Genomic DNA, 144,179 nt, shown 5'->3' on the forward strand with positions numbered 1-144,179 from the left:
CATGGCATCGTTCCATATCTTGAAAATCAACACAAACGACCAATGCCTTCATGGTGTTGCAGTTTCCATTTTCTTAAGTGTATCACAGCAAGTCAGCACACGATCAAACAAGGAACACCATGTAAAATATTGAATACGTCTCTTCAGGTTTCCTCGGCTTCATACGAGAAATCCACGCCACGTGTAAGTTAATTGATTTTCATACATGTATTTCTTGACTACTTTGCTCAATATTCAGCTATTTTTCTTTATATACCGGTACATGTGTGTTAAAAAGTATTGTAAGTATTAGTATAAACGAGTATAAATCAATGAAGTCATTTATTAATTACTGTTAAGAGCACTACTATGTTACATTAGTTCACTGCACACTAGTACGGGTCTTTGAGATAAAATCCGAAAGTCTTCATTATTGTATGTATTTTTGCCTCGAGTAGTATTTTAACAGAGTTGTTTTCATTACTTCCAGGCTAAAGATTCAACAGAGCTGACGAAAAGGGAAAAAAGAAAGGCATCACGTTCCAACGAGGTTAGTGTTAACAGCTGATTCATGTTGCGTGTCGAACATAGAGTACTGCAGGATAACCAACATTCCTAACTAAAATTTTTGTTTCCAGGCGAACATCTGCCGTGAAAACATCGCTGCACTTGCTGAGGAACGAACAACTCTCTGCAAAACAGAAATGAAAATGACTGAAGGTAAATATGCCTATGAAAAAGAAATTCTAAAAATGAAAATAGAAACGGAAAAGCTATATCAGCAAGCTGCGAGGGAGAAAATTGAAGCAGAAAAGCTTAATCAGGAAGCTGCGAGTGAAAAATTTAAGTACTACAGGGAAAAGAGAAGACGCCTAAATGATAGTCAATAGTTAGAATGTAGTTAGTTATATGGACTTGCGGTTTTCTTACGCACCTAATAATTAGATTATTATTGTTATTAATGTTGTTTCTGACGAGTTGTAACTTGCTTATATAGCTATTAGTTTTCTGATATTGAATTTTAGCTTCTCTCTGCCAAGAGTATTTTTTTAAGTTGGCACACCTTCACATTAGCGATAACACGCACGGACGAAAGTAAATACACAGTTTAGTTTCAAAGTGCATTTCTGTATAACCACTACCTGTAATACACAGTATAATGTTCACAAGTGTTGTACTATTGAAGTGTTGTTGTGCATCTACATTCGTAAATGCCACTGCAGTGCTGTCGTTATCAATGTGAAGAATATTGCCATTCTCAGTTCCAACATTCCTGTTCCTTCTCCTTCCTGTGAGATACTGATGCAGAGTCAAGTCTTGTGGGGGAAGTTCATCTCGGGTCTCCACAGCAATATTGTGTAATACCGGTGTTCCTACTATTACGGTCAACGTAGTTTCTAGTTTAGTTCGCAAGCCCTAGTTTGTTTCGGTCAGCTGTGTAATCTAACCTCTCGCGAATTTCACCGACGACTTTACAGACGACGGTTTTTGACAGTCTTATATCTCTTCAGAAAGTGTTACTCAGGTATATTTTGAAAGTCCTTCCTTCTTATTATAGGCCTATTTCTGTTAGGAACGCCGTTTAACAAATCTAAATAAAGCAACTCTGCTTCAAACGTATGATTTTCGCAGAGGTGGTGCGTGGTATTGTTGCAGGGTTGCACAACTCCCAATAATTTTGCACTTCATTTGTCGTCTTATCTTCTAATATTTTAGTTTAATAAACCTAATATGTATTCGAAAACATGTTAAAATTAACCATCTTCGGTCGTTCGCTATACTAATGCTTCGTAACGGACCAACAAACGCTGCTGGCTTCGAATCAAACTCAGGGCGTTTGCTTTCCTGCATCAACTCCCTAGCGGACAGCGCGGCGCAGTGTACCTCAGCAGGGAGGAGCCTGATCCCGCATAGCATCAGGTAGCACGCTCGCCAGTATCGGTCTCAGGGAGTTGTACGAGATTAGCAAGTCCCCTATCGAGAAATAGTTCCAAATGCCCCCGTTAGATTGCGCCACTCTGCGGAGATTACTTTATTCCTACTTTTTCTCCTCTCGCAAAGGTAATTAGTTTCCATTTTTTAAATTTACAAATTTAATTTACGTTGCACCGACGCAGATTGGTCTTACGGCGAAGATGCGATAGGAAAGGACTAGGAGTTGGAAGGAAGTGCCTGTGGCTTTAGTTAAGGCACAGCCACAGTTTTTGCCTGGTGTGAAAATGGGAAACCGCGAAAAACCACCTTCAGGGCTTCCGACAGTGGTGTTCGAACCCACTATACCCCGAATGCAAGCTCACAGCTACGTGACCGTAACCGCATGGTCAAGTTGCTGGGTAATTTTTTTTTCCGCGCCATACAGACCACCCACAATATTACCAACATCTTGCTTCAATGAAACACAGGACGGAACATTTTGAATTCAAATGAGGCAAAAGTAACTGCGCCAGGCTAAATGGCTTAGACGGTTGAGGCGCTGGTCTTCCGACCTCAACGTGCCAGGTTCGATCCTGGCTCAGTCCGGTGGTATTTGAAGGTGCTCAAATACGTCAGCCTCATATCAGTAGATTTACTGGCATGTAAAAGAACTCCGGCACTTCGGCGTCTCCGAAACCCGTAAAAGTCGTTAGTGGGACGTAAAGCCAATAACATTATTATTAAGAGTAACTTTAGTTACAGTGTATAATTAGCCTTTTATTTCCTGGGCTGTAATTACCAGGTATATTACATTTTTAGTAGGAATGTAATTCATTATTTAACGATAAGAGAGTTCCTTGTTATTTCTGTGAGCTATAAAAATGTGACACTGAAAATGTTGGTGCAACACCCAGCTTCAGATACCACCAGCCGCCACTGGATTTACGGCGGCCATTTTCCTTTTAACCTCGAATAAACAGTTTAACCCAGGTGAAAGGAGGGGTTAACTTAACTCCGGTCTTAACCTAGAATTAAAAATAACCCTCCTTGATGAAGTGGAATGAATAGTCAAACTCAGAGTTAAAACAGTGTAACTCGGGGTTAAGGTTTAACCCGCGTTGATGAAACCGGGCCTTAGGGAGGTTGAAACTGGTCTAGCGGGGTCGTGTTCACTGACGGCGGAGTTAACAGGTGTGTGTGTGTGTGTGTGTGTGTGTGTGTGTGTGTGTGTGTGTGTGTGGTAGTGTTTATATTCCTTTTCTCTGCCAAGCGATTCTGGCGTAGCGGACAGTCCGGTTTCAAGTGACTGGGCGAATTACAAGGCATGACCTAGTCTGGCCGTCATAAATAACCTGTGTACGAAAGCTTTCAATATATAAGAAGGAAGGTATTGGGTCTTTTAACTCCATTCTAATAGCACCTATACCGTTTCATACTTTGAAGGGGTATTATTGTGACCACTCCTCTTCCCTGTGTTCTACCACTTTCCCGTATTTACTTAACGCTAATGAAATTGACTTTATAGGCACTTCCGGGGGAACATTCAGTATTCGAACATTCTCTTGTACCCTGTCAGCTGGCATCACAGCAACTTTTCCTATACGACTTAACATTATTTTATGCATCCCTGAATTGTTACATATCAAACGTTCGTAAATCGCTGTTGAAATTACCTTAATACATGCTGCGCTTTCCAGATTGTCCAGATGAATCATGTCGATTTGATCTGATGAGAGTTTCAGCAGTGACTGACTCCAATTATGTACGTCCCACGCAGAAGGCTTATTCTCACGTTCAAATATGCATTTCAGAGTATTCCTCCTTGCAAATTTTTTTGCCATGATATTACTTATCTTCCCACTGTTTCACTGAAAATAATTAAACGAATTCACACACGTAGAACTCGAAACAAACTCGCAGTTTTCTTAGCAAGTGCACTTGTCGTGACACGACTGACTAGAAGGAGAATGCAGAGCATTCTCTCACCACTAACAGCGGCCAACTGACCAACTAGGACAGTTTGAGGCAAGTCTCAAATTCGAAGCAAAAGGGAGGTATATTAGTCAGGTGACGACACTACTCACCTGCAATCGGCTTCTCTGTATTGGACTGCTACATAATAAAACGGCATCCCGCTCCACTGTGTACATTCACTTCGCTCACTTCAATGAATAACCTTCAACTGAACGCCTGTGTTACGGTCTTCGCTTGCTGTGACACATTTTCCAGTGTTCTAGCTTGTTCTACCCCCTCAATGATTATAAATTGGACCACTTCACCGACAATAATCCGAATTCATTGTATTGCTGCCAAAATTAGGTTTGACATAATGATCTTTTAAAAACGTTATCAATTCTGTTAGCAATGACTTATATTGAAGGTTTAATCTGGTATTAGAACCAAGTTTTCAAAGAAAAATGCCGTTTAATTGTTATTGATTACGTCTGTAGATATTATAATCTGAAGTGTTAAACTATTAAGTAGGTATCCTTTATTTTCTACTGTTTCTTCTTCACCTTATAAGTATGTTCCTATGTGTAACTTGACCTTGTCATTTCCTTAGAAAATCCACGATAACTCTAAAAAACGCCTCTACACACGACCCATTCTGCTGGGCCAGATCTGCGGGGACCCTGCAGATTGGGTGGTGTGTAGTAGTGATGGGCCATGTTCTTGCTCGAGACTCTCAAGACTGACGTCGCAGATCTCGAGACCGATTCATGTGTGCCATGATCTGTGCGTCGCCCCAGTAAGTACAAGTGTAAGCTTGATAGCACACCATAAGCAGTAAATGCGTGAAATAACATTCTCGTGTGGAAACGTGTATGCTAGTAATGTGCGCGAATGACGTCTGAAATCGCGAAAATCGGTTTCTACATCTCCGAGGCCACATTCAATGTCGCATGCGAGGAATCGGTTCCGCGATGTCACCAGTGTGTGCTGGGCACACTAGAGTAAGTCGACCGTGTATATCTGCAGCAAATTCAATCGTGCAATATTTACTGTTTCTTTTGTATTTCAATGAAATGTCTTATTAGTGGTTATGAATGAATTATAAAACATAATAATGAAATAACAATTTAACCTGGTAGTCTGGAAATAGTATTACACATTTCGACACTGGGTGTATCAATCGACGCTGTTATGTATGCTTATACGGCATTCTGTGTCTAATGTGGTTGTCAAATATCACTACTATAAACGTATAAAGTCTGTAGAATTAAGTCACATTTGCAATAAGTACGCAACTTGTTTTGTAGCGTACCTGTCTTCCGATACATTTAATTTGCAATGAACATTTTATACTAATACTAAATATGATAAATAAACTGTTAGAATTACTGCCGGGCCCGCGGTGTAGGGGTAGCGTGCCTGCCTCTTACAAGGCGGCCCTAGGTTCGATTCTTGACCAGATCTGGACCTGAAGGCTGGTTCGCGGTCCACTCAACCTACGTGATTGCAATTGAGGAGCTATCTGACGCTAACATGATGGCCCCGGTCTAGAAAGCCAAGAATAATGGCGGAGAGGATTCGTCGTGCTGACCACACGACACTTCGTAATCTGCAGGCCTTCGTGCAGTGCAGCGGTTGCTTGGTAGGCTACGGCCCTTCGGATCTGTTGCGCCATTGTATTTTGTTGAAATAGTATTATAGTATTACATGAAATCAATCCCTGTACAAGTTTTGATTTATTGACAATCCATACAATTTGATTAGTTTGATTAGTTTCAAACAGAGAATAACATATTCTGATCAAATTACAGTCGCATTAAAGTATATAACTCCAGGACATTACGACGAGAGCAGGCATAGCTTACAGAGTTACCTGGTTATGAAACAAAACGAACTCACATTACAGAACACATTCTTGCTGCACGTGTTTACGTATCTGCTTCATAGATTGTGCTACTAGTTTCTTGGAAACGATTCCCCACGCATATGGAATCGACTCTTCGCGATTTCAGTCGCAACCCATCACTAGTCTATGGCGATAAATTTTGTCAAAAGCCAACAAAAGTACTGCATGTTCAACGAAAGTGAAAATAGAAACGGTTCAAGGGTTATTTGAGGTGGATTTCTTAGCTGAATAGCCCCGTAAATGTATTAATAACTGTAGATAGGATGTACACATACCAAGATACTTCGCAGTTGTCGACAGGGTAGCTTGTTGTGACGCAGGCCGAGCCGGAGGTGTTCTCTGTGACGATTCCCCTGCTGACACGTTAGGCCCCTATGTGTTTTTAAGTGCCGGTTCATGCCAGAAGTATTTCTGCTGACGTACAGTATTTCAGTTCTTTGGAACAAACAACACAGCGGACTGTACCATGTGGCGTCTCTTCAAAATAATCCCAATTCCACGACTTACGTTGCGTTTCGGACATCGTCTGAAAGCTGTCGCGTACAATCAGACCAAGTTACACATTGCACGGTCGTGTGCCGAAGTATCTGATTATGACACGAACACTGCATAATACTGCAATTCTTTCCTTCGTCACCGTTATGTTGGTAAATAAAGGCACTGGTCAAATGGATGCTGAATGTGGGGTCTGATAAATTTAGTGATAAGGATGTATGACGTATAGGAGCCGTCAGTTTCTGTACTTAGCCTACTCCTTGTGTACTTACCACTGCATAAAATGCCGGTATGGGTATCCTTTATAATAGACTTCGGTAGAAATGAACGGCCTAGTTGCTTGCTGACAAGCATTTATGAAATGGAGAACGTTCGTGGTCTTCACGTTTACGCCATTAATGCAGTAATTAAAACTGAGAGGACTTTTCCTATTTGTGAAACTCACAACCTGACTTTTAACCCCGTTTATCAACATACCATTGCCTGCTGTCCATCTCACAACATTACCGAGGTCACGTTGCAGTTGCTCACAAACTTGTAACTTATTTATTACTCTATACAGAATAACATCATCTGCAAAAAGCCTTACCTCTGATTCCACTTCTCTACTCACATCATATATATATATATATATATATATATATATATATATATATATATATATATATACGAAAAAAAGGTTCAATAATATTGCCCTGAGGAATTCCCGCTCTTAATTATTACAGGATCAGATAAAGCTTTGCCTACTCTTATTCTCTGAGATCGATTTCCTAGAAATATAGCAACCCATTCAATCACTCTTTTATTTAGTCCAATTGTACTCATTTTTGCCTGTAGTCTCCCATGATCCACCGTATCAAATGCTTTATACAGGTCAATCGCAATACAGTCCATTTGACCTCCTGAATCCAAGATATCTGCTATATCTTGCTGGAATCCTACAAGTTGAGCTTCAGTGGAATAACCTTTCTTAAAACCGAACTGGCTTCTATCGAACCTGTTATTAATTTCGCAAACTTGTCTAATATAATCAGAAAGAATGCCTTCCCAAAGCTTACATGCAACGCATGTCAAACTTACTGGCCTGTAATTTTCAACTTGATGTCTATCACCCTTTCCTTTATACACAGGGGCTACTATAGCAACTCGCCATTCATTTGGTATAGCTCGTTCAAGCAAACAACAATCAAATAAGTACTTCAGATATGGTACTATATCCCAACTCATTGTCTTTAGTATATCCCCAGAAATCTTATCAATTCAAGCCACTTTTCTAGTTTTCAACTTTTGTATCTTATTGTAAATGTCATTGTTATCATATGTAAATTTTAATACTTCTTTAGCATTAGTCTCCTCCTCTATCTGGACATTATCCTTGTAACCAAAAATCTTTACATACTGCTGACTGGATACTTCTGCCTTTTGAAGATCCTCACATACACACTCCCCTTGCTCATTAATTATTCCTGGACACGCTGCTCGCTGTACAATGCGGGGACAACGGTCTCGAGATCTCTCGACCTTTCTCGCGAGAAACAGAGCCTGCGCTGGTCTCGAGAAATCACGAGACCCCGTCTCAGACTGCCGATCACTACCTTCAGCGATATTATGCTTTTAAATGCTGGATCATCACTGAAGTATTTTTACTGATGTATTTTATTTCTTTTGAATAAACAACACAGCGGGCTGCGCTATGTTGCATCTCTTCAAAACAACCTACATCCATGAGTGACGTTGCGTTTCGGATATAGTTGCGTACAGTTAGACACAATTACACACTGCACCGTCATACATCGAAGTACCTAATTATGAAGCGAATACTCTATAATATTGTAAGGAATTATTTCCTTTATCACAAAAATATCAGTAAATATAACAGTGGTCATATGATATTGAATGTGGGTTCTGATAACGATGTACATCTACCAGTCAAATATTTTGAGCAAACTCGGGCATTTTAGATTACATGTTCCACTCATTCGTAATGGTGGTTGCATGTGCAACAAGGTGCATCATGTCCCGTCTCGAGTTCGAATAATGCATGCCTCTAGCATCCAGGTAGGTGTACCGACGCATAACCGTCAGTTTCTGTACTTAGCCTACTCATTCGTGTACTTAACACTCCATAAACTGCCAGAACAAATTTGTCCGTAGAGGTTCTTCTCACTCTCCTATGTCTTTCTACTCTCGTCTCTGTTTTTTTTAAGTTACCATATCTTTTCACAGTCATCTTGTACCGCGTCAAAATAGATCTCGGTAGAAATGAAAGAAATGAACACCCTAGCCGCTTGTTGACAAGTATTTACGAAATAGAGAAGGCCCGTGATTGGCTATTCGCATACTCGGCATAAACAACATTCAGCTTCCTCTACCTGTAGGCCTACGTCACGTTGCTCGCCACACAATGCGGGGACACCGCCCTGGAGATCTCTCGAAATTTCTCGCGAGAAATAGTGCCTGCGCTAGTCTCGAGAAATCTTGAGACCTCGTCTCAGACTGCCCATCGCTAGTGTACAGGCTTGTCGGGACCGGTCGGGGCGTCACAACTCATGTCGGGTGGTTGGTCGGGACGACCACACAAATCTCTCAACACTGCAAGCTGCGACACATTGCAAGTTGAGTCGTGTGTAGGACGGTTGCACAGCTCGGGCTGACAAATACTTTCAAGGAACTGCGCGATGACCAATCTCCATGCGTAGAAAGTCTTCAAAGTCGATGGTTCTACTTCTTGAATAATATTTGTATGACTAAATTCTTCTCTCTGTAATAACCACTTTATAAACCAAACCAAACCAAACCAAACCAAACCCCCATCGCACTACAGCCCTTGAAGGGCCTTAGCCTACCAAGCGACCGCTGCTCAGTCCGAAGGCCTGCAGATTACGAGGTGTCGTGTGGTCAGCACGACGAATCCTCTCGGCCGTTATTCTTGGCTTTCTAGACCGGGGCCGCCATCTCACCGTCAGATAGCTCCTCAATTCTAATCACGTAGGCTGAGTGGACCTCGAACCAGCCCTCAGGTCTAGGTAAAATCCCTGCCCTGGCCGGGAATCGAACCCGGGGCCTCCGGGTAAGAGGCAGGCACGCTACCCCTACACCACGGGGCCGGCTTAATAACCACTTTATACCCCAATATTTTCTCTTTTGTATCGACTTCAGTGACAACAAAGTGTAATTCCTATTTTCTGAAACTTGGAAAATAAAGAAGCCATGATCACGCATGTTTACAGAGCAGAGCGAGCCAGCCTACTGCAGATCGGCCGCAGCAGATTGGGACAGTGTAAAGGCTTAAGGTAGCTCAGTGACTCTTCCTGCACACTTGCTATTTGGATCGTATATCGTATTTAAGCGTACCGCTCTCCTTTGAATGAATTTATAGATGTACCTTCATCACCTCTGTAAGTGTTCTTATCTGACACCTGGGCTAGAGGCTCTACATTCTCGCCTATGCTAATGGTAAATAATACGACCTCGACAAATTTGTCCGTAGAGGTTCTTCTCACTCCCCTATGTCTCTCTACTCTCGTCTCTGTTTTCTTAAGCTACCATATCTTTTCACAGTCATCTTGGTGATTGACCACCATTTGGGCCATTCCGACTATACCGTGCAAGGATTTTGGGAGCAACGGGAAAGTGACGGCACACACACACACTCAGAGAAATTCAGATAAAAATAATTCACCTTATTCTCACCGATTTTCTTCCAATATAGCAAAAAACTTTCTGTTTTAACAGACAGGATGTATCATTACCAATATCTAAATCTGAACATTTGTCTGTTTGCCGCCCTTGAACGTAAAAACTACAGTACTTTACCAATCGGTCTCACATTTGGTAGGCATAATCGGATACCCTTGGTGAATGTATGAATGTACAGTATGTATATACTAAATTGGTGCAAGATTTATCTGCTGAAAAAAAGATATGTTGGGATCAAATGGTTACTCCTAACACAAAATGAAGTTTGCCATTTGTACAATGAATTCGATTTCTCACAACAACAAAAGGTCATACAAATTTTTTCATGACTCTAATGATGCTATAATATGCTTACAATATTGTGATTTTTTATTCGACCTTTCAATACAATTGGTTTCATCGAACTACCTAATTCAACATTTTACTGTTCAAAACTAATAAATTACAGTAGCAAGCCAAAAATTAAAACCTGAAGCTGAATTCCAACGTATTCCAAGATTTTAATCTTCAGACACCAATAAGTTTTAACAATATTTACGACTCAAATTTTAACATAGAAGTCAAATTACAATTGTTTTTAACAAACTAGAACTTTGAGAAAACATTTTTAGCCAAATTTTCAACATTTAAAGATACTGTGTTTTGGACGTCAATGTCTTTAGAATTGACGGTAATTCCAATTTCATTATAGTCATTCATATTGTTAAACTATTAATGTGTTCATAAATTCCTATGTTTATATATTTTATTACTTAATTTTAGAATTATAATTAAGCGCAAATTTGTCAAAGCAAATCAATTATGACAGGTCTTAACCTTGAGATGATTATATAGGCTGAAGATGCTTGAAATTCAAGCGAAACGTGTCCCTATAAAATAGTGTTGTAGCATTATGATTTAACAACAACAAAAATTGTATTGAAAAGGTGGAATAACAAATCACAATACTGTAAGCATATTACAGCAAATTTCAATAGGGTCTAATCATGAGATTAGTTACATGTAATCTAATGATGCTCCAAGAAATTATTATCCGCACACTTTATCTTGGTGCATTTACACCCTAGTGCTGAATCGGTCGACCTCGGCGATCTTCGAGATTCGTACTGGCAACCTTTGAAACACAAACTATGAATCGCTTAAACATCGTTGTGCGACATCTGGCGTACACTTTACGTACTAGTACTGTTGTTGTTTACACAACAAAGCCAAAGTATAGAATTCATGCTAGGAACAAGATTCGCATCGAGAAATGTTTTATAATGTTATATAATGTGTATGTGACATAGTTGTTGGCTTAAGATGATAACGGTTTAGAAATTTCATATCGATCGATCATATTCTCGATTCAATTCAGATTTCATTTTCATTCATTTGGTAGCACCAGGCAACACTATCGATACCGGGACGGCTCCCTCCTTACTCCTCACCCCCGTACACAAATGCACCAAAATAAAGTGTGCGGATAATACTGTTTTATGTATTAAGGCCCCATTCCAGGGCACTCTCCTCACGAGCTCTGCGGAGCTAAGACGTATTAGGGCAAACACCTGTATTTGAATCCACTACTGGCCTATCACTATATTTTACTGCACTACAAGAGAAATTTTATGAATATACTTGTACTTTACAATGACAGTTAAAACGTGGCAGGTACGTTCTGCTATTCAATTAAAAATACAGGAATGCTGTAAGTGGTTGTACTGCTAATTCTTCTTGTCCAAATAATCCCCTCTCCACCTGGTATTTTGAGAGAAATTTTCGGATTCTAAATCAAATTGTATATCCTGTTGTGAGCAATTTATTGATTAAGCTTTTCTTTATTATTGTGCACTGGGCATTTAAAGAACACAGCAACAAAATGCAAAGAAGCATTATGAAAATCAGTGCAATAAAGTAGGAACACGTACTAACAACACTGCATTAATGAACATATCACTCATGGGCTGCAATAGTGGCACAACTCAAAATATACGTATTTGGGAGTTGATCCACTCTACAGCACTGCAGATTAGTCTTCCTTCCAGCAGCAACAGCAGCAGCATATCTTGTAGTACAATATTCCACTAACAAATGGCAGAAATGCCACTGTTCCACTCTCTGCATTGTTGTTTATATTGACTGCATTATTGATGCATCTGGAGTTCGGTAGCCACGTAGCGCATTCTGTTCATCAATAGTGACCCACTGTAAGTTGTGCCAGTCTTGCAGATGAACTTAATTATTGTCTGCGGTCCATCAGAAAGTTTAAACGCATTTATCTCAGAACTCTTTTTAAATTGTGCCCCTACTGTAGCCCATGAGCAATATATTCAGACTCAAGAGATCATACTTTTCAAAGTTCAAAAAATAGGAGTAAACTACGTCACTTCTTTAATCCTCATACAATTTTCTATTCTCCATAATACAACATACACCCATAAACAATATGACTAAGGAATACTGAAACTATCTCCCGTCAGCCTTAAATCTTACAACCTCATAAAAAGGAAAAATACTGGACTAGAGGAAACAAACTCAAAATTTTGAACATTTTTAAAATTTTAATTTAATGTAAAATCTTGTAACTATCTAATGATTGAAGATGTAGGCAGTCTTATGTAGAATAAGAAGGAAAGGTACAACATTTTGCCACTCTGATGATGAAAATGATTGAAGTTAATTGATGCAGAATAATGTAAGCAGACTGATGAAGCCTTTCTATATTTCCAATTTGATGAAGGAGCAAATAATGGTTAATTATTTGTTATAATATCTCATTTAATAAACACCTCATGGTGGTTGTTGGATATGTCTGTTGTACTTTGTGTAAACTATTCTCTCCTTGTAATAAGTTAGTTCATTTTAATTCTGGACTGAGGGCTGGATCTGTGAAGAAGCTGGGAAGTTGCACAATTATATCTCAAACCTCACTACGATAACATTGAGCATCTGATAATCACAATAATGCTTTTCCACCTAATCGATACTTTTTATTCTTTGCCCTTGGCAAATCTATAAGGAAATTAACAAATACAGTACATGTTTCAACTGCTTTGCAGTCATCATCAGCTGTACGAACAAAAGCTTAAGTGATAATACATTAAAAGTAAGCACATGTGTGTTCATTAGAAAATATCTCATGGAAACTAAAAACTTATAAACTAATTAAGGGAGGAAGGTATTATGTGGGGGTTATGTGAGGGTTGTGCGGAGGTGAAGGTGGTTTGCAAATGATACTTAACGTCTAACATATTAAAAATACTTATTGGTACCGTCAGATCGGGTGAAGTCGATCGCCAATATATCGTTGATTTTTGCTACTGCTGCCTGGTGGCAAATCTGGAAACTTTATGATATATATTCTCTTGAAAGCCAATGAGTTGCAGAGTATTTTCTATCTGTAGCATGTTCTCTGTGGATAACCGTTCAGTGGCACTGTGGGGAAATAAACACATGCATCAAGGGGGCTCATTCCCGACTCCCGCGCTTTGCTTCCAGCGTGACATCGCCTCATGCTGACGTCTCGTGGAGGTCTCCTGTCGGCAGCTGTTGCGGTGGACGATAAGGAACTCGCTTTCAGTATAGGTATTTTTCGCGCTACGCAGTCTTGTAACATTTTCCGTATTGTGTTGATTGTCGTGTTAAAGATAAGTAAGATTTCTAAATATAAAGTTAATTGTGCTATGGCACAATGTACTAATTGGGGGATCGGAAACAACTGGTGGTACTACAGATTTCCAAAACGTGAGGAGCGCAATAAATTACAAGGAGTCTGAAAAGATCGCGGTTTTGACAGTTGATGAAATGAATATAGACGGACGTACGGTACCTTTCGTACGATTCATCTGATGACCGCATACTAGGGCCTCATAGCAAAGTCCAGGTAGCGATTGTTCGAGGGCTCTTTGCTGCATGGAAGCAACACATTTTTTATGATTCCGACGAGACAACGACGTCAGAGTATTTAAGAAACATAATTAGTAAACTTGAGGCTTGTGACATTCATATTGTCGCAGTAATTTATAGGGAATCTGCCACCTGGGCGGCTGCCCTAAATGCAGATCAGTATTGATTGATTGATTGATTGATTGATTGACATGGGGGACAAAAGTACCAAAGTGTGGAAGGAAGTAAACGTACACAAGAACAAGTTTTTTTGGCATTCCAGTGGATGAGAAAAGGAAGTAAGGTGTGGGTGTTCTGTGACGTACCCCCACCTCTTGAAATTATTGTGAAACCACTAATTAGATGAAGGTTTGGCGTTAGATGATGGTTCAGAATTTCATAAGAAGACAATAGAACTCCTGTTACAAACCCAAACAGGAGACCTATCAACTACACATCATATTAATGAGTCTCATTTGAGTGTAACAGACAGATCCCGTCAGAATGTGAGAGTGGCTGCGCAGTTATTTTCCAGACGCACAGCACTGGCAATGCGGTATACAGTACTTTAAACAAAGACGCTGAAAGCAACTTCATCGAACTAGAATGACACCTTCGACGTGTTGAACTCCAGGGCACCTAAAGATGAAAAGACTCCCCTTAGGATTGGATACGGCTTAAACTTAAGGAGACAGGAAGATATTCTGAAGCGCTTTCTAGAGGTGATACCACAAGTGAAGATTTGATAAACGGAAAATTTCACTTGCGTTTCAGAAGGGGTTCATAATATATATAAACTCTCTCTTAGGACTTTTTGAAGACATGGAACATGCAAATATGTCTTATATTTTTTCTGCCAGATTAAACCAAGACTGCTTGGAGAATTTTTTTTAACGTGTCCATGGCCTAGGAGTTTTTTCAATAGCAATCCTTCCCCTTTGGAAGTTCGTAACAGAATTCGACTTCTATTGAAATCCCTCTCTCCTGTAATGTGTCAGTGGAAGCTGAAAATAATTCATCGCCGAGTGATATGGGTATTTTTCATTCTGGTTCTGATAATGCCGAAGATTTCTTGAGCTTCGTAAGCAATGAACTATGTAAAGATGTTTTTGATGGGCCGTTAACACCTGTACCCGTAGATGAACAGGAAGAAACGTTGGAGTTGTTAAGGATAGAAGACTTGGGCCAGGACTTCGAAACTGAAGGCGTAAACCAGGTTGCAATTAAATACCTTGCAGGCTACTTGGCATTCAAGTGTCGCTCTGTTGATGACAGCTTGGGTGATAAAGGTGAAATGTTCGCCTTACCACAGGAAGTGCCTCACGACTGGTTATCAATCATTTCAATCCAAAGAATGGTATCAAAAAGTTATGCAGTTTGGTAATTATCGCGAGCGTTATATTTCTAAATGTGAAAGAGTAATGCAGACTTTGACTTCTATAATAAAATCATAATTTCCAGAACTTTGACGAGAATATTATATCGCTCTACGTCAGAACTAGGACTTTCATTAGAGTACGTCACCGCAAGATAAAACATCATATAGATGTTATGAAGAAGTATTCAGCGAAAAAGAGACGACTATGGGCAGCTTCAGCTTCTTCAATAACTTCCTAAGTCATCAAAACGTGAGTTTTAAGTACAATTAAACCAATAGCTATTCCAGTGTTTCTATGTATGTATTGTTCTTGCAGCCGGCTTTTAAGATGTAATTACTCAGAGTTAATTCTATTTTCTATCAACAATATTATATCACTGATTGCAGGTGGTATGTAAAGTGCCACCTTCTTATAATAAGGCCAAACTTTTAACTATTTATAAGACATTAAACTTATTTTCCCTTATTATCGAGGTTTATGCTGCATGCAGGCAATGCAGGCGCGCGCTTCTAGCCCTCCCGGCTACGTCACGCGCGATCAACCAATGAGAGCGCTGTGAACGGGAATGGCCTACCTAATATACTCTATCTACCTTGCACATGCATTTTGGCGACCTGTGAATGAAGTCAGACAAAAAGTGTCACAATACCACATTATAGGCATATAATTCAGCCGTTTTCGGACTGTTAGTTGGTAAGTGAATGCATTGTCATCCGATTCATGTATTTGCAAAGGCTGAAGTTTGTCGTAAGGACGAGTACTGATCTATTAATTGAATTATTGTATTTTGCAGGGTGAAGTCGATCATGCCGCGAACATACGTAAAGAAGATGGGCAGGGAGGGAAAAAGGAACTACAGTGCAGTATATCTGGAAAATGCCGTTCGGGAAGTGAAGAAAGGAAAGTTGAGCATTCGTAAAGCATCCGAGTGTTACGGTGTGCCTTCTACAACGCTAAATGAGTGGGTGAAAGGCAAACGTAAAAACAGTTATGGTGGGCAGCCTGTTCTAAATTCAAAAGACGAAGAATGTTTGGCACATGGATTGATCAAGTGTGGAGAGTGGGGTTTTCCTTTGAAACGACATGATGTGAGAAATGTTGTACAGGGGTATTTGAATCGTTCTGGGCGAGTTGAGAGACGTTTTAAGAACAATAAACCAGGAAGAGACTGGTTCTTAGGCTTTATAAAAAGAAACAAGGAGCTTACTGAAAGATTAGTGCAAAATATCAAGAGGAGTTGTGCTGGAATTAGTGAGGAAGTTATTCATGATTATTTTTATAATCTGGAGGTATACGTTGCAGATATGCCTCCTAGGAACATAATAAACTTTGATGAGACCAAGTTTACATGAGACTCAGGCCAATCATGGATTCGTCCAAGACAAGTGTTAGTGTCATGATTGCAGCTACAACTGAAGGTGTTGTTTTGCCACTCTACCCAACATCGATTGTAAATGGCATTCCTGGCAGTGGGTATAACAGGAACACAAGCGGTTGGTTTGACCTTGAGATATTTGAAGATTGGTTTGAGAAAATTCTGCTCCCGTTTGCTCGTAAGCTGAACGGTAGAAAAGTACTGATTGGAGACAACCTCTCAAGTCATCTTTCCCTCCATGTTATTCAGTTGTGTGAAGAGAATGAAATTGACTTCATTTTACTTCCACCAAATTCCACTCACATTTGCCAACCACTTGATGTACACTTCTTCCATCCACTAAAAGGAGCTTGGAGAAAGTGCTTAGAAGAATGGAAAATGAAAAACAGAGGAATCTTGCCTAAGTGTGAGTTTCCTAAGATGCTGAAGAAGACCTTCGAGGAAGTGGGTGTTCACCTAACATCCAACGTTGTGGCAGGATTCGCGGCATGTGGCATTGTTCCTATAAATCGAGAAGCTGTCCTTAAGAAACTTCCAAAATCTCCAAGGGAAATTGAAGGATTGGAAAGACGGTGGAGTGACACATTGGTGGACCACCTAAAGGAATTAAGGAAGGAAACCACTGGAAGTACCGAGAAACGCCCAAAGCAAAAACGTCTCAATGTTGCAGCTGGTAAGGGAATAGTAGTTTGTGATCTCGTAGAGTCGGGTGATGATATGCAATCAGGATCATCAAACGACAACCAAATGCATTCTGATTCAGAGCTATTTGTTGAGGATGATACCGGTAGGTCTAGTGTCATAGATTATAGTAGAACTACTGAAGAAGGTGAAAACTGTAGTTCTTACAAGAGTGGTGAATTTCTATTGGTATCATTTCCGACTGGTATCAGGAACAGACATTTTATAGGTCAAATAATTCAGTGAGAGTGACGCTGAAGTCAGCTATTTAAGGAAAAGAGGATCCAAGCAGGTTCATTTTGTATTTCCAGATGTTCCTGATGTAGACAAGACTCCCCTCACGCAAATTGTAACAAAAGTGAAGCCTAAGAGCATCGGTCGTGGACGCTACATTTTCCCAGATATTGACATTTCAAAAATTGAGTGAAAATTCTTCATGGTGTAAGATAAATTTATGTATAGTGGCTATTTTTAAAATGAAAATACAATGTTCTAACCATAAAATATTCTATTTGTTAATGTACATATATGTTAGGTCCCTGAGGAACACCCTCTAGTATTTTAAAAATGAATGAAAACATAGCCTACCATACCTTTGGAGCTATTTTAACTTAAAAATTGATCGGTTTCTCTCCAGTACCTGGGTGAAGCCGATATATGCCTTTAGAAAAGCAGTGGGGTGAAGCTGATAGATTAAAATAACTCCAAAAGTACAATAGGCTATGTCTATATTCAGCATTAGATATAATGTCGAAATGCTAAGGATTACGTGTATTTTTTAAAACGAATTCTTCAATATATTCCCCCTAAAATAAAATAAAAACTACATTTTTTGATCGACTTCACCCCTTCTGACAAAGAAGTACGTAAAGTTCACGTACAATAATACTAAAATTTACGCACTCACAAACCTATTCAAGAAACACAATATCAAAATAGCCTTTTCAACGAACAACAATAATAAATATAGATTTTCCAACCATAACACAGTTAACCAACACAAAGAGGAAGAATACCAGGAGTCAGGTATATATAAGTTAACATGAAACCAATGCAGGAGCTCGTACGTGAGAAAGTCAGGGAGAAACATTTTAATAAGATATCATGAACACGTTAATACTGAGAAACACAGGAGATTCTCTGCAATGGGGGCTCACGTGAAAGAAACGGGACGTAAATTCACTGAATTATACAAGACCTCGAAATCATCAGAAGGGTAAAAAAGGAAAACTCATGAACAATCTGGAAAATATCATATCCTTCTCGATAAATCAGAGAATAAGGACCTGAATTTAAACGACATGAATGAGCAAGGAAACCCCCTTTAAGAACACATATTTAGATACAAGGAACTATTAAATAGAAATCAAACGTGTTCAGCAAACAAAACCAACAAGTAAGACATGATGTCACAATTAAAAAAACCCTCCCTCCTCCCCCCTCCCGCCGAGAAACGGCTGATGACGACACGTCCTTTTCTCCCCTTCTCCCACCGGGTCAAGCTAGCAAGCAGGTGTTGGCACACCACTCCACCAGGTCGAGGACGGTAGACACAGACCAACACCCAGGACAGTGAGAGCAGTAAGGACGTAGACCAAGTATTGGTAAGTGAAGAATAATTGTGTGCAAGCTACCCATTTAGACGAGTTTGAACGCATTGAAGCTCCCAACACGACAGTGTATCCTCCGAAGGCAAATAAGTTAAAGCTAGATAAACAGCCTAGTTTACGAGCCTCTAGAACAAGTACTAAAGGAGCTTCAAAAGAAGTTTTTATACCTGGTGATAAGAAGCTGGACACTCAAAGGAAAATAACGTCCAAACACACTCCAACTATACTCAGTGAAAAGTGGACCAGTATTTTTAAGCATATTCACATACTTTATAAGACATTTTAAGCTATTTTATCAAACCACCTTGACCTCCGCACAATCCACACCATATAACCACCTCCCCTCCCCCCAATAATACCTTCCTCCCTCAGTTGTTTGTTTTTTTATGGTTTTTTTGCAAGTTGCTTTATGTCGCACCGACACATATAGGTCTTATGGCGACGGTGGGAGGGCTAGAAGTGGGAAGGAAGCAACCATGGCCTTATTTAAAGTACAGCCCCAGCATTTGCCTGGTGTGAAGATGGGAAAACATGGGAAAACATGGAAAAACATGGAGAAACATCTTCAGGGCTGTCGACAGTGCGGCTCGAACCCACTATCTTCCGAATACTGAATACTGGCGGTACTTAAGCGACTGCAGCTATCGAGCTCGGTCTTAATTAGTAAGTTTTTAGTTTCCCATATATATCTCTTAAGACACGTGTGCATACTTTTAATGTATTATCACCTAAGCTTCTGTTCGTACAGCTGATGATGACTGCAAAGCAGTTGAAATATGTACTGTATTTATTAATTTTCTTATAGATTTGCCAAGGGCAAAGAATAAAAAGTATCGATTAGGTGGAAAAACATTATTGTGATTATCAGATTGACGTATCGATACAGATAAGTGGATAGTTTGCAACATCGAGCATGTCAAAGAATGTGCATCAACAAAATATAGCTTGACTATTAAACTTGTGATCGACTCAAAATTACATCTTGTAATAGTTAGTCATAGAATATACAGTTTTGCATACAACCCAAATCACAAGAATATGACTTTGAATTTCAAAAATCCCAAAAACAGTGATTGGGATTTGAACTGTGACTGTCTTAAGAATGTTTCGTCTATATCCTCATAGTGAACAAGTGCCATCAGCTCACTGTTGTCGCTCCAAATGTAGGGACTAGGGACACCTTGGTTAACAATCTCATAAACTTATCGAGTCATATATACATAAAATGTGATGAACATAATGGCAGGTCAGAAGGAGCAATAGGAAAGGAGAAAAGGGCAAACATTTTAAAAAAAGGACAAGAACAATCTCCACATATTTTTGGAGCAGCTTATAACTTCTGGAGTTGTTCAAGTATACCAGAGAATTCAAAGATGTCATCATTATCGATGGAGTAAAAGCAATAACAGGTCGTGTTAATGGATGGATTTATTGACCTTCATGCCTGTTAACATGCCACAGCCCAGCATTCGGAAGACGAGTGTGAGCCGTATCCTGACGGCCCATAAGAGACAATCAGATATATATTTGCCATATTAAATAATTATATCGAGATGGATTTCAGTCAGGCATTGGAAAAGTAGCAGACTGCAGAACAGTTGAGACCGGAAGTCCATGGAGACATACAGTCACTGTATCTTGCGCGAAGCTGGCTTGCGACCGTGGGAAATGTTCAGCGTTACCAGAAGTTAGCACATCTCGGCACGTGTAGAATTCGTCGGCCGTGAGGAGCGTTCAGCCAATTAGGAAGCGAGGGCGTGACTAATATGAATTCTGGACCGCGCAGAATTACAATCCCAGGTTGACCAACATGGATATCTGTGTGAAGAATACATCGATACAGAGGAGTCAGTTCTGTTAGTTGATGGTTTTCCACAGGTCTGAGTGTGAGAAATAATTTGGAATACGTTATAGCAATTATCTGAGTCGTTATTAAGTCATCAGGAGCGTGTTTGATAATTTTAATCAATATCAAAGTCATCGTGGGTAACAAGCACGCTGATTGGTTGAATATTGGAACATACGGGAATCCCCTAGCTACAACGGCGTTGGCTAAGTTACTTAAGCGTCCCATTCATCGGGAGCGTCCTTCTTATTGTGTGAGTCGCCGTAAAGTGAGCATCGCTCCATACTGCTCTTTTATCTGTGCGCGAATGTTGCCACGTGGGTGGACATCTAACAGTGTAAGGTCTTTTCGACCAAAAACATTGCATTTATTTGTGAAGAGTGCTAAGTAAACTGGTACAGTGATAAATTGCCAACTGCGCGATGTCGCGAGTTTTTATTCTAAAGTAATAGACGGTAATGTCAGCCGCAGACTGGTGATTGAAGGAGAGACGGTCAGCCACATTGTACTTACCAGTCGGTCGTGTATCGCGAAGGACTTTCGTATCGAACCGCGAGCCGCTAAGTGACTGTATCTAAACCCTAACATTTGTATAGTGAATCTGACGTGTGTTTGTGCTGTTATGTTAATGTTGGTTTAATTCACAGCTGACAAGGGTTTATTCGGCACGTGCACTTAGGGGTGAAGAGATATTTACTAGAAGTCTTCTGTGTTGCAGTGTACAGGAACTTACATCAAGAAGATGGCACCGCCCTTAGAAGAAGGAAGATTGTTTCCATGCGTTGAAAACGTGTTAAAGATGGAGTAAAGCACTACCGGAGCGGGGATGTGAACCACTACCGATGTCCAGGGAGTTGCCAAAGATAAGACGCATGTTTTTAGATTAAATGGCATATTATATGAATTATGATTAATACTCGTGAGGTTTAGTGTAGGGATTTTTCTTTAATGTGATTTTTGCCTGACGGCAGGTGTTCATTTTACATTTGTGATGCTGTAAATATGGATAGGAGGGGATCGCATGATTTCTCTATTTTTCTTTTACGTACTTTACGATTAGTTCGATGGGATACTGATGTTAGGATTTATTTTGCTTTTGTTATGTCATTATGCATATTACTTAGCTTAGGGTTATTCCTATATTTTTTGTATTATAGAGATAGAAGGATTAGATTGCCAAGATCATCCACTTTCCGAGTTAAACACTTGCGGCGTTGAGAGTAAATTCTATTTTTCCACTTAGAAGATTAGTAACAGATAGGATGCATGACGCATGTTATTTCAGGAGCTGTGACATGTGTGGAGCTGTATACGCAACGTTGAATAAGAAAGATTCTTCTAATGTGGGCTGGAAAGTGTTTCGTACGATTTGAGAGGAAATCGAACCCCGCTTTATAAGGAGAAAGGCTGATGAGATTATGAGATATACAAGAGGATTTAATGCATGCTGAAATATGAAGTTGATTATGCAGGACGATTGCATGCCTGATGATATTATAAGAATTGTGTGCAGCGAGAATATGCCTGCGATTGTATTCTGAGATATTGTTGAGAATCAGAATTGACGGCAAATTAATGTCAGGCCAGTGAATATGACATGTGCGTTGAATTCAGTAGCATGCTGGCAAGAAGTACGATTGTGTATATGAATCTCCGAGCTGTTGTGGATGTACGAGCTCGCCTTACAAATTAACTTATCAGCCGTGTTTATATAGACAGTGCGAAATGAGATGTCGTTTCCGTAACACAATCTTGTCGGAACAGTGACCAAGTCCTCAGTGCAGTATTGAGTTTAATATTTCTTTTCAGCCCACTGCAAAGCAGGAAATATGTGACAGATGAAGGCACTTTCCGGTGCGCAAATGCAGCAGAGGAACGCAATGTTGCCCAATGCTTTCCACGTGTTTATTAAAGAACATTATTTTTCTCTTACAGGATGGTGTTTTGTGATTTCATGGTGTTTTAATATGTTGTCTTGTTGATTAATGGGGAGCAGCCCGAGTGCTGAGTGAATGTTTGTGGTCAATCTAGTTCTTACTAGATCCTTTGGTGAACCGCGTTTTACGTCAAGTCAGAGTAGGATATAAGTTTTTCCCTACCTAATCCAATGTAAATAGTTGAGATATTTTAATGATGATGTGATTTTTTGTAAATATAGCGAAGGGAAATGCCACTAGTATTTTTCGTAGTTCATATCATGTCCCATTGCGCCTTAATTTTCGTTTAAGGGCAACTTCCCTGAATTTCAATCCATATTATGGTGATACGTAAAATCCTGCTACTCCATACGAATATGAACATGAACATTGGACAGTAATCTGAAGATATTCTGAAGATCACAAATATTTTAATGTTGTGTTTGAACTTTCATTTTTGCATTTAATTGTTTGCATAATTAACGTTTTGTTGTCCATATTCTTTTCAAATTTTATCTCTTTGATAACTTCATACTCATTTTATTATATGAATTTTTACTTGTTATAGTATGATTCGGGGTTATTTTATGGAATAAACTCATCCTACCCCATTCTGTTGCTTCTCATTTGAGATAAACCTCCATTATTCCTGTCATATAGTTAAGTGATAAACTTCGACATTTAGACTTACCCTCGACAACCAACCCACTTCTCTGCCCAACCCTGAGTTAGTCGGATGTTTAATCAGGAAATGGAGGCATCATCCTAGAGGGAGTTACCCCTGGGTACGGTAGGTGAAAAAACATTATTGTGATTACCAGATTGACTTATCGATACGATATGAAGTGGATAGTTTGCAACATCGAGCATGACAAAGAATGTGCATCAACAAAATACAGCTTAGCTATTAAACTTGTGATCGACTCAAAATTACATCTTGTAATAGTTAGTCATAGAATCTACAGTTTTGCATACAACCCAAATCACAAGAATATGACTTTGAATTTCAAAAATCCCAAAAACAGTGGTTGGGATTTGAACTGTGACTGTCTTAAGAATGTTTCGTCTATATCCTCATAGTGAACAAGTTCCATCAGCTCATTGTTGTTGCTCCAAATGTAGGGACTAGGGACACCTTGGTTAACAATCTCATAAACTTATCGAGTCATATATAGAAAGATAGGAACATAAAATGGGATGAACATAATGGCAGGTCAGCATTAGAAGAAGGAGCAGTAAGAAAGGAGAATAGGACAAACATTTTTTAAAAAAAGGACAAGAACAATCTCCACATATTTTTGGAGCAGCTTATAACTTCTGCAGTTGTTCAAGTATATCACAGAATTCAAAGATGTCATCATTATGGAGTAAATGCAATAACAGGTCATGTTAATGGATGGATTTATTGACCTTCATCCATGTTAACATGCTACAGCCGTGCATTCGGGAGACGAGTGGGTTCAAACAGCACCATCGGCAGTCAGGAGAATGATTTTCTGTGGTTTCCCATTTTCACTTCCAGGCAAATGACGGGACAGTTCCTATTCCTATCCACAGGCCATTGCCGATTCCTTCCACCTCCATACCCAATTGTATTCATCATCATTCACTTCATCAGCTCCTCAACTAAGGTTGATGATACAGAAGGCATCCAGTCATAAAAAATGTCATATTATAATTATTTCATCCCACCCCATCCCTGACCCCATATCTCTGTAAGGGGAAGACATACATTAAAAGCTTGATAGTTTGGTCTAGTTCCTTGGCTGAATTATCAACACTGAAATCTTAGGTTTAGAGGGTCGCAAGGTTTGATTCCCAGCTAGCTCGGGGATTTTAGCCGCATCTAGTTAATTCTTCTGGGTCAGGGACTGAGTGTTTGTGTTCGGTTTAATAGACACCTCTTCATTCACACATAACACAACACACCAAACCACACTAATAACCTTCACAGAAACACTCAATAGTGCATACACTCAACTCTCGATTTACTGTAATCGGATCAACCGTGCTGCAGCTTAACCACAATATCAAAAACACTAAACTGAACAAGTGTTAGGAATTACAGCAATACAGAATTACAAAGGGTTGGAATAATATTGCCGAGTCGTAATAGTACCAGGGGTGGCGCGACCTTGAAGTTATTTGTAGCTGGTGTGTCACCGGCCGCGAGCACCTGTTCTACTCCACACCGCCCCACTCTCAGTCATTGTCTTGTTTTTGTTCAGTGCAGTTCAGTTTGCAAACAATGGCAACCGAACAGAAACGCGTCGCTTTGACGATTCAACAGAAGTTGGATATTATACAAAATACAGAACGAGGTTCTACCATTAAACCAGTACATGTCCAATATAACATTGGTGATTCTACCATGCAGGATATTTCACACAACAAAGAGAAACTTCTATCATTTGCTTGTTCGTCCGATGCAAACAGTCGTATGGCAAACCGAAAAACTATGAAAAAATCTACGTTTGAGGAGCTTGACCAATGAATGTTGGAGTTGTTTTCACAGCAGCGAGCTCAAGGGACTCCAGTATCGGCACCGATCTGTATGACGAAGCAAAGTCTTTCTTCGAAGCTCTTGGAATGGAGGGTGATTTTGATGCATCATCTGGATGGTTTACATGCTTTAAACAGAGACATGGCATCCGTGATGTCAGTGTAAAGGGCAAGTTGTTAAGTGAAAATACAGAAGCTGCTCAACAGTTCAATTCGGATTTTGAAAAATTTGTTCTGGATGAGGGTTTGGTCCCAGAACAAATTTACAAGGTGGATGAGTCTGGCCTGTATTTGAAATGCCTGCCAACCCGTACTCTTGCTTTCAAACAGGAGCATTGTGCACCAGGCTATAAAGCATCTAAAGAAAGGATGATGATTATGACCTGCGTGAACTGTACTTTCAGTACACCTGTTCTATTTTCAACTTTTTGCAGGTTAACCGCGATTTTACTTATCCAGGAAGCCTTACCCCTACATTAACCCGGTTAATCGATAGTTGAGTGTACATCTCTCCACACAGAGGTGGCGTCAGAAAGGACATCCAGCCGTAAACCGGGTCAGGTCCAAATGTTCAACTCAGATCACACCAGTGACCCTACCATGGTGTCTGAAAAGTGACAAAAGAAGAACAACAACTTGATAGCTTTCTAGAGTGTGTCAAGGCAGTAAAGGCATGCTCGGTTCATGATTTCCATTAGAAAGTCAAAAAATTTAGAAACGAGGCTCCACTTCTGAGAGGCCTTGAGGTTCATTCAGCCTATTCAGCCTATACCCAAAATGAGTACCGTGTTCATTTCTGGGGGAAAATCCAGCTGGGCAAAGGGCTAATGACACTATTCCATTTAGTGCCGAGGTTATGGGTAGAGGGAGCCTTTACCTTCCGCTCTATCAAGGGCCTTGATGGCTAGCATGGAGCCATAGCTTTGCTTTGGTTTGTTTTGGTCGATACTTTTTTTACAGCACAATGCCACTTAAGTTGCACGGGGTCTGATGCAATGAGCTAGAATATAATACATAGAGTGGCTATAACAGCTCGATTAGTACTCCAGGCGCAGGCAAGCAACACTACGGCCGCCATGATATGAATGTACCAGGTAACGACAATAGCTGAGTAATCTCGCACGTGTGTCAAGTTCAACGCTGATAGAAATTATTTTATAGTTTTGGCTTTATTTGTTGTAGCATGAAGATGCCTACATTCTGTTTTACATGCTTTTGCTCGAGCAACACAGTGTATCTTATTCCAGGTAAGTTTGTTTCTTTTATATTATAAGAAGGCACTATATGTGTGCGTCCAATCCTTGTCCCGTTTCTCCACGGGGTCAGGTGTTTAATTAATGGCATGAGACATTAGCTGCCCAAGGCATTACTGACAATATAGAATTGCTCTTCTCATCCATACGTAATATGAAAGGAAACAGAAATAATCCCAATACAGAGCAATTCAGTTAGCATACAGAAAGTGTTTACTGGGACGGATTGACCCATCAACAGGAAGTGATGTTTCTCTTATCTATGTACTACGGTTCCTTCTGATGACAGCACCTTTACTGATCATGATTACTGAGGTACAAATTATGAATCATTCACCAAGTACTCTGAAAATGTTGTTGAGTACAAAGCAGGACATGTCATCCGTGAGGTGGGAAAGAAAATTAAAGGCCAAGACTGTCTAAAGGTTATGTTTGTTCAGCATTCCAAAAAGAAGAAAGTACTTATTGCCTAGAAAGATATAAAATACAATCTCATTATCCAGCTCATGATGATGTGAAATTGTCACGTGGCTGAAAAAGTGTTCAGAAACAAGTCTCTGTTGCGAAGATATAACATAAATCTTATGTTAAAGTTGCAGGCTGAAATTCTCTCATCAGTTGCAAGGGATGTTGTTTTACAATAACGATAATTTATTTACTGCCACCGAGTTCAATGAGGAAACCTATTACACCGGCATGACAAAAATTCTCTTAAAGCAGTAATTTAAATTAGACTGCACTATAGATACAGAGTTATTAAGCAAGAACTGAAAGGAGTTACCTTATGGCAGATATACATAAAGTTAATACTTTTCATGGGGCAATGAATCAGAGCTAGAAAATATGTATGGTTCATGTGACAGAGTGCTGTTTCGAATCGAGAAATGTAACTATTAATAGATCAATAGAAAATCCAATTTTTTATTGTAAATTTTATTTTCAGTCTATGTTATAATAATGTTACGTAGAAAGGTTGCCTTTGAAATGTATGATAATTCATTCAAGTGTGTTTAATTTTCTTGGCTGTTAAGATACGCATCCTAATCCTTAATATTGTACCGTAGGCCTACACTCCTCTGCTTGTTGATAAATTGGAGATGTGTGGATATCACCACATCTCTGTGATAAAATAATTATTGATTTAATGATTTTCAACAATATATCGCTTCAAAAAAATCAAACTGTTACATATTTTGTTTCTTTTATGTTAAGTTACAGTACATTGCGATTCTGTAAGGAACCTCAGCTCAAGGAAAACTTGTACGCATCAAATAGTTACGCTTTCCATCTGATATTTTCATCAACAACTCAAATAATCCTTAACTGTTATACCTAATGAATAAGACTTGTGTGACGTCTCATTTTCCCGCTTCGTTCCACACTCACTTACACAGTGCTCCACCTACTGAGAAACGTTTCAGACATGGCAGTCACCAGTTCAACTTTCTTCAAAGATGGCAGCATCATAGCCATTCTATATATTATATTCCAGCTCATTGGTGCGATACCTGTAATTTTGTTTACTTTGGTTTTTTTTTTTATATTTATCCATTTTAGGTCAACTCAAGACCATATCAGTGTTCTTTATCTTTCATGTCTGTCCATTTATTCCATGGAGAAAGGCCTAGATAGATCTTGACAACTTCATATTTAGAGTTTATTCATCCTGGAGGTATGCCAGGTGGGGAAAAAGGCCAGATTCCTGGATACAGTGTGCTACCGAACGGCCAAATTAGGAGTTTCTACTATGCATTCAAATACTGGAAAGGAGAGTTCTTCATTAACTGCAGAAAATGTTTCCAGATGGTGACAGAATTTTTCAGCAAGACTTGGCTTCTTGCAATACTTCAAAGAGAATGAAATTTCTTTCAGGGAATGCCCCTGATATCAATCCCATAGAAAACGTGTGGGCTATTTGCAAAAGCAGAGTCACAAACCTTGACTGTTCCTTGATAATAAGCATGATAAAAAGAGTCTCTACTTTGAGTCCAATATCATGATTAAGAATTTAGAAATATGGGATCAAAGCTTGTGGAATCTATATCAAATCATGTCATGCAACTTGTAAAACAAGAAGGACAAGCACAATATGTAATAAATAAATGCAAAAAACATGAGTGTGTTAATGTTGTACTCAGATTAATTCACGTGGAACTGTATCAGTGAACAGAAAACCTCACATGAACAAAAAGTGGCACAGAGTTCTCCAATGCTAACAAATTAAATACTCAATTACAAATTTTAGTACTTTTTAAATAATTACAGTCTTCAAACCAACATAATAAACATTTATCTTTGGATTTAATTTGAATTCAGTACAGTAATTACCCCTAAAATAGTATCCCTTACCAATATAAATTCAGCATACAAACAACAAAAAAGTTCAAGTTCAATTGGAATGAGGTATCATCGTGATGAACTTGAAAATATGTACTTAAAGCTTGCAGAATCTATATCAAATGATGTAATGAAACTTATAAAAATAATGCAAGAGTATATATACAGATTGTGTGGTAAATTGGGGTAACTTTTTGACTTAGGAAATACTCCAGTTGACAACTAGGAAAATGGTATTTACATCACTGCCCAATGTGAGGTGAAACATCTGACAAATGACAAAGGATTGTTGCTTTAGAATAACTAAAAAGCAGAGTTGTCAAATCAGTATAGAGCTTATCATCTTCAATTCAACCAGGTGTGCCAACAACTAAAAATGTGAAAATAACAGAACGGTTGTCCTAGTATTCATAACAAAAGTGATAGCTTGCCACTGCAGAGAGTAAAAGGTAACCAGTGCAGTCAACTACCTAATTCTAAGTAAAGATAATCCCAAACGTAATAATGCGGCGGCAATGATGACTGTCCCACCAGCCACAGCTAGGCCAAGCATCCCCTCTGGAAAAATAAAACGGGAAACAAATTAACATTCCCAACTTATCTACTTCAGAAGTGCTAATTCATATATTTATTATAGAATGGGCCAACATAACACTGAAATACAACAGAAAAATAATTCCTTTCAAGAGAAATGGAACCTGATCAGTGGTCTGAAGCAGCAATAGCCACTTGCTTATTGGATAACTGTTTAAAACTTTTAATAAATTAACTAGAAGAAATTATGGAACAAAATACCCTTCAGCTTGCCACTGAAGGCAACAATTGATATGAACATGGAACTGCTTGAAAGACATAACACAATAAGACTCTGACCTAATGCAATTAACCACAGAACACTGTTCTTTTTATAATGCAGCACACCTCATCCCCTTACCCTTTCTGTCAATATAATACATGATTTGCACAACCGCCTGAGTGAAATAATGTTACAATAATATTTCCCAATATTACTTGAAACTATTAGAATCAATGGTACTATATTATTTCTGTGCACTGTTTGAAGTATGAAAGACAACCAGAATCCGAGTGAACAGTGCAAGTATCACATAATACTGTTTTTATATTTTTCCTGCCTGTATCATACATAATTTGCATAACTACTACTTACATTTAAATAATTTTAACATAACAATTCTCTGTAAACAATGTCTGATTAAGATTAATGTCTAACCCTGTTATTACAGTATGTTCATAGGCAATTCAGCTCAGAGGGGCTTTACGTAAACGATAAAAAAATTACTGGTGAGTAAATTTTGTGACAAAAAGCTGGAGTTTGAAAGATGGGACACAGTAAGGAAACACATCTCTAGTGATAACCACACGTGCAGCAAACAGAAGGGATAATTGAAGGGAGAACTGCTCACACAGGCGAAGAAGGTACAGGAAGATAACATTTAATTTATTACCAACACAAATGAGGAGTTCGTAAGTGCTGGGATTAGTGCTGAAAAGTTAGACAACCCCAAGATGTGGGAGTGGTTGTCCAAGTACTGTACATAAAAGGTAGTGGTGATTTGTTATCTGCCAATCCCAATCAGGAGCATTAATCCTGCTAGGGGATAAAAAAATGCAACAAGAGCTTAAGACGAGCATTCATAACAACAAGCATTTTGTTCTTTGCAATGAAACTATGGACAAGTCGGGGTACTGTGTTTTTAATGTGTTGTTTCACGTTTTGTAAGCGATGAAAAGCCAGGATGTGTATTTAGCTACCAGTGTACTGGTGCTGACAATGATTTAGGCATAGCTACTAATTTGGCTCATTATATGGGTGCATGTGTGTGTCCCTTAAGCGGGGCTTGTTGGTGATAACTTCGCTCATGTGCAATGCTGGACTCACAAAACTGATCTTGTAAGCCAAATCTGGCAGTGAAACTTCAATGAAATCTAGGCAGCTGGAAAACCAAGGCAGCTTTCCTAAATACCAGACGAAAGAAATGCATGTATCTTGAATTTCTTTGCGAGAGATATGACAACGGCGGGGAAGATCAATGCTTGTGCAGACGAGGTGGAGTACTTGGTTTCAATCTGTGCTTTACATCCACAAACATCTGAATGACACTGACGACTTCATGGATAAAATGAGTGAAGAGAACAATGGTGTTCCATTTATTAATAATGTGAGTAGCAGTGAGCTAGCTGTCCCCATCGATGGTATCTTTACCTTGTTGTGGTGGTGGGGCTTGTGTGGTCAAAAGATCCTGAGCACTATGCAGGCAGTAGCTTAGCTACTGGTAGGGCCTCCAAGTATTTCGCCAGTGGTTTCTGCCTTAGAAAACCTATGCATTTACTTCCTTTTTTCACTAAAATTTGTGTGACTGCCAATTATGTTTGCCATCATGTTATACTCAGCTGACTTTTTGACTAGATTCATTTTCTATTTCTCATTACTTCCACAATCATTTCTAACTATTTCTACTTAAAATATAACAGGTCTTTACCATTCCTTAATTTTTTAAACTCCCTCTTGCCTATCTTATCAAACATATGGTAATGCCTAATAATTCTACATTTACAACTTTCCTTTCTATCGCTAAATTTTTAATTACAACAAAAACAGCTTCATGATCTTTTATACCATCTATCACTTCAGTTTCTCTATAGAGCTCATCTAGTTTTACCAGCACTACATACAAAACATTCTTCCTCTTTATGCAACAAGAACCTAACTCTAGATGATGTACAGAAAGAACTGAGAAAATTGTCATATGCAGATTCACTCAGTCCGCAAGTATTCTTTGAGGGCTACACAGTCTTCCCAAAAAGGGTAAAAGAAGAAATTTCCTGGTCGGATACCTTTCCACTGAACATTTGCAGTCTTTTGTGTTCTCAGAAAGAGGACTACCGCAAATTTACAACTGATCTACAAGCTGTGTGGTACCCTACTTCAAATGTGGATGCTGAGCGCTCTATATCACATTATGGTGTGGCGCTGAGCAACCATAGGAGATGGCTGGAACCAGAGAATGCAGAAATATCATGATGGCTGCATTTTCCTAACAGATAATTAATCTCTTCTTCATATCTATTTGATTTGTTGAGTGCATTTTCAATTAAAAGAACCTAATCCTGGATATTTCTCTTTACAGTTTTTCTGACCAGCTTGGGATGTACAAATATACTGTATAACACAATGATTATTAGCAAATAAGAATTGTATTCATGTAAATGTGTGTAAATAAAGCATAAAAAAGGTTAATAAGCGACTGTTCATTATTTTCATCTGCAATAGGCATGTGATTGGTTAACATTATAATAACACTGCCACGTTTCCCTATAACATCAAAATCACATTTTTTAAAACACATTTTACTATTAAAAAAAGCACTTTCACAGATTCACAGGTCTCTAGCTACGTAGTTGAAAGAGTTTGGTGCGAGGAAGAAAGGCGATGAAAAGATATCTCTATATGTGATTCAATAAAATAAATATATGTTACTAAATCAGAAAATACGTGGCTTCCTATGGGTCACAATTTATTTATAACATTTTCAGCATGAGTAAGTTGGAGATTCAGTGCATTTTTGAAATAAAACACACCCATATTTTGAAATGATGACAAGGACACCTCTCTCGGCAATGAATGAGCCATTATGCAATGTTTTAAAGGTGTCAGTACCTGCTGTACATAATTATGTAAATATTCAGTAACCAATTATTAAAAACAAAGGGTGGAAGAAAAAAATCAATATGGCATGGTCTAATAGTGGTGGGTTATTATGCACAGTGCAGTTGCCCAAAAACAGTAACATTTTGCGTTTTTCCTTTTTCATGTCACTGTTAACCAAGGTCAGCCATTCATTAAACAACTCTGTCGTGATCCATGCATTTTTGTTTGACCGATAAACTGTGGGCAGCGATTTTATTCCTTTGAAACAGCGTGGTTTCACAGATTTCCCTATAATGAGTGGTTTCAACTTTTGAGATCCGTCCATGTTCTAGAAGGACAGTATTCTATCCTTGCTCAATTTCCCTCCATGACACTTCTCATCTTTGAACTCAGGGTGCGATCAGGAAGACATTTTCAAAAAAGCCTGGTTTTGTCTGTTTTGAATATGTTCCTTGGGTCATGTCATAGCCATTCAAAAGTTGATTTAGTTCATCAATCCATTCGGAACAAATGGAATTATCCACGCTGGAGCTCTCTCCCTAGATCTTTTCAAATGTGATGGCGTATCGGTTCCTGAAATTTGAAAGCCACCCCTCACTTGCTGCAAATCCTTTAATTCCGAGAGACTGCGCAAAAGACTTGACTTTTTCCTTCAAGAAGAAACCGCTCATGGGAACGTTTTGTCCTCTACAATGATGAATCCACTTAAGCAAGCACTCCTCAAGACGGGGAAATTCACCCATACGTGACCTTCTCCTACTCGCACTTAAGGCACTTCCGGTGATGTGACCTTTGTTTTCCAAACTCGTTGACAATATTGATAGTAAAATGCTGAACCGTTTGGTGACATCTTTTTTTAATTGTCCATCATACACAGCTTGAGTCACATGCTTTTGTTTTTTCACTTATGGAAAGACACTTGTTTCTTGAAATCATTTTGATACGGTACTTGAAAGTAACACAAATCAAACATTAACTGTACTGTAACACACTAATGTTTAAAAAAAGACTCAAGACTGCAAACTCACTCATATATCTCATTAATGATGTAAACAAACGACAGGTCTGTGCATGGTAACAATACTGTAATCACCAACTTCAAATTACAGAATGTCAGGGAGCAAGATGCCATTCCTACAACTTCAAATTACTGAGGGAACCAAATCACTTTTTTTTTTTTTATTTTATCAAGTATTTTTCAAGGGACAGGAAAAAACTAGAGATTAAAATTGAGCATCAAATTATCGGGCGTTGACTGTATATTATAATTAAAGGTGTGAGGCGTGATTATACAATAAAAAAGCCATTTAGTATTTGATCATGCACTAAGTAGCCGACACTAGATAGAACCACACAGACATATTGACTGTGTGAGGCCACCAGACTGACGAATGTACATGGCAAGCAGGAGAATCATACCTCATTGTTCATGACCTTGGCAAAAAAATACCCCTGCTTCATTTCCTCACGGCACATGGTAGAAGTGGTCATACTATCCGATAGTATAGTTTTCCATGGTTTCCCTTTTTCACACCAGGCAAATCCTGGGGCTGTACCTTTAAGGGCACGGCCGCTTCCTTTCCACTCCTAACCTTTTCCTATACCATCATCGCCATAAGACCTGTGTGTGTCGGTCCGACGTAAAGGAAATACAAAAAAATAATAATAATAACCTATCCGATGGTAAAAGCCTGCGCAAAGCCTCGAGCTCAGAGGAGAAGTAGTAGGTGAAGTAAGGTAGTGGATGGGTCAACTACTGCTGAGCTATTGGGAGGGAAACGAAGCCTTGTCACATTAACATAGTCCCCAGGAGCTGAATGTGAGCACTTCAGTAGCAACTAGCAAAGTGAACTTTCCACCCCTCTCAGGCACTCTACAGCACATGGACTTGTCCACATCCAAAACTCATTTATGAGCAACTAAGCTTTCGTGCCATCAGATACTAATCACGCTTCTACACGCTGCTGTGCCAGTCTCCACTACTTGCTGTGGCACTGTACGAATCTGTTAACTGTGTTAAATGACACTTCGTGTGTATTTCAGGTAAGTCATTTTTTAATATTTAAAGGGAATAATTAAGACAACAATATTGTATAAATTGATTTTTTTAATAATTTTGTTTTAGGTGGCTAAAATGAAATTAAAATTTAATTTTTTATTCATGAAGTGGGGGGTAGGCGACTACCACTGGAGCAATAGACGACTACCGTATTCAATGGAAAACAATACATTTGTTGCTTGTTGTTGTGCCTATAATTATAAGACCAATAAACCCTCTGGCACAGAATGATCTAGTATCGCGTTAATGCCCAGTGTGCCATGCTACTTCAAAGAATTTCCAACACTGGAAGTGTTTAATTTTTTATTTAAATCAAGCAATTTTTTTTCATACTTTCAAGACAAAGTGTTTAAAAAGTAAATTTATGTTACTTCTATTACATCATGTTTTTAGAATTACATTATTAACAATCAAACAAGTTTGACTCCAGTAGTCACTTACATAATACCCGAGTTCAATGATAGCACGATCAAGTTGCCTGATTCTTCAAGCTAACATAATTGTACAATTCAATGTTAATGTTACCCACTGTATAGGTATGTGTATAAATCTGTAAAATGTTATCTGCAATAAATGGAGGAAAGTGGGAGTCTATTTGTGCGAGTGTGGAGTAGACACTTGATTCGACGACTTCTGCACCAGAAACACATACTAAGCAATTCCCATTATGTACGTACTAGGCATACTTCATAATATCAAGTCCTTAAAAATAATGTGTCTATATTCCACGGACAAAGAACTTCTTTGTTTACCTGATGAAATGAAATGTCGTATGGCTTTTAGTGCCGGGATATCCCAGGAAGGGTTCGGCTTGCCAGGTGCAGGTCTTTCTATTCGACGCCCGTAGGCGACCTGCGCGTCGTGATGAGGATGAAATGATGATGAAGACAACACATACACCCAGCCCCCGTGCCATTGGAATTAACCAATTAAGGTTAAAATCCCCGACTCGGCCGGGAATCGAACCCGGGACCCTCTAAACCGAAGGCCAGTATGCTGACCGTTCAGCCAACAAGTCGGACTGTTTACCTGATGGCCCACCTAATCCTCTATGAGGCTTAGGAATAAAATAACTGTTTGATATGATTTTTATTGTGGTTTTTTTTAAAGACCAGCGAAACTAAGTTTTGCTCTATGTCATTTCTTTCTGGAAATATGCAGTGGTGTTCATGTAAACTTAAATATAAGGTCAAAACAAATATTCCTCATGTTTCATGGCAGATCAACCAAAAAGCAGTTGTTTAAAATAACACTAATTTTGAGTAAGAAGTTCTAACACTAACATTTCGTTATAATTCACAAACACCCTCAAAAGAGTGCAGTACTATTCACTTTCTCTTGAAATGCTTTATGAGATTCTCAAGATTTTGGCTATTTGTCTCGAGATTCTCGAGCAAGAGAAACTCCCATCGCTTACTACCGGATAAATATTATTATGATGTCTGAGCTTTACAGGCCCTGCTAACTGCCCATTAAAAAAATTGTAGCCCAGATACTTCTCACATCTTGCTGTCTCCAAGTACACTAATGGGAAAGAAAGAAAGAAAGAAAGAAAGTACAGTACACTATTAAGTGTACTGTACTTACAGAAGACACTGGCAGTGCTGTCCCTCGTCTAGTATACATTCCTGATCCCTCTCGTTTAAGCTTCAACAATCCCTCCTTGGTGGCCACGATTGTTAAGCGTCAAGTCTTTATTGTCTGACATTGGTTATCTGGTTCAAATCCCACTGACGGAAAAAAAATTTCACCATCACAATGTTGGCCACCAGGGTGGGTGATGTACAATTTCTAATCACTAGATTGCGTGCCAAAAGCCTGGGTTCAATTCCAAACCTCTCTGCAGAGTTCGTATGACATTGCTAATTACATAAAATCAGCTTCATGGTCCGTATCGCACTTCAATAGATTCACAATTAAGTATTTATTTTCCACCTAGTCGATACAATGATTGCTTAAGGCAATTTAATGGTTAAAAATGGTACATGTTTCGTATATTATCAACATCTTCAGCCACATAACACTGTTTAGATGAAAAATACACAAATTGACAAAGTAATGCTTTAGAGGAAATGTCCTTAAAATTAACATAAGATTGACAACATTAAAACCATTAAATTGCCTTAAGCAATCATTGTATCGACTAGGTGGAAAATAAATACTTAATTGTGAATCTGACATTGCTAATGGCGATTCATCCATTGGATGGAGACATTAAGCCTTGAGCAATTAAAACGTGTGCTGAGTGGGACGGATGAAAAACCACAGGGCTCGTCGATTTTGGGTCTGTAGCAGATTGTGATGTACAGATGGCAGGAGAGGCTTACGTTTTTAGGGTTGTTGCCATAAATATGATCTGGCGTGTGCCTGTTGGTTACTTCCTTGCATATGGGATTAGTGGGAAACAACAGTGTTCTCTATAAGGTTATTATATTGTTGCTGGCATGTGATGGGTCAGTGATAAAGTGAGTAATATAACTATGGCTAATAAGTTCGGCTGCAATATCAAGCATGATGGCTTATTGTTATTCTACCTCATCCTGTGACAAAAATTTCCAATTAGTTTTTTCTGGATCCATGTCACTTGCTTATCCGAAATACCCTGGGCGACAAGAAAATTTTGTATGACAAGGACAGACAAATTATATCTTGGAACCATATCATACTTCTGCAGAAGCTACAAGAGAACGAAGGACTGCATTTAGCTAACAAACTGTGGGCAGCTCACGTTCTCGATTTGGATCCAACAACAATCCTACAGCTAAATAGTTAATTTCAGCTTTTGAGAAAATACTGATTCACAAACAACTCCATGCACCGAGAGGATCGAGCTGCCTACCCCTAGATGACGTCCCCAGTTTGACATTCACAATAAAGAAGGACCATTTATGGTCTATGTGAGGCTTTAGTCAGATAAAATGTATAGTTTTACCGGTGCCTTGTGCTTGCAATATGAAGAAAAAAATAGTTTTGACCACAGCCTTGCTCATTCATTAGTGCACGGTGGAGCTAAAAGGCCGTGGCCTCAAGGGCTTCCCCACTCTGCAAAGTGGGCCCACTTTCTCCACAGGCTAGCAGTGGTGAGAGGCTACTCCATTATTATTCTCAGCTCCCTGAATTGAAACCCACCAGCAGCTGTCCTGTGGTTTTCCATTTTCTCATCCAGGCAAATGCTGGGACAGTTCCTATTCATAGGCCACTGCCAATTCCTTCCACCTCCTTAACCAATTTCATTCACCATCATTTTTCATCTTCATTAGCTCCTCAACTGAGGTTGACATCAGGAAGGGCATCCAGTCATAAAAACATGCCATATAATTTCATTTGAGTCCACAATTCAAGCACTGAAACTGCTGTTATCAACACCGGACACATTTTCCCAGCCAGCTAAGCAGATACAACACAACTAGTAGTTATTTAGGGTGACTGAATTTTAGCCCTACTATGAGGAAAGTCCATATATCAAAAAAAAAATTAGTGTGTAATGAATTTAAAGCTTTAAAGAAGATGGCAACATGATATGTTGCAATTTTCTTTTTATGAGAATTTCCACTGCCTTCCTCCAGATCAAATCAAAATTTTATGTTGGTCTGATATTGCATTCTGATATGAAGTTATCTTCATGAGGAAGCATCTTTTCTCACATTGTCATGCCACAGCAATCGACTGATTTTCTTTTATAATGAACATAAGGAATATTAGTTCATTGAGGAGCTGAATGATAGCTCAAATAAATTTCTGCATAGAAAAATAAGTTTTATTTTAGATTTGCTTTACAAAGAGCCATGTGATAAGCAGTTCTTAAATCTTTGGTGTCAGTTAAATGTAGTATGATTAATACTGTTCAAATGGTACACTGAATAATAGTAACACTTCACAATACTACATGTCAAATAAGAAAACATTTTTAAATAGAGAACAAAGTAACTTCAGCTGAAAAAAAAAAAAAAAAGTGAAAGAAGTAGTTTCTAAATTTGCAAGCAGAAATAGTTACAAATATGTTCTCAAAACTGCTGCAGAAGTAAAAATCACAATATCCTACAGAAGGAAAGAGGAAATATTATTATAAAATGGCACTGTACATAGATTTTCTCCTCTTATTATCAGAGTTTTAGAACTTATAAACAGACTGCAGATGTTCTTTATCTCATTCCAATTTATGAAGTAGGTACTGCTGAAGATAGCAACCACAGAGCATACAGTTGACTGAAACCAATATGAACACCAGACTCTCTTTCAACAAACAGTAACCACTCACACTATAACATCTAAACACTTTTACCATTATCATACAAAGTGGAACACACTGAAATGCTGAACTTTACAAAAATGTACACAATACACACTGCACAGTTAAGAAAATACTTTTAAAATGTACAAGCACTTGATAAAGCAGGCCAGAAAACTACAACATTATTACAAAATCTACGATTCCTTTTATTCCAATAGGCTACGATTACGGCAGGATTCCAGTAAATAACAAATACACAAATATTTAACTCTGATGGAGATATCTGAATGAAACCTTGAACTGTTTCATCACAAACGAGGTAAATTATTATACAGTGCCTTTTCTTCATATGGTGTCCATCACAAAACGGCACAGTCTGACCAGTCAAGTTGGGTAATCCCTCCAGTAGGCACACAAAGTCAGTCACACTGAATCATAGCTCTGCTATGAGGAAAGTCCATATATCAAAAACATTTAGTGTGTATTGAATTTTCTAGTACATGACCTTGTTCCTCACTGTCTTAAATAAATTTTCTTTCATTGTTACGGAAAAATACCAGCTCACAGAGGAAAAAAAAGAATTATGTTGTTGAACTGCCCTTGCACTTTATTGATACTTATAACTGAAGTGAGAATTACAGGGACACTCTTAAATGTGACAGACACACAATTGAAAGGACCTTGGCAGACAGCAGTCTCACAGAAACTACAGTCCAGTTTGTTCCGTTCATTCTCTGTGCTTATGAAGTTACGAGTTTTATCAGTCCTTATAAAATTACAAGTGTTATCTGTAATTACAGAGTTACGGGTGTCTGCAAAATTATCATTTTTATCCATGGTGGAACTTGAGAAATAAAGAGTATGCAACAAATCCCCATACACTTGAAGAAATTTAAAAAATACATCAGGCGAGAAATCTACTCAATTTCAGAAGATAAACTCGTGCAATGGAATGAACACCTGAAAAAATCTAGAAATGTGTGGATAGAATAGAACAAGATTTCCAAAATCTCCTGCAATTGTTAATGTAACTATGAGAACGAGAATCAGTTGCAAAATCAGTGACTTTATTTATGGTCATTTAATGTGTTCCATTGGTATTTGTTGGACGATGGCAGAAAAAGTGTATTGTCATTTCAACAATCTCAAATTCAACCGTGAGGAAACTGCACTTCCTAGACATTTTCCACCTGAACAATATTTTTTGTACATACAGTACCTTTTTAATTTTCTAGTATATGACCTTGTTTCTCAATGTCTTCAATTAATTTTCTTCAATTCTTATGGTAAAATACAAGTTACATAGGAAAAATGGAACCATAGCATTGGACTGCCCTTGCACTTGACTGACAGTAATAACAAAAGCAAGGATTACAGGGAGCTACAGTCTTAAATGCGACATAGTGACAATAGAAGGGACCTTTTTCAAAGATACCTTTCTTGGGATCCCCAAGAAAATTTTTGGTCACTAAGTTTTGTACAAGTTAGGGGCAACCTCCATCTAAACTTGCAATTTCCTACGCCTTGTGCTCTTGAAGACTTTCTTGTTAATTTTTTTTTCTAGAACACCTCACTCTCATCTGTCCCCAGGTGAATTTGTAATTCTTAATTAATCTGAACATGTATGAAATCTTTACATCAATGGAAAAGACTCCTTCTCTAACTTCATATTTACAGAAATTCCACCTTTTTTTTTTAACCTCATTGAGAATTTTCTGTCACCAAGTATCTGTGTGTCATTCTGAGTTAGGAGCTATCAGCATGTAAATTTGTAGCTTCCTAGGCTTCCTATTATTATTATTATTATTATTATTATTATTATTATTATTATTATAAATACTGAAGTAATTAATCCCCTTATTTTAATGTAAATGAGAAATGATAAACTGTGACATAGTCTTGCCTGTCCTGGAGTGTGTTTAAGCGTGAATAGGACTTGGATTGAGTAAGGTACACCACGGTTCAGAACACTCATGAGTAACTGAATTAAGAGATACCTGGCTAGTAGCGTGTAGCACCCTCTTTTGCCTAGAAGACTGCGATGATGCAGTGTGGCATGGATTCCACAAAACACTGCAAGCACTGGAGTGCCATACTGATCCCGGATCGCTGCATTGGTCAGAGCAGAGTCCAGGCACATACATCCCTCTCGACAGCATCCCAGAAGTGCTCAACAGGATTGAGATCAGGACTCTTTGGAGGTCAGGCAAGCATCCTTACATCCGTCGAGTGCTCATCAAACCAGTCAGCCATAACTCGGAGCTGAAGCATTGTCTACCGAGCTCGATACCTGCAGTCGCTTAAGTGCGGCCAGTATCCAGTATTCGGGAGATAGTGGGTTCGAACCCCACTGTTGGGAGCCCTAAAGATGGTTTTCCAGGGTTTCCCACACCAGGCAAATGCTGGGTCTGTACCTTAATTAAGGCCACGGCTGCTTCCTTCCCAGTCCTAGCCCTTTCCTGTCCCATCGTCACCATAAGACCTATGTGTCTGTGCGACGTAAAATAAATAGCAAAAAAATAAAATGGAAGCATAGTCTTCCTGTAGGTAGGCCTACAGGTCACTTGCAGGGAGCTGGAGTCGAACAAAGAGGTGAACATGATCTGCCAGCAGGTTCCTGTAACATTCACCAGTGAGGTACATTGTCAGACGTACCAGGGATCCCATTTCATCTCATGTAAACAGTCCCCACACAAGGATACCACCACCATCCTGCTGGCAAGAGGGATCCATTGCCTCATGTGGATGATAACATACTCGTACCTGGCTATCATTGTTCACGAACTAGTACCTCAACTCTCTGTTCAGACAACCTTTTTCCATGATTCAAGTGTCCATTTTCCCATGTCAGTTGTGCCTTGTGACAGGTGTTGAGCAAAGGCACCTTCATGGGACACTTGCTTCTGCACCGCATATCAAGGAGATGGTTATGTATGGTATGGCCGCTTGCACATCATTTGTTGTCCAACACCAAACTGACGAGTGATCTGCTGCACTGAGGCTCATCTAGCCGCTCATGATATGAGCTAGCCAATCACTACTCCTGTCATGACAGTTGATCCTGGCGGTAATGATTTTGCCCAAATCCACACACTCTTGATACAGTGGCTCTTGGCAAGTCCAGTACCTGCGTGACTTCAGAGATGGAGTGGCTAGTATGTCCGGCACTGACAATCTGGCCGCGATCAAATGTGCTGAGGTCTTGTGTCTTATCCATCCTGTAGTCGACTGTTACTCATACAGCCCATACAAAGTCTGACGTCTTCTTTGTTACATGTCATGGCCTTCTATTACATTTACCAGGCCAAGCACAGTGCCATTTTCCCACTCATGAGTATACTGTATAGGGCACCATCACTGTATTAGCCTAGTCTAACTGGGGAGATTGGCTTCCTTGACCTTTCTTGAAGAAATAAATTTGAAGAAAGTGAAAACGAAGTAAGAAAACAAAATAGAAATTTAACCATATCATCATCACCATCATCAGCATTAAACATGTAAAGAATCCCTAGAGGAAAGGAGCCTGGAGAAAATTTAGCTCCAGGAGAGTATACAAATAAATTTTACAACTGTTTAATGAAAAGTTCAGCAACAAACCTCATGTTACACATCTGTCTTAAATGTGTCAGACGTACCAGGGGTCCCACTTCATTTCATACATATATATATATAAAATCCTTCATTCTGTCTCTCATTCACAGTGGTACTGAGAAAACGAAAAGGTTTCAACAGCTGAAATTGGTATCAGTTATAGATTTCTGAGCTTCCTTAAAAGAAAAGTACAGCACTACCATGACTTCTGTACTTTTTTGAAGAAAAATACATTTCTATCACCTAAATCGCCGAAAATTTGCCATAATGGCGTAGGTACACAGCTATATCCATCGGCATGATGTCAAACTGCGTACATCCTGGCTTCTGTTACCTTCCACAGATATATTCAATGGTACCAGATATGAGTTGCAAGAAAAATAATTACTTCTTTTTTTCCCATTCTGATGTTTATCAATAAGCACCCAGTAGACCAGTGCACCTGGTGGCCGTGGTCGTTAATGTGTCAAATCTATATGGTAGAACATTGTGGCTAGACTATTTGAGCCCCATTCGTTGAAAATATTTTAACCTTCTGAATGTTGACCGGCAGGATAGGGGAGGTGGTGTAATATATATAAACACTAGAATGCGTCCCAAGAGCCTGGTTTAGATTCCAAACATCTCCGCAGTGCTCATATGGAATGAGGGCATATGACGCTGTTGATTCACCCATTGGTTAGAGACACAAAGCCTTTTGACACTATTCTACAGGAGTAGGGTGTGCCTGGCACCGGGATTCACCCTCTCCCTTCCTATTATCTTATATCAAGTCATTCATTTCACCTCTAACACCTCTGACGAGCTTGACGTCAGGAAGAATATCTGGTCATAAAAATTCAAGATTCATCTCACTTCATACCCGACCCGTAGAGAAATGAGACAAGTGTTGGACATACAAACATGAGATAGAAAGCCTTCCGCTGACTATGAGGAATAAAATCTTCACAAATAATCTTGGATGCCACATTGTAGGCGTTTTTATGGTAGAGATATGATTCAGTTGAGATGTAATTTAGTATGCTTTGTTCTTTCTCAACAAAATGCCTCTCATTCAACGAGCCAAGATTGTCATTTTGTTGCACGTAATAACATTGTCATTTATTGGCATAAGACTGAAACAAGTTTTACTCTACTTTGAAGTTTCTGCGTATTGAATGTGATAACACAACAATCGTTGATGCTTCTGGGGCCGATGACCAAGATGTTAGGCCCCTTTAAACAACAAGCATCATCATCATCATCGCTTCTCATTCAGAGCAGTGAGGTTGTCATTTTAAGACAATGTAAAGGCATTAGACTGAACCAAGTCCTGCTGCCCTCCTTGATGTCTTTGCATTACAGATAGACACATTAGCAAATAAAATTAATTCAATAAGTATGCATTCTGTGCATTAAGTGTTTGGGTAGTAGACACTGTCTCCATATGCTTGCACTACAGCCTAATTACAGATTTAATGAGAATTATAATCTAGTGATTATTTATTTATTGGGAGATTATGTTAACTTTTTCATGATACTGTCTCCAGAGAGTTTGGGCCAGAATATTTTTTAAATTTTTTAAATTTTTCATTGGAGCGGGGAGCTTTGCACTTGGTTCAACTGGCTATACATCCACACATACAGATAATAATTAAAGGAAATGTCATAACATTGATTATGTCAAGCATGATATACATATTTCTAATGATGGCTTCAACCTTAATATTAACAATAGTTTAAACACTAATACTTTGTTGTCACGACAGAAGGATTTTATATTTAGGCTGTTCCCGACTCCTGCCCCAGTGTTTATCACTGAGTAGATCATTTGCCAAACATAATTCGATCATGGAGTTTACACCATCACTTTTGCTGCATCCACCACATCATCAGAAATCCTTCGGAAGAACATGAAGGTATGAAGTCTCACTTGAAAGAAGTTTTCGATCGTTAAAGGCTGCATGAATTTCATGTGTTAAATCAACAAATGTTTAAATGAGCCGACCATCGAACATACTAAAACATACTAAAAGAATAAACAAAGGCAGAAGTGGCAAATATAAAATATCCAGTTACAAACAACTGAAGCTAAAATGATAAGTTTCGAGAAAGATGAATTGAGAAAGTTATGTCACGGGAAAGAGAGAGTAATTTGCAGGCCCCTACATCTAACATAAGAACGTCAGAAGACCCAGAGTAAAAGAGACAGGTTAAGTTAATCATATGGGATGAGGCAACCATGGCTTCACTTCAGATCTTCCAGAAGGACAACTACTTATAATGAATAAATCACCTTTCAGACTAAAAAAGTGATCTTGCTTAGTGCAGACTTCCAGAAAGTGCCTGACAGTAATTCCTCACTGTTACAGAAGAGGTATTAGTCCAGTCAAGTTTTAAATATTCTACTTCATGGCCCTAAATTAAGATTTTTCACTGAACGGCTTCTAACCTCAATAACTGTGAACTATGCCAAATGGCACTAGTGAGATTCAACAAAACAGTATTTCAAAAAAATATTTTACATTATTCAATTGGTTCTTCTTTTCATCCAAGTCAGAGTACAATGTTTACCAAGGTAGCAATTTTTTCTCTCAAGAAACAAACAAGTCAACATCATCAACCAATAGGTACTGAATAGTTTATAGATGACCAAATAACGTACATTAGCATTGCTTCCATGTGTGATAATGTTATTAAAGCAGTTCTGTGCAATGGATCAAGAATGAATCTACGGAAATTCAGACGGACTCTCAGCTTCAGGAAGAAAGTTTTTTATACCAAGAACAGATTTAGAAGCAGTGATTCTGGGCATACCCCTCATTCTTAAATGGAGGCAATTTCCTCTAAATCTAGCTAGCCATCTCTGTCACAATGGATGTCACCAGGATAAATTTTCAAGTAGGAATAAGTCTCCTCATTCCAATGTTTTGGACAGCTGCAGAGTACGCAAATCCGTAGATGTTGAAGTACAACTCCAAACTACAACTGCACTCAATATGGTTTGTAAGGAAATATTACAATACCTCTTTGATTCCATTCGAAAGCCATATAAAACTTGGAAAATGTAACTTAGATACATTAATTTAGAATTACTTTATAGACAGTAATTTCGACTGTCGAAGACAGGTTTATGTACTAGTTCCTTACAAAAAGCAAATGCAAATGATAAAAAACCACTAGATCCAGTATGTACTACATGTAAGATACTTGTGATCCATCAAGTCAAGTAAGCTGACTACACAGCTACCGCCGTATTTTAAGGGCTGTTGAGCATGCTGCTCCTTGACTGAATGGTCAAAGTACTGGGCTTTGGTTCAGAGGGCTCCAGGCTCTGTTCCCAGCAGGGCCAAGGATTTTAACTGTGTATGGTTAACTCTTTTGCATTGGTGACTGGGTGTTTGTGTTTGTTTTAATATACCTCTTTTCACCTACACATAACACACCACACTATAAATCACCACAGAAACACATAATAGGTCGGCATGTGGAAGGATATCGGGCTGTAGAAATGGATCAATTCCCTATCAAGTGCCGACCCCAAAAAATTGGAAAAAGTCGAGATGAAAAAGAGACATCCTGTTGAGCAAGTTCCTTTCTTGGTAAATGTTTTGTTGAGGATAGAGTGTGAAGCTGTAACTGTTTTGGAAATAGGTTTGAGAATATCCTAGGAAAAGATCAGACTTGCACACAGATAACGTAAGTTCAGGAACATCAGAATTATTCCTTTACCAGTCATGGATAATCTCATTAATTCACTGACCATCAAATTCTATCAAATACAGTTTCTCATTAAAAGAGCTTCAACCTCAGAAGTTGGCAAAGTGCTGAAACTCCAAACACAAGTTTGTTGATAGAGAAAAATAACCCAGGTATGCTTACAGTAGAAAACTTCTGAAATACAGTATGTACAAAACAAAGCTTTAGGCTTCCTTGAAAGTTTCTTCTCTGGGATTTAGTCATATTTTAATAATGCTCGAATACCAGTGGCGTATACAGACTCCAAGACGTGGGCTACCACTAGACTTAGGTTACCCTTTTTCGATGGTTGGTTTAGTGAATGTCAAGCCTTTAAGAGTTTTGAGCTGCAGCCAATAGCCAACGGAGTAGCCTGCTGCGTTGTCAAGGCTGTTTCAGAAGCTACTGTCCTGGCCTCTGCTACTGTCAATACTCAACAGCTGATCAGTGGAGATAGTAGCCTATGGTTTAGCAAATTAAAATCAGGCTTTGTGGCTAAATGGATAGAATGCTTGCCTTTGGTTCGATGGCCTAGGTTCAATTCTCAGAATTAACCCCCTCATACTGTTAATTCCCCTGGCTTGGGGTCTGGGTGTTTACGACGTCTTTGCCGTTCATTTCATCCTCATTAGGTCACCACCAAACCTGTACAGATTCCGTGCACCGTTATTATTATTATTATTATTATTATTATTATTATTATTATTATTATTATTATTATTATTATTATTATTAAATACAAATAACAGCATTAGCATAGGCCATATGTATTGTTCACTGGTTTATTAGCTTCCTCAGATCAGTGGTGGTGTCTGACCCATGATGACAGGTTCGATTTCAACCAACAAAAGAGAACACTGCACCTGAAAGATTGCGTTTCATTTTATCAGATCTACGTATAAAAATAAAACTATATTACTCGTATAACAGCAGCCCTGTAGTGTCTTCCTACAAGGATGTAGAAGTAACGGAAGTGAAATATCAGCACTCTGTTATCTATAAGGTGAGGAAGTATATATGATGAAGAACGCATGGCTCTTAGTTAGCAGTGGTGATCTGATACACCGAAGTCTAGCATACCTAATACCCCCGGTCCCCGCACTAAACAAGCATACATCAAGCAAGCCGTGAGAGGTGGGTCGAGGGGAGAGGGACGCAGAGTCTGAGCTGCAATATCTTTCTCCGATGCCTTTCTCTCAGAAATACGTGCAACGTTTTTTCACATTGCTTTGAAGTTTTGTTAACTGAACAATGTGTCACGTACTTACATCATAATGTGCTTTAGATTTCCATCGTTCTTATTTGAGGTTTGGGTTTCACGGATAGCCTTGGTATCCCTCAGTATATGCCACTGTCCAATACATAATCCTTCAGTTGTCAGGTTTAGTTGATTGCCTATTTTCCCGTTGTCTTCAGTGCAATATATTTATATGGAAACTGAAAACCTACAGCATCTACATTTTATTTTGTCAAAAGCTTTACTAACTTTATTCTGAACTCCAAAAATTACACATACTGTATTTCTAGAACTGACGTATGTCTCCTGAACTGTTTCTCATTTCTCATTTACTTCTCTATGCTATTAAGGTTAAACAAACAGCTTTGTCAGGAGGAAAGGAAAGAAAGCAGTTAAGAGTACATTTCTGGAAGTAAAAAAATGATATCTCCATTCACTAATAGAATTGACTGCTTTGGAAATCAGAATTATGCAGATTCCTTTAAGCAATTGTGAATATTTTATCCCATTGAGAGCTTTGATAAAAAAGCAGCAATCCAGAAAGGAGTGAGGCAAGGCTGGAACTTGTCTCCCCTCCTTTTCAATGTTTATATAGAACAGGCAGTAAAGGAAATCAAAGACGAATGTGGGAAGGGTATCACGATCTCCGAGGAGAGGAAATCAAAACCCTGAGATTTGCTGATGATATTGTTATTTTATCTGAGACTGCAGAAGATCTGGAGAAATTGCTGAATACTATGGACAGAATCTTGGGTAAGGAGAACAAGATGAAAATAAATAAGTCCAAAATGAAAGTAATGGAGTGCAGTCGAACAAAGTCAGGTGGTGCAGGAAACATTAGATTAAGAAATGAAGTCTTAAAGGAAGTAGGTGAGTATTGCTACTTGGGTAGTAAAATAACTAGTGATGGCAGAAGTACGGACATAAAATGCAGACTAGCACATGCAAGGAAGGTCTACCTTAGGAGAAGAAATTTGCTCACTTCGAACATTGATATAGGAATTAGAAAGATGTTTTTGAAGACTTTCGTCTGGAGTGTGGCATTGTATGGAAGTGAAATATGGACGATAACTAGTTCAGAAAGAAAGAGGTTAGAAACTTTTGAAATGTGGTGTTGCAGAAGAATGCTGAAGGCAAGATGGATAGATCGAATTAGGAATGAGGAGATACTGAATCGAATTGGTGAGAGGAGATTGATTTGGCTAAATTTGACCAGAAGAAAAGATACTGATAGGACACATCTTAAAAGAACACCCAGGACTTGTGCAGTTGCTTTTTGAGGGAAGTGTAGGCGATAAGAATGGTAGGGGTAGACCAAAGTATGAATATGACAGGCAGATTAGAAGAGATGTAGGATGTAATGGTAACGTAGAAACAAAAAGGTTAGCACAGGATTGGGTGGCATGGAGCGCTGCATCAAACCAGTCTACGGACTGATATCTCAAACAACAACAACATGCAAATATTTTTAAGATAAAAAGAACACATGCATACAATGATTAACCAGCCAAACAGTTTCAACTAATGGTGAAAGGCAGCATTAACATAACAGAAGAAGCTAGGAAGCTTACAGTTTCATATGGCCTGTTCCCATTTCTTGATGGATGCAGTACTTTTGTATCAGTCTCTTGGCACAGGCCAGAGCAAAGTGTAGCTTCCACTGAAGTCCCAGTCTCATCCATGGCTGTGACAATATGGAAGTTGCTGGGGTATGGGTGGTGCTGAATAACGATATTCAGAGCACAAATAGTGTCTGAGTGTTATGAAAGGTGTTGCTCATAGGGTCAGTTGTATGCAGTGGCACATTCCGTCCCAGTGAAGAAAGCAATGGCAAACTACCTCACTCCTCATCTTGCCTAGCATGCCTCATTTGGACTCTGCCATTGGTTTTTGCTGTTTCCCTATAACTACATAGCCTTTGGTGGTGCTATTTGTGGATCCAACCAGCCTCTGGGCTGATGACCTAACAGACAGACATGACTTGATACCGTGATCACCACCACACCAGCTTTTGTGAGGAACCAAAGATGATAATCACTCAGTTAATATGTCGCTTTACATAAAATGTAACAGCAAGCCTCTGCTGTCCTTCACATCTTCTCAATAGCTTCTAGATCTTTCTCGTCGCGAACTACTACTCTCCGATTCATGTTGTAACCAGCAACCTCTGCTGTCTTTCACAATCAGTGTAACAGCTTCTCGATCCTTCTTGTGGCAGAACTTTTCTTCTCCATTGCGCATGCCTGCCCAAGTACTAGTTACATCATCTACCATGTATTTCAAGACCTTACGCCTCACTGCTTTGCATCCCATTGTGCATAGTGCTTCCAGACTGAGAAAGCAGCAGAGAGGCTAAGTTGGAGAGATCTTTCCCTGCACAGGGAATTTTAATTACCGTCTTTTACTTGGGCAGAAGGGGTTTCACATGTGAATCATCCTTTGGAAATTGCATGAAATAAATTTCATCTTAAAGCCCATATTGTTGATACTATAATCAACTGATTGAGAATCTCACAAATCCTTTGGAAATGTGTGAATAGGAACTTCAGCTTTTGCACAGTCAAGTTGGGTCATCAATTGTAAATGTTTTATACTATGAGCTAGTGTAATAATCAGATCTGTGAGAGTTGGTGTTAACCGATGGCGAGTGCTTCGAACAACTTTAAATTTATTTCACCTAACAGACATTTAATATTTTACTCCCCACTCAGCTTTGGTGCAATGTACTCCCCACTCAGCTTTGGTGCAACATAGCAAACAATTCACTTTTGGACTACTTGCAATATGCGGCATATTTTCAAGAGTTGCAATGTTGTACGAGTTAAAAGTCCCGAATGTGTTGAATTTAATCTTTCCTCCAGATGATTTATTGCCATTTTTAGGTTATGTATTCAGCCATGTTCATGATTCATGGTTTAAAATTCCTTTTAAGTCTCTTTGGGCATCTTGAAACTTTAGTACTATCTTGCTTTACTGGGATTATCATCATCTTTAAGCTGTAAGCTTAGTTATTCTCAGTCCATGCAGTAATTTGATTTGCTTAATTCATATTTTTACCTGCGAGTTGAATCCAAATCCCCTAGTCAGTTTCTTGTTTCTACCTTCTTTTTCGTATTTATTGGTGTGTCATTTTTCTCCTTAAAAAGAAACTGTTCTATTCCTGGAATTTGTGGTGGCAATCAAAATTATGTCATTGTAAAAGCTTTCTCTTATTCTTGTGTTTGCACTGGCTGCTTTATTCTTTCTCTTACGAAGCCCTCGCTTCGTAAAAATTCTGCCTTTGCTGTCTTAACTTGCCATTATTTTATTCTATTATGTACTTACTATTTCTATATGCTCAGATAGTATGCATCTTCCTTTCCAGTTATAATGTTCAGATTGTTAATTGGTTTCACACAGTTGTCATTAATTGATAGTTTGTTAAAAATATAGTCTAGCCGTAAATATAGTCACAAGCATTTGGCATAGACTGCAGAACCATCTTTCCAGGGAAAAAGCAAACCTTACACTGAAGGTTTGTCCTGACCAGTGTGTGTTCAGTGGTGAGAGAGCGGACCTTCTCCACTTTAGCTTGGAGTGGGGTGATTATGGCTACAGAGTAGTTGTAACTGCCTTGCTCAAGGTTGAAAAGTCACCAAATGAGATTTTCCAAATCCTGAAACAGCTAAAAAATCAACAAGAGATTCATCTACTGGACAGTACAGCGATTTACTAAGGCAGGTAGTGTAACAGATCGATTGGAGGGTTGGTCGTCCTTGCCATGTGAGAAAAGTGGCAGCCCGTACCTGCCAAAATCCCGCGCAAGAGCTCAACATTACACCACAATCAATATCCTGGGTATTTTCAGAAGATCTTGGGGTTAGAGCATATCGCTGGAACACTGGACATTTCCTGACACAGCAGCTGAAGAAGCAGAGGAAACTGAAATAAACGCAGCTCCTGCAGTGGTATGCCAACAATGGGTATCGGAAAATTCTCTTTACAGACTAGAAAGTCTTCACCACTGAGAATGATAGAGTATATGTGGCAAGTTCTCAGGAAGCTTGTGAGAGAGTTTCTGAGGTCCCGAGAAGTCACCATCCCTCCATGTTTCATTTCTGTGAAGAAGAAAAAACTGTAAAAACAAGTGCCAGGACGTAATGGAAACTGTTTAGAACCCTCTCATGAAAGATGTAACAGTATATTTAACAATGAGCCTGCACCAACTCATAAGGCAAGGATGACTAGGCAGTGATTGCAGGCCAATGTACCAGACTTCATCTCCACTTCTGGGTGGCCATCTGCCAGCCTTGATCGTAACCCCATGGACTTCAAAACTGTAGTCAATGCTAGAGGGAATGGTCTGCAAGAAAAGACACCCTTCGCTTGAAAGATTGTTTTGAAGCGTTCCTTGGTGGCGGTAGTAGCGGACTTCCCGACTGATAGGTCTGCGATAGATGAGACAAAGAAACCCCAAGCCTGTGTGCAAGCTAACAGTGGACATTTTGAAAACTGATTGGTGCAAACTATCAGTAATGGATATGCTAATATATTAAAAGGAAATTGAAAAATCTCAAACCATTTTTCACTTATTCACAAAATAGTTTGTAACAGTATTTATGGCTAGACTATGTATCTATTTCTAAGTAATGTCTCATTCAGTTTAGCCTCTCTTTCTCAACCCTACCCCTTTGTTACCTATGCCAACCTGCTCCCCTTTGCACATATAATGTTGACCTTGATGAATTGCACAAGTTCTGGACTTGTATTCTTTGACTACTTATTACCAATTTAACATTTATTCATATACTAATCCACATTTCTGCCTTGGGCCCAGCATCTTGATAAGCTCTGCTTTTATTTGAATGTGATTAGCCATAATATGGATAGATATTTCTGAACAATATGTAACACACGAAGCTGTAACAACAACAGAGAGAGTCACAAAAATATTCTGCAAATTATATCATTATAGTATAATGCATCTCGCAGTAAAACAATGGCTTCAGTAAGTTGTGTCAAGCGATCCACTATGGTAAAAGGTTCAACGAACACTTCAACCTATGAACTGAAGATACGAAACAGATGCTAAATATCAAGGTGGCGGTAAGAGTAAATGGAGTTTTCTCCAAACTGTGTCGGTATGACTGGGAAATAAATGTAGGGCAGAGCATTCCCCATCGAAACAGTAACAAGAGGTTATTTTAGATGGCTATGCTGACTGACCTCAACTCCTATGAATGAAGGTCACAATACTAAGCTTTTATTCATTCATTCATTCATGAAGTATTCCCTTAACATGGTATGGAGAAACAAGACAGAACTTATAACAGTAGTACTCCCTGTATCTAAGATAACTTCCTCCGTAGATAACAAAAGGCCAATACATTTTGGAATCTTGAACAATACTTACATCCAAGTACATCATTTGAAAGGACACCCCCTGTTAAGAGATCCCCCAATGAAGAGGTTGTTCTATACGCTATCCTGAATACGCATCACATAACAATATATTTCACCCTTACCATTTGCAAATACACCAGGAGCTCCAAAGTTTTATTCTGTTAAAGATTATTAAACAATTTTGGTAGAGAGGTCATCACTTTATCATCCATTTTCTTTTTGAAAGAACTGAGATTTCACAACATTATCATTCCAGAGCAAATCTATACCAAAATAAAATTACAGGAAAATTTAAGAGCAGGTTATGCGAACAAATTCTCAAGTTATTGCACATGTCAGCTGCAATGGCTTTACAAGAGGGCCAAATTAACCAATGTTAGCATATTTTGAATTATCATTTTATTGTTGATAATGCATACCAAAAATTCTTGCTTTCCTATATGATGGCATGATTAACTAAAACATATTCATTTTTTGGGGTTTACTGTGAAACAGTCAACTGCTTTCGTAAGCAATATTTTCTACTAATAAACACTGGTGGGCACACAAGTGCCTAGGAACTAAAACATGCACTATATACAAGAAACCATCACAGGATATACCCAGACACTATCCATATCTCTAGAAAAGGACACTCAAAGATTTAAAAAAAAAAAAGGGCAACTCCACCTCTGTTGACAAAAATACAAGATGATATCCTAAATTATCTATTCAATTCATCTAAATATATTATAACCTCCATGAGAGCTTTTGATGTAATCAGAAATTCCAACACAACGCATAAAAAAATCAATAGAATGCCGGAGAATTTGAAGTGGAAGAGATTTGAATTTCTTAATCATTCTTGTGTACATTCTTTCTGCAATCTAAAGTTGGGACATTTTTATAGCAAAATCTTTTTTCCACCAAATAAATTTGTTAAACCATTTATTACAGTTTATCATCATTTCAGTTCTCGAACCTCCAGCACAGGATATAACTCCTATCACACTGCCTCTCGACATATTATAAAAATTAAAAATACATTTCACAAAATTTCCCAATCATCAACTTCCCCTTTTGGATATACAGTATTTGTTTCCCTTTCATTTTTCCTTCAAAGTAGTAGTTATCTTTCTCCTCTCAATTTTTTCCATTCCTTTGATACAATATAATCATCATAATGAAATAAGATGTACAAACACAACATAATATAACAAAATATCTGCAGTCTAAATTTTCAAGCAACAATGCTTGGAATGTGCTACACAAAAGGGGTAAACAGTATTTTTGAGACAAACATTACCTGTACTGTTGGAAGCATTCTTATGAAATGAAGGCATTTAGTATTAATTGAAGCAAATACTGCTCTTGGTGATTAACAGTCTAAAAAATTGAAATAGTATTCACTCATAACCTGTGGCCAATGAGACAGTCCAGGGCAGAACAACTTCAGCAGGTCCAGGGACAGCTCAGAACTACTGTACTTGACACAATGAGAAATAGAAACTACTGCACTTGTGTGTTCTTCACATTTTATTTGCATTCTTCATCATCATATCTTATTTTATTTCCATAAGCAATAAGCAAGAACATGGATTTAAATTGATCTTTCAATTCAAGGATTTACCACTTGAAAGGACTTCAGAATGACTAGACTTATTGAATAACATGCATATAATATAACAGTTCTTCAGTTTTATGAGCAGATGTAACACTCAAGATTGTTACGATCTTTAATCACTACTGAATACAATATCTATTGTAAAAGTATGTTTCACTGGAACATAGTAATATTAAGGGTTTTTTTTTTTGTTTTGTTTTTTTGACGAGTTGCTTTATGTTGCACTGACACACACAGGTCTTATGGTGACAATGGTATAGGAAAGGGCTAGGGGTGAGAAGAAAGCAGCCATGGTCTTAATTAAAGTACAGCCCCAGCATTTGCCTGGTGTGAAAATGGGAAATCACTAAAAACCATCTTCAGGGCTGCCAACAGTATGATTAAGGTACATCAAAATTTACACAAACCTAAGGAGTAAGGAGACAAACTGCTCAACTGCCAGTAGACAGATGGCACGGAATGACATTAGCAAATTAATAAGCATGAGTGGAGCTTTTAAAGGAATGAAAGATCATAATATGTAGATAAAGCTCAGAGTTCAAGAAGACAGAGAGGGGGAAAAAATCATTTACAGGAAGAGGAATTAGGGATGTAATAATTTATCAAGGGAAATGTTCAATAAATTTCCCTAGTTCTTTGAAATCTTTTAAGAAAAGACTAGGTAAACAGCTGATAGAAAATCTGCCACCTGGGTGACAGCCAAAAATGCAGATCAATGATGACTGAGTCAAAGTATTGCTTCTCAAATAAAAGCCAACGGCCGTAGCCGTGTTGAAACACCGGATCCCGCGAGATCTCCAAAGTTAAGCAACATTGGGCGTGGTCAGGAGTTGGATGGGTCGCCACGCGCTGTTGGTGGGGGGTAAGGGAATGGAGGAGCGGAAAGAAACTGGCCACCCTACCGCACGTAAACTCCGGCTCAGGAACACCTCTGTGGAGGTTCGGACCTGTCTTCGGGCAGAACAACCCTTACCTATCTCAAATAAAAACCACTCTATTCAGATCAAGTAATATATCCCCAATTATTATTAGTACACTTTCCACCCCTCTAAATACAGACAAAATGAACCTAACCCTCATCTTCGGAATCCATCCCATGCTCTATTCAAGTTACTCACATGTAGAAAAATGACATGATTTAAAAAATTTTAACTTTATCTTACAAGATTGCAAACAAAACAATATTAACCTCAACACTGAAATCATCTAGATTCCAAAATATCAAAATCAATTCCTACTGATAAGGAATCAAAACACAAAACCAAGTAAAAGCCAGCTGGTTTGACAATTACAGTTTACTAAACAGTTACTTGCAACTTCGACCATCTTTGAAATAATGCTTATTGGGACTAAGCAAATAACATCAATTCAAAATGATGGTCATCTTAAGACTTGCCAACAAGTTGAATATTGCATTAGAGTTCAGATGGCATTTAAGAAAATTATTTATACCATTTTAAAATGAATATTTCATGTTAGATTATAAGTAACTGGTAAAATACATTACAAATTATAAGAGAGCTTTTGAAGTAATCTGAAATTCCAACACAATGCTGGTTTCTTGATGCTATCTTAGAATCAGTCTTTATATCAAAGATGCTAATAGTATATATGCTGGGTCATCATTTGATCAGTACTGTACTGTATGTAAATTGTTTTCTGGATTTGAGTAAACAAAATTTATAACTCTCAGGAATGAAACAGTGCTCGCTTACAAATGCTTAGATACTATCACAATGCTGAACAGTCTTAACGATACAGTCATAATGAGAATAACTTGATATTTATTTTTATATGATAAATACAGCTGGAAAAGGGAAAATAATGATTCTGAGGAATAAATACGCTACCTTTAAAGAAAAATCTCCTGAAAATGCAAATTTCAATAAAAATGCCAATGCAACATACTAGTAGATATATCGTTCTGTTTACAAATTATATGTAGTCCCAATATGTACAGGTACACAAAGAGTTATACATCAATCATAAGCAAATATTTTCAATAGAATATACAAAGAAAGGAAAATGAGCAATAAGTATTTCCTGTTACCAAGTTTGGTTCAAAGTAACCTGGAACTATGATGCTTTGTTCTGCCCTGAACTAACTACTCGCTTTTAAAACAAAATAACAATATCACAGAGATTAACACAAAACAAAACATCCGTAAAGACTACAGCATTTAAAGAACTGTGATTTCAGAAATTATTTATTAGGTATAGAAAACGAACTAAATCTACTATCCAGAAGCATTTAAATACACAATAGTTCACTGTAACATACTGGATCCATGCTTCAAAACAACTATGAAATTCACTTTGCTAGGCAATTTTCTTTTTTTCTTTTTTTTTAAGAATTCAATGGCAATCAGTTACAAGAACGCCAATAGCCGCTAGGAATTCCCACACTAGCATTAATGATGACTGGTTAAGTGCATTATTTCCCTCTGCCTTTACTAAGGGCTAAACCTAAGCCCACCAGTCCACCAATTGCCAGGACAGCTCCGCCAGCCAAAGCCATGCCGAGTAATCCCTCTGGAAAAATAAGTGCAGATGTTACAGTATTTGAAAGAAGAGAAAACTAATTTAAGAGGCATACAGTATTAGGGTGTTTAAGTTACAACATAATAGAAAAATGAGACAACTCCATGTCATCTCTAATTCAAAAAGAACTCAGGAGTAGAGCAGTTACAGAATAGACATTCCTAAGTACTGAATAGACTGATGTCTACATACAAACAAAATTCTTCGCAAGGATACATCACAGACCCTACCGGTATCATAAGGTTTGAGACTCACGTCAATCAATCGGAAGAACTTAATGCAGAGAACAAAATCTATGAACCTACTATTGAATAGTATATATCAGTCACTAGTTTGATGACTGGAGCGAGAGGTACTATCCTAACTTTCTGCAGACATCTGTAAGCAGTTTGGACTTCCAAAAACCTTCATCACTACCACTGCAATTAGTGCACTAAAAGGCTCAATCTACATTTTTTAGGAACAACACATATGGACCTTAAAAATTATCACAAATGTCTTTTTTTCTACTATTCAATTTCTAAAATGCATAGGTTCGTGCCTAACCAAAATTTGTATGCTACTCTTGTCTTTGTGGCAGCCTGTAAAATGCTGCAGGAAGAATTTAAAATAAAATAAAAAGAAGCCTGTATTCCTTTGAAACAACTGGCCACAGATTCTACAGAAAGTATGAATACATATACATTTAAAACATTTCTGGAATCTCTTCAATGTCTCAAGTTCAAACAAAAATCTAAATATTTTCTGAAAATGTAAATTTTAAAATAAAAAAATGTAGAATGGACAATCACAAAAGCTATATGGAACCTACAAGTCAATCTTGACAAACGATTGGAAATCAAAGCTATATAAAAATATAAAAAATAAAAAATGCCTAAGGTGGGGCTGAGGGATGTGATTGGTAGGTGACTGCTGGAGGGAAATATGGGGGTTTAGAGCACTTAATTTCTTTTTATTGAAAATAAGAAGTAACAGATCAAATAAAGGGTTTGTTTTTTCAGATATTTCATTAAGGTTGAAATTGGGATTAAAGAACTGATCCAGGTGAATGAAACAATTCTCCAAGATATTGAGCAGAGAGCCTTTATTAACCATTTGTGATTTTTAGATCCTGATCAATATTTGTGAATTTATGTTTTGAGTCCATCATATGTTATCCTATAGCTGAAAATCTATTATATATACATGAATTTTCATGTTCAAAGTACCTCGTGTCAAAGTTTCTACCTGTTTGGCTGATATAGGCAGACAGACAGCTACTACTTTTAAGCATATAAAAAAACCTGATTTATAGAATTTTTTATTATTATTACTAATTGAGTTTGTGCTGTGCGAAATTGATGCATTATTAGTGTCTGTTTTAAAAGATATTTTTATATCATGTTTTTTGAAAATGTTGGAAATCTGGTGTGCCTGTGGATTATTAAAAGTGAAAGTGGAAAATAAGGTTTTGTTAGTTTCTTTTCTTTAGTGAGAGTAGAAGAAAGTCGATGTTTGGCTTTATTTATTATTCCTTCAATGAAATGTTTATTATATCCGTTGGCCTTGGCTATGTTTCTGATGGTGTTTAATTCATGTATAAGATCTTTTTTTTTTGACATTGGGATATTGAATGCACGATGAACCATGCTTAGTATACAGCACGTTTATGGACTTGTGGATGTAAAGAGTCTTGATGTATGGTGTTTATGGTTTGTAGAAGTTTTCTATACATTTGTAGCTCAGGGAATTGTGGTGTCTTGAGATAGTTAAGTCTAAAAAAATTGATTTTATGCTCAGTTTCTGATTCTAGAGTGAATTTGATATATGGATCAAGTGTGTTTATATTTGAAAGGGTGGTGGTAGCGTTGATTAAGTTCTCATCCATTATAACTATAGTATCATCTACGTATCTGGCCCAAAAATGTTGTCAAAAATATTATTGTTAAAATTTCAGGTATGTTCCAAATAATTAAGGTAGATTTCAGCCAAGATTCCCAAGGCTGGTGATCCTATCGCTAGATCATTTTCTTGGTATATAGAGTTGTTAAAACTAAAATAACTGTTATTTAAAACAAAGTTTAAAATAGACGTAAATTCAAGAATTTCAAGTTTACTTAATTTACTGTATTTTGTCAAATTCTGTTGTATAATGGAGCGAATTTCAGATATGGAGATGCTGGGATACATGTTAATGATATTGAATGAATGGATGGAGCATTTAGGTTTGATTTCAAAAAGGTTGATTTTGTCAACTAGTTCTTTAGTATTTCTTAATAGATTTGTTGGCTATAAAATTGTAGTTTCTTTTTAACCCTTTGAGGTACAATTGATTTCCCACCTGCATCCTACACAGGTCCAATTTAACATCAGGCAAGTTAACCACATTATCAGCTACATTGTTTCAAAGTATGGTACTTCTGGTAGCATTTGTTCAGGTGTAGTCCTGGGTTCACTGGACAGGTCTCACAAAATAAAAGATGTTTTATTTCTGCCTCCTTTCGCTTTCCTGTCAGAACACACAGTAGAGTCTTGTCCTCTCAAGCATCTATGATGTGTAGCTTTCCGTTCAATCAAAATCCTTATCACAGCTGCTCCGTCGGCCGCGTTTATGGGCATTTTTGTTTGTAATGTCCTCAACAAGCCCCATGATAACTTGGTCCCTAAAAGTCTTGTGATTCACCTCGGGCTTATATTCTGAATTTTGTTGCAAATTATATAGGTGAAAACTATTCACCAATGCTACCTCCAGCACCCAGAAGTACAATTTCCTCCACCACTTCAGGCTTTTCACTATAAAACCGTACAATGACCAGTAGTGATTAGCACGATCGACCCCTCCCACCCCCTACATTACCGCTTTCACCACTATATTCCACCTCAATTTCCTCCTCCTCCTCCTCCTCACTCGAAATATCATTCTCAGATTCGGGAATACTAATGTCGCTATCAAAATCCATCAACAAGTCATCGTCAATATTGCCACTGTCACATAACTGTTCGTAAATATCGTCAGGCTCCATGCCGTGGCTGGTGGACGCCATGTTGATAACAAAAGTGAACACAGCAGTGACAGCGAAGAACTATCTCCAAAGAAAACACAATTAAGCTTAAAGAAATGAACAGCTAATGGCAATAGGTAATAGCAAAATGCCAAGACTGTATACTGCGTAAAGCTTGGCACCATTTCTGCTCCAGCATATGAAATATATAACCTTAAAGTTGTGTCGGACTAGGTCCGACATAAGACTGGAACTGAAAATTAACGATGTTGGACTGAGTCCGACATTGGACCCAAAAGGGTTAAGAATCTCTGAATGAACTGTGATGATATATATAAAGGACTGGGTCTGCAATTAACTATCGGTCTAATGGGGATGCCGGTTTTATGGATTTTTGGAAGTACTCTGGCCGTGGGTAGGCCAGGATTCATGTTGATGAGAGAATTACATAAATGTTCTGTTAATATGCAAGATGAATTTTTAGTATTTGTTTAAGTTGACGGAGTTTGATAGATCTTTCTTAATTGGAGTAAATGAACTATTAGAAAGGAATTGTTCTGTTTGACTTATATATTCATCTTTGTTGATAATGACAGAAGAATTACCTTTATCTGCCTTAGTTATAATAAGGTTATGATCAGTAATTTTCTTTCTGAGATTGTGAATTTGTTTATGTGTGAAAATATTATCTTTATTAATGTGGTTGTAATTATGATTAGTGGGAATATCATTATGTAATAGTTTAAGGAAGTTTTCTAATTTCTTTTTCGCTTCATATCCAACTTTGTCTTGGATACCGAGTGATAGTTTATTGATGGCTAAGTCAGGTTCTACTGTAGTGGTTATTACGTTGTCAATTATGTTAGGTTTAGGCCAATTCTGTTTTGGACCTTTGATAATTGTTTCATCCACGTGGATCAATTTATATTATTTTATTTTATTTTAAAATTTTAACGGCATTTTATTCTTCAGTTCATTCATATTTTCTTTTTCTTTTTAGGCCCCTATTGTCAACACACAATCAGGTTCAACTTGCATCAGTATAACTCCACATCCTAATCAAGAAATCTATTACAATGTGGCATCACCAGAACACTGTTTTATGTACAATATGCACATAATTTTATTTGCATAGCCACTAACGGAGTTTTATAATTGACAATTCGTTGTTTTGAACAACAGTTTTTACATATGATTTTAATTGGACTTCATGCTTCATATCATGTTCACACCGCACCATTTTAACATTGAAGATTGACAAGACGCTATCACGCCGCGTCACAGTATTCAAAGACTTTGCATTTACTTATTTTAATGTGTCCTTGCCTTATTTTTAATGTTATGTATTTGTATTTGTGACTGAAGATGTCCTATAAGAGGACGAAACATGTTTCACGAGTGTAATTTAATGTAGTCTTTGTAATAAAGACAATTACAGTATTGTAAAGGTGGAATTATAAAATCTAAACTTTCACAAGTTGAAGTAGTCTCATGGTTCTAATTGGATCATCCCTTGGTCGCCCCTTTTAGTCGCCTCTTACAACAGGCATTGGATACCGTGGGTGAATTCTTTGTTTGCCTCCCCACCCACAGGGGGTGTGTGTTTGGTCCGCGAGAGGTATTTTATTTCCCTCAAGTCCACCAGCAAGCCGGTTAGGACCCGCCCATCCGCCACCTGGGACACGCCACGTGGGAGTATGACCTCTCCCCCTGCTACGCCGCCTCCCTCAGGCGGACTTGCTCGCCAACCTCCTCGGCCACTTGCGGCTCTCGCCAAGAACAGGGCATATTTTTAAGTGAAGTGCACCTAAAATAATAGTGTACCGCATGGTGTGCTGAAAAAGACCAAGGCAATTTTTTATCTCCTTTCTTCAATCCGTAACAGTTTGTAACCCATATATTGATATGATTTTCTTTAAAAATGTTGAGAAAACTACCCTTTTTTTCCCCAGGAAATGAAAAGGTGAGATGGTGTGAACAGAGGATTATTTCATAATCCATTTTAGGTTTACTCTATTGAAGAAGTAGCTTTTTAGTTAGTGTAGCCATGACAATAAATCAACATTTGGTATTTTTCTCAAGAGTGGGTGCTGACAATATGCTGTCAATTAGTATTATAAATGATTTAGGAAGGGCCATACAAAAGTACCAGATAACTGTAAATTTCAAACAACTTTAGCAATACTGTGGACAGACCTATATGTTCCTATTCATATTTCTATCTTTCTATTAATGGTTTGTTTGCTCCTTTCCATTACATATGTGGACATTCTGTGTATAGAAATGAACAGACAAGGGCTGACAATTTTATTCGAGCAATAAATGTGGACCTGAGTGCAATAGTGATCTAACCAACCTTATCATGATTGGGATTTTTATAGGTTTTAAATGCCAAAGGGTCCATTTCTTTCATGTGCTAATGGTTGTTTTCATTGAAGATATTACAAGAACTTGAAATTCTGTACAAAACACCAATACGAATTCTCATCTCTTGTGCAATGGTGGTTTACTTGTAGGCAAGTGCTGCACTCTATGGGGACTAGCAGAAATTAATCACCTAATCTCTAACTCTTCCCTCATACACTTTAATGCTTGCTCACACCCACACTCCGTGCACCTCCATTCCTTAGCCATTACATCCATTACATATACGAGTCCAAGAAGAGAGAAAGAGAGAAAAGGAAGACTCAATTTGCTTTACGTCGCACTGGCATAGATAGGTCTTATGACGACAATCTGATAGGGCTAGGAGTGGGAAGGAAGCAGCCGTGGCCTTAATTAAGACCTGATGTGAAAATAGGAAATCACGGAAACCCATATTCACAGCTGCCGACAGTAGGGTTCAAACCCACAATCTCCCGAGACAAGCTTACAGCTACACGCCCCTAACCGCATGGCCAACTTGCCCGGTTCGATAGTGTGGAACACAAGTTTTTACTGTCGGGTCATACACTGACAGCAATTTTGGACTAACTGAACAAGAAGGTTATGGGTTCAGACCCCACTGGTGTCCAGTTGGCCATTTTTGTTCTGTACTTAACATTCTCCTTAACACGTACTAAATGTATGTAACACGACCTGATAGGTTGAAAATTGATTTCAATTACAATGCGGTCGTGAAAATTCAACATCCATTGACTTAGCCTTCAACGGGCGACTTAAATGCACTCTGCAGTGTGATGGCAGTAGTGGCAGACGTGTAGCTTAGAACCTTTCCAACAGAACAAAGATGACTTAGGCCACCATAGCTCAATTGGTAGAGCAACAGACACGAAATCGGGAGGTTGTGGGTTCGGATCCCACTGGTGTCCGGGTGGCCATTTTAGTTCTGTACTTAACATTCTCCTTAACACGTACTAAATGTAACACAACCTGATAGGTTGAAAGTTGATTTTGATTATCAATATTTTAAAAAATGGAAATTATAACACAGTATTTCTTTTTTACCTGATGAACGGATTGCCGCTGTAAAACAAAAAATTCAAAATTTTAAAATGTACAGAATGAAACAGTGATTTTCCAGAGTTTCCCCCCATTCCTTAAACGTTTTCAAAGCACACTTTGACAGAAGATGGATAAATACTTTACAGTCTGAAGAGATTCATGGTTTTTCTATTACAGGCGGCACCCGATAAATTGACATGATAGCCTTCAAAGACCACCGAAAGGGCTTTATAATAGATCCGACGATCAGATTCGAAACCTCTGAAACCCAACCCAATGAGATATATGAGGAAAAGAAAACAAACATATGAACCAACCATCCCATTCTATTAACAAGAATACCAGCTGGATGATATTGAAGTCATAGGTATAAATTGGCGCTAGAGGAACCATTCCTCTCTTTTTCGTCTAGTTCTGCAAATCATTTAACCTCAATCAGGCATTAATAAAAGAAATTGCAGTGATTGCCTTGAAATATTCCATCCAAATCCTGAAGAACCATATCTCCCAAACTTTTTAATGCAACAATATAGAGTATGTCAAATATGCTAACCAACTCGCAATTACTTTTAATATTCATTAAGAGTTATAAATTTCATGTTGTTGGTCCGTATTGAACTGAGAATAACATATGAGTAACAACACAGTAAAGGTTTCCACCTATTCAATACAAAATATATTCACAATATTTTAAAATTACATGGAACTAGTTTCAACCCATCTACGGGTCATCATCAGCCACATCAAAGCAAAGATCACTCTTGACGAAATCCTAAGAACATGTTAATTTTAACAGTAAGATTATTATGGAATAACAAGTGAATGTGGTAAATGGAAAGAGATGTTAGTATGGGACAGGTGAGTAATAGCTAATAAATATACAAGGAATATACATAAGAGGTTTCGAACAAAGTATAAAAGGGGGCTTAGTGTTGTAAAAATTATATAATCATGGAAAACACTAAGTCCTTATAATGAAGAATGCAATGTGAAATGACACATATAAAATTATATATGGCTTAGGAAGAGTGGAGGTGGTTTAGGAGGGGAAGAGGGCTTAAGGTGGGGTGTCTAAAACTCTGCTGAGCTTCAGTTTAAATATCGCCTGAGAAGTGAGCAACTCTGGATTAAATTGCTGGCTTGAGGGGTTAACGTAGATGGCAGTAAAGATCAAACTGCTTAGGAGCTGATAGTTTCTATTTTTTTTTGCTACTTATTTACGTCGCACCGACACAGATAGGTCTTATGGCGACGATGGGACAAGGAAGGGCTAAGAGTGGGAAGGAAGCAGCCGTGGCCTTAATTAAGGCACAGCCCCAGCATTTGCCTGGTGTGAAAATGGGAAACCACGGAAAACCATTTTCAGGGCTGCCGATAGTGGGGTTCGAACCTACTATCTCCCGAATACCGGATACTGGCCGCACTTAAGCGACTGCAGCTATCGAGCTCAGTAGTTTCTATTTTGACTCAACAGAGAGCATAAGGGAAATTATTCCTCACGCCAGTGACGCATAAATTGACAAGCTTATAAAATATTTGTTAGAAATATAGAAGGTTAGGAGGATTAAGCGAAGCAAACAGGAAGGAGGCTGGCATCAAAATACCTGTTACCAAACTTTTAGGAAAATGCAGGTTAATAACAATGGTTTGGACATGTTATGAGGATGAACAGAATGAGAGCAGCAAGGAATTACTTTGACAGAGAAAAGGCAGGCATTTATACAAGTGGAGATACATATATCCCCTAGTGCACTGTCACTGTATTATCGTACAAAGGAGGCTTGCAGTGGTGTCTCAATGGCACACTAGTCACCAGCATCTTGGTGAGTTGCAGCAATCCAACTGATGAGCCCACTGTCACAGTGCGGAAAAACACTGGTAATTTCACGATTGCAAAAACCTAAAGAACTAGAATACCAATTACTTGGTTAATTTTTGTTTTCCATACGTCATAAGCTTTCTCATCTGGTCGTAAAAAATAGCTACCAAGATTCATCTCACTTCATACCCGACCCTGCAGTTGAAACTAAAAAATCGCAACCAAGATTCATCTCGCTTCATACCCAACCCTGCAGAGAAACGAGACAAGGCTTGGACATACATATTTCAATAGCTTTCTAAGATTTTTCACTGGAGTTTTGGCAGAAATTTCTATTACCTTTTAAACATATTTTAATGCCAAATGGACTAACTGTCCCAATCGTTACAGTGGATCTTCTTGGCTAATATAAGATTAGATGTATTACCTGTATACATCTACCAAAGGCAATATCCAAGTAATAAAGTTTTCAAATGAACTGAAATTAGAAGAAATCCAGATGTTACAACTACTGTTGCAGATATCAGTTACCATACTACTACTACTCTCTCTCTTTCTTAGCATTAATCCTGACTTGCAGGGTCTGCTGCTTTGCTACATCTCCTCCATTTCTGTCTGTCATTGACATCTTCTGGTGTTAAGCCAACACTGTGCATGTCTGCCCTGATGTTGTCAGTCCATCTCTTTGCCGGTCTTCCTCGTGGTCTTGTTCCCTCTGGGTTGATGTGGAGCACTGTTTTAGCAACTGAGTCGTCCTGTTTTCTCATGACGTGGCCGTACCAGCGGAGACGGGCTTCCCTCACTTTGTCTATGATGGGCGCGACACTACTACTACTTAATGCTGTGTTGCTGAGTAAACTCTAAAGCTCCAGACTCCCTTATTGAATACTTCTAGGTTTCTCTTCTCAGCTTCACTATTTAACTCCTCTCCTGCACCACTAATTTCTCAATCTCCTCATTAAGCTTTATATCCTTTCTTGTTGGCTTCTTTCAGCGTAAAGTCTATTTTTTTTATTTTACTAGTCCTTTACACAGTTATGAAACCTTACAAATTCAAATATTTTCATTGAAATTATAATTCAGTTACTGATACTATTGAAAATATATATTTAATATCTTTAACCTCATACAACCAATATATCGTACTTCAGATCTTCTTACAATGACACTATGGCAACACACATTCTTTCTTCTTTCTCCATAGAAAATGAAGGATACTAAACAAAGCCACATACAGAAGACATCCATGACCAAACCTCTACCCCACAACTACATTACAATAGAACACAAGCACACAAAATTCCAAACCAATAAAATATATATACACACACACACACAATACAAAACTATATCGTGACTATTAGATTGCTTTATTATTTTTTAAACAAGGGGCTCAGTTCCTGTATGGTTATAGTGGGTGAAAAAATTTATTTCAAGTCATTGAGACTTTATGTGGTACAATAATAGTATTATGGTACCTATTATCAGTTTATGTTTGGGCTATTTAGCATAGTGGTGGGTTTGAGAAGTATGTAATCATCCCATCTTAAATCTAATCAAAGAAGTGCAAAGTTTCACCCCTCTGAAGAACAAAGAACAAAGGTATTGTCGAAAGAAAGGAACGACCACAAACAGTGTGATAATGACTATCTAAGCCTCGTAAACATAGAACAGTCAAGGCTGGAAGACAACGAGTTGACAAAGGGAGGGTGGAGAAGAAAGATGAAAATGTGGATTATGGGAAAAATAGAAGTAATCACATATTCAGCTAGGGGTTTCTGTGGTCACCAAACTGCACTCCATTGTTGAGAGTACCTGGGTGTCACTTGTTTATTCACCTTTTATGATAGGTACAGGATACCATGGATGTATTCTATGTCCTCGGCCATGGGGAAAATTGCTACGTCTATGTTCCCAGTTCGAGTTTCATAAAAGATGAAATTATGAAACAATCCCACGGTTTGTTTGTCAATTGCAATTACTAGTAACCAAGTTAATTAGATAATCTTAAACTGAGGTAATCAAAATAAGTTTTATGAAATGGGAGGACATTTTTGTAAACATTTGTGTGCTATTTTCATACAATACCTTTTTCCATCTTCTTCTTTATAAGTGTTTCAAGATTCTGGACTTGCTGATTGCTTGGTTCAATCTGGAGAAAAGCTCGTACATACTGCAAAGCTCTGTTGTACTCCTATATAAGATTAAGGAATAATTACATGCAGAGCCTTGAAAATATAATATCTTCATATTGTACATATTTAAAAAGACCTGACATATTATAAAACACTACTTTCTAAAATTGTATAAAATCAGAATGGAACTCTTTCCATTTTAAAAACACTCCACTAATACCATATACATGTATATGGAACAGAAGGAGAGCAGTGACTCACTGTGTAAGCATGTGCAGGTAGAGAACACACAAAAAGGAAACAAACATACGGGTCCAAAATTTTCAGCTGCAGCCTTCATCAGCGGAGGATAAAATAAGACATATGTGTTTCTTTTTTCTGCGTTCTCTATCCACGTGTGCTTACACAGTAACTATCAACAAGGATGGGAAGGTTCACCTATTCAACATCATTATTATTATTATTATTTATTACATATCAGGTCTAGTTATTTCAGGGAAACAAAAGAAGTCTGCAGACACCAGATCCGGAAGTACAGAGGAAGTCCAAGATGTGGCACATCATCAAAAGTTTCCTGTCTATCCCGAAAAACGTTTGAATAAGTCGTAAACAAATTTTCTGCTTACAGTTCCTGTTCCCCCTCTTCCACCAACACTGCGTGCATCTCCTTCACTGTTTTCCCATTTTGTAACAGAACTTAGCATTCTTACATTGCTCCACTGCCCCTAGAGGGCATCCCAGGTGGAGGATAGGAGGCCCACAGACATGTGGACTGGTTCAGGTCCCCAATAACGGACCCACGGACCAACAGGCATCCCAATTCCTGGAGGTTTAATAATACTGGGACACCCTCTCTCCGGGGGTCATAAATATGGAGGGCCCTAACCCAGAGCTCAAGGTTATGAGTGAAGACCTCAACAGCACCTGCGGTGGAGAAGATAGTCTTTCGGTACAATGAACAGTACAGCCGGCAGAACTGCTTAGTGCTGCATGGTATTCCAGAGGAGCTGGCAGAGAACGTTTACGATAAAGTTATCAACACGATGAAGGGCAAGTTAAATGTAGATATAACTATGTCTGATATAGATCGTTGCCATCGTTTAGGAGTGCTAAAGCGAACCACAGCTCAGGTTGTTGCTACGGGTAAGCGCCCTATAATTATAAAGTTCGTGCGTTACCATGACCGGGACAGAGTTTGGAGGGCCAAGCGGCTGTTAAAAGGAACTGGCCTTCTATTGACTGAATCCCTGACAGGTATCAGAAAAACTATTCTAAACAGGGCACGTGATCACTTCGGACTCCGACGGGTGTGGACACAGGATGGCCGCATTGTTGTCTTGAAAGACAATGGACAGAAAATGTTTGTTAGCAGCATGGCACAATTAATAAGCCTTATGTGAGCGACGAGATTGACTAGGAAAAACAATGAGTGATATAATAGCGTATAATGTTTGTGTATGTGAATGTGATAGTGTGTGTGAGAGTGATTGTGTAAATATTTCTGGAGGTGCTTATGAAACAACTAGGGTGAGTAGTTTGAATTTTTCTGTTGACAATGGCTAACGTAAATGAGTCAATTATTTATACCGAACAGCATGTCCGTGATGTCATTGACCCTATCCCTCTTCATTGTCGTCCGCCTTCACCCTTACCTTCCCCTTCACCAGCTGTGGAAGGAGACATTCTTAAGGAAATGTTAGCTCCCCACCAACAATATTTTCAGTGTTGTCATATCAATGCACAATCGCTTCTTTGTCACTTTGACGAAATACAGGCTCTATTTAGTAACAGTAACTTGCATTGTATTTGTGTAACAGAGACATGGTTACAGCAGTCACTCAAATCTGATCTCGTAAAGCTGAATAACATGACGTTACATCGCCTAGATCGTTTAAATCGTGTAGGGGGCGGTTGCGCTATATATTGCCGTAGCGACTTAAAAAGTAAAATAATTATGACCTCAGATCCTAAGACTCCATTTCGACCTGAATTCATGTTTGTTGAACTCTTGGTTAATAATCAAAAACTACTGATCGGAGTGGTATACAAGGCGCCGGACATACAACATATATCTGACCTAGAAGTGGCATTATCGAAGTTAACTCCGCTGTACGAAAACATAATCATTCTTGGTGACTTCAATACTAATCTCCTAGTTACAAATAACGAATCAACATACTTACAAAACTTATTCCATGGCATGGATTACAATATACTGACACTAGACGCGACTAACCATGTTCACAGAATAAACCACACGTCTCACACACTGATTGACCTTATTATAACAAACAATCCGCAGAAAGTGGTAAAACATGGACAGCTTGCTGTACCAGGTATTTCGACCCACGATCTCATATACTTATGTTACTCTCTCAAGGCACCAAAGTACAAAACCAGGTACATAGGGCCTAATGCGAAGAGACTTCAAGCATTTTAATACTGAGATAATACGAAATGAAGCATATCAATTACCGTGGAATGACATTCTACTGACTAATGACATTGATGATAAGGTTGACAGACTGAACTCTTTAATATTAGGACTGTATGACGAACACGCTCCGAAGAAGCAAATTCGAGTTTCTCACCCTTCGTCTCCTTGGCTAACAAATGAAATTAAGTCGGTCATGGCAAATCGTGATGCTTGGTATAGGCGATTTAGGCGAACTGAAAGCACTAGTGATTTCGAAAATTACCGTATTCTCCGAAATCAAGTTAAGAAATTAATTCGTAACAGCAAGTATAAATATATTCAAGAGATAACAAACAGACGAAATTCAGCACTAATATGGAAACATTTGCATCAGATGGGTATAGGTCGCAGCCTGACCATGCAGACACCCAGTATACCACTTGATGATCTAAATTCTCATTTTACGAAAGCAGCATACACTAATAATGATATTACTGACAATAATGACTATGATGCTAACTATCCTAATAATGATAATAATAATAATAATCATCATCATCAACCAGTTGATGACCTAACTGATGATGATATTAACGCCATAAATGCTCATTCCCGAGTGTATCAAGTAAAATTCACTTTCAAAAAAGTTGGGGCGAACGATGTGAATCGTGTAATTTACTCCCTCAAGTCTGATGCTCCGGGTAATGACGACATACCATTATCTTTCATAAAAAATATTATTGCTGCCATATTACCTATTCTGACGCATATATTTAATCATTGCCTTGTACAGGGAGTATTCCCAACTGTGTGGAAGCACGGTATCGTCATTCCTATTCCTAAGAAGAATTCTCCTAGTTTACCATCAGATTATCACCCTATATCCATTCTCCCACCCCTTTCCAAAGTACTAGAACGCTTGGTACACGAACAAGTCCTCACTTACTTGACTAACTTCTCACTGCTTGACCCTTACCAATCTGGTTTCAAGAAAGGACACAGCACAACGACTGCCCTACTGAAAGTAACTGATGATATCCGACAGGCAATGGACACTCGACAAGTGACTGTACTGGTTCTACTTGATTTTTCTAGTGCTTTTGATACTGTTGTTCCTCAACTGCTACTTTCAAAATTGGATTCATTAAATTTCAGCAAGACGGCAATAAACTTTTTCAGTTCGTACCTCAAAAATCGCCGTCAGTGTGTCAAAGTAAATAATAGCAGATCTGAGTGGCTTAACAAACCCCTCGGTGTCCCCCAAGGGCTGTACTTGGACCATTGCTGTTTGCAATTTACTTACACGATGTTGCCAAATCGATTACACATTGCAAGTATCATCTTTATGCTGATGATCTGCAGATCTACTACCACTCAAGAACTGATAAAATTCAGAGTGCTGTAGAAAAAGTTAATGCTGATTTAAGTCTCATAAGTAATTTTGCATTGAGTAACAATCTCAAAATTAATCCTCTTAAAACGCAAGCAATAATCATTGGTACTTCAAAAAACTTACACGTCTTAAAACAATATGAAATTCCTCCTGTAGCACTAAACAATACCATTATTCCATTTTGTGAAACAGTTATGAATCTTGGTGTGGCTATAAGCGAAACATTGAACTGGTCGCAACATGTGATGAAAGTGTGCCAAAAGATATATCAAAGCCTGCATCCTCTGAAGCGGTTTAAAAATATATTTCCTCGGTCCTTGAAAATAAAGCTCATTCAATCACTCTTGTTTCCAATTCTCGAATACTGTGATACAGTTTTTATTGATATCAATAACGAGCAAAGCATGAGACTGCAACGTGCCCAAAATGCATGCATCAGGTATGCATTCGACATACAACCATACGCCCAGGTATCCCCATTCTATACACAATTATCTTGGTTACGACTGAATGACAGACGTAGACTCCACGCAACTACTTTGGTGTATCAAGTGCTTTCTGAAAACACTCCTCCTTACCTATCCACCAGATTTCACTACCTTAGTTCCCTGCACCTGTTCAATACCCGGTCAGGCTGTACGCTAGAAATTCCTGTGCATCGAACCGCAACCTACAACAGATCGTTCACTATCACCGCCACGAGCTGGTGGAATGAACTCCCCAATGACATCAGGGAAGCTAAATCTAAGACAAAATTTAAAATCCTTTGCCAGCGTCATCTTTTAAGCACTTCCAGTCTTTCTTGAGTGTGAATGGGATGCATGAATGAGAGTGAATATGGTTGTTTATTGCAATGTGTTCCTGTATATAATTTAGTTATACTTTACTCACCTTAGTTTAGTTAGTGATACTTTAGTTGCTTTAGTTATACTTTAGGTTGTAAAGATTTCATATGTTTAAATTTTATGTAAAATATACATTGTATATACATGAAGTGGTTAAGTGTAAGAAAGGGCCGGGAGCCCTAACTTCGCCACAATAAAGACGCTTCAATAATAATAATAATAATAATAATAATAATAATAATAATAATAAATGACGGACAAGGTCTCTACAAGGGTTCAACATGAGTAAAAGTTTCCTTGTCATCAATGAAGGTGGAGAAGATGGACTTAAAGTAAGGCAGGGCTGATGGAAGAGACAGCCCACTGTCCATGGCTGAGTGGACATTTCCCGCCAAAGGGCAGCAATCCATCCATATCATGTAGTGGCGCATGAAGTTGGACTTTACTAGCGGCACTACAGTGGATATGGGAAGCGCAGATGTAGCAGCCTGTATGGTTCCTACACTGCAGCGCAGAAAGGAAATGGCAGTCCTACTGTGCTTTCCAATACACTCAAATATGATTATCGTTAGAGTTACTACAGCAATAGCCCTCAGTCCAGGGCACCCCTTAAGTGGGGAGAAGGTGCTAGGAATCCCCCTGAAAACAATTAGTGACAAGTTTCAAATTTACAACAAAAGAATAACAATTGCCTCTTGGAATATACAAAGTTTGTATATGGTTGGAAAGCTTGCAAATGTTGAAGCAGAAATCCAGCATCTGGAGATCTAGATTATGGGCCTCAGTGAAGTTAGATGGCCAGAATCAGCAATACAAAAGACTGAACATGGGGTCCTATATTACTCTGGTGGTGATGATCCTCTCTTCCAATCTGGTGAAGTTATAAATCGATTTCATTCCTCCTGGAGATAGAGCCATGCTTCGTAAACTGCCAACTTCACATCATGCCATGACCATTGTCCAGGATTATGCTTCAACAGGAAATAAAGAGGATGCGTTAATTCAGGACTTTTATTCCACTCTGAAGAAGGCAATGTCCCTTACAAAGAAAGGGGAAATAGCAGTGGTCCTCGGTGACATGGAGGATGACATTCTTAGACAATACAATCACGGTAAGAGAAATACCAAAGATCGTCTGGTACAGTTTTGTTCAGAATAGCAGCTCTGTCATCAATACGTTCAAGCTACATCCCTGGTGCTTGTATGCATGCACGTCCCCAGTGGACTACGAAGGTAGTAATATTGCAAACCAGAGAGATTTCATCCTCATTAAGTCTCCTGAACAGGTTCGTGAAAGCAGCTAAAAGCTACCCTGGTGCGGATATTAATAGTCATCACAATCCTGTCGTCAAGGAGCGCCATAATTTTATCATGATCAGATGCTCTGAAAAACATAGGCGCATTGATATAAAGGAACTTGACAACCTCAAGTCACAGGCTCAAAACAACCTTGAAGCTTGAAAAACGGATGAGTACAGTAAACACCTTGGGAACAGTCAGTACTGAATCACAATGGAGTGTCCTATAGAAAGTACTCATTGATCACATATTGGATATTCAAGCAGCCCAAAGAAGCAGCCATAGATGATGGATGGAATATTACAACTTAGGGAAGAAAGACAAACCTAAGTACAGGGATACAGATCAGTATGAATAGTTAAAAAGGCCAGTGCAGAGAAAATGCAAGGAGGGGGGGCGGCAAAATAACTTTGGTAGAAAGATACAGACAAACGTGACTTCAACCTCCATAAAAGTACCAAGGAACTTACAAGGAAATATCGCAAGCCATATAAAGCTATACTGAGGGATCCCAATAGCATTATCTTGGAGAGAGCTGAAGAAAAACTGAAGTGCAGGAAGGAGTATATTGAGAATCTATTTTACAATGTACAGACGTAACAAAAGAGGAAGTATTTTATGCAATCAAGCTCCAGAAGAAAGGTAAAGCTGTGGGGCTGGGCAAGATGTATGCAGAAACTCTCACAATTATTGCTCAAGGTGATAGCAGAGGCTTAAACTATTCCATCTAACTAGTTAAGATCAACTTTTGACCCAAGTATGAAATCTTATCCAGGATCAGGCAAGCCAAAAATCTGTTCAACAGTAGAGATCTCAACCCCTTCAGCTCCGGGTTCAGAAATTGCAATGCTGTTTTCCCTGCCCTTCTGGATGGTTTTGAAGGCTGGACCCTCAGTCCTTGGGGGGGGTGATTATTGTTTTAAGTACAATTAGGCAACCATCCTTTATTAACACTAATGAGAGGGAAATAATTGAAGGGATCTGACGAGGGCCATGGAGGGCGTGAAAATGAAGACTCCCTACGCCTCGTGAACCTAATACCGTCGGGGCCAGAAATGAAGAAGAATTGACCAAGGAAGATTGGATAGGATAGATGAAATTGAGGAGCCTGGTACAAGTGAGTAGAAGCAATACCCAGACTCAGCTAAGGGCCCCGTGGTCGCCAACCCACGCTCCCAAGTTACGAGACCTTTTTTTTTTGCTAGTTGTTTTACGTCGCACCGACACAGATAGGTCTTATGGCGACGATGGGACAGGAAAGGGCTAGGAGTGGGAAGGAAGCGGCAGTGGCCTTAATTAAGGTACAGCCCCAGCATTTGCCTGGTGTGAAAATGGGAAAACACGGAAAACCATTTTCAGGGCTGCCGACAGTGGGATTCGAACCTACTATCTCCCGAATACTGGATACTGTCCGCACTTAAGCAACTGCAGCTATCGAGCTCGGTGGTTACGAGACCCTGGGGCCAAACTTGGTATGTTTGTTGCCTGACATCATCGCGGTGTATTCATTTGGGAACAAAAGAAATTGTTTACACTGGACGCTGGGATTCGAAACTTAGTTGTTACGGCAGGCACAAATTTTGTAGCCTACAGCTGACCCACTGCGCTATGTGGGAGCATGCCATGTGCTTATAATTTCATTGTGCTGCATGCAAGTGCATGTCACAAGAAGGAGAGAGAAGGGAGAGGTTCTTACTTATGTTTAATGGTACCGTTTCATACCCCGTCTAAAGCGGACACCCTGTACAACGGACATATTTTCAGTCCCGCAGGTGTCCTTTATAGAGAAGTTTTAATGTATAGGGAAACCAAGGAAATTTCTGGAAAAATGGACCCAAAACAATCTATTTCTTCCACATAAAGTACATATATGTAAAAGTCACTTGCAATTAAAAAGTCCTTCGCCAAATGCAATATGACAGCTTTGGAGCATCCACTATATTATCTCTAAACATTTTCTTGTTTCTGCAGTTTAAAAAATTGTTCTGAAAGTGATACAGTTCCCAAATGCTAATGAAGTGTTTGCAAATAAGATAAGAGTATGGAAAGAAGTATTAAAATATTATTTCCAACAATCCTTTCAATCACTTTGGAAATGCAGGCAATCATCATCGTTTAAGGGAACTATTTGGAAGGAAATGGGTGAATGAATACAAGGTTATTATCTCTGTGTTATAAAAATTTCTTGAACATTCCTCATACTGGAGACTTACAAAATTCTTGTTTTTACAAACATACCTGTAACTGCAAACTAATAGCTTTAGAGTTTAATACTGACAACAACATAGGCAGGAAAACTCAGCAACATATCAAGGTTCTTATGCAAGCAGCTGGTTCAAATCCTACTACAAGCTTGACAGATTTTAGGATGCATTTTGCAGTCTTTCTCTACTCAGAACACCAATTAAGCTCATCTCTCTGTTACCACATACAACTTTCTTTTATTATTCATCTGTATATATTGATTTAAAGTTTCAAAAACTGAAATGTCAGTCTTAAATTTAACATGTTATATGGTAATAATGTATTAATCCAAACTTTTATAATTTTAGTACTTAACTAACAACCTGAGAGATACATACCTGTGTTTAAAGAAGCGTTTCAGTCTAATATATTCTATGTATACCTTTATAAAGGTTAACTTACTTTTATTCGGGCATTCCCAATGGCCAAATAATAGAGATAATCTCTTTTGCCATCTGCACTATCAGTCTGAAATAGTTCTTCTAAAAGAATTATTCCCTTCCTAATATCTGCTGAATATCTACTCCGGACCAAACACCAGGCATACTCAAATTGTGCCTTCTGAGTCACTTCCCCCTTATGCAGCTGTTCATTGTAAACTCGTTCAAATTTCTGTAAGTATAAATAATCAATATTAATACTGATATACAGCAATGATTTACAAATAAAGATATAATCTTTACAGAAAATCAAAACAAAAATTTGATTTAAAAATGTGTAGCAAAATTTGATGAATTTTGAAAGTGACAGGCACTAGGGTGGGCAATGGATAGATAATGGGGACTAGAAAGGTATGAAGATGGCACTAAAACACCAGAGCAAGAGCCTGCAGTAAGAGTAAGCATATGAAATTACAGAAGTTTGTATCTTCCTCCAATTACTTTCATTTTTACTTTTTTCTTTTCTCTTCTTGCACAAGATTGATATAACTACCTATATTTTTCTGTACTGAACTGTTTCATAGTTTTCATTCTGTACATACTTTCAAAGTGAGGTGCATGAGTACGAGATTGTCAACTTCCACCTGACTTGCCTGCATAGAAAAGGTGGAGAATGAGGGGTAGCATATCAAGTTGAGCTGCGAAGAAAGTTTGTTTGTTCCAGTTTTAAAGTGGGATTTCAAAGGTACTATTGTATTGTATTTTTCAGTAAATTAAGCAAGCCCTTTAGAGTAAGTATAAGGTCACAAATTTCAATCCATAAAATCAAACATTTAAAAATAAAAATAGGATAAGCGTTTGATACTGTGTTAATAGGTTTATCAGTTGATCCTAAAAAATCCTACCTGAAAACATCTGTAGTATTCAATGCTACATTCAACTTGTTCATCACGGGAGGGCAGACTTCAGAGAAAGCAAACTAGCATTTGACAAGACCATAATTTAAGGGTTGTGTTGGACAATGGTATTTTTTATCCCCATACCTGCATTATATAAATTAAATGTTAATCAATAAAATAAAGAGAAGCAGCTATTCTGATTAGTAATTATGTTGCAAATCAAGCATTAAAAAGCTGTGAGAATTATAAAAATTTGCAAAAAGCATTTGATTCAAACCACGTTTATAGCACATGCAGAACAATATTTTTCTAGTTACCCACAAAATAATGCAGAATATGTAGAAACTTGAGAAGTATAAGCAGAAAAATATTTTAGAAGTATCATTCTGTGATAAAAATAAAATTTCTAATACCTACTACATGTATGCTATTCGAATTCTGGGGAGACCACAGATGAGTGTATGGAGGTAAATCTCAATAACAACAAGATTAAAGCAAGATCTCAGATTTGGCTAATGATATTTAATATCAATTCTCTTTTGAAAGTTGGGAAATTTAAAAATATCCTAAATAAATCTAAAGAACGTGACATAAAAATAATTGCATATCAAAAATCACGATACCCTTTTGATTCTGAAAATTACAGGATATTCAAAGGAAAACCTGGTGAACGAGTCATGGTGTGTTGCCCACATTTTGGGACAGGCTTTATAGTGGATTAGTCAATACTTGGATCAGTTGTGAAATTCCAGCCTTACTCAGGACGTCCTTCAAACTTAATGATAAAATCTGGAAATTAAATCTATTCCCTAATAAATCGTCATGCACCAAACTAACATTACTAACACGGAAGCACCCAACAAAGTGGAACAGTCTTGGAATCTCTTGACAACGTTTTGCAAAGAATTTAACATCATTTTAAATTCCTCGTGGCCGACTTCAATGCACAAATTGGAAAAGATAAGAAATATCAATATTGGGCTGGGATATGGTCTGGCCATACGCAAACTAATAAGAATGGAATGCAACTCATTGAGTTGTCTGTCCAAAAGCCATGGTTTATTTTTCAAATCGACCTTTTTTAAGAAACATCCTTCTAAAACTAAGACTTTAGGCAGCACCTTGCTGATTTCCCCCTTCCATAAGTCAGAAATCATGAAACTCAAAGACTTGAAAGGACTAGATTTAGACTCTGATCATTATACCAAATGAATGGAGAGTTGCTACAGTAGCCCCTGTGTATAAAGGAATGGTGATACGACATAAAGCTGAAAATTACAGGCCAGTAAGTTTTATATGCGTTACATGTAAGCTTTGGGAAGGCATTCATCTAATTATTATATTAGACATGTTTGCAAAATTAATAACTGGTTCAATAGGAGACAGTTCGGATTTAGGAAAGGTTATTCCACTGAAGCTCAACATGTAGGATTCCAGCAAGATATAGCCAGATATCTTGGATTCAGCAGGTCAAATGGACTGTATTGCAATTGACCTGTCTGAAGCATTTTATGGGTGGATCATGGGAGACTACAGGCAAAAATGAGTGTAATTGGACTAGACAAAAGAGTGACTGAATGGGCTGCTATATTTCTAGAAAATAAATCGCCGAGAATTACAGCAGGCGAAGCTTTATCTGACCCTGTAATAATTAAGAGGGGAACTCCTCAAGGCAGTATGACTGGACCTTTTTGTTTTCTTATATACTATAAATGATATGGGTACAGAAGTGGAATCAGAGATAAGGCTTTTTGCAGATGATGTTATTCTGTATAGAGTAATAAATAAGTTACAAGATTGTGAGCAACTGCAAAATGACCTTGATAATGTTGTGAGATGGACGGTGGGCAATGGTATGATGATAAACGGTGTTTCACAAATAGGAAAAGTCCTCTCAGTTTTAATTACTGCACTGATGGGGTGAAAGTTCCTTATGGGGATCACTGAGAGTACCTAGGTGTTAATATAAGAAAAGATTTTCATTGAAGTAATCACATAAATGGGACTGTAAATACAGGGTACAGATCTCTGCACGTGGTTATAAGGGTGTTTAGGGGTTGTAGTAAGGATGTAAAGGAGAGGGTATATAAGTCTCTGGAAAGACCCCAACTAGAGTATGGTTCCAGTGTATGAGACCCTTACCAGGATTACTTGATTCAAGAACTCGAGAAAATCCAAAGAAAAGCAGCTCGATTTGTTCTGGGTGATTTCCGACAAAAGAGTAGTGTTACAAAAATGTTATAAAGTTTGGGCTGGGAAGATTTGGGAGAAAGAAGACGAGCTGCTCGATTAAGAGGTATGTTAAAGATGCTGATCCCCATTCATTGGGAACGTGAAATATTTGTTCTGAATGAGTAAACTTTCCGAGCTGTCAGCGGAGAGATGGCGTGGAATGACATTAGTAGACGAATAAGTTTGAGTGGTGTCTTTAAAAATAGGAAAGATCACGATATGAACATAAAGTTGGAATTCAAGAGGACAAATTGTGGCAAATATTCATTTATAGGAAAGGGAGTTAGGGATTGGAATAACTTACCAAGGGAGAAATTTCCAATTTCTTTGAAATAATTTAAGAAAAGGCTGGGAAAATAACAGATAGGGAATCTGACAGCTGGGCGACTGCCCTAAATGCAGATTAGTATTGACTGATTATCCAACAAAATTTCCCTGGATGTAATCACTGAAAAAGGAAACTTTACAAAGTAAGCACCACAATGAAAGTATGACGTAGAGATTATTAAAAACAATGAAAACTTTAAGAGAGAAACAGAACAATTAGATCCACAAAATTTGACACACCTTCCAGCAAGACTCTTAAAAACAGCTGAGGACATAGCAACATTCATAAGAACAAGAAAACGCCCATGGTGGACAGATGAATGTGACAAGTTAATTCAACTTAGGCAACAAACATGGCATAATCGGTCATGCAATAAAACTCCAGCCACCTTTCAAGAACTACAAAATATTAGAAAGGTAGTAACAAAATCAATGCGGGAAATTTGTAAACAAAGTGAGGATATAAAATTGCAATCTATAGAAGATGACTTTAAACAACATAAGCCCAGGAATTATTATAGAACTTTCAAACAAAAGTTAATCAAATATTCCCCTCCATCACTCCATTTTGTCAAGGAAAATGGAGAAACGGCTTATACCGTTGATGATAACTGTAAAATCTTCATAGTATACTTTTCCAAATTACTTAACAGTGAAATTCCTCTGGAAAAGTTTCAAAATAATCAAGATTCAATCCCACCAACTGCCCAAGAATTTAGAGAAACAGATCACATATAAAATTCCCTCCAAAATTCTACTGAACAGTGCAGTGCAGTGGACCACCAAATCGGTGAATATCAAGGTGGAATCAGAAAGGGGAGGTCATGTACAGAGCTAATTTTGACTCCAAAAAAAATATACACTATGTGATCAAAAGTATCCGGACACCCCAAAAACATACGTTTTTCATCTTAGGTGCATTGTGCTGCCACCTACTGCCAGGTACTCCACAGCAGCGACCTCAGTAGTCATTAGACATCGTCAGAGAGCAGAATGGGGCACTCCGTGGAACTCACGGACTTCGAACATGGTCAGGTGATTGGATGTCACTTGTGTCAGAAGTCTGTACATGAGATTTCCACACTCCTAAACATCCCTAGGTCCACTGTTTCTGATGTGATAGTGAAATGGAAACGTGAAGAGACATGTACAGCACGAAAGCGTACAAGCATATAATGTATTTATAGACACTGCTGTACAGTATTGAGTAGGTGGAATAAACTTTGTCAATTATATGCAGGCCGACCTTGTCTGTTGACTAACAGAGTCCGCCGACAGTTGAAGAGGGTCGTAAAGTGTAATAGGCAGGCATCTATCCGGACCATCGCACAGGAATTCCAAACTGCAGCAGGATCCACTCCAAGTACAATGACAGTTCGACAGGAGGTGAGAAAACTTGTACTTCATGGTCGAGCGGCTGCCCATAAGCCACACATCACGCAGATCAATGCCAAACGACATCTCGCTTGGTATAAGGAGCATAAACATTGGATGACTGAATACTGGAAAAACGTTGTGTGGAGTGATGAATCACGGTACACAATGTGGTGATCCGATGGCAGGGTGTGAATATGGCAAATGCCCGGTGAACATCATCTGCCAACGTGTGTAGTGCCAACAGTAAAATTCAGAGGCGGTGGTGTTATGGTGTGGTCGAGCTTTTCATGGAGGGGGCTAGCACCCCTTGTTGTTTTGCATGGCACTATCACAGTACAGGCCTACATTGATGTTTTAAGCACCTTCTTGCTTCCCACTGTTGAAGAGCACTTCGGGAATGGCGATTGTATCTTTCAACACGATCAAGCACCTGTTCATAACGCACGGCCTGTGGCGGAGTGGTTACACGACAATAACATCCCTGTCGTGGACTGGCCTGCACCGAGTCCCGACCTGAATCCTATAGAACACCTTTGGGATGTTCTGGAACGCCGACTTTGTGCCAGGCCTCACCGACTGGCATCGCTACCTCTCCTCAGTGCAGCGCTCCATGAAGAATGGACTGCCATTCCCCAAGCAACCTTCCAGCACCGGCCTGCGAGAGTAGAAGCTGTCATCAAGGCTAAGAGTGGGCCAACACCATATTGAATTCCAGCATTACCGGCCGCCACGAACTTGTATGTCATGTTCAGCCAGGTGTCCGGATACTTTTGATCACATAGTGTAGCATATTTTCGAAACACATCTAACAAAAATTATGTCATGATACTGTATAGGCTTTTGGGCTTATGCCGTGTCAAGAAAATAAGGTGAAATGCTTTACGTTTTGCAGAGAACTGTGCTCTGCGTCATCAGAAGAAAATCTTGACTGTCCACGAGAATTTCAAAAAGTCGTTCTTTAAGAAGCCTTTCTCGTGGACAGTCGAAATTTTCTTCTGACAGACAACGCGCAGTGCTGGTTAATTGCTTAGCGTTACCTAGCTGGTTCTGAAGCTATGGAAGAAGGAATTATTCGTGCAGTGTTTCAAAGAGAAGAAATATGGAACCCAAGACAAAAACTATAAGAATGTAACTGTTTTGCAAAATAAGTGGATTTAAGTATCTACAACAGTTTTATCACATTCCTACAGTAAACATATACAGTAATATTACTTCTACTGTCACACTTTACTGGGCTTAACATTGTGGCAGGATGAAACTCCGTATGGATTTTAGTGTCGGAAGTGTCCGAGGAGAAGTTTGGCTTGCCAGGGTGCAGGTCTTTTGAAGTGACTCCCGTAGGTGACCTGCATCGTGATGAGGACAAAAGGATTATGAATACACACATACACCCAGCCCCCATGCCAGTAGAATTTACTAATTATAATTACAATTCCCGACTCTGCCGGGAATGGAACCCGGGACTCCTGTGACCAAAGGCCAGTACGGTAACCATTTAACCATGTAGCCAGACACTTTGTGACAAAGTGCATAGAATCTCCCAGACTCTGTCATATAGGTTTATAATTTTGCCAATGGAGGGTGGTAACATGAAGAATATCACTCTGCAGACTAGTAGTGAGCTTGGAAGTAAATATTTCTGTTTATGAATTACATTTGTCACACATTTTCTCCACTTTTGTTATGATGATAAATTGTGTATGCTAATTGTAACAATATTGCAAAATACTATTTATAATTATTATATAAAGAGCGTGATATAGCCGGAAATTTATTCCACGTGTTTGCTGCCCGGTACTCCTAGACAATTGGGAGAATTGAATTTCTCCCAATACTTCACTGCTACTTGTCGCCACATTTTAGTTGCAGGGTATGGAAGGTCAAAGATATTTTTTGTCATTCTTAAGTAATCATAAAATTTATCACAATAAAATCTTGCATCTCTGTACTAACAATGGAATTCTCCAAAAGTAATTAATTCTTCATTAAATTCATGAACCCACCTTCTTTCTAATTTTCAATTTTAGGTAACTGTTATCCATCAGTAAACTCTTTCTAGTGTACGGCATTAGTTTGTAACCACCCTAAAATGCCTCACGCCAAACTAAGCTGAGAGCACAGCGTAGAGTTTTCGGTGTGAACAGCAAGTACGCCTTGCGCTATGCATAGCATTTCACGCTACACACAACACACTATGCGAAGCACGCTCAGTGTGCACGCGGCCTTATTGTTTAACTGTCAGAGAATGGAGAAAAGCAGACATACCATGACACCGACTAGGGGCGGAAAGGAGAATGTTTCTAGAACAATGACAATATAGGAGAGGGTCTTCGGCTTCGTCCACAACGCCCCCTACTTCCCCTTCTTTAGCGTTTCATCACACAGCACACAACATGAGCAGACACACTCGCCGTGCTGTAGTCTCCGTGCCAAGTACACAGCCGTTGAGGTGAGTCGGCTTCATGAATAGTTTGATTCAATCATGTTTTTAACATTTTTTTACTTGCTTTCTTTCAGCATTACAGGGTTGTACTGAACCGAGAGGATATGCCCGCTTAACAACATCAGGGCAAATAATCACAGTTCCAACCATTAGATATATAACATAAGAACTACGTTTCCACATATCAATAAACTTCAGAAGATGGCGCAGTTTAGCAATTTAATGAACACAAGTTTTTTATCTAATAAATGGCTAGCAACGCATCAGTGAAATGAACATTTTAACATTATAGGACTTGATTCAGCTCCAATTTTTCAATTTTAAGATTGTATTTGAACTTAATTTTCACAAGTGTATAGAATAATAGCCATCACTGAATACCGAAGACAACTCATCACTCAGAGATGAGATTTTCCATTTTTGACTCACAAAGGTTATCTTGCTGTAAATTAGAGTTTTTAAACTTAACATTAAATAGATATTAAGGAGTTAATTATATCAATATGTTGTTTTATACTGTTATATCTCCAAGTTTTTCTTTACTTATCATGCAGCTGATGATGGTGCCTAAATGAACACCGTAACTAGTTCTGCAATAAAATATATATTGTAAAAACATATATATTGTAAAAACCATCTAACAACAGTGTATTTATATTGAACAAGGTGGAACCTACAAGATTTTTGTTTCGATTGTGAAGTTCCTTTATGTCGCACCAACACAGATAGGTCTTATGGCAACGATGGAAAAAGAAGCGGCCGTGGCCTTAAGGTACAGCCAGCATTTGCCTGGTGCGAAAATGGGAAACAACTGAAAACCATCTTCAGGGCTGTTGACAGTGGGGTTCAAATCCATTATCTCCCAAATACTGGATACTGGCCGCCCTTTAGTTACTGCAGCTATCAAGCTCAATCATCTGATTGGTTAAGATCAACTTTTGTTACCATACCTAAAAAAGGCTAGTGTTTCACACTGTGATGATTATCGCATAATTTGCCTAATATTCCACATCTTAAGGGTATTCCTTCGTATCATCCACACTCGTATTTATGTAAAATTCAAACCCCAAATTGGTCATACTCAGTTTGGTTTTATAAACCGACTGGGAACTTGCAGCGCTCTTTCCTTTTTGAATGTTTTGACTCAGAGATGCCTGGATAGGAATGTCTACATGTACACATGCGTATCGTTCGCAAAACTTGCTGAGATTTTAAAAACCACTGGTGTTGATGTCAGTGATGTACGCATCATCATTTGGCTCTACGGGAACTTAACGGCAAAGATCAAAATAAAGGGAGATACGTGAGGACATAGCTATGTGGAGAGAAGTGCGATACAGCTGTGTCCTGTCCCCTATACTTCTTCATATCTACTGTGAGGCTATGCTCAGAGAAACTGTCGAGGATGTTAACATAGGTATCAAGATCAATGGCAATATCATTAATAACATCCTCTTTGCTGATGATAGGGTTATGTTAGCCAGTAGCCTAACTGACGTTCAAATTATTACACTGGTCTACAACAGTTTTGCTGATTGTAATACAGTAGCCAATATTTATTAAATCAAAACTGCCGAACCCATAAATCATATTCATTTTGCACCATCACAGATTTTTTCACAAATGGTGACTATTTTTTTTACGAGTTGCTTTATGCCGCAACGACACAAGATAGGTCTTATGGCGACAATGGTATAGGAAAGCGCTAGGAGTAGGAAAGAAGTGGCCTTAAGGTACAGCCCCAGCATTTGCATGGTGTGAAAATGGGAGACCATGGAAAACCATCTTCAAGTCTGCCGACAGTTGGGTTCAAACCCATTATTTCCCGAATGTAAGCTCACAGCTGCACGCCCCTAACCACATGGCCAACTCGCTCAGTACGATGAATTTTCCTGTGTTTCAGATTTCTATATTACTTCCAGTGTGTTGAACCCATAAATCAACACCATTTTATTCCACTTTGTTTCATAAAATGGAAATTTGAGTGCATTGTTTCAAAATATATATATTACTAGCTGATGTACCCGTGCTTCGCTATGGAATTCTACACTCTATACAGAATTCTAGGTTAGGTAGTGTACACGTTGTGAGCAAGATTGTCTTAAATTGTGTAGCTCTTAACGTTACTCTAGAAATGCAACGGGAGGTCACCAAACATCTTTTCTCATACAGTATGAAGACTGACGGAATTTTCACTGTAATGGTAGACCCAATTTCATACCATCAGTCACAATCAGGTTGGGATGTTTTCATTATAATGCCTTTTTACGTCCTCAGAAAGACTGTCTTAGTGGTTTTCCCAACTGAAATGAACATACAATGATGTCAATAGGAATGGCGCGATTAAAAGCAATGCTTTCATATTACGAAATACTCGTTAAAATGAAACACCACACATTTTCTCACTTTTAACGAACAGGACTACACTGCCTATCTAACAGTCCAAAGTTCCAGACCTGGAATGACCAAACCGCAGACAGCCGTGATCCATGAACACTCTTCGGCGGGGAGAGGGTCGAATAGTGGAGGCTCCGAGGGCAAAAACTATGCCCAATTACTATTCTGTTTCCTAGGAGTACCCAATGAGTCGGAAAATATCAATTCACTACACTGGCGGCGGAAAAATCTATCTGACTTGAAGGCAAATTTTTTCCCCAAGCCAGAAGAGAAACCCCCTATTAAAAAGTGAAGAGAAAGAAGCTTTTCTTAAGAAACGGCTCTTTTCAGAGTTGAATTTTTAGTTATTTAGTGAATATTGTGGTGCTATGATTTGGAAAATGCCTAAATTGTTCTTCTAAACCAGCCCATACTACTACTACTACTACTACTACTACTACTACTATTAAGTGAGGCTCTGCCTTAAGTATGCACACTGCTTATTCAAAACAGCGCATCAGAGTAGGGATCGAATAGCTGAAATACTATGATGAACCAGCTTGTTATGTACCAACTGTATAAGAAAATGTATGAACCAGAGGAATGGCATGCTAAAGAAAAAAGTTTTCTAACTCCCCGGCTATTTCCCGCCAATATTCAGTCAGGCTGTTATACTCGGTACGCAGCAGTAATCCCATCTATCAGAGTTGAGAGGCAGCATAAGAGACAAAGAACATCACAATAAACAATGGTCAATGTAATGTCATTGTTCGATATTATAGGCCTTCCCATTTGGTTTTCTCCCAACTCTGAAATACCACTCTTATCATAGTCGGTACGGTAAAACTAAATAAGAGATAAATGATCGGAAATTGTATATAGTACTTTTCGATAGGACCAATAACATTGGTATTTAAAAATTACACTTTAGGCACCTTCCCCTAAACTACAATTTCATCCAGGATGAATAAAGTTGTTTATAGCTTAGACTGTAGCTTCTTTTTCCCCGACTCTATATACCGATTTTCATTAAATTCTGTTAACCCATTTTCTTGTGGCTCGGTGTTGATATGGACTTACCAACAAAAATACAAATTCATGAATATCTGTGTTATCCTAGCTGGTACAGTAAAAATGTATAAGACATAAATGGTCGGAAATTTAATTCTCTATAACTTTGGTTATGTAGTATTTATCGATACAACTAATAATATAAATATTTGAGAATTACATTTAGGCCTTCCCCTAAACTACCATTTCACTCTGCGTGAATAAAATTATTCATAGGCTAGATTGTAGCGATGTATTCCTCGACTTTGCATACCAATTTTTTATGAAGATTGGACTACTAAAAACATAAATATTTGAAAATGAAATTTTAGGCCTTCCCCTAAACTATCATTTCCCTATGGGAATCAACATCTATATCAACCGACTTTGTATACCGATTTTCATTAAATTCTCTTTGGCCATTTTCTAATAATAATAATGCTATTTGTTTTACGTCCCACTAACTACTTTTACGGTCTTCGGAGACGCCGAGGTGCCGGAATTTAGTCCCGCGGGAGTTCTTTTACGTGCCAGTAAATCTACCAACACGGGGCTGTCGTATTTGAGCACCTTCAAATACCACCGGACTGAGCCAGGATCGAACCTGCCAAGTTGGGGTTAGAAGGCCAGCGCCTTAACCGTCTGAGCCACTCAGCCCGGCGGGCCATTTTCTAGTGATGCGTGTACATACATACAGAAATTACGGAAAAATAAAAAGTGCATTTCCTGGTTACTGTGGACATGACTGTCGTGTACCGACCTCCCCACGGTCTCGAACCGGCGGACTGCCAGGTGGAAGGCAGCCGGGTTCGCTGCCGAGTCTTGAACTCAAGGTGTCAGACGAGATTAATTAGTGTTAGAATAATGATCAACAACAGGAGACACCTTGTAGTACTTGAGTAATTGTATAATAAGTATAATAATTATAGTTAGATTTAATAATTGGAAAGCAGAAGGAAGCTTTCAGTTAAGTATTGGAGAGCAGTTTGTGAAACGCGCTAGCTTACGAAAGCTGTTGACTACAATAAGATATTTACTGTGTGTCAACAAACAAAGCTGGTATGCGGACCAGGCGGACCGCCTAGTGCCCGACAAAGGAACAAAGCCAAGTACACGGCCAGTCAAGGCCAGTACAGATGCACTTCAGAAAAACAAGGATAGACGAGGACAAAGCAAGACAGAAGACAGTAGTGCCTAGGTAGCAGCACTTACTGTAACAATTATTGAGAATAGCCACTTGAGGGAGCCACTGACAAGATGATCAGTTTGGCAATGCCCGTAAGACCCAACCCCTTGGTAGGAGGTAGGGATAGAACTTTGAGTTCAGGAGCGGAGATATAATCCCTGGCCAAAATGGCGCGGGGCCTTCTTCCAGCCAGTAGTTCGTACTTGTCAGAACGAGATTCTTTTCGAGCATAGCCCAAGTGCCGCAGGGCAAGATTCAGATAGACGCGTAGTAGAAAAGTAGGCGCGTGGAACAAGCTCTCTCTCTCTTTAGATCATTACATTCAGACTTGTAAATATACTGTACATAGTAGTTTTAGTGTCCTCAGTAATAAAGGACAGAGAAATAACTTCATCTTTTATTTCGGGAGTTGCAGGACGAGTCATACCTACAAATTACCTCCCTACATTCCGCTCGGCAGGTCAGGTAATACTTCAACATCCAACGGCCTGGTGACCAACCTACAAGATCGTCTCACTGGACAGGTAGGTCACGACATGACTGATACAGAAATAGCATTATTTTCAAATTCTGAGCAATGTACAGACAAAACTCTTATTTTATATATACAGATTAGGTTTTAGGCCTTCCCCTAAACTATCATTTCACTCAGGGCGGAATAAAATTATTTATAGTCTAGATTGTAGCGACTTACTCACTGACTTTGCATACCAATTTTTATTAAGATAGGACCACTAATAACATAAATATTCGAAAATTAAATTTTAGGCCTTACTCTAAACTACCATTTCTATCAGCATGAATAAAATTATTTGTAGCTTAGATTGTAGCGACTTATTCCCCGACTTTGCATACCGATTTTTGTTAAATTCTCTTTAGCCGTCTTCTAGTGATGCGTGAACAGACATACAGACAGACAGAAATTACGGAAAAGAAAAAACTGCATTTTCTTGTTACAGTGGATATGACTGATACAGAAATACCATTCTTTTCAAATTCTGAGCAATGTACAGACAAAACCCTTATTTTATATATATAGATGTATTTTTCTCCACTGTAGATTGCTGTGAGATATGGCTGCCTTACGACAGAAGTTTTAAAAAAAATAACCCAGATACATTTTGCTTCATTTATGACTGTTTTACAACACCAACACAAAGGGGAAACATATCAGACTTTGAATCTAATGCTTATTATTTATATTTAGTGACCAGGGCAATTCCTGGGCACCATACGAAGTATTTAAGAAATGTGTTGAAAATGTCAGACGGTGGACTAATGGACAGAGAAAAGCCTCAGTTGATAGCATATCAGAGGACAGAAATAAACACAAGTGCCAAGGTGCTTTTCCTACGTATCCACATACATGTCTTTTCCTCAACTCTTGATGCTGTAAGTGAGGAGCAGGGTGAGCGATTCCACCAAGATAAAAAGAGCATGGAACAAAGACTTCTTTTTTGCTAGTGGTTTAACATTGCACTAACACATCAAAGGTTTTTGGCAACACAAGGATGGGAAACTGATAGGATTGGGATGATAGCGATCATGGTCTTAATTACGGTACAGTCCCAGCATTTGCCAGGTGTGAAAATTGGAAACCACAGAAAACCATCTTCAGGGCTGCTGACAATGGGGTTTGAACCCACTATCTTCTAAATGCAAGTTCACAGCTATGAGACCCTAACCACATGGCCAACTCACTCGGTAGTCAATGGATATTAAGCACTGTTTGGACAAAGTAAATTAATTCAAACTGATTAACAATAAGACAGAAATTTTTTGTAACTTTTGGGAACAGCTATAGGATGATAATGTTCATCAATAGAAAAAAGAATAATCTGGACGCAAAGGCAAGCTATCAGTGCTTATACAATGAAATAACAGACAGCGTTGAAGACCAACTTGCATAAAGATTTCTCTACTTGAGCTCCTTAACCCCATAAAAAGCAGAATGAGTATAAGAACCATTTCCCTGAGAGCACATTCCGGTTTTTAAAACAGGGATATGGCCAGCCATTTAATTTTCCCAGATTGAGAAATGAACAAATAGCATTTTAAAACACTGATGAGAAAAGTGTTTTGGAAACTCTTCTGAAACAGGCCTTGACAAAGGTGATTTTGTTCAATTGTACAAACTCAGTTGTCCAGCATCTAGTGCTTCTGTAAAGCGATCTTTTCCTCTACACTGAAAACAGTAATGATCTAGACAATGAACACTCAAAAGGAGGAACATGTCAAATTTATTTGCTGATGATCTGAAGAAAGTAGTTAGTTTTTACAGTAAGGTGGCAGAAAGGTTTGAAAATAAGACACAAGAATGGAGGGGTCTGCTTGATAAAGTTCATTCGTTTTTGCTAACAGTAATAATTAGAACTATTCCCTCCATTTTAATGGAACAATACCTAGTGAGGAAACAGCAATTATTTGCAAAAATAATATTATTTATAATGAAATTAATATTAGAATCAAAACAATGAGTATATGAACGTGACTACCGTTTAATTTAGGGATTAATTTTCAGTTCAACTGATGTATCCTGACAGCAAAAGAGGCATTATTTTTGGTGAAATACCTGCACAGATGGAAAATTTATACAGTACAAGCCATTAACCCTAACCATCAATTAACTGTATAAAGAACTCCACTTCTGTACTGTATTTAGGAAGGGAGAAAAATTACTGATCCCATTGCACTGTAAACTAGCAGGTACTCTTTCAAGCCTCTTGCAATCAATCACCATTGATCTGCATTTAGGGCAGTCACCCAAGTGACTGATTTCCTATCATTTGTTTACCAGCCTTTTCTTACATAATTTCAAAGTAGTTGGAAATTTATTGACCATCTCCCTTTGTAAATTATTCCAATCCCTAACTCCTCTTCCTATAAACGAATATTTACCCCAATTCATCCCCTTAAATTCCAGCTTTATCTTCATATAGTGATCTTTCCTACTTTTAAAACCACCACTGAAACTTATTCATCTACTATTGTCATTCCACACCATCTCTCCACTGACAGCTCGGAACACACTGCCAAGTCAAGCAACTCATCTTCTTTCTCCCAAGTCTTTCCAGCCCAAGTTGCAACATTTTTTTAATAGGTATTATTCTTTTGTCGGAAAACATCCAGAACATAATCGCTGCTTTTCTTTGGATTCTTTCTAGTTCTTGAATCAACCAACCCTGGTGAGAGTTCCATACATTGGAACCATACTCTTGCTGTTACCGGACACTATCCTTACTACAACCCCTAAAACAACCTCATAATCACACCAGCTGCTTATACTTAGTCATTTTTTTATAATTGTCACTTTTTAGAGTTTTCTTATGTAAACACAAGTGTTTTTTGAAATGGTGAACACTTCTTAACTCGGAAAAAATGGTATAGTTTGAAAATAGTGTAGTAAGTGATACCTCATATGTATTAAGGAGCAGAAATACCTCGGAAATCAACAACTGCAATAACTTGTGACGTGTCGATGGACACATTAAAAAACCTCAAAAGTCAGTTTTCAAGGTGCGCTCTGTGGGATTATATTCAAGAATTGTTGTTGAACTCTTATTAATATATTGTTGTTTCACTGAAGATGTTGCACTGTTTTGAAATGTTCTTCCAGGTAAGTTTATAAATATATCTTTGCTTGTGAATGCATGTAATGGTGTTTAGTGTACTATACCTGAAACATGATCTGTAAGAATTAGTTGCACATCAAATATTATTTATAGTTTAGGTAGATACGGTACTGGTATCTTGTCATGTTATTCTTTAACGTGCCTAATATCTGGGAAGTTTGCTTTTACAATGGAGTGAGATTCATCTTCATCAGACCTGTCAAATGATGAGGAAATTAACCAACTTCTAAATTCTCTTCAAGCAAGTGGCCTCAATATTAAAGAAGACTAGAGATTGGGACGTGTCGTTTCTAAGCTGGACATACTCGCAAGTGAAAGAGAAAGACAGATATGTCTTGTGGTGACGATGGGGTAGGAAAGGCCTAGGAATTGGAAGGAAGCAGCCGTGGACTTAATTAAGGCACAGCCCCGGCATTTGCCTGGTGTGAAAATGGGAAACCACGGAAAACCATCTTCAGGGCTGCCAACAGTGGGGTTCGAACCTACTATCTCCCAAATACTGGATACTGGCCGCACTTACACGACTGCAACTATCAAGCTCGGTATTTACTGTACACAAAGCTATGTCATTCTTTCTCTTAATATCATTCCGCAGACATACGGAAATTCCTTTTGAATGTCTGTACTATTTTGAGTCCAAGGGAAAGAGAGATGAAATGTACATAGGGATGCTGAAGTAACCATGAAGTTAACTGTTCTATACAGGGGTCCTTCTAAACTGTTCGTAAAGGTCTTGTGTTCTAAGTAGTGTACATTCTGAGAATTCTAGCTGCCCGGGAATGCTACCAGTGACTGCTTACTCACAAGTTACACAGAATTTTCCAGCATATCTTGCATCATTCTATTCATAACTCAGATTGTTGCTGAAAAGGTCAAGGTCAGATAGTTCAGTTTAACTTTATAAGGAAGAGACTTACACGTGCTGATTGTGGAGGCAGAAATACCATAGCATTTCAATCGCTCAGTAAACATGAGTACGAGGGACGAGCGTGTTTAGATGTTGAGACAATAAAAAATATATTGCAAAAGGACTTTCATTGAGAAAAGCTCCCTGAAAAATTAAACTGCAGTAAACACAATTGTGAAGTACAAAAATTACATTCTAAGTGAGTGGGAGGAAAAATAGGAATCGAGGAATGAAAAGTAAGTGGAAGTCAGTTTTCGCAAAAGTGAACATTGAGGTATACAAGTGCTTCAAAATGTGTTCGAACAAAGAAACTGTGAGTGAGCGAATGTTACAAGAAATACCAATATAAATAACAATTATTTCTGATTCCCTATGGGAATCAACATCTACATCATGTTACAAGAAACCCATGAGAAATCGCAAATAACCTGAAAGTTGAGGTTAATTGAATAAAGAATTTGAGTGTCATGCTGGGTTGTTGTTCCCTTTTCGAGAATAATGCAGTAAAGAAAAATGTGCTAAATTTGTACACCCTGATGAATAATTACTTCCCGCAGCTGAAATGAAAGTAAAGGCTGTAAAATCACTTGTAATATCTCCCAGACAAATATTTGGTTAGAAATTATTTAGAATAATAAAAATAAATATGTATGCTTATATTTACGGTGGATGTTCTTTGCCATTAAAATGTTTGATGACTTTTTTATTTTTATTTTCATTTTTTTATTTATTATTTTTATTTTTACAACCTAGCCTTAACAGACACCTCTCATAACGGACATTTTTCGATGGAACTGATGGTGTCCGCAGAAGAGAGGTTGAACTGAAACAATTTCAACTTGGCAGAATTTATTATTAATCAAGAATGCTACGATGATTGTGACATTGGAACTGTCAACATCCATCAGGACAGTAATACTACCGAGCAAGTTGATTCAAATGCCAATACTCATTCAGATATTGAAAATACCCTTATTGCTACCAAAGGAGATAATACAATTATTCTCCTATCAACAATGACATTCAGAGTGACCAAATATTACCTCTTCAATCAATCAATCAATCAATCAATCAATCAATCAATCAATCCTGATCTGCATTTAGGGCAGTCACCCAGGTGGCAGATTTCCTATCTGTTGTTTTCCTAGCCTTTTCTTAAATGATTTCAAAGAAATTGGAAATTTATTGAACATCTCCCTTGACAAGTTTTACAATCCCTAACCACCCTTCCTATAAATGAATATTTGCCCAAGTTTGTCCTCTTGAATTCCAACTTTATCTTCATATTGTGATCTTTCCTACTTTTATAAATGCCACTCAAACTTATTCATCTACTAATGTCATACCACGCCATCTCTCCGCTGACAGCTCGGAATATACCACTTATATCACAAATATTATTATAATATTTATAGCTCCACCTGTTCAGTACAATACATCCTTAGAAGTCATTGACAATTGTATTGAACAGGTGGATCTATAAATATTATAATAATATTTGTGATATACGTCATCTTCAATACGGAACCAAAATGAGAATAGTTACTTGTAATATACCACTTAGTCGAGCAGCTCATCTTCTTTCTCCCAATTCTTCCCAGCCCAAACTTTGCAACATTTTTGTAACGCTACTCTTTTGTCGGAAATCACCCAGAACAAATCGAGCCGCTTTTCTTTGGATTTTTTTCCAGTTCTTGAATCAGGTAATCCTGGTGAGGGTCCCATACACTGGAACCATACTCTAGTTGGGGTCACCTATCGTGAGTGATATAAGGAAAGCCAACAACGTCTTGAATGAATCGGCCAGGGAAGTAAGGAAACAAAGGATGCTGCTGATGATGATGATGACGATGATTGTTGTTTAAAGGGGCCTAACAGCTAGGTCATCGGCCCCAACAAAGGATGAAATCTGATATTGCAAGTAATAAGACAGAAATGATTAAGAGGCTTTGTATAACAGGAGAACAATACTGTACGTTGGCTACTAACGAAACTATAGTATGAACTATAAATCAATTAAAGACGTGCCAAGACCTGCCAGAACTGGTGTAAGATGCACCAAGTTATCCTGTGAAAAGTCAAAATGGAGATACTATAGTAGGCTATAATTCCTGAGGATGCCAGGAGAGAGATGCATTCCAATTTATGGAATGAACAGAGCCTCACTGAAAAGAAACTATACATCAAGTCGTTAGTGGAGTATGTGCCAACAAAATAAAAGAGATGATGCTAGTGATAGAAGATAAGATACTTTAAAATACTTCATTAAAAATGAGGAAAAACGACACTGTGTGTGTAAGGAAATGTTTCTACAAATACACTCTCTGAAGGAATGGTGTGTTCATAATTCGTCAATGACTTCTAAGTATGGAATTCACGTTAAGACACACACACAATCAAGTATACCAGGAAGAAATCTGATAAGATGCATGCAGTTAGTTTCCTGAAGGATCTCCCAAAACTTCCAGCTCAATATTGCAGGAAGAACACCATGAAGTTGTTTCTTGAGATGGTTATTAATAGCCGTCGGCAGTTACCCAGATTTCTTGGCTAATAGCTCACTTCAATTCACAGCAGTTTGTGTTTAAATTTCTGGCGACTGTACAGGCCAATTCTTGCGTAGAACATATGTCCACACATTGCGCAGCTGAGAGACGGGCGAGATCTTGGCTGGATTTTGGCGAAGTTTGTGTTCCTGTCGCTTAATATCTTCATGTCTGCAGCATTCTTGTTCGAAGTATTGAAATGAGGCACAGACACTTTGCCGCCAAAGTAAACGGTCCTTGGCAAGTGTTTCCCAGGTTTGTGGGTTTATTTCTGCCATCTTTAAGGTTTGTTTCAGTTGGTCTTTGAAACGTCTAAGGGGGCACCCCATGATCTTGAACCAGAGCCAAGTTCACCATAGAGGATCTGGCGCGGTAGTCTGGTGTCATTCACATGGTGCACATGTCCTGCCCATCTGAGGCGATGGCCAACGACCAATGCTTCTACACTCTTAGCACACGCTTTCTCAAGAACTTCAACATTAGCGATGTAGTTTTCCCACTTGATGTTCATGATGGAGCGTAGTTTTGCTGGTGAAAGCGCTCCAGCTCTTTGATGTCACAGCGGTATAAGGTCCATGTTTCACAGCCATAGAGAAGTGTACAGATGACTACAGCCTGGTACACCATTAGTTTTATGCGAATTGTAAGGTTTTTATTCCTGAAGATTCTGTGTGATAGTCGGCCAAAGGCCACATGGGCAGCATGTTATTAATAGCAAGCAACAACTATTTGATATTTACAAAGACAAATGTGTATCCCATGGGGGAAAACCATTAAGCCTTCACACTTTTTACATCTTAGCAGACCAAGAGAACATTACTCTCCACCAACTGAAAAAGGATCAGTGTGACATATGCTGTTCTTACCAAGCAGGCTATTTAGGGGAAGAAGAATGGAAAAAGCACATTTTCGAAAAGGAATATGCAAAAGAAGGGAAGAGATGAGGAACAGTCAAAATGAAGACAGAAATGCGAAGTGCTTACAGTGGACCTACAGTCAGTCAAATTATATCCTAATTTAAAGGCTAATGCAATTGTATTGTAAGATAAAGTTGTGTGTGCACAATTACACAATTTATTATTTATCCTCCACTCACTGTGCTTGTTACTAATGGACCAAATGTGAAGGCGAACTGCTGGCGTTGAAATTTTGCTTCTTGCTTGATTGAATATTTGAATACAAATTTTATGAATGCCAAAAAAAGAAGGTAATAATTTGGAGCAACAGCTGTGGACATCAAAATAAGAACACTGTGGTTGCAAAAGTCTTACTCGAGTTTGCAGTGAAACATAATGCGATTGAGCACAAGTATTAATGAAAGGACACACTCAAATGGAAGCAGACTGTCTATGCTATGATTCAACTCAATCTCAGAAATAGAGACAATACAGTCAAAAAAATTTATTTTGGGGCTGATGACCTTAGATGTTAGGCCCATTTAAACAACAAACCTCATCATCATCAAATTTCTTTCGTATGATTTATTTTTGAACTACACAGATCCAAAACTTCACAGATAGTCTTCTGTTCAACCTGGACTTTGTGTATCAGATCTCAGTGTTAAAGACCTGAAGGTTCGAAATTTCAGTCCTTCAGGAATCATATGCTAAAAACTTAATTTTTCTGATCAACTCTGGAATCTGCCATGACAGCCAAAGAAAATCACCCATGAATTAGGGTGTATTACAAACAAACGTACGAAAGCAGATTGAAATTTCAGACTTCATAATATCACTCTCTTCAAAAACTTAAGGAAGTTTTGTCAAAAGATGAACATTCCTTCTGTGACAATTTAATAATAATAATGTTATTTGCTTTACGTCCCACTAACTACTTTTTAAGGTCTTCGGAGACGCCGAGGTGCCGGAATTTAGTCCCGCAGGAGTTCTTTTACGTGCCAGTAAATCTACCGACACTGGGCTGTCGTATTTGAGCACCTTCAAATACCACCGGACTGAACCAGGATCGAACCTGCCAAGTTGGGGTTAGAAGGCCAGCGCCTTAACCGTCTGAGCCACTCAGCCCGGCTGTGACAATTTATCACATTAAACTGGAGAAAGACTCGTCAGAACATCAAGTTAATTGAAATATTTATTTCTAAATAAAATATATTATGATATAATTAAAGTCCATAAAAAGTTTCAGTAGCAATATCAAATTTGCCTTGTTGGGCTAAAATTCATCACTCAAGAATGTTTTTAGGCTCTCCTAAAATAGTCATTGTTTGATGTACGAGGTAACACTTCTTAGCAATTGATATGGAGAGATCTGTAACCATTATTTAAAATCATGTTTATGCAATTACACCAATGAACATCTTTCCTTATATTAGCACCTACATACATGCAGTGATCCCTATGAGGTACTTTCAATACGGGGACTTTTCCTCTTGGTGAAACTCACAACCCAATTTTTCACCCAATTTACCATCATATCATTTACCTGCTGTCCATCTCACAATATTGTCGAGATTTTTTTGCAGTAGCACACAATCTTGTAACAATTATTTATTACTCTACATAGTATAACATCATCTGAAAAAAGCCTTATCTCTCATTGCAGTTCTTTACCCAGATAATTTTAATATATATATATATATATATATATATATATATATACTAGCTGATGTACCCGTGCTTCGCGACGGGATTCTCAGAAAGACTGACTTTGTGGTTTTCCTAACCTGAAATCAACATAGGTCATTACAAAAACGTAAGTATGAATGTAGTATGAATGCTATCATATAAAATACTCGATCAAATGGAAAGCCGCACGTTTTATCACTTTTAACGAACAGAGCTGCGGTTAGATTGCGGTGCCAATCTAGTAGTCCAAACTTCTAGAGTTGGGATGACCAGGCCGCAGATTGCCATTATTCCGCTAAATATGCACACTGTTCATTCCAATCAGTGCCTCAGAGTAGGAATTGAATAGCCCGAATGCTATGATGATCCAGTGTGTTACGTACCAGTTGTATCAGAAAATTTATAAACCAGGGGAATGGCATGCTAAAGAAGAAAGTTATCTAACTCCCCAGCTACTTCCCATCAATATTCAGGCAGGCTGTTACACTCTGTACGACTGGGCGAGTTGACCGTGTGGTTAGCGGTGTGCAGCTGTGAGCTTGCATCCGAGAGATAGTGGATTCGAACCCCATTGTCGGCAGCGCTGAAGATGGTATTCCGTAGTTTCCCACTTTCACACCAGTCAAATGCTGGGCCTGTACCTTAATTAAGGCCTAAGACACTCCTAGCCCTTTCCTATCCCATTGTCGCCATAAAACCTATCTATGTCGGTGTAACGCAAATCAAATAAAAATACTCTGTACGCAGCAGTAATCCTATCTACCGGAGATGAGGGGCAACAGAAGACACAAAGCACATCACGACAAACAATGGTCAATGTAATGTTATTGTTGATCAATGTTATGAGCTTTCTATATTGTAGGCCTTCACATTAAGTTCTTTTTCGACTCTGTGATTTGTAAACCATAAATTCTAGTTTCTTATTCTCCGACTTTACATACCGATTTTCATCAAATATTGTTTACCCATTTTCTCGTTACTCGGCGCTGATATGGACTTAGTAACAAAAATCCAAATTCATGAATATCTTTGTGATTATAGCCAGTACGGTAACAATGTATAAGACATGAATAATAGGAAATTTGATACTCTATAACCTTAGTTATGTAGTATTCATCGATTACACCTCTAATAAGAAATATTTCAGAATTACATTTTAGGCCTTCCCCTAAACTACCATTTCACTCAGCGTGAATAAAATAATTTACAGCCTTGACTATAGCGACTTATTTCCTGACTTTGCATACCGATTTTCATCAAGATAGGACTACTAATAACAACAATATTTGAGAATTAAATTTTAGGCCTTCCCCTAAACTACCATTTTTCTCAGCGTGAATACAATTATTGATATCCTAGATTGTAGCAACTTATTCCCCAACTTTGCATACCCATTTTCTTTAAAATACGACCACTAATAACATAAATAGTTGAGAATTCAATTTTAGGCCTTCCCCTAAACTACTATTCACTCAGCGTGAGTAAAATGATTTATAGCCTAGATTGTAGAGGCTCATCCCCCGACTTCACATACCGATTTTCATCAGACCACTAATAACATAAATAGTTGAGAATTCAATTTTAGGCCTTCCCCTAAACTACCATTTCACTCAGCGTGAGCAAAATGATTTATAGCCTAGATGGTAGAGGCTCATCCCCCGACTTCACATACCGATTTTCATTAAATTCTCTTCAACCGTTTTCTCGTGATGCGTGTACATACATACATACAGACAGACAGACAGACAGACAGAAATTACGGAAAAGTAAAAAGTGCATTTTCTTGTTACTATGGACATGACCGATACAGAAATACCATTATTTTCAAATTCTGAGCAATGTACAGACAAAACTCTTATTTTATATATATAGATAAGAAAACATAAAAGTCCAATAATACTGCCTTGAGGAACTCCCCTCTTTAATGATTACAGGATCAGATAACACTTCAACTATTCAAATTCTCTGGGTTCTACTTTCTATAAATGTAGCCGCTGATTCAGTCACTCTTTTGTCTAGTTTAATTGCCTTCTTTTGTCAGTAGTATCTCATTATCTACCCTACAAAAAGCCTTGGACAGGTTAATAGCGATACACTCCATTTGATCTCTTGAATCTAAAATATCTGCTATATCTTGCTGGAATCCTACAAGTTGAGCTTCAGTGGAATAACATTTCCTTAACCCAAAATGGCTTCTATCAAACCAATTAGTAATTTTGCAAACATGTCCAATACAATCAAAAAGGATGCCTTCACAAAGCTAATATGCAACACATGTCCAGCTGACTGGCCTGTAATTATCCGCTTTAAGTTTTGTTGTTGTCGATGTTTGTTGTTTAAAGGGGCCTAACATCTTAGGTCATCGGCCCCTGCTTTAAGTTTATCACCCTTTCCTTTTTATACTGAGGCTACTATACCAACTCCCCACCCATTTGGTATTGCTCCTGCATGCAAACAGTAATCAAATATGTACTTTAGATATGGTACTACCATATATCCCAATACATTGCCTTTAGGGTTTCTCCAGAAATCTTATCAATTCCAGCAGCTTTTCCAGTTGGCAACTTCTGTAATATTTTTGTTGTCTTTGTTTTCATACTGTAGGTAGATTTCAACGTTAGAATTAGTCACTTCTACGTGGACATTATCCTTGTAACCAACAACCTTTACATAATGCTGACTGAATATTTCTGCCTTTTGTAAACCCTCGCATATACGAACCCCTTGTTCATGGATGATTCCTGGAACCTTCTTGGAACCCATTCTGCCTTAAACTACATATACACACCCTTCCATTTTTCACTAAATGGTGTTAATTCTAACTTTTTCATCATCAGGTTCTGTTGGTTCTAACTTTGACTGGGAATATTCCTCACACTGCAGCGAGAATTCATTATATACTATAAGAATATTGCATGGTTTTATCTACATTTAATTTCTGTATCAGAAATATTGGACCTCAAGCAAGACAGATACCCTTTGCGCCAATGTTCAACTTTCAATTCTCCACCTGAAGATGCAGTCGGAATTCTAGAACTCAATAGAAGCACCTGGACTTTGCATTCAACAGGCATATTTAGTTTTTAAAGTGCAATTTTAGAGTATTCACTAACAAGGGCATATTTTAATCATTATTGTAATAATTGTATGATAACTATTCTCACAGTCTAATTGTAATTGACGTAAATCCTAAAAATTTTATTTGTCACTGATAAGTACATCATTTTATCTATAACAGCTCATCTTTCCACCATTTTATATCTACATTATCACTTCACATACACAGTTCATTCTTTTAAATCTTATTTCCACAAAGTAATTCTGTCTTAGGACTTCGGCATATCCATAAGTGTATCTTAGTTAGGCTGATGATGACCCATATAAGGTCGAAACTAGTACCTTGATAATATATTGTAATGTGTTTATAAACATTGCAATTACTGTACAATATTGAGTAGGTGGAATAAACTTTGTATATTATTTGTAGTAAGGATGTAAAGGAGAGGGCTTATAAGTCTCTGGCAAGATCCCAACTAGAGTATGGTTCCAGTGTATGGGACCCTCACCAGGATTACTTGATTCAAGAACTGGAAAAAATCCAAAGAAAAGCAGCTCGACTGGTTCTGGGTGATTTCCAACAAAAGAGTAGCGTTACAAATATGTTGCAAAGTTTGAGCTGGGAAGAACTGGGAAAAAGGAGACGAGCTGCTCGACTGAGTGGTACGTTCAACAACAATTCAACAACAATAAAGGTGTTTTAATTTAATCCACCTATTCAATACTTTTATTTTCACTTATAGTGGTTACATAAACAGACTATCAGATTTATAACATGTAAAATGACTGGTATGTTCCGAGCTGTGAGCGGAGAAATGGCGTGGAATGACATTAGTAGACGAATTAATTTAAGTGGCGTCTTTAAAAGTAGAAAAGGTCACAATATGAAGATAAAGTTGAAATACAAGAGGAGAAATTGGGGCAAATATTCATTTATAGGAAGGGGAATTACGGATTGGAATAACTTACCAAGGGAGATGTTCAATAAATTTCCAATGTCATTGAAATCATTTAAGAAAAGGCTAGGAAAACATCAGACAGGGAATCTGCCACATGGGCGACTGCCCTAAATGCAGATCAGTATTGATTAATTGATTGAGACCAAAACTAGGGAACGTTTGCGATGGTTTGGTCACGTCAAACGTACAACAGAAAGAAGAATTGCAAAACAATGGTTGCATACTGAGATTACTGGAAAGAGACCTGTTGGAAGACCTAACAGGAGATGGCTGGACCAAGTGAAAGATATCACATCGAAAGGAATCAACTGGGATGAAGTCTTGAAGGAGTAGTGGTACATGAATAGACTAAAATAGAGAGCGCTTGCAAACCACACCCGGGAAACTGGAGTGGAAACTTGATGATGATGATGATGATGATGATGATGACGACGATGAATACTCCCCCTCCAACAGTTCTTATCCTGTCCTTATGATAAACACTGCACTGTTTCTCAGTTTCTCAATTATGCTTATATTGATGCCAGACTTTAAGCTGAATTAATGTGAATAAGTGTAGTACTTCCTTAAAATGTTTTCATTACAATATTTATAATAGAAATTACATACAATAATGGTGATTTTGAAACATACAATGCATACGGTGGGGGAGAACACTGAAGTGATTGGTGAAAATGAACAGCAACTCGCGACAATATAATTTAATGAATCTAAAAAGTACTACAATCATGTATTCAATAAGCAACACACAATGATCAAATGTTTTTGTGCACATAAATAGTTTGCATATTATTCTTAGTTATTGTACTAAAGCACAATATTCCACAGAAAAAAAACAAAGAAGAAGAAAAAAATTGCTGAAATGATAGTTCCAGCACTATCGCCTCTACTATTCATCCTATCTGGGTACGGTTTCTGCCGACATACAGACACCACCTCCCCGAGTCTCGACAATCTGAGGTAATTGGGGGCGGAGGGGAAGATACCTTGGATTTGGAATAACTGAGAGTACACAAAGCAATAGAGGAAAAATCGTGAAACATGAAAAAATCGGCAACGATTGAAGCTAAGGTACTGTATTGTCATTTCTTACAGTGCTATGGCATCAATTAGGCTTATTGTTTGAAAAAGTCCTTAACTAACTACTGTTTCTGAATGTTGGATCATTTCTGTGAAGCAATGTCACACCATCGCTTAAAGGGTAGGGTGCCTGAGGGAGTAAACAGACTCTGGGATGGGTTTAAAGCAATTGTTGAGGAATGTGAAAATAGATTTGTACCTTTAAAGGTGGTAAGGAATGGTAAAGATCCACTATATTATAACAGGGAAGTAAAGAGACTAAGAAGGAGGTGCAGGTTGGAACAACATAGAGTTAGAAATGACTGTGGAAGTAAGGAAAAATTGAAGGAAATTACTAGGAAATTGAATCTAGCAAAGAAGTCAGCTAAGGATAACATGATGGCAAGCATAATTGGTGGCCACACTAATTTTAGTGAAAAATGGAAGAGTATGTATAGGTACTTTAAGGCAGAAACAGGTTCCAAGAAGGACATTCTGGGAATAATTAATGAACAAGGGGAGCGTGTATGCGAGGATCTTCAAAAGGCAGAAGTATTCAGTCAGCAGTATGTAAAGATTGTTGGTTATATGATAATGTCCAGATAGAGGAGGTGACTAATACTAAATAAGTATTAAATTTTACCTATGACAGCAATGACATTTACAGTAAGATACAAAAGTTGAAAACTAGAAAAGCAGCTGGAATTGATAAGGTTTCAGGGGATATACTAAAGACAATGGGTTGGGATATAGTACCATATCTGAAGTACTTGTTTGATTTTTGTTTGCATGAAGGAACTTTACCAAATGAATGGAGAGTTGCTATAGTAGCCGCTGTATATAAAGGAAAGGGTGATCGGCATAAAGCTGAAAATTACAGGCCAGTCAGTTTGACATGCATTGTATGTAAGCTTTGGGAAATTATTTCTGATTATACAAGACATGTTTGCAAAATCAATAAATGGTTTGACAGAAGGCAGTTTGGGTTTAGGAAAGGCTATTCCACTGAAGCCCAACTTGTAGGATTCCAGCAACATATAGCAGATATCCTGGATTCAGGAGGTCAATTGGACTGTATTGCGATTAACTTATCTAAGGCATTTGATAGGGTAGATCATGGGAGACTACTCGCAAAAATGAGTGCAAATGGACTTGACAAAAGAGTGACTGAATGGGTGGCTCTGTTTCTAGAAAATAGAACTCAGAGAATTAGAGCAGGTGAAGCTTTATCTGTCCCTGTAAAAATTAAGAGGTGAATTCCTCAAGGCAGTTTTTTTATGTTTTCTTATATATATATCAATGATATGTATAAAGAAGTGGAATCAGAGATAAGGCTTTTCGCAGATGATGTTATTCTGTACAGAGTAATAAATAAGTTACAAGATTGTGAGCAACTGCAAAATGACCTTGATAATGTTGCAAGATGGACAGTAGGCAATGGTATGATGATAAACGGGGATAAAAGTCAGGTTGCTGAGTTTCACAAATAGGAAAAGTCCTCTCAGTTTTAATTACTGTGTTGATGGGGTGAAAGTTCCCTTTGGGGATCATTGTAAATACCTAGGTATAAATATAAGGAAAGATCTTCATTGGGGTAATCACATAAATATGATTGTAAATAAAGGGTACAGATCTCTGCACATGGTTATGAGAGTATTTAGGGGTTGTGGTAAGGATGTAAAGGAGAGAGCATATTTGTCTCTGGTGAGACCTCAACTTGAGTATGGTTCCAGTGTGTGGGACCCTTACCAGGATTACTTGATTCAGGAACTGGAAAAAAATCCAAAGAAAAGCAGCTCAATTTGTTCTGGGCGATTTTCAACAAAAGAATAGCGTTACAAAAATGTTGCAAAGTTTGGGTTGGGAAGACTTGGGAGAAAGGAGACGAGCTGCTCGACTAAGTGGTATGTTCAACAATGATAAAGGTGTTTTAATTTATTCCACCTATTCAATACTTATATTATCACGTATAGTATTGAATAGGTGGAATAAATTAAAACACCTTTATCATTGTTGAACTGTTAAATTTTCAATACGGACCTAAAATGAGGTTTATAACATGTAAGTGGTATGTTCCGAGCTGTCAGTGGAGAGATGGCGTGGGAGGACATCAGTAGACGAATAAGTTTGGATGGTGTCTTTAAAAGTAGGAAAGATCACAATATGAAAATAAAGTTGGAATTCAAGAGGACAAATTGGGGCAAATATTTGTTTATAGGAAGGGGAGTTAGGGATTGGAATAACTTACCAAAGGAGATGTTCAATAAATTTCCAATTTCTTTGCAATCATTTAAGAAAAGGCTAAGAAAACAACAGATAGGGAATCTGCCACCTGGGCGACTGCCCTAAATGCAGATCAGTAGTGATAGTGATAGTTTCCTCTGGTTGTTCTACATAGCGTAGTTCCTCCTCCAACATAGCAAGACCCTCATTATGAGACTATTTGGCACAGTCTCTACTAAAAATTCTTTCTCACTATTTTCTGTTGATTCATTCAACGTTTCAGTGATTAATGTGCCTATGTTCATAGTGTTTATCACTCTTCATCCATGCGGTACGACAACAAACATGTGCGTGATCTCAGTAGATAGGAGCCACAGCACGATGACATGGCAGAAATAACCAGGGAATGAAATGCTGTAGAAATTTTTTTTTTAATTTGTGAAAAGAAAAATTCAAAAAACACTTGGATTTAACAGAACCTCTGATTTCTGAGACTCTACTGTACAGACTGGCTGAAAATAGACCGAGGCACAACATCCAAGAAACTTATTACCTAGAACGTGGCCCCGAAACCAAGGGCAGCATCAACAACCATGACTTGAAGAAGACCACATAGTTTAAATACCTTGGGTCACTGGTAAGAACTGACAGTGACGCCACTAACAGTGTCAGGTCAAGAGTAAATGCAGCATGGCTGAAGTGAAGGTGAGTTGCCGGTGTTCTCTGTGACAAGCACATGCCCGAATACCTCAAGGCAAAAGTACCATACATAAGACAGTAGTGTGACCTGCAGCTCTCTGCGGATCAGAATGTCGCCCTATGGTAAGGAAACTAGGCCAAATCATCCACACCATGGAGATGAAAGTGCTCTGATGGACACTCAGCCTAACACTACACAACCATGTGACAAACTAAGAGGTGTGACAAAGACTAGGCGTGGCCATGATTGTAGAAAAGGTGAGAGATATGGCTTTGATGGTATGGTCATGTCATACGTCAAGACAGCAGTTCTGTGGCAAAAGTAACCCTGGGGGTTGTTGTCCATATGGAAGACCAATGAAAGCGTGGATGGACTCCATCACAGAAAATATGCAGGTTGCAGAACTCAGCCCACAAGACGTACAGGACTGAGTAAAATGGAGAAGGCAGGTCCGGCATAGCAAGATAGTGGACCCTGTGCAGCGAAGAAAATAGTTTCATTTTGGGCAGGTTTTATTTATTATTATTCTCGTGTGAAAGAAGTCTTAATGGCGCTAAGGGCTGGTTTACACGGGCAGAGTAGCGAGGCGAGTAGAGTGGATAGTAGAGCTACTAGCATCGTGTAAACGACCGGGATAGTAGCAAGTAGAGTAGCGTAGTTAGTAGGCAGTAGAGTAGAGTGGGTTTCCGCTGCGGTAAAGTAACTCTACCACTATCCTTCCCCCTCCACTGGAACCGAGCTCCGAGAGCTGGCGGAGAAGTCCGAGGACGCTCCATTTTTCAGCTGGCACGTCATTCGACTGCTGTATTTGCATGTGTATACAGACAGTGGTATTACGTTGAGCGTTTATTTGGCAGCAAAATGAAGTGGACGGAAGAAGAAACTTGCAAATTTGTGGAGCTCTAAAGCGAAAAAGAATGTTTATTGAACATAAACAGCGTTACTTATAGAAATAAGAATATGAGACGGGCGGCGGAAGAGGACTTGATTGCGAAGATGGGTAAAGAGGGTTTTGGGTTAACCAAACTGAAACAGAAAATAAACAATTTACGATGTACATACAATCAAGAACTCATGAAAATACAAAGATCCAAGAAGTCTGGAGGTGGTGCCGCAGACATCTACACTCGAAGATGCAACATAAAATATAAACAAGTGTCAGCTGGATTTTCACTTCATATGAAGATTTCTCAAGTTTCAATGTTACACAGTGTGTTCATCATGTATCTCGACATGTTTAAGTTAGGCAATACAATGGTGCAGGACTGTGTACATCAATCATATTAATAACATACATAGGGATCTTCTACATATCACTTGCCACTGCCGTTAATTTTCAGCAATAACAGTAATTTCCCCAACAAATTGAATAGTTTTCATATGTTGTTTGGAATATCCAAAATAATTATTGTTTACAGTACAGTGTCAGATCTAGAAGCTTAAGCTCTACACCTGGGCCGTACAAGCAACGAACAAAAAAAATTAAATAGATCAATAATTGGGATATTTATGGCGAAGAAGCTACTGCAAATTAGGCCTACGCCAGCGTAATTCACAGTGTACTTATGGCCGGTTAGTCTCAAAACTCACGTGCGAAAATTAGTAGCAAATGGTATCAAAACTCACGACTGCAAACTTATAGCTAAATTAATATTCCAATGAGTCTCAAAATCCACGACTCCAGATAGCAGCTGCCTGCGATGACGGCAGGAGGGGTGAGGTGCGCGGTGACTCACTCACCAGGCCTCTCCTGAAGCCACAATAACATTAACATTAAATTTATATCAAAAGGAAAAATACGTTATATTACCTTTAAGACCACAGAAAAATGTTTTGATGATAATAATAATAATAATAATAATAATAATAATAATAATAATAATAATAATAATAATAATAATGTTGCATCCGGGAGATAGTAGGTTCGAATCCCACTATCGGCAGCCCTGAAGATGGTTTTCCGTGGTTTCCCATTTTCACACCAGGAAAATGCTGAGGCTGTACCTTAATTAAAGCCACGGCCGCTTCCTTCCAACTCCTAGGCCTTTCCTATTCCATCGTCGCCATAAGACCTATCTGTGTCGGTGCGACGTAAAGCCCCTAGCAAATAATAATAATACACCTCTGTGTCATTCACCAACCATTATTTTCGCCTGTGTGTTGGGGTGGCAGAGTAACATCCACAGTATCCTCTGCCTATCGTAAGAGGTGACTAAAAGGGGCCCCAGGTGTACTTACATTTTTTAGAAAAGGCCCTTGTCTTTCTTTGCCTGAAACCTTCATTTTCTCGAAGTATGGGCCACCTTCCATTTTTTCCCTCTGATTAGTATTAATAGAGGATGGCTGCCCAGTTGCACTCCCTCTTAAAACAGTAATCACCACCACCACCTTTTCCTTCATTGTTTTCAACACTTATTGATTTTTAATGAACCTTTCCACATTTTCTTGGCTGGGGAAAGAACCACCATCATAAAATATCATCAACATCAGCGCTGTGGAGTCTTTTTTAAGTCATACAGCAACAGAATGTCAAAGATAGCGATTGGCTACTTCGCTATATTTTAGATAAAATTCTGACACATTTTAATTTATGATTTTATAAATTTGGTGACCCAAGTAGTCAATACTACGAGTATATAACATTGCATTTCGTGTAATCACGTGGGGGCGTGATGTAATATATCAATCTATGCTAAGTAGGCATCTGGGAGTACATGACTCAGTCATACGTGTGGAGCATGAGTTCATATTATTTTTGGAAAGCGTATCAGAGACCATTCATCATACTCGCCCACTTTCTGAAGGGAATGGAGATAAGTAATTTAATTTCCCTGCGATGAGATTCATGACCAAATTAATCTCTAATGAAACTAAATGAGTGAATTAACAGTCGTAATATTTAATATCGGTAAAATAAAGTTTCTTATATAAGTAAATGCCGTCTTCTGGCCTCATAATAGAACTAAGCCCCGGTAATTACTACCAACTGAAAATTTATTTTAACTAGCAGCAGGCAATATACCTACTTTAATTTTATGTCGTCCGGCTGCATGGATACATGGTTAGCATGCTGGCCTGTGGTTCAATGCGTCCAGGGAGTCCCAGGTTCGACTCCTGGCCGGGATTTTCACTTTCATTTGTTAATTCCTATGGCTCGGGAACTGAGTGTTTGTGCCGTCTTCAGCATTGGACTTCATGGATTGCAAAAAAAAAAAGAGGCATATTTCTATTTTTCATATATTCACATAATTCAATCGATTATCCATCCGACACACTTACACCGAAAAATTTATTCATGACGCAACCGATTATTCTACGCAATATAACTGAATGATATTTGAAATTCATTTGATTATTTCTTCCATTATTTAAATAACCGGATGGAAGTTATTTGATTTTTAAAAAATATCCGATTATATCATCACTAGTAGGGTGGGCATATATCCATTCAAAGAAGAACTGGTCCTGCTCATGAGGTTTGAGACTGGCCCAGATAGAGAAACCTATTCTTGCTAATCCTCTTCTTAGAATTCGTGAATTTTGATACTCGTGAGTTTTGAGACTCGTGGGTTCTGAGACAACACACTGATGGCCAATGGGTATTCTTTCTATAACTTTTGAAATGAATTCTGTAAAATTTCATTCGGATAAGATTTAGGTTGGCTGAAATACAAAAAAATGGAAATAGAAACATCACTACAGTCTAACTGGGGAAAGGAGTACCTCACCCCTTCACCGTGGAACAAAAACCTTCGCCAGAATTATGATCTATAATTAGACTGGAGCTCGTTCATATAGTTTTATCTTAGAAATCACCACTAAAGTATTCACAGATGAAGACTAGTAAAATCCTGAGGGGACGATTACACTGTCGTTACTTTCTGTACAATAATGAATAAAGTCATAAAAATTCAATCGTTTGTGTTCCTGGGTTAAAATACATGCTTGTACTGCCAGGGAACTGCTCCTTCATTAACAAAATGATTCCTAAGACGATCCCTCATGTTCTTGGCCAACTGTGTCGAGTTTGTCCCCCCATATTTCTCCAAATTGCCAAGTTCTCTCAGAATTAATGCTGATGCCCCGAGTGTATCTCTCCTACTAAGCCAGCCTCTTACCCATTCCCTTTTTTCCTCATTTACTTCTTCTTCTAACGCTTCACTAACCTCTTGCAGTAATATGTTTGTAAATGTCTTTAAACACTTCCTTACGATGTGCTTACGTCTTGACATGGTGCTACTACTGTACTCTACTCTACTGTATGACTCTACTCCCGTATGAACGATACGAGTGTCAACTCTACCAGACAGCGGTAGAGTAGAGTAACGTGGCTACTCTACTAACTACTCTACTCGCCTCGCTACTCTACCCGTGTAAACCAGCCCTTAGAGCGGACAACCTGTTCCCCATCCATAAATAGCATTGCACATCAACGGTGTGCACATATGTCATAACCGTTTACATGTGGATGTGCGACAACTTACAAGACTCTCATCTAGAAGGGTTACAAGTTCGCAGAAACAATCAAAATTCCCTACAGTACTCACGGTTCATAAGAGGAGCCAGAAAATCATAGCAAGTCTTAACCCTTGCAAAGTGCAAGAAAGCAGCCTCAATCATATCTTCCGAAATGACAAGATACAATCTATTATCAGGGTGCAGAACTTCCAACAGACGCTCAACAGTACAGCAATTCTGATACAGGAAACATAAGGACAAATTACTCTACTATGGTTGCCAGCCTTCACTGAGGGGACTATATCAGAAGAAAAGGAGAAGAACTGTTCCTCAACATCTGGTAAAGTTTATGTAGCACAAAACCTGTTGGAGGAAAATTCCATGGACATTCATTTTGACATAAGCTCTCAAGACGCTGTGAAATGAAACCATTCTTGAAATAAAATGGTAAATGGTGATGAAAAAATATTACCCATCAATGCAGGGCTTTAATAATCCCAGAATTACTCTGATAAACCTCCAACATATGCATGTATTTATTTTTTATGATATGTATAGACACGTTATGTGCGAAAATTTTCTCTTGAAAATTCTATTTTCTATAGTGACATGTACACATGGTTTTATAAATTGCTCTTTGGATATGTTTTATCTACTGTAGTTTCTGTTCTTATACAATGCACTTACTTGCCTGGAAAGATTCGTGTTTTCTTTGATCAGGATAAAGACTAAATAAATAAACACACTCTCTATAAAACATGTCATAACAGAAAGTAAAAAAGTTGCCAATAGAAACTTTTCACACACAACAGGTTAATATATATATTTTTTAAACAATGCAGAGAATGATGTGCTCTACTGTGTGAAATTTCAAGGGCATTCATCACTACGAAAGACTCCCACATAAGACCATTACTTCAGATGTGTGCAAAACACCCAATTGAAGATATTCCACCAAACTGATCACCCACACAAAAAAAAAAGACTTACTAGGATATCTCACCTTACCCAGCATTTTCAACTAACACTATACCATCTGATTACAGCTCATTTTGGTCTCTGCAGAATTCTATGAATGGAAAACGTGACTTCAATGTTATCAAAAGAACAGCATTTAGGCTAAATAACAGTTTTATTTCAAAATCAGACTACCTGTAGTTACTAGAATTTCAGAATGGCTAGAACGATGAACTAAAAAATTTAAGGATACTTTGATATCTAGAAATGTTTTGTAAAATGTATCAATTTGGTTTGTGTCATCCTGATCAAAGAAAACACTGAAATCTTCCCAGACAGTTAAATGCATGAACAGAAACTACAGTACATATACAATATGTCATCAAAGAGCACAATCTATAAAACCATGTGTACATGTCACAATAGAAAGTGTAAGTGGCCATGAGAAACTCTTTACACATAATGGGTTGATATATATATAAAAACTACAATGCTCAATTGTCACCTTGGATATTTGCCACATCATCTCAGTACAGTCAACAGAATGGAATATCAGAGTTTGAAATACAGGCAGCAAAGAAACACAAACAAGAAACTGAATGACAAAAAAATTGAACATTAATAAACACACAGAACTAGATGACCACCATCAGTACTCATCAGCTTCAATCTCTTCAAGCTGCAGTCTCCATGTGCAGGACAAGCCTGAAGGGGGAGAATAAAACATCTCTATCAACAAGGTTATGCTCAAGTCATTTATCCACTAAAGGATGTAATGGTAATCCTGATGTAACAATAATCCTACATAATACATAATGACACGGCCAACAGAACTGTTCAAACAACTCCATCTGATTTAAGCCTCTTTTACTTACACTGACATAAAACTGGCCTTGATTCTGATCCTACAGTCATCCCTAGTTTTCAATATTTGACTTCTCTTAAATAGGCCTACTGTGACACTGTAAAATATTTGGATATATCACATGCATACCCTACTGCATTTCTTGTAGGTACCCAAGAAAACAGGTTTCAGTGCTGGACACAGGATCACAGGATTTAATTTACAAACACTAAAAGGTATGGTAAATTCATAGATTGACACTTTTGCAAACTTCTGTATTTATTTTCCTAGTGGTTTATCGCTGCACTATCGGCAACATGAAATGAAATGAAGTCAGCAGGGCTGCTGAAGAAATGTTAGAAAGGAAGAAAAGATCAACTAAGAATCAGCAGATAACTCAGGAGGTACTAGACCTGATTGATGAACAACGAAAATACAAGAATGCTAGAAATGAAGAGGGCAGAAATGAATACAGGCGATTAAAGAATAAAGTGGACAGAAAGTGCAAGGTAGCTAAGGAAGACTGGCTGAAGGAGAAGTGCAAAGATGTCGAAGGTTGTATGGTCCTAGGAAAGGTAGATGCTGCATACAGGAAAATCAAGGAAACCTTTGGAGAAAGGAAATCTAGGTGTATGAATATTAAGAGCTCAGATGGAAAGCCACTTCTAGGGAAAGAAGACAAAGCAGAAAGATGGCAGGAACATATCCAACAGTTGTATAAAGGTGAAGATGTAGATAATTTGGTTCTGGAACAAGAAGAGGCTGTTGATGTTGATGAAATGGGAGACCAATTTTGAGGTCAGAGTTTGACAGAGCTGAGAGCGACCTAAATGGGAACAAGGCACCTGGAATTGATGACATTCCCTCTGAATTACTGACTACCTTACGAGAAACCAGCATGGCAAGGTTATTCCATTTAGTGTGTAAGATGTATGAGACAGGAGAAGTCCCATCCAATTTTCTGCAGAATGTTGTTATACCTATTCCCAAAAAAGCCGGTGCTGACAGGTGTGAAAACTATCACACCATTAGTTTAGTATCTAATGCCTGTAAAATTTTAACACGTATTGTTCACAGAAGAATGGAAAAACAAGTTGAAGCTGAGTTGGGAGAAGATCAATTTGGCTTCAGAAGAAATGTAGGAACAAGTGAAGCAATCCTGACTTTACGTCTGATCTTAGAGGATCGAATCAAGAAGGACAAGCCCACATACATGGCATTCGTAGATCTAGAAAAGGCATTCGATAATGTTGATTGGACCAAGCTATTTAAGATTGTGAAGGTGATTGGGATCAGATACCAAGAACGAAGAATTATCTACAATCTCTATAAAAAATCAGTCTGCAGTGATAAGAATGGAGGGCTTTGAAAAAGACGCAGCAATCCAGCAAGGAGTGAAGCAAGGCTGCAATTGGTCCCCCCTCCTTTTCAATGTTTACAAAGAACAGGCAGTAAAGGAAATCAAACAGGAATTTGGAAAGGGAATCACAATCCAAGGAGAGAAATTCAAAACCTTGAGATTTGCCAATGATAGCCTATTGTTATTTTATCTGAAACTGCAGAAGATCTCGAGAAGCTGCTGAATGAAGTCTTGGGTAAAGAGTACAAGATGAAAATAAATAAGTCCAAAACAAAAGTAATGCAGTGCAGTCGAACGAAAGCAGGTTATGCAGGAAATATTAAATTAGGAAATGAAGTCTTAAAGGAAGTAGATGAACATTGTTACTTGGGTAGTAAAATAACTAACGATGGCAGAAGTAAGGAGATTACCATACGCAATGAAGAGCTTTCTTAAGAAAAGAAATTTGCTCACTTCAAACATTGATATAGGAATTAGGAAGATGTTTTTGAAGACTTTCGTGTGGAGAGTGACATTGTATGGAAGTGAAACATTGACGATAACTAGCTCAGAAAGAAAGAGAATAGAATCTTTTCAAATGTGGTGTTACAGAAGAATGCTGCAGGCGAGATGGACAGATCGAATCACAAATGAAGAGATACCAAATTGAATTGGCGAGAGGAGATCGATTTGGCTACATTTGATGAGAAGAAGAGATAGATTGATAGGACATATCTTGAATATGACAAGCAGATTAGAGCAGATATAGGATGCAGTAGTTACGTAGAAATGAAAAGGTTAGCACGGGATAGGGTGGCATGGTGAGGTGCATCAAACCAGTCTGTGGACTGATGACTCAAACAACAACAACAACAACAATATCGGCAACACAAGGATGGGAAAGTCATACGACTGGGAAGGTAGCAGCCCCAGCATTTGCCTGGGGTGAAAATGTAATAATAATGTTATTTGCTTTACGTTCCACTAACTACTTTTTCGGTTTTCGGAGACGGCGAGGTGCCAGAATTTTGTCCCGCAGGAGTTCTTTTACATGCCAGTAAATCTACCAACACAAAGCTGACGTATTTGAGCACCTTCAAATACCACTGGACTGAGCCAGGATCAAACCTGCCAAGTTGGGGTCAGAAGGCCAGTGCCTCAACCGTCTGAGCCACTCAGCCCGACAGGGTAAAAATGTGAAACCACGGAAAAACATCTTCAGAACTGCTGTGGTATTCAAATCCACCATTTCCCGAAAGCAAGCTGACAGCTACACGACCCAAACCACACAGCTAACTCGCTCAGCCACTTCTGTATCAACACGTAACCAACATGCAATCTACATTTACTATTGAACAGGTGGAGAATCCTACCCTTTATCTTTGAATGTAAATCTTTTTTCAATACGGACCAATTATGAAGTTTTTGGCATTAAACCAACATGCAAGCAATGAGATACACCTAAAGGAAACATTCATTATTTTGCAATGTGTCAAAGGGCACATAACATGAAATAGGACACATCACACAATTATATGATGCAGTCACCTAATTATAATTTCCATATTCTTCAAAGGAAGAGACAAAAATACCACTGGTATAATATTATGAGGTGGTTTTATACCTATTGCCCAAATCATCATCCTTGGTTACTATCCACCCATTGCTGATGTAGGCCTCTTCCATACTGGTACAACAGTGTTCCTGTTTTCTTGAGGTCATCAAGATACCTCATTCGGAACCTTCCAACATCAGTCTGTACCCATGGCTTCCAGTGGGAGGTCCTAGCGATCCATCTGTCAGGGTCTTACATGGCTACATGTCCAACCTACTGTCATTTCAACTTCACCGAAACCGCCACGGACTTGCATTCGTACCGAACCATACTAAGTATCTGTTTCTCCACAATGTGCTGTCAGCAATGTAATGTACAAGGATGAATCATAATTTCCTGAACGTTGTCCTGCTCAGTCTTATTTTTCAGTAAATTCCTCTATTTTGATTTGTCTTTCCCAATTGGATTTTGTGGCCAGTGCAGATGTATACGTCGACACTACTTTAACCTATAAAATCATATCAGGCTCTAACTTACGAAGAGCCGTTTGATAAACAAGAATGAATTTTCAAAACATTATAATAATCAGAGATAACCTTGCATTTTACTAAATGATCAATTTCAGACGAGAAATGTGGTGGAGCCGTATACCTATACTTTACATAACCTATTCAAAACGACGTAAGAGCATTTAACAACTACCGGTAGGCATGAAACAAAAAACTGCATACCTTCAAGTCCTCTGATGAAACAACTTCGTCCAATACATCTTCCATATTTCAGATAAATTTCTGGCCAACCAAATACTATATACAGTTTTACAAGTTGTACGTCAAGTTCAACCACAGAATGACAAGAAACCCTGTGAAACCCTTTGCATCATACAATGGCAGCCAACCGCTATTAAGAAATAGTTCGTGAACATACAATTGTACTTTACGCTAAAGTTTCTATTATGATGAAGTAACAATACAAAATTGAAAGTGTAATTGTCTTATAGAAATAATACGTCAGTACAGTGAATAAAAATATCACTGAGCATCATATACGTGGGAATTTTGTTGGATCTATAATATGTTGGCAGTCTACAAGAGATGCTTGACAGTCTACAAAAGATGCTTGACATCGCAATCAGCAGTAGGGGATACGAGTCCAACACTCGGCCACCTGGATTCCTCGCTGGATACCCTCTTTTAAATAAATAAATAAATAAATGTTTTATTGCGCACAAATGTGCATGGAAAAAAAATCTTATGAGCAGTCGTCTGTACAGAATTTTGTTAAGGATTCTATTCTCAGTTTACACTTAAGTACGTGATAGCGTTCACAAAATTCGCCGCATCTTTTGCACCTGCAGTCCGGACTTGGCTCATGAAAGCTCTCTTTAATACACAGGCGTTGGTGAAACCCATGGACTGAGAGTCTGGTCACAACGCGTCTGAACTCATAGCCTCCCTGAGTCCAGTTGCGGCTGATCACCGCATCACACTGGTAAAAGCCCCACCATATGCTGTCTCTCTTTTGTTGAAGCTCTTGTAGGAGTTCCTTATACGCTGGGGTGGCCGGGAGCAGTAGTTTCAAACGCAGCTCTTCCACAAAGAATAATTCCCTCGACAGTTGGTATACGAGGGAAGTAGTTTCTTTACTTTCTTTAAATAGAATGCTTTCACCTTCTCTATACTATGTAGTTGCGTCTTTCCAAGATATATCCATACATTTTCTAATCCATAGGTGGCTACAGGACTAACGTTAGATGAAATAGCTCGATGGCACATGAAAGTGAGAGATTGCTCAAAGATCTGATGTCGTTAATGGATTTTATGGCAGCATTTAGTCGGCCTTTTACATGTAAAGAGAACACGTTCCCCGGTGTTTGAAAAGTGACTTCTAGGTACTTAAAATTTGTGACTGACTTTAGTTGCTGGTCATAGATTAAGAATATTCCCCGTTTTCCTCCTTTTCTGAAGGTCAGAGAGACAGTCTTATTTTCATTTAACCTCAGCTGGTTCTCTTCTGGGATTACGTAACTTTATTAAAAGTAGTCTGCAAATCTAACTGAGAAGTTGACGTCAGAACCATGTCATCTGCATACATGAGAATATTGACATTTTCTGAATCTATTCTTTGTACGATGTCAGCTGTGGCGGCAATGAAAAGCAATGGGCTTAGGGGGTCGCCTTGAAGGACGCCAATGGTTTGAAATATCGGATATAACTTGGTGATGCCATCACTAATCTCTACCCAGTTATCTGTAAGGAGATTCTTGATGATTGGAAGTAGATAACAACTAGGCCCGATGATGTTTCGCAACTTCTCTAATACGATAACTTTATTGATCGTATCAAAAGCCTTAGAATAATCAATAAAGATTGCATGAAGTTTTCCCTTTGGAATTGCGAGAGCTTCATTAATATACTGTTGTAGACAATCAATGCTTGAATAGTTGATCTTTTTCTTCTGAAGCCAAACTGGGAATCTGGGAGCTTGTCGTCTATTAATATTGTGAGGCGCTTACATACTAACTGAGTCACTGTCTTTAAGAGTGTGCATTCCAGAGCAATTCCTCTGTACGGATTAGGGTCTGCTGTATCACCTTTGCCCTTATACATCATTTTTATTGTGGACTTAGCCCAGCTGTCTGGTAGGTATCCTACCCTGTTTTAAACATTCATTCAATAACTGGCAGATGGATTCTTTCAACACTGGGAATATCCCTTTCAAATGTTCATTATAAATCTTTTCTGGACCACATGCTTTCCCATTTTTTAGGCTTTTAACAGTTTCTTCTATTTCTTTAAGCGTAAATCTCTCTGAGTCATTCGGGATAACTGTTGGATCAACATGAAAATTGATTGGCCGCGTGTCCCTCTCCTGAAGAATTACAGGAAGGTGCGCTTCCCAAACATCCATTGGTATATTACGAGAAAACTTTGGCTGTTTAGGACGCAAAGCTTTGTAAGGGTCCTGAGTAGCCTCTTCAATTAAACGTTTTCCTTCCTTTTCCAAAAACGTCTGACAGGCTTGTTTAGCTATGGCTTTATATTTTCTTTTTAAATTAGCGTAGTACTCCAGCCGTTCTTTCGTGCGCTGCAATTTTGCTGCGTGCAGGGCTGACAAAGCTGTTTTTCTTGCTTTGTAGCTTTGTAGCTTTTCAGCACAATTTGTAAGCAAAGAGAATGCTTGTAAGGAGTGCTAAGGAGTCTGTATTTCAGTAATAGCCGTGTGAGCGCTAAAGGTGTGTTTTGTATGTGCCATCTCTCAGCATTCAACTAAACTATTAGAATGGCGGTAAAGCCGGCGATTTGAATTTCTATCGCGTACTACTTCCTAGCGAATTTGGATTTTTACCGCGTTCTACTTCCCAGCGTTTGGCGGCAAGGGTCGAAGATTTGAATTTTTAGAGGGACGATCTTCGTAGCGTTGCGGAATAGCCTGCCACTCTGTTTAGCTTTCTGTACGTCCAATGTGTTTCACTTGATCTATTATTACGTTAAAAATTGTCTTGGATTCTGGATGAAATTCTCGATTTACAGGTATTATTCTGGGCTTGTCTATTATTACGTTTAACTCTGCTTGGTTTCTGGTACATCGTCTTGCATTCAGGATGAAGTTTGCACGATTTATTGTTCTCTGGTCTTTTAAGTAATAATAATAATAATAATAATAATAATAATAATAATAATAATAATAATAATAATAATAATAAATCAATTTGCTCGGTATGTTTCACTTGATCCATTATTACGTTTAATTCTATATGGATGGATTGTTTCGACTTATCAGATCTTTTGCTGTCAGTGAAATATGAGTATAAATTCTAAAAATATGGCGGGACATATGCAATTAGTCCATGGAGAGAAGGAGGAAGTAATGAATCGCTGTTTGGAACCTCTGTGTACTGCAAGCTTTCGTTTCAAAGTAGATTTAATAACAGATCTTGAGGAACAACATCAAATTCATAGCTCTAAGGATATTTGATTCCTTAGGTAAGATATTTCTTTCCCTACATATCCTATGTCACTGAAACATTCAATTACATATTTTGCTCTCTCAGATTCTGTTATTAATTTATGGTTTAAAAAAATACTATTCATTGGCGATTTAAACATGCACAATGGTGCAATGCACTAGTTTGTTTACATACATCTTCATTATAGACTGTTCAGCATTCAGTCTGCAAACCTCTGTGAACATACTATACACCCCCAAATACCTGGGAGTTACTCTGGAACGCTGTCTGACTTACAGAAAACACCTCGAGAATACTGCAGGAAAGCTTAGGGCCAGGAATAACATCATTCGCAAACTAGCCGGCACAACATGGGGTGCTGATGCAAGTACTCTTCGTATCGCAAGCCTTGCACTGGTCCACTCTGTTGCCGAATTCTGTGCACCGGTATGGTATAGAAGTGCCCATGTCCACAGAGTGGATACTCAGCTCAATGAGACCTTAAGGATCGTAACGGGCACATTACGATCAACCCCTGTGTCATGGTTGCACGTACTGGCAAGTACCGGTATATCTCCTCCACAACTGAGAAGACAACAAGCTGCTGCCCAAACTTGGAAAACTTACATCTGTCCTGACTTTAAACACCTTCCGATTCACTCAGTGCTGAGTAATCCACCAACCATGCGTCTGAAATCCAGGAAGCCTATTTGGGTTGATCATATTATTAAGCAGCCAGGGCCTTTCAACATCAACAAAGTCTGGAAGGAAGGGTGGAGAGATTTTTCGTCATCTCGTCAAATCCAATTAGATGATCCTTCCCAGCATGTTCCAGGAACTGATCTACCAAGAGCTACGTGGTGCCAACTAAACCGCGTACGAACTGGTCATGGTAGGTGCAAAGCAACGATGCACAAATGGAGATGGCTAGATTCACCTGCTTGCGACTGCGGAGCTCAAGAACAGACAATGAACCACATCATTCGGGAGTGTCCACAGCGCAGATTCACAGGTGTTGGGAAGAGCTCATGAAAGCATTAACTCCAGCGCTTTCGTGGCTGAAGGGTCTTGATATCCATTTTTAATTTATTACGTGCATACCTGTGTTAAATATTGTAAATCATTTGTTCCATACGAAATATATATATACCTCCACAATCCTATATTTCTAACTAGCTCTGTGACCACGTTTAGTTCCATACATCTTATCTTTCAATCATTAGAAACCGAGTCTAACCATCATTGTCTTGGTGTCCATGTAATTCTCTTATCCTCCATGACCAAGTCCTTTAAAAAGTACATTGTGAGATCTATGGTAAACTTAGTATTTTGTGATGTGAAGGAATCATTTTCTGCTGTAATCCATCGTGTGCCTTGTGTTTTAACGCAAATTTAAATGTCAGATATTGGCTTGTGATGTCATAATATAATCGTGGTGACGTTCATCAAGTTGATTTTGATCTATGACATCATAAACATGGATACTGTGGTAGTCTTAGAGCTTGGCAAATATTTTCATTTAATAATCACTTACTTCTTCTTTCTATTTTCCCTTTATGCCCTCACAGGCGTCGGGTATAATCACTTACAAATTGTGAAAAATAATTTATTATGCACCTAAGATCCTTCTTAGGACATAGTAAGATTCGCCCTTAAGTTAAAAAACTTCTGAAACCCAAATTAGCGATGGTCAGCTTGTTTACCGGACCAGTCCATTATTCTCCTAGGTAACAAATTCTCCTCCATTTGCCTCACATGGTCCACCACCAAAGCCGCTTTATGCATACAGCTTCACTAATAGAGTTCATTCCTAACTTTGCCTTTATCTCCTCATTCTGAGTGCCCTGTTGCCATTGTTCCCGCCTGTTTTTTTTTCAGCAATCATTCACGCTACATTCATGTTTGTTACTTCTAACGTATGAATAATACATTCTGAGTCCACCCAGTTTTCACTTCCATAAAGCAGAGTTGAACTGAAAACAGACTGGTGTAACCCCTTGTGGGTGGGGGACGCAGATGAAGAATACACCCATGGTATCCCCTGCTTGCCATAAGAGGCGACTCAAAGGGGCAACCTAGGTGCGGAAATGGATTGTGGCTTTAGTACCATGTGTTGTACCGCATGTGTATGGGAGGGGCTGAATTCATCCGCAGGTAATTCCTGCCTGTCGTAGAAGGCAACTAAATGTATCAATTGGCCATTGGTCCCCTCTTTATCATTTTATTTTTTCTTGAGGTTTAGTTGTAGACTGAATCAAAATTCTGATGTGTGTGTAGCTTGGGGAGGGGCCTCTTACGTGTGTGATGATGCTCAAAAGCCGAGATGGTATCCCAAGAGTGCAGTTGGGTGGAAGCGCCATGTACTCAGCAGTGGTATTCGCCTTACAGTGCAGGTCCCTGCACAGCCTAATGCCAGAAGGAATTATTACTTTTTTTAAATCTATACTTATCACTCTATATACGCTATGGGGTACATGCTATCGTAAATTATTTGAGTAAGGGAGTCCTTTTGCTCATAGCCTCAGATATCCTGTATTAGGCACCGTTCAACATTGGATCCCGGGCAATACCTGCTACAACCAGGTGGATATTGCCTTGGCAGCTTGGTTCGGCTACAGAGGCCCCTGATCGGAGTCGGTGGCTTTTGGGGGGTATGTTTCTCGGCATGGTTTCAAAACGTCTTAGGTCTGCCCAGATTCGTCCGCCACCCAAGCATTTAACTTGCGATTCCATCAGGAAGGCAACCCCTTGGGAACAGGTGCAGCATGAAAGCATGGGATCCAGCTTCCCTAGGTTCCTGCGTGCAACCAGAACTGATGGGCAAGATTTCATGGTGGTGAAGTCTGTTTTGTTCTGTATATACACTGAAGGTGTCAAAGACCAACGGGAAGACTTAAAGAAAATGTACAATGGTGGTTTGCTACTCAAGACTCGCTCTCTACTTCAAGCTGATCAGTTGCTCAAGTGCGACCACTTTGGCAAAATCACCATCATAGTAAGAGAGCACAAAACCTCGAACCTGGTTTGTGGAGTTATTTACCACTGTTATCATATCTTGAACGACAATGAGTTGATGGAAGACATGAAGCACCGTGGCGTGACACACATCCTAACATCCATTTCTGATACACCTTCTTTTTACGTTTACAAGCTGTTCTCACTTTATCATTCCACCAGGATGTTCGCTTTTTCCTATCTTTACACACAGTTGTTCCTAGATTTTCCGTTGCTGTTTCTACTACAGCATCCCTGTAGCTAACCCAGTGCAACAAACATTAGCATTCGAAGAAACAAACTTCGTATAACAATCCTCTATACGAAAACTGAAGGTCAAGTTGAAAGGGGGTGTGACACTTTTTAATAAGAAAAACGTCATTTTTCTATGTTTGACATATACAATTGTCCGTAAAGGAATAAATACATTATAAGCAAAAATCGAAAATGGTATTTTTGGCCATTTTTGCACTTTCTGTTTACCCAATTGAAGAAAGGTTCAGATTTTCAGTCTTCACTTTCTGCTAAGACTACTGGATGTTAGAACAGGTGTTAAACTAACAACACATAAATGACTCAAAAGAGATTGATGACAGTAATATAAGGCTTCGTTTTATTCCTCTTATTTTTCATCCATTCCCTTTACCAGATTATTTCTGTGTAGTGTAGTATACCAAAGCCCTCCACCCTGCAAGATCTTTCCACCATTCCTCTTCTAGTGCTATATTGCTGTTGACTCCTCTAGTTTCAATGCAGTCTATTACAGAACTCCTCCATCCCATCCTAGTGGCTTAATTTTACTAATAACTGGAAAACAAAACGTGTAATTTTTTTAGGAGTGAAGTTATGTGGATCTACTTTACACAAATGACGATGACAGATCACTGTGGGATAAGAGTTGAGGGCAAACATATGAAAACACTAAGACAAATCTTTATACAGTCTCCCTAAATGGATTCTCTCCTCATCAATTTTAGTATTTGAGATATATTTGTTCGCACCCTCTCTCTCAGATACCTCATAGATGGCTCCCTCAATGAGTGAGGATACCCACATAACATTGCTAAATAATATGTTGACAAGTCTTAATTGTGGCAAGATTTGCAAGGAATTGCGATCTATCAGGAGAGTTTTGAAGTGCCTGAATAAGATATTTTGTGTTTTGTGTTTTGCTTAGCCATCTCAGACAGATCCAGTACATTGATCCTCCCTTATACACAAAATGGGGGATAAAATTCCTAATTTAAAGTTCAGGTTTCAAATGTTTATCTATGAATAGCATCAAGGGCGGCCGGTCAACACGTGTTACCGGGCTCCAGCACGTAGCTTGGAACTGTAAAGAATTATTTATATTCAGAACAATTATCCTGGTGCCTTTTCTTTCTTTTGAGTACGGTATGAATTTGTGTTTTGTGAAAATCAGGACGAGATCTATCGAACATCTCCCAGGGAGCTTGGCTCGTGCTCATCTGATATTAGCTCTGGCCTGTAGCCTGAAGAGAGCAGTACGCACGCGAAGCCAAGCTTCCTACACACCCCGTAACCAGTGGAGCATACCATAAACCGTGATCCAATTTCACTTTCACTGATCCCGTCTATAGTTAATTTCCCTCCCGCAAGGGGTAGAACTGCCCGATGTCTCCTTCTACCGTGATGCTGAATGTGGTAAGCGATTCTGCCACTAGAGAGTAGTATCGTCTGGACTCAAAGGTAAAGCGGAAGTAGGGGAAAACTATCACAAACATAATGTTATTAAGATAACCAACCAATGCATATTAAAATATCCATCTTCTTTTTTGTGTCAAAAATAAGGAATTCGTAGGTCAGTCAAAGAATCTTGGACCGACCTTAAATGTTATCCCGCATTAGAATGTAATTTATGCCGGTAATAAGGGAGGTCTCAAAGATTCAGTAGGCAGCGCTTTCAGTTGCCTTGGGCGGTTTTCGATCACGCAGTTATATTTGAGGCGTGCTTTCCTATCATTGGGTTAGTGCTTAAGTTCATAACGAGATTTATCCAGTTATTTATCCACTGCCTCATGTGAATATTTGTACTCTCAACTACAAGCAAAATCGAGAAATGCAATCAAAATAGGAAATGCTGTTGGCATTTTTACGAAGTGAAATTAAACTAGTGTTCTTAGTGAGGATCTGTATTCCCACGATTCTGTTTGCACTGATGTAAGTTGGGAAATGAGTATACAGCATGAATAGTGTGGACAGATTAATGAAAAAGCTACTTTCTAGGAGCACAAGAGAAGAAAAAGTGAGCATGTGGCGGCATCGGGAAGAATGAACTCGCCCCACGTACAGAACGTACCCTCGTGCAAGATGCAATATTGAATCAGGGTGTATAGCTTCTTGACCTAGCGTCATTTGGCGGCGTCGATTGTGTATGAGCATGAGCATCACGTTTCTTTGTGTCTCATTGGTATAATCAATGTATCTCATACGCAAAAGTGTACTAAAACTGTATGTGGTGACTATGTAATAAACCTGTTATCCATGAGGGCTGATGTATTTATGGAAACGATGTGGATACGCCTACAACCAAGACTCCATAAATGGTAACCCCGTGTAGAGAGAACACGCTGATACCATAACCTATCTCGGACCACGTGCTTCACCACAGATTACGGTACGCTACCATACTTTATTTCATAGAGGCATTAGACTACATTGGAACTGCCACGTTTTCGGAGTATGAAACCAATTCGGTGATACTCCTCACTTCAGTCCGCACTCAGCAACTGCACGCCGCGTCTGCTACTCTTCGAGAACGCAACATTTCATCCAAAAACCCTGCATGTATATGGCCTACGTTATACCTGTTCCGGAATATTGCAAAATTATGCACAGCTTAAATTCGTTCTGAAGTTGTACGAACATTACAAACAAATCTACACAACGGAAAGAACCATACTTAGTTTTCTAACCACAATTACAATCTTGGTGTTAAATTGGTGTACGTAATCCAATAATATTTTGTGCAATTTTCTTTTCTTTCCCTTTTTGCTAATTAAGGCCTAAGATACAGACTATTCCACAATATAGGCCTACCTTATTTGCTGTTCAGACATGTACAAATACTTCATAATAGCGTACTCCTCGTGCATTACAACTGATTGAATGGTTGTACTTTTTTTATAAATCGATTAAAAGTTCGGTCCATCTCACGCAGCATTAGTACTATGGTTACCGCTTGCATCGGCAATATCTCTGCGCGGTATGACTGTCCTTTGCTTATTTCTCGCAGACGACCCGCAGATGATGAAGCACAAAGCTGCCAACCACTGTACTTAGGAACTAGTCCATCTGTTATTTGGTTATGGTACTGAGCCCTGGACCACAATTACCTTTCTTTTCACATGTTAGGGTACTAAGCCCTGGATCACAATTACTTTTCTTTTCACATGTCACGGCACTTTTCTCTGGACCACAATTACCTTTCTTTTCACATGTTAGGATACTTAGCCCTGGACCACAATTACGTTTCTTTTCACGTGTTACGGTACTTAGCCCTGGACCACAATCACCTTTCTTTTCACATTACTACACCACGGCATTCTATGTGGGTTACTTGTCAGGAAATTATACGATTGATAGCAGCAAAGCCTACTACGTCTTTCTTCGTACATAGCGCCTCCTCATCTAGGCAACAGTACATCTGTCCATTGTTAATACAGAAAACATATCTAATTCTATTGACATGGCATCGTGCGAAGGATGTGTTATTAATGTTACAAGTTTTTCATCTAATTACAAGAACAACTTTAATGATTTAGTTCAATTGTGTGTACGTCACAATTTGATTTCATATAGCACAGTATGTGAAAGGTGTGGCCGTGACGTTAAATTATTAGTGAGTGAGAAGTTCAATCGTGTTGTTTTTTCATGTCGTCGCCGAGTAAAAGGGGTCGGGAATGTGGTTGTTAACTTTCTTTGTATGGTTTGTAGTGTTTAGAAACGTAATTACTGCATCGAAACGTATTACCTATTTCAACATATTCTTATGTAATCGTCGCTGACCGTGGCACGAATGGTCTCTGCCATCGCCTGAAGATTTGCCCTATGAAATGTCGCTGCCATACTTCAAGATAGGCAGATATTGTTACACTTATTTGTTTCATATGGTTATTCTTTTACACTGCCTCACTCTTAGGTCTTTCCATCGCGTAAGTTGGTCATAATTTCTGTCTGTATTGAATTATGGAAACGACATTTCATTGGACTAGCCTTCAACCAATGGCAGTGTTCATTCGCCCACCATCAGCCACGATTACTATGTTATAAACTTGCGTGAGTAAGGCTGAACTTTTATCATAGATCGTAATCGTGTCTTTTAGTGGTTTTTAAGTTGTTGCATTACAGATATAACATACATTTGCTTTATATGGACATTCCTCAAGACTTAGAATGGACATTGGAACCTATGTTTTACGCTTAATATCTTCATATATAACATAAATATATGTACGGTATAATCTCCGCAAGATTATTTTGTTACGGTAACTTATCATAGTTTATATGTTTGTGAATATCTCTTATCATATGCTAGGCCTACCTGCATAATATTTAATTTCCAGCTAACCTATAAGATTGTCTCAAGCTATTTGTAAATTTATGCTTGTGTTGCTCATCCTCACAAATCTACATTCACTTACAAACATAACTACGCGTCGTACCTCTGACTAATTGAAGGGGTACCCCCAGAAGAAGGGTCTAAACCACATTTTCCAGCAAGTTGAGTTTTTTGCGGAATAAGGGTCTATATCATCTCAGGTTATTGCATACGAACTATGACAGTCATAACTTCAACAGAAATAGATCATTTGTCTGTTAAAAAACTTTTTTTGCCTGGAAGAAGGGTGTATGCCACTCATTCAAGATGGATGCCAGTGTGCTGAATGTTTCGTCCAACGAGTTAAAAAACTTGAATAAAACCAGAAAAACTAAGATAAATATGGATAACTGGAAGGATAATGAACGTAAAAGGAAACGAAATAGGAGTGAGGCTTATACAACAACGAAAGGCGTTATAAAAGAAGCAAAAACGAGGCCACAACAGTTGAGTGGAATAAGGGTCTATAATAAATGGGTTATGTTGTGCTAAGGAAGGTCCTCAGAATAAATTTGGTCAATGTTTAATACATAATGCATTATACAAACCATTCATTTAATTATCATTACGGTAAAATGGTATAGACCGGGCTCGATAGCTGCAGTCGCTTATGTGCGGCCAGTATCCAGTAATCGGGAGATAGTGGGTTCGAACCCCACTGTCGGCAGCCCTGAAGATGGTTTCCCGTGGCTTCCCATTTTCACACCAGGCAAATGCTGGGGATGTGCCTTCATTAAGGCCACGGCTGCTTCCCTCCCATTCCTAGGCCTTTCCTATCCCATCGTCGCCACAAGACCTACCTGTGTCGGTGCGACGTAAAGCAAATAAATAAAATGGTATAGGGTATAACATTATAATAATTTTCTGCTTCTTCGTTGTTTCGGGGCCGTGTGTATGATCCAGAGTTCTGTAACGAGAATGGGGTATTCAGCTCACTGACTGTGAAAAGGAGGAGTAGTGTACAGTATACTATACCATGGACCTTAATGAGCAGTCTTTGTTTCTTCTGAATAAGTGCCTCAAAATCTCTGAACCGAAAAGGAGGTGTAATCAGAGAACAGATGCCATTTCACGTCGGAAACATTCTTTTGAATACCATGTTCCAGCAAAAGGTAGTGACAGTAGTTCACTGCATGTATGTAAAATATCTTTTGCAGGCATGTTTAGTGTGTCTGTTCAGAGTTCTGACTTCAAAGACGCGAAATGTTGGTCAAAGACCCTAAATTCAAGGTTACTGAAGGAATGTGACTGCAGTTTTCTGAAGATGACCCCACATCTGTGTTTATGGGAAGATGCCACAATTTGATTGCTCCTCGGGAAAGATATGCCTTAGTTAAAGGTGTCAAGAACAGACGTAATCAGCCACTATTCCTGCCTCAAGAATTGCCACAACTCTACGGCACAACACTGCCCATTAAGAAAGAAGAAAGAATGACCTACTGAAGATGTGTGACTATATGTCTCAAGAATTCAGAGGATTCTATAGTGATTTGAAGGTATTCATCTCGCAATGAGTAACACTGTATTAAACTGTGAAAATGTGGTTTAGACCCTTATTCCATGATTTCAAAATGAGGAAGTGATTTTTAATACATTAATAAGGTTAATTTGTGATTATTCGGTTTTCAAGTGGTCTTTACGCATTCTGATTTAATTCATATATATATTTCATTATCTCATTATTCAGACGTCTTTTCTGTTTCCTGAATATTTTAGTTTTGTGGCATAGACCCTTATTCCGGGGGGACCTTCAATTCTTCGTCCGGTATTTTCAGAATTCTTTTTGCCTCTGTGTTGTGTACCCTTCTTGAATATGGCAGAGGATCGATTAAAAGCCTTAGAGGAACAAAATAACAACATGCGGAACCAACTCCAACAACTTATTGCTTTGACGAAGCCTTTGCAAGAGCAGAACGAAGCATTACTAGCCCGGCTCCAGGAGTATGTGTCTCCTGGTACCGTTGCTACGTCTAGCAGCGTTGGCCAAGTTGCCAAAATCTCTGCCAAGTTACCACCGCTTTGGTATAACAGACCTACTGTTTGGCTCGCCTAAGTTGAGCCTCAGTTCAGGCTCGCAGGTATTACGGCCGACCAGACTAAATTTGATCATGTAATTTCACAGCTTGACATCAAGGTCTTAGGCGAGGTAGAAAACATTGTCATTAACAACCCTGCCACAGGACGTTACGAAAAACTAAAATCTGCATTATTTCGTTGCCTTTCCGTATCCGAAGAGCAGCGAGTTCCCCAACTTCTTGGTTACGAAGAACTCGGTGATAGGAAACCATACCAGTTTAACGTCACTTAAAGTCATTAGCCCGTAGCTCACGTTGGTACGTTGGTACCACAAAAAGTTTCAAGATAAAGCTGTAAAATGTACTAGTCCTTGTTCCTGGCAGGCGGAAAACGGAACGAATTGTACCATTATATTGAGCGGTGAGAATGGATATTTAATGCAGTGATAATTTTGCAGTAGGGCGCCGCTTGTGAGGGCGTCATGCTATACAGAGCGCGGGAATCGAGAAGGTGATTTCCCGAGGCAAGGCGTGGTCAGGTGTGACGAAGAAAGAATATGTGAGGAAGAGAGAAAGAGAGATGGGATTTTGTCTGGGGGAGAGACCTGCCATCTTAACAGAGATTTCTAGCGGGAGCAGACAGGCCCACCACATTACAGAAATTGAGCCGTAATTCCCGTAATTGAAGGTTTTTCAAGAAAATAAAAAGATGGAAATGGTTACTAGAATTTTACGAAGCGGTAGATACCTCTAGGTTTATTAACATATGATTAGATCAATAAATATGTTCCAAGCAGAACCACCGTGGGAAGCTCTGTAGTGGCCACATTCCAGACTCAAGTTGTTTCTCGGGACTTCCCCTGGCGTCCCTTGGGGTGCTGCCCCATATAAAAGCTAAGTGATATGGGGGGAGATGTTCCAGTTGACTATCATATTGCTGCCGGCACGCGTCGCACGTCTGCTTAGATTGCGCCAGAAACCTTTTGTTCAGAACAAAGACAGTGTGTAATTATTACAGTGTGATAACTTTGATCCAGTGGATAGGTGACTTACAGAGTTACAGGTGGTGGATTTGTAAGTGGCGCGATGTTCAGATACCTATCAATGAGATCGCGTGTGCTTAATGGTATCAGTAACAATAGAAAGCCGTACTTGTAGACTCGGATAAATAGCGGTAGGGGCTCCCTGTGGACCTCCTTCTATCCAGGTTTGGTACAGATGATCTGATTTATGAACAATATACGGGGACAGCGAATGTCCACTAGCTGTTCCAGCAAACATCACTGAAATGCTACACTTGGAGGAGTCCACCAAACGTTCCGGATGTTTGCAGGTCTGGCGAACAATAACTTTCTGCCTTCCTGAATCGTCGCACAAGTTGGTCTCGTCGTAGTTAATTATCGCCTCAGGGGCTACAACATCATGTGTTACTTCTAGCTCTGCAAAGTAGTCTTTTATTGATTCTTGATCCACAACAGCTCTGGCTCGCTTGATGTTCTCACTGAATCTCACTTTCAATTGATCAGATTGTCTCTTTAGAAATGACTACACCCAGTCAACACCAGGCATGTTGTTTTAAAATCTTCGTTCTTTCACATCAACCTTGTCAAGAAATCTCTTGACAAAAAGTCTTACATCAGACTCAGGCATTGGGAAACCCCAGTGTGCAGTAAGAAGTAAAGAATGTGCCAAAACTGTTTCATCATTCGGTGATAATTCACACGGACGTCCATATTTATATGTGTTTTTGCCGGATATTTTGCGAGCAATTGTGCTCTTAGGAACACCGTGCATCTCAGCAGCTTTCCTCAATGATATTTCTTTCTTTTTATCAGCATCCAAAGCAAGTTGCAGATTTTCGTCCAATAAATTACGGTATTTTTTGGCTACTAACTGCCGCCGATACTGACGCACCATGATATTTAGTCTGAAATACAATAATGAAACCAGTTCTAAATTAATTTTGTAGCACATTCTAAAACAAGTGTAACTTGAGACATTGTCCCAAGTACCGTTGAGTGGGGATACTTGGGACTGGAGGGAAACTTGGGACAATTTTGGGTATATTTATGTTGGTTAAAATTACCTACCCTGCATGTAGAGCTAATAGTGGTTTTGTTATTCTCAGCTGAAGTGAATGTTTCAGGCACACTGTCTAACCTTATTCAAGCTTTATAAGTTGAGATATGTACTATACATAATAGTTGCGATTTAGTTTCATTATTATTTCTGTTTGCTTTAGTAACATTCTAAAACTTCGTATACCAAGGAGAGCTAAAGTATCACTAAAATCAGTTTATTAGTGCCCCACATAACCTAGAATTTATTAAATGTAACAACAATGTATTGAGCTGATATCTGATAGTCTATAGAAAATAAATGAGAATTCAGAAAACCGAGCTCGATAGCTGCAGTCGCTTAAGTGCGGCCAGTATCTAGTAATCGGGAGATAGTGGGTTCGAGCCCCACTGTCGGCAGCCCTGAAGTTAGTTTTGGGTGGTTTCCCATTTTCACACCAGGCAAATGCCGGGGCTGTACCTTAATTAAGGCGACGGCTGCTTCCTTCCAATTCCTAGGCCTTTCCTATCCCATCGTCGCCATAAAACTTATCTGTGTCGGTGCGACGTAAAGCAAATAGCAAAAAATCATAAACAAATGTATGATGTGGGGTAACTTGGGACACTTTGAATTATTTTCCAGATATTTATCACCGTGCCTAGAAAGAACAAACGTGAGAGTGGGAGCAGGAAATACCATGATTTTACACATGATACTTTGTAAAAAGCCATAAAATGTGTAGAATTTGGAGGTATGTCCGTAGCGCGTTACCCTAGGCACTCCAGTATATAATACACAACTTCGCGAAGGAATATGTATGAATTGTACCTTAAAACCCTTTTCGAAGAGAGATGTGTTCATTACCAATGCCAGAGGCCCACGAACCCGCCCAAAAATGTCTGTTTACTTTTATAACACAACGAAAGTTTTCAGGCGTCATCCATTAGCCGACCAGCTACGAGCACGGCCATTGGCCGACATGACGTCATTCCCATAATTCGTAACTCGCTGTTTCCGTTACCAACCCGCGCAGAATAAAATCGCAGCAAGAAACACGCCAAGAAAAATGTGTAATTTAGTAGCTGTAACCTATCTTTCCAAATTCAGGCCAAGCTCTGTCATGAGAACGGGGGCCACACTCACTTCGAGAGGCTTTTAACTATCGCCGCGGTGCATACCGCCCGCACGGCAGGAAAAAAATTAATTTAGTAGCAGTGGCGGCTGGTGCAGAAAGTCAGTTGTGTGCTGTAAACCATCCCCTCTCCAAAAAGTAAAAATATTTAGAAACACACCGGTATGTGGTTTTCAAGTGGCTCTCCACTGAGTTTTCCACACTGAATAAACACGCAAACAACCCCAACATAAATACACATTCCTCATAAAAAACTATATTTAAACACACAATAACACCTGCAATGGCAAAATATTCACGAACTCAAACAGTTGGTGTATGCACGCAAAAACAGAACCTCCCAATGTTACCAACATCATTGAAATAAAACCGGGAACGTCGTAATGTAAAATTGCATGCTATGTTTTGATAGTGACATTGATAAACTAGACATTTTAATCGAAGACAATCACAATATCATGTCCTAATTTTGACAACATAAAAAGTACAATTTTTGTAGTTCATCGATTTATAAATGTGGCTATGAGAAAGGCAAGTTGGTAGTATTCTATTCTCTTTGGTATTGAAAGACCTGGCGGGAACAGCTCTACAGTATTTTGTTTTCCCGTTTGATTCGAGCGATCCCCTCTTAAATACTACCGCTGAGTCAAGAGGGTGCCACCTGCTGCATTCTCATATCGGTCGTAATGCAAGTGCTGCCTCTCTGTGGTCGAACGAAGAATCGCTGTGAAGTGATGTCTTGGCGGTCTTGGCTGTTGTTCCCACAGCCTATCGGAAAAGTTGGGCACGCATGCGCAGAAGGCAGAGTTCCTGCTTTCTGGCTAAAAGCTTAGAAATTCTCGCTGAGCTGTGATCTCACAGCCCAGCACAGCCATGCGGCGTGGAGCACGCGGCTAGTTACCTGGTTGTGAGGGGAGTTGAATAATTTCCTATTCTTTGGCTGACGTCTTTTTCAATGCACTCTATTTGATTGTAGATAATATTTTTAAAGTAATTTATTTTTCAAATAGGGAATGTGCTGCAGCACTTCAACACATAAGGTGCGGCCGCCCCTATTTAGTAGCTCTAACCTATCTTTCCAAATCCAGGCCAAGCTCTGTCATGAGAACAGTGGCCCCCGAAGGGGGCCACACTCACTTCGGGAGGCTCTTAACTATCGCAGCGGCGCTTACTGCCCGCACGGCAAGTAAAAAAAGTAATTTAGTGGTTGTAACCTAATAACAAATTTCGCAACAGTCCGCTGGACATTTCCTTAGCAGTTGGCAACAGATCGCAGATCGCTGGCAGATCGTAAAGGACGCTCTTATCGGCAATCCCGTGAACTAAAAATAAAATAGCATCACCGGCCGCCGAGCTTCCGTGTTCAGCAAGCGAAGTGAGTGGAGTGCCTACACTAGGGCTATGCCGGTATGTCATTCAGGGAGGCATCAGAGTTGTTTAATATACCGAAATCTACTATACAGAGGAAGGTGGCAAACAAAAGTTGTATGAGTTAGGGTCGCCCTCGTGTATTGTCATCAGAGGATGAGAAATCACTGACTGATAGACTTATTGTAGCTAGTTGGTGGGGTTTCCCTTTCGCAGTGTTTGACATTCGCTGCCTGGTGAAAGCCTTTCTCGACCAATCTGGTGTTAAGGAACCACGCTTTAAGAGTTTCAAATTTAGGTTTGGAACCATGACTACAATGGATAAACTGACACTTTAATATTTCATTTGGGGAAGTTTATGTTTTAAATAGGAATGTAATAATCGCAAACAATGAATACCGTAATTTTTTTTTGTTTTAGTATAATAACTTCGAGCATATAAATAGATAGAGAGGGCGCTCCGTATGTTTCTACCGGCCAAGCGTGGCACCAACATCAAGCTCTGAGCGATCAGCTGATGTAGGGTAAAACAAAGCGGTCTTCCATAAGAAGAGCATTGCGGAGTGTTTTTAAATCCCGATTTAGCGTGTTCCTTATGATTAATTGATTTTAACTATTGAAGATGGTGATAAATGCAATCCCTTCGGAATATTTCCATTCCTTTTTTGTATGAAAAATGTTAAGTATCATTTTATATGTGTGATATTCTAATGTGTTTATGTATCAGTTAAGCGATACGGTGACGTGAATAGGTCTCACGTTGTTAAACTAGTTTAGTTCTCCTAATTTAACAAGTTTAATTCTTCTCCGTAATATTCGTCTGAAATAGTTTTTAAAATATTTGCATAGTGCTGCAAATAATAAACTCAACAAACATACAAATAACCTGCATTTCTAATAATGCCGATTTAATGCTGGTTACGCCTTATAAATCAAGAAACGTGACCGATAATAACGCAATCTTCCCCACTGCACCTATAATAATTAGGGTCAAAGAAAGTTTGAAATTACCAATAATGCAGGTAATAACCTCAAGGTTCTGTTATTAAAAAACAGCTATCACCATCATCACACTTATTCACAGACCTTCAGATTTAGTTTGCAGATGTACATTTAGGCATGATGATAATTATTGTTTTACAGGGCCTAACATCTAGGTTATCAGCCGCTATCATCCATGAACGCACATAGAACAGCCTAACATCTAGGTTAACAGCCACTATCAGATATGAAAAATGAAATGATATCAAATTTGGAAAAGGCCGAAACTACAATTTGGAATACAGAAGCCAAGGGCCGCGGATTCGGTAACGTGTTGTTGGGTTCTTATCATTCGATTGCGCCAAGGCGACCCGAGATCTTGTCATCCTAACCTGCTTGAAAATCTGCTGCTGAACAGTGGGGATTTGACGATTCTGGCGAATCTTTAAATTAGATGTGCACCATGGTGAACCGGTCATGCGCCGCAGTACCTTGTTCTGGAACACCTGGAGTCGCCGAATGTGCGTCTTTGCAATGTAGCACCAGGCCTCACAGCCGTAAAGAAAGATGGGTCGAACGCACGCAAGGTACAAAGACCTCTTGATGCGTTCGCCGAGATGCCTATTCAGTAGCAGAGGGCGCAATGCTACTGTTCTGACGTTGGCTCGCTGTAATGCCTGGTCCACATTCCATCTCCAGGTTAGTGCTTTGTCCAGGATCATACCAGGGTATTTGACACGGGTCAACCATGGCAGCTCAGTGCGCCGGATTTTAAGGTGACAAAATCTCGGTCGCCGCTTCGAAAAGAGGATCGCCTGGGTTTTGTCCGGGTTAATTTTGACCTTATTCTTGGTACACCAGGATAGAAATTGGTTAATCCAGGCTTGCATTTTCGCTGTGGGATCACAATATCTTCGCTGAGCGGTATAAACTACAATGTCATCAGCGTATTGCTGAATTTCTATTCCTGCTACCTTGGGGAGATCGTTCACATATAGGGCGTACAAGCTTGGTCTCCCTGAGGCACTCCTGCCAATAAGCGCCGATGGGTGGAGTTCTCACCATCGCAGTTGACAAAAAATTGTCGATCTCGAAGATGGGACTGAATAATTTTGACGAGGTAAAGGGGTACTTTGTATAATTCCCCCAGTTTCACGATTAAATTATCGTGCCAGACGGTATCGAAAGCTTTGTCGACATCAAAAAAGACCGCTGGCACGCTACGCCGTAATGCAAATGATCTCGTAGCATATTGGACCAGGCGCAATACCGCCAATGGAGCTGAGCGTTTGGCCCGTAAACAAAACTGCTCCGGTCTCAATATCCTACAGGATACAAGGTAACAACTGGGGCGTTTGAGAATAAGTCTCTCGAAAATTTTTGACAAATGGGAGAGAAGGCTGATAGGGAGGTAATTCTGTGGAAAAAAATCTGTCTTTCCACGGCTTAGCAATCAGGCAGACCTTTGCCGTCTTCCAGGCCGTTGGAAAGGCAGGCCGTAGTGAGGGCAGCTAGAAATACCACAGCCCTGTAGGGGAGGGACTCGATTTCCTTAACGGTGAACCTATAAGGCCCGGGAGACTTATTCTCACTAAGTCCTTTGATACACCTGCGGAGTCCGCAGGTACACCTGCGGAGTCCGCAGGTGTGATGTCAGTCACGGTGTCTCTTGCCGTCCTACTACGCCTGAAAGCTGAAGCTTTTTGTTCTATCTGTCGGTCTGTACGGTCGTCATCGTGGCGGCTGTAATGTACTACACACTGACTCTCAATTGGTTCAGCGAAAGCTTCAGCTTTCTCCAGAGGGGAGAAAACGAGACCCCGTTGGCCGTGAAGTGCATGACGGGGTTCTCGTGTTCGAGTCAGACTACGAGTAACCCTCCAAAACACGCGGTCTGAGTCGTTTTCTGTGAGAGTGCGACAGAGTTCTTCCCATTTTTCAATCTTGTGTTCCAGCAACCGTTGGCGGACGACGCGGGCAAGTCCCTGGTATTCTGTCTTGTAATTTGGGTCGCGATAGAGTTGCCATCTTTTCCGACATAGAGTTTTAATCTTGTTCAAATCCTTGAGGAGATCTGGAAGACTCTCCTCAACTTGTGGACAGCGGGCTGAACGAGAATTTCGGGCAACTTCTTGGATGTGCTTCCTTGCATTGAGAATCTTACGAGTAAGATGCCCAACTGCCCTGACAACATCATCCCGGGTGCGTATTTCGAAAGGTTTAAAATTTCTATCCACATGTTTCCTGAACTTGTGGTAGTCCAAGTTGACATGAGGGATCGAACGAGATGGCCCCTCCAGTCGCTCCCAGACAAGATTGAAAACAATGAGATTGTGATCAGAATTCAACTCATGGGGAACAACAAAATCGATTGTTCTGTGATAATATTTAGATACTGTCACATCAATGACGTCGGGTAACCCATTAGCCGGGTATATAGTGGGCTCCGTGGGAGCACACACCTTGACGTCACTGTCTCTCATGTAAGCACTTAATATTTTCCCCCTAGGATTAGCCACCCTAGAGTTCCACTCTTGATGCTTGCAATTGAGGTCACCAGCCACTATGGTGGGTACGTGGCCAGGGTTCTCCAAAAGAGCATTTAGTTCCCCCAGATTAATGGGTGCATTAGGTGACAGGTATGCTGTAAAAATACGGTAATGGTAGTCCCGATGTCGGATTTCATTCCCGAGGGATTCCAGTACGGAGTGGGGGAGAGGGTCGAGGCTACACGGCTACACCCCCACCCTTCGTCCCGACTCTGTCTTTCCGGTAGACAACATATTTTTAATTTTGAAAGGCATATGCTCTTTTAGAAACGTCTCACCCAGTAGCATGATGTCTAGGTTATGGCCAGAGATAAAAGCCTCAAGCTCATACCTCTCACCGATAACACTTTGACAATTCCAAGCACCATCCCTTAAGTCCGCAGTCCGTGGCGTCAGTCGCGTCGGCTAAGGGGTTGAGAAATACCGCATAGTGGCATCAATCAGCACCATGATTTTATCGAATGTGCTGGTGCACGTGCTCAATTTTTTCAGTCTCCCTCAGAAGAGGGATGAGTCTAAGAAAGTTGATCTCCCGTAGCAAAGCAACGATGTCTGTTAAACCACCGAGGTCGGGGAAGGAGTTTCCGGTACTACTAGGGGAGGGAGGGGGAGCTGATGAGTGGGCAGCAGCGCCACCGAAGAGGCTCGCGAACGAGACCCCCTCGGTCACAGGTTTCGAGGGTGGCAGCGCACTCTTCTTCTGGGCTTTGAGTTGCACCGCGGTTTTCTTTTTAATAACAGCCTCCCGAAAGAGTTGGCACCCTCTCCACGAAGCTGGATGTTCCCTCTTACAGTTCACGCACTTGGCAGGAGCCTCCGGTGTGAGCGGGCAGGCCGCAGCCAAGTGGTTCTCTCCGCACTTAACACATCGCAAAGGCATCTTGCAATAATTGGCAGTGTATACCAGTCTCTGGCACTTGAAACATTGGGAAGGTCCTTCCCTGCCTCGGTATGCCTCAATTTTCGCCTTGTATCCACACAAGTAGTGAACGGAATAAATTGTGTTTGAAAATTCCTCGTTTGGAAGCGTGACACTGATTACGCTTAGAGGGATATCCTTTTTGGTGGCGGCATCCCTCCTTGTACACTGGTGAATATCCTTGGGTTGGTATCCCAGCGCAATCGGGTACTCCCTGACCCAATCGATATCAACTGTTAATACGATATTCCGAATGATAACTTGCAACAGCCGCTGAGAGGGCAGGTGGTGTGTATAGAAGTTGGCATTGGCTGTGTCAAAATATTTTATCAACAGTTGGTAGTCCTGCTCCTCGTCGACATGATATTTGAGGTCTTCCCTTGTGTTGATAACCCGAAGGTCACCAATGCACTGCTGTTTCAAATATCGGAAGTGCTGCTGATAGTCTTGTCAAGGACAACTACCGGCGGCAGCGACGTTTTCTTTGCAGTTTGGGGGGGGGGGGCGTGGTGTCCATATGCTCGACCTCTCCACCAGGAGCGGGGGCTTGGCAGTCCCATTCCCGTTACCCACAGACGGTGGTGTCGCCGAACGGGAGGCGCTGGTCGAGGGGGCGCCCTCAGTCGCCGTCCGGGGAGTAGGCGACTGGGCAGGCATTAGTGCATCTGGCCTGGTGCTACCACTGGTGGGTAGAGCCGAAAGAGGTGCGTAAGAATTAAGATCTTTGTTGTTGTAAATGAGCGTTTGACCATTAGCAGTCCGTTTCTTTAAAACATATCTAGGTTTGGATTTGCCTTTGACTTTCCGAGCCGTTTGCCAAGAGTTATCATTATTAGCAGCTTTAGCGGCAGCAAAAGAGGCCAATAATTTTGCCTGTTCTTCTATGGTAGTATCAGTCGGTAGCAAAGTAATTCTAGAGGTGCCGGTTGAGGGACCAGAAACCTCCGTCAACTTTACCGTTCCCGAGTCCGTGTCCATGGCAGAAGTCGTCATCAAAGTAGCCGCGGCCCGTGTCCTCTTGGTGTTCCCACCACCAGCCGTGTCCATAGTTGGGTAGCTCAATCGTTCCAGTCAGCCAATAGCAGCGCGGGGGACTATACAGCAACCCGCGATACACCGCACTCGCCCGTCAACACAAGATCGCTCCGCACACAAAGCAAACCAATCACAACAGATGCTTCCACCTCAGCAGAAAGATCTCGAATCGACTATACCCTCGGTTCGTCGAACTATTTATATCCGGCTGGGAGCCGCACTCTGAGTCAGGTGACGGAGGGGTGATAATACTTCCCAAACTTCAACTCGTCATATCTTTGAAACCACTGGACGGATTATTCTCAAATTTGCAGGGTTGTACTTTTAAAATGTGAGCTACAATTTGGTGTTATTCTGAAATTCAACTCAAGAGCTTAGGAAAAGTATCCTTCCGCACGTGAGCACGTCCCCTGTTCCCCCTTCCCGTCACCGTTCTCCATCTCCGTCACAACCTGCTTATTATTAACGTCGCACGTCTACCTGACAAGTACTTCATTTTGAAGTAGTGAAGCATCAAACGAAACCACATCCTTTCACATAGCTGTACTTCGATTACGTACTATACCTATTTATTCCTTTATTGACCATGTAAAACCTACAGATTACTGACGATACCGAGGCAAGAGAAGTAAGGTTTATTTTTATTTCATAACGCAATTTGTGCGAGGCGCATGGGGACTTACAACATTAGTATACGGTTCTGCTCTCGTCCAACGACTGTCAGTGGCAGTTTCGCACAGTTCATAAAGCTGAAAAAACCACCTGTGAGTGGGATTGCAAAATACAATGTTTCCAGGAATGTTTTAAATATTGTAGTCTCGTCATTCGGAACTCATGATCCCCTCATAACAACATTTCTGGAGGTAGAGGGTGGTTACCAATATAAAGCAAAGTACAAATTATTATTATTATTATCGAATACGCCAAGGATCCTATTCCCATACCGTGTTAAGGCTCTTCCTGTTTTATTTACGGCGAGTGCATAGTTCGAATTGAGCTGTCACATCGACCTTTCGCTGGAGACTTGGATTTTCCGTGGAGTTTAAATTCCAAGCGAGCGGCGTAAACACTGTACACAGAAACGCCGGTCAGCTGCGCGGTCTTTTTCACCACGTCTTCCACAGTCCACAGCGGATTCTCAATTCGTAGGCTACTGTAAACGTTTAAAACAATTTGATTTAGATTTCCTACTTAATTTTTCTCCACTTTTGTTAGCTTTAAAGTATTTCACAGGGGACTCAAGCGTCACAGTATCACACACGTCTTGCTCACAGCTGGCAGCCATTATGAATACCTGAACATGCTGTTGCAGCCAGTATTGCCAACAGTTTTCTTGGATCCATCTTCATAGTTGCACATATTATGCGAACTTATCAGCAATGGAATGAACTCGAACAAAGCTTACGAAGTACACAGTGCAATAAGATATCAATATTACATTAAATAATTATTATTTTGTTACGTACACCACCACCACTGAGAACAATAACTATTCATAGCCATCTACATATGAAATATAAGAGTTGGTAACGAACCCGAATAACATACAACCTGTGATATATTTTCCAGGGAAATTTTTTTTTTAAATTCGTCAAGTCAGTTCACCAGAATATCTAACCAAACTGAAGGCAGCTTCTGACTTCAGGAACAAGTAACAAACCTAGGGAACTATTTGGCGCTGCGGAAGCCTTTTAACCGACCAGAAGTCTGACTAATATCAAAGGACCGCTAAGGTCTTTAGATGTTTCTCAATATAGTCTCATATTTATTGGTCGAGTCGTTAAGAAACTTAAAAAATAATTTCGAGACGTTTCTGCGGGGAGGGATCTTCAAGCGGTACTGACATCACTCGACCTTGCCCCACTCATGCTGTCTTCCTCACTCAGTGCAGTAGGAACGAGAACATTCTCTCGCACAGCTGTTCGTAGGTCGTAACTTAGTTTTTCGCTCATGAATAAAGATTTTAACGCATATGTGCCAGGGCCTATGCCTTCCTGGTAGAGTATTGCAGGTTAGCTGCTGCATTATACAATAAAATATGCGTATTATATTTTAAGCCAGTAAAATATGGGTCGAGCAGGTCAGAAGATTATGAAGAACTATAAAAATCTTTTTTTCACTGGAAGAATTACATTTTCTTGTCATGAGTGAAGCAAAAGAAAGACCGCGCATTCTTCTCTACTTCATAGTTACTTCAGTCAAACACAGCACATATCTTTCCCCTCATGTTGAGAGGAGAGGAGATATCAAGGAATGACACACGCTACTATTTAATTATGTCAACTCACTGAAAACGCATAAATAACACCTAAAACTTCACACACAAATACATGTGATCTTATGACAGAATCAGTAGTTCTCAGGTCTACCCGCTAGAGAGAGCTCTAATAGCTGTCCCTCGATATCTCGCTGAGTGTTGTGTATTGTCTCTATTGTATTTGGTAATACCCCTACGTTAATATTACTTCGATATATATATATAAACGTTGTAGTTCACTCGTCCGTCGTATTTTGGTGTGTAAACACTGAAGCAAGTGTCGGCAAATAGCTCCCAAAATATGGGTTCAAATTGTCCCAAGTTGGACTGTAGTCCCAAGTTACCCCGTTTAATGGTACCTCACTCCTCATTTCCCTAGTATGCCTCTTCAGCAATGCCTAGGCCATCTATGACAGCTGATGACAGAGCTGTTGAGGATCCAACCAGCCTTTGGCCAGGCGCACATTGAGAAGCAGTTGCCCGCAGAGCAGGACAGGGCGGAGCTGACGAAACTGCGAAGTGCATGTGAGCGCACATTGCCACACAGGGTCTCGTCGGTTTTCAGAAGGAATAAACATGTTTTCTTCTGACTCTGTGATATTGGGGCATCCTGCATAAAGGGGCTCCTTTTTCTTATTCTTCAAGCATTCATGATTTTTTCTCATTTTTCTTGTGCTGATGACCACACGACCAGGCGAGTTGGTAGTGCGGTTAGGGGCGCGCAGTTGTGAGCTTGCATCCGGGAGATAGCGGGTTGGAACAAGGTCGCACTAGATAGACAGGCCACAAGGCTCGGACCGTGACGTCACGAGAGTGGCTGGCGTTCAGCATGGCAGTGTAGGGCCCGCTCTCACTTTCACCATGATATTGTTCATTTATTCAACCTTAACGATGTAATTGAACACTCCTTCAATTGTGGCTTTACTTAGGCTTGTATACTACACGAGTTTTAAGCGGGGAGAAAACTGGCTGGGCAGTATATGTACAATTCTTTACGTAAAATTATGCTGACGTCTGTCACTTGTAACTGAACACGGTATCATGTAAAAGATTAGAATGCATACAAATAGTTGTAATGTTACTAGGAAAACACATGATGGCAATTCACAACAATTCCTAAGGTTTCAGTTTATACATTTTATTTTTTCCTGAGGATTTCTTCTTCTTAGCCATGATTTTGTCTACGGTAACTTTTCTATTCACAACTATTTAAAGTCTATCAGGTTCCACCTTTTCAATACCAATACAATGTTGTCGGATGATATTTACAACATTATTTATTACAGTACATGTTTCGGTGCTCTATTATGTCACCATCATCAGCTGATTTATAAAATGTGAAAAAACTTGGCGATCTAAATATTAAACAAAATATTGTCATACTTAACTCATACATATACATATTTACATACAACAGAATATTGGTTAAATCCTAAACATCTATTATGCTATATTAATTATCCTTAATATGTGACAAGAGAATTCTTGTAAGTCATGAAAATATTTTTTTTTTTCATCTTGTTGACGAGTTGTCTTACATTTCTTAATGTCTGTGATTCTATGCTCTCGTACTGTCTAATTAGCACTTAAAATTGAGGAATTAAAATTGCATGCAGTCTATTTGATGTTAAAATGTTCGTTTCATTTGTATATTAGCTGCTTTTGTTGGATAAAATTCATTATATATAATATAATTGTTGAAAATTGAGCCGTCTTCTTATATTTATTAAGTACTAAAACTTCGTATTTATTATTGCTTTATGCGTGGTTGGAACTGTAATTAATTTGTCCTGCTGTTGTTAGGCGGACTTATCTTCTCAGTTCAATGGGAACCCTGCAATGATGAAACCCAATGATGACTGTTAAATAAAACACTATGCTGGGGAGTCCATTACCCCTCCCAACCACATCAACACAGATACACAGTAAGCCACACACAGGCTTAGTTGTCAATGTGATTTGAGACCGACAAGGTCATCTCCATTCGAGACGACAACTTTTAGTTACAAGTAAGTCATATGAGTTTTCTTTTCGTACATCATTTTTAACTTGTTCTTCATCCACTCATATATTCCTTTTTTCTCATTACAGATGTTACACGTTTTATTCGTAGTATTGACGGTCTCACCACACTCCTCAGCATAGTGTTTTATTTAACAGTCAGCAAGATCTATTAGACGAGAGGACTTTGCACCTCAATGTGTTTTTAACTCACTAATCATGATCACTGTCACTTCACATCATTACGTTTTTTAATTTGTTTGTATATTATGTAATCATTGTTTTACTACTGAAGATGGCCTTGAGATTAGGCTGAAACATGTATAGACTTTCCTTCATCTAACAGATGACTTGAATTGTATTGATAGGAGGATTTTATAAATATTTTCTTCTGTAAAGTGATAACCGTCAATACGGAATGAGATTCATAACTTGCAAATCATTATCCAGGCCATTAAACTAGCCTACAGGAAGCATGTCTGCCATGACTAAGCTGCAGTCTCTTGATCAAGGCATTATCCAGGCCTTTAAAATAGCTCACAGGAAGCATGTCCTTCATTCAATAATACCACACATGAAGGAAGCTTCTACTGCCAGTCTCAGACTTGGCGAACAAAATTACAATCAGTGATGACGTGTCCTGGATTGAGTCAGCTTGGGAAGAAGTTTGTCGCACAACAATTACAAAGTGTTTCCAATCGTGTGGATTTCTGGGAGGTTCTTTTAACAAATTGTCACAACTAGATGAAGACCCACAGGACTTGGAATATTCTAGCTCAGGTGACAGGAATACAGAACTTCGACGTGTCTAGAGTGCAAGAAGATGATGCCCCGGAGTGTCGTGATGACTAGGATGGAAACTGGGAGGACAGAACAGTGCAACATTTCTTGAAAGGGTAAATTTCCTTTTGTTGTATGACTTTACTTATTGGCGTTAAGACTTAAAGGACACTTACTGGCAGTAAATTTTACCAAAAAAATATTCTTCTCTCTTGGAGAGAACTCTGATAGTTTCAATAGGCAAGACAGTGATGATGATGATGATGATGATGATGATGATGATGATGACAATGATGACAGAGATGATGTTCATATCAGGAACAAGGAGGAAGATGGTATAATGTCACTGAAGGAAGGATTGAGGAACATAGAGAAAATCAAAGTTTTCATCAGTCTGTGTAAATTCAGAGCGAATAGGTGGACTATTTCATGAACTAAAAGAAAGCTTAGAAAATGAAATAATCAGAAAGAAGTGCAAGAAAGTGATACAAAGCTCTATTGCTGATTATTTTAGCAAGAAATGAACGAACTGTACATAAATGAACGAACTGTACATGAAGTCAGAATATTTCTGTAAATAATGTATTGTAGTACAGGACATAAACTGCATTTAAATTACGTTTTGAGGGGTAAGCATATTTCATGTACAGTACTGTACTGTATTTTACTATACAGTACAATCTTCCGGCAACAGCTGCAGGTTGTCCAAGGACAAAGAGTACCACCTTAACAACAATAATGGATACAGATACAGTAGATACATGAGATAGTATGAGGTTAAGTGTGATCGCTTAATAGGAACAGACTGCACTTTATGTTACGCTCCACTGTCTTACGGTCCTTTTACAAAATGCTGCTGATATTAAAAATGGTCATGCTGATGTTGATTGTTATTTTAAAGGGAGGTATAACTAGATAACTATCCCCTAATTTTATTCTCTGTAGTATTGTTGCATAGAATACACAATAAATATAAACAAATCATTAAGTTATTTATACTTTATTATTTTTCATTGGTTATTTACAGTACTGCCAAATGCATTATGTCTGATTTTATTTTGTACTGAGAGTACTATACAATACCATAAAGAACATAAATTCCAATGTAAG

At 39.0% G+C, this 144,179-nt stretch overlaps 1 protein-coding gene across 2 annotated transcripts; it reads right to left on the reverse strand.

Moving 5' to 3' along the window:
* Positions 1-29,036: 29,036 nt before the first annotated feature.
* On the reverse strand, positions 29,037-115,449 carry LOC137501528 (mitochondrial fission 1 protein-like). 2 transcript variants are annotated; one of them, XM_068228653.1, is made up of 4 exons: positions 115,142-115,449; positions 75,722-75,931; positions 67,076-67,181; positions 29,037-29,270 (listed from the first exon to the last, which is right to left on the reverse strand). In XM_068228653.1, the coding sequence occupies exons 1-4, from the start codon at positions 115,184-115,186 to the stop codon at positions 29,179-29,181; spliced, it is 453 nt and encodes a 150-aa protein (XP_068084754.1). In that variant the 5' UTR covers positions 115,187-115,449; the 3' UTR covers positions 29,037-29,178. The 2 variants fall into 2 exon arrangements, with proteins under 2 accessions (XP_068084754.1, XP_068084753.1); XM_068228652.1 differs by lacking the exon at positions 29,037-29,270 and adding an exon at positions 56,108-56,734 and having other exon boundaries at positions 115,142-115,413.
* Between the last annotated feature and the right edge of the window lie 28,730 nt (positions 115,450-144,179).

The sequence above is a fragment of the Anabrus simplex genome, chromosome 7 (genome assembly GCF_040414725.1).
Source record: "Anabrus simplex isolate iqAnaSimp1 chromosome 7, ASM4041472v1, whole genome shotgun sequence".
Taxonomy (NCBI): Eukaryota; Metazoa; Arthropoda; class Insecta; order Orthoptera; family Tettigoniidae; genus Anabrus; species Anabrus simplex.

What these genes read in the sequence shown, in the direction of transcription:
- LOC137501528 (XM_068228652.1), bottom strand. Translation starts at nt 115,186, where the DNA reads ATGGAAGATGTATTGGACGAAGTTGTTTCATCAGAGGACTTGAAG. An exon ending in TTTCATCAGAGGACTTGAAG is followed by an intron (nt 75,932 to 115,141) that starts GTATGCAGTTTT and finishes TTATACTTACAG; the next exon opens with AAATTTGAACGAGTTTACAA. An exon ending in TTGGGAATGCCCGAATAAAA is followed by an intron (nt 67,182 to 75,721) that starts GTAAGTTAACCT and finishes AATCTTATATAG; the next exon opens with GAGTACAACAGAGCTTTGCA.